The 116,321-nt window shown below is 36.9% G+C and overlaps 3 long non-coding RNA genes and 1 pseudogene across 4 annotated transcripts; 1 reads left to right on the top strand and 3 right to left on the bottom strand.

Annotated features, from left to right (window-relative positions):
- Positions 1-4,817: 4,817 nt before the first annotated feature.
- On the bottom strand, positions 4,818-10,038 carry LOC116529448. Its single transcript, XR_004259511.1, has 3 exons — positions 9,931-10,038; positions 6,422-6,429; positions 4,818-4,829 (listed from the first exon to the last, which is right to left on the bottom strand). It is a non-coding gene; the product is annotated as an uncharacterized LOC116529448 (long non-coding RNA).
- Positions 10,039-24,244: 14,206 nt separating this feature from the next.
- Positions 24,245-25,029, top strand: LOC116531791 (annotated as a pseudogene). Its single transcript, XR_004260586.1, has one exon. The product of XR_004260586.1 is annotated as a eukaryotic translation initiation factor 3 subunit K pseudogene (transcript).
- Positions 25,030-42,715: 17,686 nt separating this feature from the next.
- Positions 42,716-104,737, bottom strand: LOC116531784. The gene is made up of 2 exons (XR_004260583.1): positions 104,616-104,737; positions 42,716-42,920 (listed from the first exon to the last, which is right to left on the bottom strand). It is a non-coding gene; the product is annotated as an uncharacterized LOC116531784 (long non-coding RNA).
- Positions 74,445-93,153, bottom strand: LOC116531779. The gene is made up of 3 exons (XR_004260579.1): positions 93,070-93,153; positions 90,410-90,414; positions 74,445-74,456 (listed from the first exon to the last, which is right to left on the bottom strand). It is a non-coding gene; the product is annotated as an uncharacterized LOC116531779 (long non-coding RNA).
- Positions 104,738-116,321: the final 11,584 nt, after the last annotated feature.

Genomic DNA, 116,321 nt, shown 5'->3' with positions numbered 1-116,321 from the left:
CTCTTGTTACCCAGGCTGGAGTGCAATGGCGCGATCTCGGCTCACCGCAACCTCCGCCTCCTGGGTTCAGGCAATTCTCCTGCCTCAGCCTCCTGAGTAGCTGGGATTACAGGCCACCATGCCCAGCTGATTTTTTGTATTTTTAGCAGGGACGGTGTTTCACTATGTTGACCAGGATGGTCTCAATCTCTTGACCTCGTGATCCACCCACCTCGGCCTCCCAAAGTGCTGGGATTACAGGCGTGAGCCACCACGCCCGGCCCCCTTTACACTGTTAAATGCTGGCCACTTTCTCTTTGTTCCCATTCCAAAAATTGGAGAAATATGTGCTACTGTCAGGGAACTCTGCACATCCTCTAATTACTCAGGCCTTTGTAGTCAGCTTATGATTGATATGTATTAGTAAACTAAAGGTATTATTAGTGATATTGAGAAAAAATGATCCTGAATCTAACTACAACAGAGGTCAAATGAAAGGTAAATACTCACTACATACAAGTCAGAGATGGATGACAACGACCGTGTTAATCAGAGTTCCAGGAAAGATTTTATGTGACTACTGACTCAGACAGTCAAAGGAAAGCAATTTACATTTCATACCTGAGACAGAGCAATCTGTCACTTGGAAATATTTGGGTCAGCAATATTAGCTGAGAATAAAATCATGATAAGAACAATTCTAAATAAACTAGATAACCAGAAGGATTCTGAAAGCGGAAATTTCCTTCCCATTCCTTTGAACTATATATAAATATTCCACCTTGATGGGACTGGCCGATGATAGGTGGTTGACAAATTTCATCTGGATTAGAAAATAATTAGGTTTTCTGCATCTTTTATACTATGATGAATTTTACTCTCATTTAGAACTGTTAGCAGAAACAAAAAAAATGGTGTCTTAAGAAAACATATTGTGATGTGAAGAAATGTTTTGGGCACATGCAAGTGTGAATAAAAAAAGAATAAATCAAAACTATTTCATTTGTTCATAAAATTACTCAGAATATGGTCTCTAGCAATTTTATACATAAACTTACCATTTTTAAAAGGTATGTACTTTGTAGATCTTTGGGTTCCAAAGAATTGGTTGTTGCTACGTACAAATATTTTGTAGCAAAAATGATTAAAATCACGTAAATGTAAATATTTGTTTAAAGTTGAAGCTATTGATAGCAGAGATGTCCCTGTTTACCATAAATCCTAGACTCAAATTACTACAAATTTACTGGTTCTAAAAAGGATGTCACACTTGCGTTTATTGTATACTCAGTATGGCTAACAGAGATTTTGGCCACACCCAAAGCTCTGCTGCATTGTCTAAGCACTGCTTTATTGTATCCTAAAGCATCCCTTCTGCAGAAAAACCGAGCTGCCTCATTATGACTCCCCTTGAAGCTGCTCGGCTCCATTGTCCTGCAGTTTTCTGTTTGCACTCTACAGACTCAAAGGTTGCTAAGCAGCAAGCAGTGCTTCCCTGCTTAGAGATCTGGTAAGGTTTCAAGAGCTCTTTGCTCTAGGTTTTCTGTTTAATATTAGAGAGATTTGATAAAGCCATGTTGGTCAAGCTTTTATTTTAAATCTGTCCAAATTTCCTGATAGAGTGAGCATTTTACCAACAGCACTTCATTTGCATTGGGGTCATAACATATGTTAAATTTCTAGTGTTATATAAAAATCCTCCAGTCCAATAACCCCAGTTTACAGATGATGAAACTGACACTCAAAGAACTGAAGAGAAATTTCTAATTTCCAAGAAAATAAATTTCTTGTTGTCCTCAGAACCCAAACTCCAAGTACAAATTCTACTCTCAGAAAAATCATTAGGGAGGTTAAGTTGCTGATCAGCAGTTGTTGTTGAATAAAGGACTCTCTCAGTTATAAAAACCCTTCTAAAAACAGATTCTTTCCCTTTTTCTTTATCTTGGACCTGTTTAAGAAATAGATGGATGTCAGGAATTCAGAAAAATGCACATAATACATATGCATTTTAATTAATTAAAATTTAGAAAGCACACAGTTTCTCTGCAGCTCACCTATAAATCCTCTGAATTAAGAATGCCCTTTCTAAATGGTCTGGATGTAAGGAACACTTCATTATATTCTAAACTAAATGTTGCTTATTTCTTCTTGCTCTTCATTGTTCCTAGAACTATGTTCCAGGAACTAACTGTTCAATGAACTTTACATGTATTCAGAGATTCAATCTTCTTAAAACACTTATAGATTATTAGTATTTTAATCATTTCACAGATGAAGCAACCAATCTGCAAAGAAATTGAGTAACTTAACTAAGGTCACAGAGCCAAGACATCAAGATTCTAATCTACATGGTCTGGCTCCAGAGCTGAAGGATCTTTCAACAACTAGGTATATGGTTTACAGGGCATCTATAATGTGCCAATCACTTTTGCTAACTAATATAAGTGTTCTCAAACATTCTGAGGAAGTTATCATTATTATTGCCACTTTTCAGATGAGGAAATACACCTTTATAGATAAGATGTCTAATGTTGATAAATCAAGTAAGTTAAGTGAGACCTGGAATCTTCTAATATATCATGCAACATTATTTTCTCCACAGCAACGCTGTCTAATAGCACCTTCTACATTGATGAAAATGTTCAGTATGGAGGCCATTACTCGCATGTGACTATTGAGCCCTTGCATTATAGCTTGTGTGACTGAAAAATTTATTTTTCATTTTAATTTTAACTGACTTTAGTTTAAATACTCACACACTAGGAACTACCCTATTAGACAACAAGACTGTAGAGCCTTATTCCTCTAAATGTGATTGATGGTCCAGAACAAACAGCAGCACCTGAGGACTGGCAGAAATGTAGACTTATAATGGTTAATTTTATCCATCAACTTGACTGGGCCATGATGTGCCCAGATAAAACGTTATTTCAGGTGTGTGTGTGAGGGTATGTCCAGATAAGATTCACATTCGAACCCAGTGGGCTCAGAAACTAGGTAGCCCTCCACAGCAAGGTGGGCATCACTCTATTCATTGAGGGCTTAAGTAGAACAAAATGTAGAAGAAACAGAAAGAAATGCTTTGCCCCCTTTTTTTTTTTTTCTGTCTCACTGTATGAGCTGGGACATCTCCTCTCAACTTCCCCTGTCCCTGGACTAAGATTTATGCTATCAGATGTGCCTTTTCATTTTCACACCTACAAAGAGGTTTAATTGACTCACAGTTTCACATGGCTGGAGAGGTCTCAGGAAACCTCCTATAATGGCAAAAGGAGAAGCAAATACAACCTTCTTCACATGGCAGCAGGAGAGAAAAGTGCAGAACAAAGCAGGGGAAAGTCCCTTATAAAACCATCAGATCTCATGAGAACTCACTCGCTATCACGAGATCGGCATGGAGGAAATGCCTCCATGATCTAATCACCTATCACAAGGTCCCTTCCCCAACACATTTGGGGAAGATTTGGGGGATTACAATTCAAGGTGAGATTTGGGTGGGGACACATAAATATCAACAGCCAGACCATATCAACATATTTGGGGCTATAGATGTAAATTTGGGGATCAACAGAGTTGAGGAAAAAACTATTACAATATGTAAGATTAGCCAAGAAGAACATGCAGGGGAAGAGCCTCCCCAACATCTTAGACAGATTGTGAAGGAAAAGGGGATGTCTTGCAAGAAAACAGTAGCATGGAACATAAGGGGTCTCACAAGCCAAAAAAAAGGTAGTCTGGTATGATTGACAGTTCATCTGAAATAAAGTTACAAAGTAAGTAAATCCCAAAAAGACCACTTTAGTTTGATGTTTACTTGGTCACTGGTGACCTTATAAGATGAATTTCAAAAAATGGAAACCAGAGGCTGTGGAATAAAAAGTAGATGGAGGTGAGGAAATTAGGGCAGTGAGTAGACTCTTCTTTGGAAAGAAGAAAGTTTTATATAACTGTATACAGTAGGTTACAGATCAGGGAGACTGACAGAGGCATGCAAAGATTCCAATTAACCAACCTTTATCATCTCCAAAGGAAAAACACATATTTACTTTGTACTGGCACGGCATAGAAACAGAGGTGAAAATGCCATCACACCCAAAGCAGCATGTTTTGAACAATGAAGAACAAGCTGTTCTGAGTGGTGGAAGGGATAAAAGGGTGCAAACTGCAGTTTGTGGTCCGTCAGGCTTACCATAATGTATAGGGGCAAGACCCACAGTGATAAAGAATTAAGTGATCAGAAAGCAGCTGAGAGTCAGAGCTTAAACATGAATTGGGCACCAGTGAATGCTTATCACCTTGTTCATATACAACCTAACCTAATCCTATTTACTTCTTCATGAGAAAGCCTGTCCCCAACAGCTAAACTTCCAGTCACACTCCCACTCAGTCCCTAAACTACTGGGCAAAGTCAACATCGTAACTTCTTAATCCAAGGTTTAGAGGCCCACCAATCTGCCTAGCAAATGCCACTTAGCACCTCTGCAGGACCAGCTCATTTCCATTACTGGTAATAATAAAGAACTCTAGGGTAGGAGGAGAGCACACAGGTAATGAGGCTGCTGATCGGCTCCAACTTTATGGCCACATTCTTCCAGGTCTTGCTTCTGTGACAGCACCTAGGCCTTGCATACCAAATCAAAGACCCCAACTCTAGGCTATTTCCCCTGGAATGTTGCATGAATCTTTATGCTAGCACTCTTTAAGAGCCTGTTTAATCTAAGTCTAGGCTACTACTTGTGTTTACCATCCCATCATAGGCTCCAGCCTCAGGGTTAGACTCCTTCCATGCTATCTGACCTGGGCCCACTGCCATTACCAGTTCCTGACACACTCTTCCTCCCATCTCAACTCTTTCACAATCAGCTTCTGATCCTATAGCACAGACTGCAGTACCTTGACAGCCACCTCTAGGCCCTGAGACTCTGCCTTTCCTGGATTGGCCCTCCTATCTACACATTGCCACCCTGAGTCCTCACAGAGTGATTTTATTGATCACTGCAACCTCCCCTGAGAAATAAGACTTGTCACTTGCAGTGGCTTCCACCCACCGATTTAATTGATAATTAGTAAATCATAAAATAGGTATTCCTGTATACTCTTTGTATTGTACTTTACACTTAACTAATATGTCAATGGAGAAAAGGATTTTTAAAAAGTTGATAACCATAAACTTTTCATTAAAATATCAAGAAAATATAATGTGTCAACAGAGAAGGACATTTTCCAAAAGGTATTGTAGATAACAACAGTGCCTTCATTTACATAATATATATCTATATAACCTTTATAATATTACATTTCCTTTGAGCCTCGCAATAACCCTTTAAGCATGGCAGGAATCTCCACAAGTCACATTTAACTAGAGGAAATCAGAGTTGAAAGGCCCAAGTGACTTCCTCAAGTTCATGCAGGTAACAAACTGGCAGCGCTGGGTTTGAACACAGAACTTCTGCCTCTAAAGCCTGTGCTTCTCAATCCAAATGACAGTGTCAGTCTCATCTCCCCAACGATTCCCTTGATACCCTACTTCCCACCATCATTCAATTCATGTCCTAGTTTTTCCTAACTCTGTCTACCCCATTCCTTCAGCTAAGTATGTCCGTCCCACTGTTTCTGTGCAATGTAAATTCTTCATTCTTCCCAGACCAACGCCAGGTAATTTTCTCTAAAATCCTTAACTGACCCCCAAACAGTGAGGTTTATCCTCTCTTCTCTGCTCAAACAACTCTTCTATGATCTGATTTGATGGTTTTATACATGTTAGTCTCCAGTAGGTTTTTATTATTAAAAATAAACTTATTACTTGATAAACTGCTATGGTTTGAACATCTGTACCCTCCAATACTTATATTGAAATTTAATTGCCATTATAACCACATTAAGTAAGACCTTTAAGGGGTCATTAGGCCATGAGGCCTCTACCCTCATGTTTGGGACTGGTGTCATAATAAAAAGGAGAGCTCAGCCTCCTTTTGCCCTCTCACCTTCTGCCTTGTGATCACACAGCAAGAGGGCCCTCACCAGATGTTGGCATCTTGATATTGGACTTCCCAAATATCAGGAACTGTGAGCTAATAAGTTTCTGTTCATTATAAATTACCCATTATCAGGTATTCTGTTATCACGCTACAAAATGTATTAAAGCACAAGCATTATGTATGCATGGTAGAAAGTTAGATTCAGGTAACACAAAAAGAAGATTAAATGACCATATTCTTATAATCCAGAGATGACCATGAATACCTTATTCCAAATTCTTCTATATCTTTTTTTATTTATAAGAGTCACTTAAGGACTCTGGCTTTGTTTCTTTAACTACTATTAATTATAGTACCTGCCCTAGTTAACTATTGTCATAGGTTTTTCTGTGAATTTAAAAGAAGCTATACTTAATTACTCTGTTCCTCAGTTTCCTCATCTAAAAAACAAGAATGGTAATAACACCTACCTCTAGAGTTGTAGTAAAATTACTTGAGTATTTAAAATACTGAAACCTATGTCTGGCTCATAGCAACTGCTGAATATGTTAATTATTAGTTTTATTTCTGTTATTATTTTATCATACACCATCACTTGATAATCATTTTTCGCTTAAAAATAAGAAGATTAGTAAGATCTGCTTGGCATCTCTTTATTAAACATTAATTTGAAGCAAAGAGGGAACTGCTTTTTAAAGTAATTAGAAATTGAGAGAAACAAACTCTGTAGCAGAGATTGGCATTGATTACAACTTGAGAGCCCAGTCTGAGACTTGGCCAAGAAAATTAGTTTTTAAAAAAAGTTTCTTAGAGGAAGGAATGCTTGAATGAATGCAAGAATGAACTTGAGACTGAAATTTAAAGTGTATTCAGCTTCTGGGTATTTGCTGGAGATTCTTGCTTCATCACCTTTAGGCTTGGTGTCCACAGTGGTGACTGAAGGATGAATGGTCATCAGGGAATCTTTATCTGCCTTGTGTGGCAGTCTGGGCCCCTGGTAGGAAAAAAGGGCACCATCCAGTGCAGCTGGTTCTAAAGTTTGACAAGGACATAGCATCAGCTCTAAGGCTAATTCCTCCAGAGAGGAAGACCCATGGAGAAGAGTTTTGCTTGGTGTTTCTTAAAAATCTGAAGTCATTTTAGATCATGAACATACACTATATCCAGCTTGATGAGTACATGATATTATATATTTAGAATACACAACTCAAAGTACAGCTGAACCTGACAGTAATACCCACCTCAGTGATTGGACTTAGATTTATGTCTTTTGCTGGTATCACAGTATGGCTTACTGTATTCAGAAGTACTAAGCATCATTCTTGGATACAACCAGTGTACATATAGCAGAATAACTCCAGGCAAGAGAATATTCCACCAACATCCTTCCCATGGTTAAAAAGATTCAAAAGTATCATTTTCATATAAGGAGCTGTGTGGAAAAGATCGAAAATTCCAATCACTGAATGCCTTTTTCCTCCAAGGAACTTCGTCTAAACTGCCCTACTTTCTGAACTGTTGTTGTCAGAAGTTCCTGCCTCTCTAGTTCTTTATTTTATTATCTAGAATTTCTGAACATTGTTGTTTGCCTGTACTGAGGCAAGTTCCCTTCTTACACATTTGAATTTAATTCTGGAATTGTAAAGTGATTCTCAATGCAGGTCACTTCTCTCATGTGGCGCAGAAGTGAGAAGGATCTAAAGCAGAAGTGATCTGCCGCTGAGTCATGCAAACTCAGCCTCCTCGCTGCAGGAAGATCCTCCCTGCAAGTCTACCCAGTTGTCCTTCACCAACGTGTCAGGAGGATGCCCCCTTTAAAATCCAGTCTAAAACTGTAGCTAGCTGCCAAACCATATTAATTCATTGAAAAAAAAATGTTAGGTACTTCCTAGGATTAAGCACTAAAGTACTAAAGTAAAGTAAACAGGATTCCTGCCTTATAGCTACCTAAAATGTGGTTCAGATTTTTTCTGAAACAGGCAGAAAAAAATCATGATTAATCCCAGAGGGATACGTATAATACTATGAATATGAATTGTGGGAAAACAGAAGGCTGCCACTATCTTAGCTAAGTGTGCGTAGCTCAGTCAATGTTTTTTATAAAACAACTAACCTGTAAAAGATGAACAGAGGCTTCAGCCAGGCAGAATAGGCAGAGAGTGGGTTAGGGTGGGAACCAGGGACAGAGGTAAGTGTATTATAGAAGAAGCACAAGCTTGTTCCTATCGTATGTACTCCAGGGGTATTTGCTATGGCTGGAGAAAGAAGTCAAGGTGAAGACGTTGCAGGAGATATGAGGCACAAAATTAAAGCAAAACTGAGGCCAAGAAGGTGCTCGTGTGCTTTCTGGTAAATTTGAATTTTATCCTGAAGATTATTGGAAGTGAAGTTTCATGAAGAGCCTGACTCTTCAGAAAGACAACTTAGCAACCCTGTGCAGGTTGTATTAGAAAGAATTAGATAGAAATAGGGAAACTAGTGACAGGGCTATTGTTACTCTTCAGAAGAGACATTATTAAATCTGAACTAGGAAAAAGGTGGTAGAAATGAAGAAGATAAAAAAGATTCAGAGACGCTTCAATGAGAAGATGGTGAAAGGAAGAATTTAAGATTATGCTCTCTAAATTTAGACTGTCCAGATCTACCAAGTCTAGGTTCCAGGGAAATAGAACTTAATCAATTTTTTGTTATTTTTACTGTTGTGTTATTGTAATTACTATTATTCAAAGTATAAAAGGGAAAAAAAGGCCTACCTATAGTCCCACCACCCAAAAGTAACCCACTACTAACATATCATTGTATATTCTTTGTCCTTTATATGTATGTTTTACAAAATCAAGATCATATTCATCATATTTTACACATTTGTTCTGCAACCTATTCAATGAAAGCTAATTATAACTTTTTACTGTAAGAAATTTTAAAACTATAACAAATTTGATGAAAAATTAAGCAAACACCATGCATAACTGATAATCATTTGTTATAAAGGTTCTAGTTCTTTTTTTTATAGAGCAAAATGACAAACTGACAAATGCATTCAAAGTCCCATTTACTCCATTATCCTAAATACAATTTCCCCATCCTCAGCAACCACTAAAATAAATTTACTATATATACTGTCATGCTTTACACATGTAAAACATATTTATTTATATTTAGCTTTAAATAATATATAGCATGCTTTGTGTGTATATCTTTGATTGCATAAGAGATATCATAAGATATAAACTCTGGGAAGGTAGCACAGCATAATGGCTGAAGCTTGGTCCTAAGGTTCATATTGCCTGGTTTTAATCCTAGATCCCTGTGTACTAGCTGTGTAGCCCTGGGAAATTCATCTCTTCATTGCCGGTGCCCCTTATCTGTGCAGCATGTTGCTAATTGACTGTGATGATTAAATAAGCTAATAAATGTAAAGAGAATAGAATAGTTTCTGTCATATAGTAGGCTTTCAAAAGATGTTAATTTTCTTAACATTCCTTTTAATTATTCTATAGCTTTTTTTATTTCTCATTATGTTATTTTTTCCATTGATTACCCTATGGATGGATATTTAGGTTGTTTTCAGTTTTTTTGCTACTGCAAATAAGGTTGCAATGAACATCCTTATACATATCTCTTTGTGTGCAATGTCTAAGAGTATCTCTACAGCATATTCCAGAAATGGAATCTTTCTCTTTTTTTAATTGACAAATGATAATTATACATATTCATGTGTTACATGGTGATGCTTCAATACATGTAATGTAGTGCTCAGATCAGGGTAACTAGCGTATCTATCACCCATTTATCAATTTTTGTGTTAGGAACTTTCAATATCCTCCTTCTAGCTGTTTAAACCTATATATTATTATTAACTATAGTCATTCTACAGTCATATAGAATACTAGAAGTTATTCTTCCTATCTAGCTATAATTTTGTGTCCTTTAACAAATGTCTCTATATCCCTCCCTTTCCCCTGCCCTTCACAGCCTCTAATGTCCTCTGTTCTACATTTTACTTCTATGAAATCAACTTTTTTAGCTTCCACATATGAGTGAGAACATGTGGTGTTTAACTTTTTGGTCCTGGCTTATTTAATTTAATGTCTCCCAGTTCCATTCATGTTACACAAAAGGATAGAATTTCATTCTTTTTTATGGCTGAACAGCATTCCATTGTGCAACTATAACACATTTTCCCTATTCATTCACCTATTGTTGGACACCTAGGTTGATTTCATATCTTGGCTATTGTGAATAGCGCTGCCATAAATATGGGGTACAGATGTATCTATGATATAATGATTTCCTTTCCTTTGGATAGATTCCTAGTAGTGGAATCCAGCAATGAAATTTCTGAGTCATTGGATATAAATTCACTGGTTTGTAAGATCCTGCTAAATTCCTTTCTAATCTGGTTTTGCCAACTCACACTTCTATCTTTTCATTTCCTCATATCTTTATCAGTACTTACTGTCCAACTGTTTCATTTTTGACAGTCTGACCATGAAAAATGCTATCCCATCTTTTTTAAATTTATACTTCACCTATATTAAGTGAGGTTGAACATCTCATAATCGAAAATTCAGATTTCCTCTATTGTGATATGCTTGTTCATTTTCTTTGTTCATGTTTCTCTTAATCTCCTTTTTTCCTTTTCACTTTAATTTGTAGGATTTCTAGACCCTATGTCTTTATATAAATTTCAGCCATATTCTCCAGGTACATTGTAGGGTTTTTAAATTTGTTTATCTCTTAGCATGTGTTTTATTGTATGGAATATTGCAATGTTAATGCAAATTCATCTTTTCTTTCCCCTTATGACCTAAGAATTCCTTTCCTAATCCAGGTCATATTCTTCTCTGTTTTAGTCTATGGGTGTTGAAGGTTTATTTTATGCATTTGGAATTTTGATCCATCTGGAATTTGTTTGTGAATATAATGTAAGATAGAGAATTCTATGTCCATACACTATATATTTATAGAGCCATCTCTGTCATATATCAAGCTCCCATTTAACTCTGATTCTGGGTTTCTCATACTATTCTATTGATCTAATCATTTATTCTAGCTGTCTGTTCTAATTACAGCTTCATCAAGTAATACAAAAAATCTGTATCACTAAAAATTACTCTTATCATAAATCTCTTATCTTACAAATAAACAATGAGCAGAACTCCCAGAGAAAGGATGAAGAGAAAAGAATCTAAAGTCAATCTTGGCAGTATTAAAAGGGATGGAAAGGAGTAAACAAAGTTACAAAATATTTAGGGGGAAATTTTAATAGGACTTAGCTGTGTATGTTGAAGAACTGGAGGAGTGAAGAATGTAAGGAATTAGGGGTGCCTGCTCAACAAACTTGTAGCATGGGTGATTATGTAGTTGTAATATTTCAAAGTGAAGTAAACATTAGTAGAAGAAAAATTAAGCTTTTGAGAGGAGATTGCTGGGTTTGGTCGTAATTATTATATTCAGGCATTCAATGCATGCCCGTTGCATTGACCAACAGGAAACTGGATAAACACATCTAAAACTCTTTAGAACCTCTGAGCCCAAGAAATGAATTTGCAAATTATTTGTTGGCAAATACAGTTAAGTCTCTAGGACTAGAGGTGATCACCCAGGGAAAACATATAGGTAGTCAGAAAAGCCTTCCCAATATATAAAGTGAATATTGGAGAAAAGTTAACTTACAGAAGAAGAAGGAAAATATAAGACAAGGAACTGATAATGTCAACTGAAGCAGATCGTCCAAAATAAATCTCTCTTGGATTTGACAGTTTAGAAGGTGGTGGTTACTTAGTAAAGTTTAAGGCTAATAGAAGCCAACTTCTGGTGAGTTATCAAGTGAATGAGAGTGGATTGTGACAAAGAGTATAGACAATCCAATTGAGAAAATAATGTTGAAATGCCACTTAAAATTAGAAAGAGACAAAGGATTATGGAGGAATAGTGCAGCATGTAAAAGACAAAATGAGGAGTCTGTTATCAAGGTTTAAACATGTGGCTCATACAAGCTTGGTTCAGTCGGCTTCACTGCCTCATGCAGAACCTTTCTCGAATTCTAAAACATGTTCCCATCAGTGACATCAAATCCCCACAAACTCTTCATCTTCTGACCACTGAGCACAGAATGGTTGCCAAGCACTGATCACCTCCCTCTAATCCTCACTACCAAGGAGACTGAGCATCTTAACAGGCTTGGCTCTGCTTCCAGCCCTGCGACCCCTTCTGTTATTTACCAGGAGGTACTTAAGGAGTTCTAACTCAATAGCTTTACTTTTTCACTAGTGGGACTACTAGGACTGTTCTAACCACAAACTCATTCTAGCTGCTTGACTCCTTGTTCTTGTTATAGAAGCTTTTCCAACAGCCAGACCCAGTGTTGTTTTCCACCTGCTCACACCTAACAAGCTCATGTCAGCAACTTCCCCAAGACCAGGACTTTTGCTCACCAGGTTGCTTAATGCTTGCCTCTTGGATTTTTGAATAGCTTTTACAGGAAACAGGGCTTAAGAACTTGCCTTCTGACTTCTCTAATCTGAAAAGCCACTTTGACATCTGTTTTCTGCCTGTATCTCATCTCCCTAGATCCTCCACTGTATGTTCTTATACTTCCCCATTTCCACCTCTGGCCTTTCAGGGATCCTCTGCCTTGCCCTGATTCGTCTTTGAAAACTTTGAGGTACTGTCTACTCTGGCTCAAGCCCATGACACATCCACTGAGTTCCTGTTATTAAGATAACATCTTAATTAGCTCTGTTTCTTATTTCAGGTTTTTTAACTGATTACCAGATTCCAAAGACTGTATTTACCTATTGCTGCAGTCAGTTACTTTACAGGGCAATCAACAAATCAAGATGTATGTTGACATATACTCCATATTTATATCATGCTGCACATTATGGGAGGTACAGACCTAAGACATGGAGAGAGAAAAGACATGAAAACATGATATGTTAAAAATCAGTAAAAGATAGAAGATTACATAACAACAGTAGAAAAAGGCTCACCTGGGTACCATATTTCCCAGTAAGTGGTAGAAATAATAACAGCTATTGACTATAAAGAGCCATAAACTGTGTAAGAGAATTTTATATCCCTTTTTTTAGCTTAACAATGACATTGCCAGGTGAAGATCAAGCATTATCACCAAGGGAATTTTACAAATCAGGAAATGTAAGTGTACAAATTTCAACTGAATTGCAAAACTACACTTGACCTCTAGTGTTCTCTAGAGCCTACATATGATTCTAGACTTCTGATAGCAGAATTAATTCCATACTGCTAAGTTGGCATTCAGGTCCTATACATTGCCTTCCCCAAATGCTGCAGCCATCCCACTAGCAGACTGCTTTTTCATACCTTCAAGTCTTGTGTGACATTACTCTTTTTTTCTGCAGCGTCCTTCCCTCCTTCCTCTCCCACCTAAATGCAATAAATATAAACACAAGCCCTTCTCTAAATTTTTTGTCAAAATTACTTACACCCTCTTCTGAGCTTAAGCAGTATTTTTTGCTGATACTTGCAATAAACCATAAAACTTTTGTATTATCTCTTCTGTTTGGGGAATTGTGTTTTTATGTAAAATTATTCTATAAGCCTTTTTTTTCCTCAAAAGAACTTAGTACAGGATTTGACAAAGTGAAGAACTCAAAACAATATTTGTTGAATTAATTAATATATAAATGCAAATCATGAGTGAAAGTTTGTTCAGCTACTGAATATTTTCTGAAGGAGCCTTGCATTTCAAAAGCAATCCATGTATTTCATAAGGCCTGGGCTCAGTATTCAGGGTAAATGAAATATTCATGGTTAAAAAAGAATCCTTTATGAACATTAGTGCCTGAAACACCAGGGAAAAAAGATGTGGACTACAAACAATATGTATACACTTGGCGATCCTCCATGCTCTTTTCTCTTTCCAGTTGTCTTGAACGGAGCCACCCTCAGGAGGCAGCACCTCCCTCTTCTCTCTCCTCCTCCTGGGCCAGCCATATAAGATGCGCCTCCCTCCTCCTGACCTTCCACCATGATTATAAGTTTCTTGAGGTCTTCTCAACCATGCTTCCTGTACCACCTGCAGAGCTATAAGCCAGTTAAACCTCTTTTCTTATAGTCCAATTCCTACAGTTATTCCTTATATAAATTCCAAGAGAAGACAGTTAGCCAAACCATTATAGAATTACCTACTCTCAGTTAGGTATTTATAGCAACGCAAGAACAGAATAATACAGCCTCTGAGTAGCATTTATCATCCTGGATTTGTCGTCTTTTCTGTTTAAGTTATGTTTAAGGAATCATCCCTGACCCTTTTTGAGTTTTGTCCTATTTAAAGAGAATTTAAGTTTAGAAATGATCTTATTTAATACTAAGTCCATCCTTTTGTCCTTCAAGAATTGTTGCCAAAATTTACGTGTAGGAGCTCAGCTAAGCAGCTCCTCTGAAAATGATCATTTACAGTCCCTGCAGAATTTTAACTATGATAATTGATTTACTGATTTCTGCCTTAATTCATTTTTTCACTCAGGAACAAGTTGAGGCAGGGATTTGGGTGATAGTCAACAGTAAGGTCAGGAATGAGGTTAAGTTATAGATAGTATTAAAATTTAAGAGAAGCAGCTAACCTCAAAGATGTTAATTAACTTTAAGGATGGGGTAAAATTCAATGCTAGGTAAAGTTCAAATATATGTCACTGAGGGGTGTGTGTGTGTGTGTGTGTGTGTGTGTGTGTGTGTGTGTGTTGTAACACATTACTTGGCAAAATATGAAGATAAATGGATTGACCAATTTAGATCCAGAAAAAAGATGAGACTCTCCAAATATCCTGGGTATCAAATCATCATTCCAATTAAATCACCAGGTACTCCGCTGGAGTCAGAAGGGGTATACAGCACAAGTATACAAGTGCTAAATAACATGAAGCAATTGACATTATTCAGAGAAGTGTAATACAGCTGGAGAATAGGATAAATGCAGAGGAGCCTGGGGAGGTAAGAAGGGGGTGGATCCTCTAAGAGTTTGCAGCCCCTTGGAAATCAAAGTGAGTGATGGAGGTGGTTGACTTCCAATCTGACAGCACCTGAGGAGACATGGCAGCATCACAGACACCCTGCGGCACCTAGCCTGCCTCTCGGCCACATGTTGCCTTCAGGAGCTACATCCTGACTGACAAGACAGATGTCCTGTTCAATCTGCTATTGTGAGCTCCTGCAACGCTGTGCCTTAAGAAGCCTTTTCTGGCCTTTGGTACTGTGAGAATTCCCCTCAGCAGCTTTCTGCTCATAGGCTGGAAAAGTCCAATTCCTACAGTTATTCCTCACAAAAATTCCAAGAGAAGACAGTTAGCCAAACCACTATAGATGAAGTTGTCCTCTCTCGGCTTCCTTCAAAATGCTTATGTAACAGAATCAATTCTAATTGTGCAAACCTTCTCAAAAAAGATGAACCTGTCTGAGTTAGTCAGTTATACTCAGTGGAGCCGTAAGAACCAAGCCCGCAAGAGGAACATGTGTGTTGAAGGGAATTGTACCATTACCAAAGCACATTTCTTCAGAGGGTAGAGCAGCAACCACAGCTGTGTTAGGCAAAGGAGACAGTCAGGGAAATAAGTGCCTGGTAGGGGTGCTTATTAACCAGCAGGTACTCACAGACTATGTTTCAGTTCCATTTATTCAACAAATACTTATAGATCGTCTACTATGTACCAGGAACTGTTCTAGAGCTACCAACTACATTGGTAAACAAAATAGACAAAAGTACCTTCTCTCCAGGCTGCCTTAGAGTACCAGCAGTTATTTTGATGGGCTACCTGGAGAGACAAGCATCTGTACAAGTGCATAGATGCTCAAAGCTGACTTATCTGCAGCAAAAGAAGCTGCTCCACTGTGCCGAGTGCCTAGTGTCTTCCATTTACCCCTCCAGAGCTACTCTGCACTCTTCTCTACCCTACTGTCTACTCTGAGAAGTTTAACTTGCATAAATTCTATCAATAGATATGAACCTGTGCCCACTTGCTTCCTGTTGGGTGCTGCTGATGGGAAACAGGTTGGAGAGGAAGAAGAGAGTGGGGTTAGGTCACTTATTCCCTTGGTGCCTTCCTTCCCAAGTTGTCTAGAGCTGGTGGTGGCCCTTAAAAAGGGGGGAATACCATTGCTTTCAAGGAGGTCTTCTCTACGTGACTGTCTCCTTCCAGGTTCCAGTGACCACAGCATCACTCAGCCTTTCAGTCCTAAGTGTGGAAGCAGAACCTACGCTCTGACTAGCCCGCCCCTGTGGATCTCCTGCTAGACCTTCCCTATCTTATCAATAGTCCCTTCGTGTGAGAGGCTGAATAATGGCTACCCTATAATCTCTGTAACCTACAAATTTTGTCTTGTAAAAAAAATTATCTGGCAGGTCTGATGAAGTTACGGATCTGGAAATGGGAGGATTATCCTGGATTACTGGGTTGGGGGTGCCTAAAGGCAATCACAAGTATCTTTGTAACAAACAGAAGAAAAGACACAGACAGAAGAGGAGGAGACAAGATGATCATAGAGGCAGAGATTGAAGTGATGCAGCCACAAGTTAAGGAATGCCAGAAGCCACCCAAAGCTGGGATGGATGCAGACGTATTCCCTCCTACAGTCTCCAAAGAGAGGGCAACCCTGCCAGCACCATGATTTCTGTCCTGTGATGCTGATTTTAAACTTCTGGTCTCCAGAACTGAGAATAATATTTTCTTGTTTTGAGCAACCAAAATCTGTGATCATTTATTACAGCAGTCAAAGGATCTAATATACCTTGTTAAAAATTCTCCTCAAATTACCCTGATTATTCTAGTGAGACATTATCCTATTCTTATTTGGCACAGGGTTTTTATCATAAGTGTTTAGAGAAGAGCAAAGTCCCTAAAATTATACATAAAACTATGAGTATACTTAGGTCAGTCTATTAAAAAGAAGCCTCCTAATTTTCATCAGACTCTCAGAACAACTTCTTCTAGCTTCTTCTGTCACCATCGGTTCTAAATCAAATAGTGGTTAAGCTGAATTTTGGCAGGTACCAGTCCCCACTGTATCACTGGAAAAGTGTTAGAGCCCTTGGCTCCACCTGGTATTCTGGACAAGACACAGCCCGAAGGCCAGACTGGAAGAACAAGTTGGCTTTTTCATGACATTTATCACCTTGGGTTTTATGCAAACCTACTCTTTCGTTTCAGAATTTTTTATTACTCTGACCTTTTCAGGATTTTGTCCTGTAACAAGGAAACAATCTTTTCTGTTCTAGAAAATCTTTTGTTTAAATCTAAATCCATGACTTTCCTGAAAAATTTGAGCCAAACATAGCCCAGCTAAACAGCCCAGATGGGGCAGCCCAGTTATGTATGGTCACACACCCACCAGAAGAACATTTGAGGCATGTGTAGCTCCTCTTTAAGGATTCACACATTCATCTATTTTTTTCTTGTAGTAGTTGAGAAAATTGAACCAAAGATGAATAACACATAGTCTTCGTCACTAATTTATCAGCTACACAATTTAGTAAATTGACTTACCATAACAGTGTCCCAGAGTAGGCAGTAAAGAACTTGTTATGAGATCAAGGAGTAGGGAGAATACCAAAGGGAGATACCAAGCAACATCTCAAATATAGGTAAGAGTTTTCCAGGCTGCAGTGCACACCACGCCAGAGACAGGAGAATTGCCCCCCAAGCTTTAAGCTGTCACTATTAAACTTGTTTTAATCAAGTCATAAACTGTTTTTATAACTGTAGTGGAAAATGCATGGATATACCATAATGTATTTATCCATTTATATGTTGTTTCCATTTTTGTCTAATACAAATAAAACTGTTACGAATACTTGTATACAAATGTTTGAATGGGTGCATGCATTTTTCTTGGGTAAATACATGGGGTGGAATGGCTGAGCGTACGCTTAACTTTTTAAGAAATTGCCAACTCACTTTCCAAAGTGGTTGGATCATTTTACATTTCTGCCAACAGTGTATGAGTTCATTGCACACCCTCCTCAATGTGGTATTCACAGTCTTTTTACTTGTAGACATTTTAATAGACGTACAGTGGTATCTGCTTTTAATTTGCATTTCCCTAATGAGTAAAGATACTGAGCATGTTTTGTGTTTACTGTATACATACAAAATGTATTTGGTAAAATGACTGTTCTAATCTTTGTCTTATTTGTTGATTGGGAGGTTTGTACTCTTATTAATAAGTATTTTTTGCATATTCTAGATACATGTCTTTGTTGGATATATGTTTTGAAAATACTTTCTCCTATTCTGTGGCTTGTCTTTTTATTTTTTAACTCTTTTGAAAACAAAATGTTTTTAATATTGACAAAATCTAATTTGTGTGTGTGTGTGCGTGTGTTCTGTATAGGTAAGTGTGGATGAAGGAGCATCAATAAGCTCTTCCTCTGATTCAGGACAGGAAATGGTGAAACAGAAAATAATAATAGATACTTGCATATAGGTATAGGAAAGAAGAGCTTAAAAAGCATAACTTATAGCCCAAATTATCTCTATGTAATATGATATGCAACTATGCTGCTATATAAAATGGGAGTAGGATATGGGATAAAAATTACAAACATCTTAAAAAGAACTAACATTTAATGAGAATTTACTATATTCAGGTGACTATTCTAAATACTCTTCTTGACTTGTTTAACACTAAAATTCTCCAACTCTTCAAATATTTACACTAACCCCAACCACTCACCATCACCCCTAAATATGTGGAACTTAGCACAAAATCCCATATGTTTTCTATACTGTTTTGTTTCCATTCTGTATCAATATACTCATAGAATTTTGGCATGGTCAGCACTCCTGAGCTTAATTTCTGCCTCCTAACTGCTGGGTTTCAGGGTTGGACTTCACCTCTCTGATATTATAATTCCAGCTCTCTCTTTCATGTATTTGCATAAATTTAGAGGTACAAGTGCAATTTTGTTACATGGATATATTGCTTAATGATGAAGTCTGGGTTTTTAGTGTAGCCATCACCCAAATAATGCACACTGTAATTTTTCATCACCCACCTCTCTTTCTGAGTCTCATCAACCTCTCACCTTTCTGATTCTTCACTGTCTACCATTCCATACCCTATGTTTATGGGCACACATTATTTAGCTCCCACTTCTAAATGAGAACATGTGATATTTTATTTTCTGTTTCTGAGCTGTTTTACTTAAGATAGTAGCCTCCAGTTTCATCCATGTTGCTGCAAAAGACATTATTTCATTCTTTTTCATAGCTGAATGGTATTTCATGGTGTGTGTATACATATACATACATACACATATATACATGTATACATTATATGTGTGTGTCTGTATATACGTATATGTATATCACATTTTTCTTACCCAATCATCCATTAACTGATACTTGGGTTGATTCCATATCTTTGCTATTATGAATACAAGTACAGGTATCTTTTTGATATAATGATTTCTTTTCCTTTGGGGAGATACCCAGTAATGGAATTCTGGATCAAATGGTTGTTCTATTTTTAGTTGTTTGAGAAATCTCCATATAATTTTCCAGCTCAATCTATCTGAATCTGTCAATCATTCTTTGGACAATTTGAAGTCAAGTACATGGATATGAGCTACACAACCACACCCACATCTAAACATATACCCAGCTTGGTCCCAGGTAAAGCTCAGCTCGGATGCCTATGGAACTCACTTGTGAATGGTTCCCATAACCTGACCACACTACGCAAGCTTTTACACTGAGACTCCAGTACTCAAGTATTGCTAATGCTAATTTGATCCCCATATTGACACGTGTTTGTGAACTCAGTAATTCAGGAAAAATATCTCCCGCTGACCTGACCGTAAAAGAGCGTTATGAAGTACCATGTTCCCCACTTCAGTGTTCCCCGCTTCAGAATGGCTATGCAGGCCCCTCACATCTAGCTTCTTCCAGCTGAAAACCCAAATAATGTTATTTTCCACCAAAGTCTAAACATACTTAATTTTGAAAAAATGTCAATATTGCATATATGTCTTTTGGGTTCTGACTTCTCTTTAGCACTCAAAAATATCTAGTTATAAAAAAGATCTTTATTATATGATAAGTCTTATTGTATGATAATCTGTCTTTAAAATCCTAACTTGGAGCCTCTTGCTTCTGATTCCTCTATCTTTGCCTTTAACAGAAAGGTTGTGTTTAAATAGCATCAGCAAACAGAGAGGAAACAAGATTGAAATAGATCATGCTTCTACTGCAAGTATGGATAACATAGAACAAGATAAAAAAAAAGTAAGACATACAAATATCTGTAATGAAATAAGGGAATGAAGATGAGACCAAAGGATTGGCAGGAAGTGGGCCTACCTTTTTAAATTAAGGCAGGGTATTTAGAGAGAAGAGAAAAAAGAAAAATATATAATAAGCTTTATGTTTCTGTATCTTAGGCCCAGCTAACAAAGTACAGTTTTATTCCAATCAGTTGCCAATCTCACATCATGACTACACATATTCTAACAATAGCAATCTAAACAATAGCAATCCTAAGACTATTTAACGTCTTGAAAGTTAGATTGGCCATAATATTGGGTAGATTGCAACAGTATGGTGGACCCTAATAACAGACAAAACCAATATCCAAGAAAAGAACAACTATTCATTTTTCTACTAATCCATAAAATGAGTTCTAATGAGGCTAAACATAGCCAGGAAAAATGTTACTAGGTTTAGTCCCTGATTTTTCTTTTAAAGTAAATAAATAAAGCTAGTTATGATCAAAATCAAAAAAAGAAGGAGGCATATTTGATATATGAAACAATATTAAAACAATTTTCAAGAAGCTTATTCCTTTGGGAAAACAAAGAAATAGAAGCTTCAAGATCATAGTCTTTGAATCTTCCACGTTTTTATAGAAGGAAATGGCTCTGACTGATCATTACATGCTAAAGAAATGAGTGCCAGGCTTAGAAGCTGTACATTAAAGTCACTCTAGAAACCACTATCAGTTTTTGCTGGTTTTGCTACTTTGATTTTTGTCCTCAGACATAACAGACAATAATTATTCAAAGCTAAGTAAGGCCATGAGTCCCTAAACAGCCTCAGAATAATGAAACGACTGCCCAGTTACTAACCAAATAGTGAAGGAGACTGAGCTATTGGGGCGCTCCTCACCCCCAAAATAACTCTGGAGAAATGTTAAAGGAGTGGAAGAAACAATGTGAGAAACTAACTGAAAACTGTCAATATGTCATTTACAATAAATGATCTATTTATCACTGGACAAGTAAAAATGTGATTAAAATGCAAGTGGAGGAATCAGATAAATCTAGGTTAAAATTCAGTCCTGCCTGTGTTCTCTTAGAATTTTGTTTCATCTTTCTACGTCAGGTTTCTAAACTGTAACATGGATAAAATGTTGTGAGAATTAAACAGAAATATTTCTGAAAAATAATTCTCAACAAATATCTATCCTTTTATAAATCTCTCAGATTTATCTGGTTGCTGACAATATCTCACTGATTACAAAATAGTAAATTGAGTAGTTGAAACATGAAGTCTGTGAAAAGTGGTTTCTTAGAATTTTCTTTAAAGTGTCTATAGATGCAGACTTCCCCAACCAAAATTCCATTTTTGTGGAAATTGGCCCATCAGTTCTAAAATGTATATAAAAATGCAAAGTACTAGAAAAGCCAAAACAATTTAGAAAAAGAAAAATAATTGATGAACTTACCAGATTCTAAGACATAAATGTAAAACTATGGTAATCAAGCCAATATTGTCTTTGAATATAAAGAAAGACACAAATTTATGGACCAAAATAAACTATGCATAAATGGCCAATTGTTTTTGACAACACAGTTCAGTGGTACCAGAACAACAACTGGATAAACAAATGAAGAGAAAAATGAATTTCTACTGCTATCTCAAATAACACAAATAATGAAATTAATAACATATTAACAACTTGAGATAGATTATAGATATAAATGTAAAGGTTAAAATTGCAAAGGTTTCAGAACTATGGCAATCAATACAGGAGTCAATAACCACATATTGCCATATAAAATTAAATTTGATTAAAGTTAAATGAAACTTAAACTTGGATTCTCAATCATATTGCATGTATTGCAAATGCTCAATAATCAGCATAGCTAAAGGCTACAGTGTTGAATAGGCCAAATGGAAAATTCTATTGGAAGGTGCTATTTGAAAAGAAAAAAATGTGAGAATGATTTTGCAAGCTTAGGCTAGGTGAAGATTTCTTAAGTAGGACACAAATAACCAACAATAAAATGTAAAATTGATAAATTGGATTTTCTCAAAATGAAAACGTCTGTTTGTCAAATGACAGTCATGAGAATGAATAGACAATACATAGACTAGAAGAAAACATTCACAACACAGACATCTATAAAAGGGATGTTTATGCTGAATAAAGACCTCCTTCAATTCTATAAAAGAGGGCAAACAAGCCAATACAAAATTGAGAGAAGACCTGAGGAAACAACTCATAAAGGAAGTTATAAAAATGGCAAATAAGTATACAAAAAGTGCTCAACATTGTCAGTAATCAGAAAAATGCAAATTAAAATCACAAAAAAATCATTAGATCCTCACTATTATAGCTACATTTAAAATGAATGACACATCTGGTATTGACAAGGATATAGAACATTCAGAACTCTCAAAAAGTGCTGTTGTGGGTGTAAAATGGTATGGCACTTTGGAAAACTGCTTGTCAGTATCTTATAAAATTTAACATAGGCATATGTTTACATACACTGTGAAAGTGCTGTAACCTGGCAATTTCACTCAAGCAGTGTCCTTACCCAGTGAAAGCACATTTCCACACAAATACTGGTACACAAATCCTCCTTAGCAACTTTAGCCCAAAACTAAAAACAATGCAAATAACCTGCAATAGAAGAATAAATAATTACATTTTGGTATATTTGTACAGTAAAATACTACTCAGCAATAAAATGAGAGAAACTCTCCAAACACAAAACAACGTAGATGAATCTCAAAATTGTATGCTGAGATAAAGAAGTCACATCCAAATAATAAACACCGTATTATTTTATTTGTAAGTTCTAGAATAGGCAAAACCAATCTATGATGATAAAAATAGGAGTATTGGTTGCCTCTGGGAAAAGGCCATTGACTGGAAAGGGTCGGGGTATATTTTCTGGAATGATGAAATTGTTCTCTACCCTGTTTGAAGTGATGCGTTCATGGGTAGATGCATTTATAAAAAATCATTGAACTGCATTTCTAATACACGCATTTTACTAATGCAAATTATTTCTCAATTTAAAAAATATTCTGGAGGAGTAAACAAAAGAATTTATGTGTACAAAGGTGTATTCTAAATGTGCCTTTCTTCCTAATACCTACAGTGACTGAAGCTCTAGATACGTGTGCTTTCTGCCTTCTCGTAGTCAAATCCCCTTGTAAGGCATTCGTTATGGAATGTCCCATTACCAAGTTCCACAGCAGAAATTGAGATGTTGCATCCTGTGATTCCCAAAACCTTAGCTAGCAGAACCCTAGCCCACTACTAATGCCTCTCCATTTGGTTTATTGCATGCAGCTCATCACAAAGAGTCTGACAAACTCAACATGTCATACACAACGAGAGCTTTTCTCATTCCAACAGCAGCCGACTCAATGACTAGTCATCTCAGAGATCAAAAATCTACTTTTTCATTCTAGGCTCGTAAAGCTGAACCCAGACCTCAGCACACATCTTAAAGCCTGTTGCCAATCTATATATTTTCTTTTCTCTTCTATAAACCTAACAATAAATAAATAATAATGCTCAAACATCCACTTTGCATTTGTTTTATTTATTACTGCATGTTTAGGGATATCTTTTGGTTTCCAAGTGACCTGGTTATGCTCAAACATGTATTGACATCAAGTAGGTTGCCATGGGAACATTGAGATTTACAGGAGCAAAGGATGAGTGCTTGATAGTGTCCTAGTCGCCCCAGGGCATATCAAAATTAAATAAAGCACTAAGACTTGAAGTGAGGGGTGGTTATTATACAGTGAACAGTAACTGAAAGAATAAAGTATTTTTCTCTAGAGATGTGGTTGTCAGAATCTGCATTATAATATTAGTTTGTTTGCTATAAAATATCAGATTTGGATTCTCTGTGTTTACCCACTAGATCAGAAAACTAAATCGTTATATAAATATGCTTTATAAACATTAGTTACCCTCCTCCAAATGGATTCACACCACATTGAGAGTCTATGGTTAATTGCAACTATTGGCTTAGAATTAAAAGAACTTGCTCTTCCTTTTCCCGTCCTTGAGGACGCTGTGCCAAGCCAGTGTTAGCCTCCAGCCCTGGTTGTGGAAGGTGACAGTAGTCATGGCAATGTTTGAGCAGATGAGAGCCAACGTGGGCAAGTTGCTCAAGGGTATCGACAGGTACAATCCTGAGAACCTGGCCACCCTGGAGCGCTATGTGGAGACGCAGGCCAAGGAAAATGCCTATGATCTGGAAGCCAGCCTGGCTGTCCTGAAACTGTACCAGTCGAACCAGCCTTGTTTCAGATGACAGTCACCACCCAGATCCTTCTGAAGGCCCTCACCAATCTGCCACACACCGACTTCACCATGTGCAAGTGGGTGATTGACCAGGCACATCAAGAAGAACGGCCAATCTGGCAGATTTTGTACCCCGGGGACCTGCTGGAGACCTGCCACTTCCAGACCTTCTGGCAAGCCCTGGATGAAAACATGGACATCTTGGAAGGTATAATTGGCTTTGAAGACTCTGTCCGAAAGTTCATCTGCCATGTTATGGGTATCACTTATTAGTACATCGACCACTGGCTGCTGGCCAAGATGCTCATCTATCGGACAGCCAGCTAAAGGTGTGGATGAGCAAATACGGGTGGAGCGCCGACGAGTCAGGGCAGATCTTCATCTGTGGCCAGGAAGAGAGCATTAAACCCAAAAACATCGTGGAGAAGATTGACTTCGACAGTGTGTCCAGCATCATGGCCTCCTCCCAGTACCTGCAGGTGTTTAATAAAGATGTGCTGACTCAATAAAAAAAAAAAAAAAAGAATTAAAAGAACTTTTAAAATTAACCCACAAATTAGGGTCCAGTGACCTCCTTGATTCCAGGAAAGGGCCCAAGAATCTGTATCATTAAGAGCCCCAGCACAGAAACTACTGATCTTCTCACTCATCCTGACCAACACAGACACATACTTGCCAAATCATAAAAAGTGGTTTTCCAATTTCTTTTTAAACACATGCAATGGCATGAAGATCACAACCTCAAAAGAAAAATAGTTGTAAAATATTATTTCTATAAGATACCTAAATCGTAGGAGGTTCCATCTTCATTTTGTATCTTTACTGCAGATCAGCAAAACACAGAGGAAGGTAAAATTTATCTTTTTTACCTTCCTACACACTTACTAGCATGGGCATTTCACGTTTGCATAAAGCATCCCCATTATAAAAATCAAATTGCTTATAATGGTATAGATCCTTATACTTTATCAAATGTTTTCTGATTCGTAAAATACTTCCTGATACAAAAAACCTGGCCCAAATTTAGACAAACTACTGTTAAGTTTCAAAACATTCCATTAGAATATTTGATTCTTTGAAGAATTCAATACTTTCTATAAGCAAGCTCATAATTACATAGTATCCTAGAAAGAATACAAGGTTTAGACTCCGAAGTGCTCACCTTGAGTCTTAAGTTCACAGTGTACCAATTGTGCAATGTTGGACAAGATATTTAATTTCTCTAAATCTGGATTTTTTTTCTTTGAAAGGTGGTGGTGATAATCATACCCAGCTCATGGGGTTGGAGATTATAGTTTAAACAATAGTATGCAAAAACCTTTTTAAATCATAAAATAATAGGCAATTATAATGTTTAATATTTTGAAGCTGAAAATTATCTCGTTTCCATTATTTCTTCACAAACAATGAACACTAACCCTAGAAAATGTAAAATGGTAATATCAATTATAGAAATAAAGACTGACATTCGGTGATAAAGGAAGGTCACACAGCTCAATAATAATGACTACCACTTACTGAGTGCCAATCAAATGCCAAGAAATCTGCATTATACTATTTGATCCTACCAAAAACTCTATGAGATAAATCTCAGCTCCAGTTAAGAGAGAGTAAAGCTGATGTTGTGAGCAAAATGTTTTTATCCACCAGCAACGCATCCTGGAGCAAACCACACTTCCCCGCTCCATGGCATCCAAGGGAACTGTCTATGACAGCTTCCTCACTCTCCCAGCCATAGGTGTGGACATATGCAAAGTTTAGTCATTAAGACATCTTTTTATGTAACTCCATACAAACTTTGGGGGAAAGCTCCCATTCTGAGTTGCTCAGAGAAGAGGATTTGCATTTAAAACTGCTGTTGGTCATCTTACCTAGTGTATGCCACAAACCTCTATGCAGAATAAAGTCAAACAGAGATCAGCAGCAAAAACAAAACCCCAGTAACATCGTTTGAACCTGATCTAACCAAGCCTAAGCTTGGATGTACGACTCCTCCAAACCCAAGTTGTAAGAGCAATGAATTCCCTTTTCATTAAGCCTATTTGAATTGCTGTGAAAGCATCCTGGAAGGAAATAGAATTAGCCCAGATATTCAGAGAAAAACTTAAATGAGAGGAATATTTACAGAGATATACGTTCCCAAATGCTATGAACAGTGGGAAGCTCTAACCATTCCTCTAGTTAAAGGAATAAGGAGAGGAAATACCGTTACTGTAGCTCAGTGAGACTGCAACAGTGGAGAGCTGGACTCATGGGAATGTGCTCCTAGGGGATGCTGCCTAAGCAGACATGAACACTGAAGCAGGGAAGGAGCAGGGATGGGACGCAAGACCATATACGTTGTCTCCTATCACTCCCTGATCTCCAGCAGGTGCCAAATTCCACCAACATCAAAGTGGCAAAGGGGCCCAACTAAGCACTCTGCAGGATCAGCATCACAGGACAGAGAAGGTCAGGGACTACCTGGGGAGCGGGAGCAGGCAGAGAAAACAACAGCACTATTTGGTTTCTTTGAAATCAAAGCAACCCACCTATTTCCTTGGAAATGCGCCTAAGAGAAATAGCTAGTAAGTGCTGAGGCAGGATTCAATCCAAGTCTGTTTCATACTGAAATCAATGCTCTTGCCACTGTTTCAAGTATTTGATGCTGATTTGTCTCTATATTAGACTGGTTTCCACTCTGCAAGATCTCAGTAACAGAGTGCTCATGTCTTAAACTCCGTAAAATTTATGGAGTTGTAGATCTCCCCTATCCTTTCCTGGCTTTTGTGATGTTGTACCATTCTGGCTTCATCTTTGAGATGACACCATGCCGCTAATGTCATCCACAATGATGTTAGATACCAACTAGTTACTCTTCTCTTCACCACATCAAGGAAGCAGCGCTTGTACATTCAATTCCACATCGATTTGACAGCAAAATGAAGGACGACCAAGTCCCCCAAGTAGTCTGGCATCATTTGTGAACAGAAGAGGAGTGTATATGAACCATGGGCAGAAGAAACCTTTAAAGAGCACACTGAACATCTGAACAAAATGGAAAATGTAACTATTGAAGTTTCAAACTAAAAACTGTATCTGTGGAGATATATTTGAGCTTAAGATTGTTAATATAGAGCTTTAAAATAAGGGATGCCTAATTTTGAACAGAGACATTATAATGTAGACTTACAGGCAGTACTAAGCGCTGCATCTTCAGAGAAATTAAATATGGTCACATTGATTCATTCATTTAATTCATACAACAAATATCGATTGAGTGTCCATTATGTGTGAGATACTAATCCAAGCAAATCTTAGCCCTCATGGAGTCCCCATTCCGGTGGGAAAATCAGAACATAAATTAGATACTGTGTTAGATGCTGATACATGCTAAGGAAAAAATAAAAGCAGGGCAAGAGTTGAGAAAACCATTGCAATGTTAGAAACAGTGACCAAGAAAGGATTCACAAAGATGGTGACGTTTGAGTAAAATGTAGGTGAGAGAGTGAACTATATAAATGCCATCCTGAAGAAAACATTTCAATCAGAGGGACAGCAAGGGCAAACATTCAGCAGTAGGCAAAGACCCCTTCAGGAAAAATGTAGAAATGTCTCATGACTAAAAGTACATTCTCAAAATAGTAAATAACCTCAAGCAAACACTCACACACATATTCTATATAATTTATTCTTGGACTAAGCAATATAAATACAACCACATACACACACAAATAGTCCTACACACAAATACTCATCCTGCAAAACATATTTGAGTTTCATCCAGTATGTAATGAAGAGCTCTATACATGCTCAATAGTAAAATTCTGAGTAAAGTGAGAACAAAGAATAATATAAGACACGTGCTGATGGCCTCATTATTATGGCACTGTGCAATTCAAAGCAGTACCAAGATGCATCTTCTGAGGCTTTGTAAGTCTTTATTCAAACTTTACACTACAGACATTCCTGTGGGAATTACATTTCCAGGAACATATACTAGACATACAGAATAACAATAGTACAGAACACCAAAAAAAATGCTGGGTAATCTGTATTTAAACAATATTTAAGGTATAGTTGAGCTGGCAGAGGAGAAAAACCATTTGAGTCCAGAAATAAGAAAACAGTTCTAAAGAGATAAGCTGTCCCTGGAAACAGCATTTTCTCTAATGACATCTGATAATTCTTGCATGCCTAGAGCCTGAATTTAGCAGTAACACGAGGACAGCAGACAGGAGTAATAGTTTAAGGGCAGATTGAGACCCCACGTAAAGTTAAGATCGCTAAAATTAAGATTGCTGCACTTGGGCCTGGCACGGTAGATCACGCTGTAATCCCAGCACTTTGGGGGGCCGAGGTGGGTGGATCACGAGGTCAAGAGATGGAGACCATCCTGGTCAGCATGGTGAAACCCCGTCTCTATTAAAAATACAAAAAAAAAAAAAAATTAGCTGGGCCTGGTGGTGCTTGCCTTTAATCCCAGCTTCTCGGGAGGCTGAGGCAGGAGACTCGCTCGAACCCGTGAGGCGGAGGTTGCAGTGAGCCAGGTCGCGCCACTTTACTCTAGTCTGGGCGAGAGAGGGAGACTCTAGCTTTACAAAAAACGATTGCTGAAGGATGACATGTCAGGAGATGAACCAAAAATAACCCGCTCCACAGAGATTTGTCTGGTTTAGTCTTGATTATAGATCTAATGATAAAGAAATACAAATAAAAATGACCCTACTTATAAGTAATCTAGATTATTCACTAGATTACTCTTACTATCACAAGAGCAGCATGGAGGTAACCAAAAGCCCCCATGATTCAATAACCTCCTACCGGGTCTCTCCCAGGATAAGCCACATGGGGATTATGGGAGCTACAGTTCAAGATGAAATTTTGGTGAGGATACAACCAAACCAAAGCACAGACCTATAAAGATTATAGTTAGTGAACATATGCAGAATATAAATTAAGCATATTTAATACTTTTACAGAAATCAACATGGGAATTGAATGCTTAAGGGAGTGACTATTAAAATTGAATTTGCAAAAGAACCAACTACAGAAATTTAAAAATAAAAATACAATAATTAAAATTAAAATGAGTGAGTCAGTTAAACAGTAGTTTAGAAGCTAGAGGTAGAATTTCTGAATCAGAAAATTTCGAAAGAAATTGCTCAAAATTTATATAGCAACCATCACCCTCTCTCTGACTCACCCAGAGCTACTTCCAGTCCTGCAAGCTCCAGTCATGGTAAGTGCCCTATACCAGTGTACCAGTTCCTTTTTATCTTTAATATCATAGTTTTACTGTACCTTTTCTATGTTTAGATACATAAATACTTACCATTGTCTTAGAGTTTTCTACTGAATTCAGTACACTAACATGCTGCACAGTTTGGAGCCCAGGAGCAACAGACTATACCAAATCTATGCGTGTAGTAGGTTATACCACCTAGGTTTGTGTAAGCAAACTCTGTGATGTTTACACAAAGACAAAATTGCTGAGCAATGCATTTCTCAGAAAGTATCCTGGTAGTCAAGTGAGGAATGGCTGTATAAAGATTGTCAGATGAATATTTTAAACACAATCTTTCTATATGCTAATTGCAGGAGACAGATCTAAAACCTAAAAACAGAAAATTTGAAAGTAAAGGATAGTTTAAAATGGAAAATGATGCCAGTTTAGCTATATTGCTATCAAAAAAATAAACTCTAAGTCAAAAAGATTAAGAGACTCAATTCATGTGTAATATATAATAATCTAAATTTGTATGCCCTTAGTAAATTAACCTTTAAATCTATAATGCAAAAAGTGGCATAACAACAATGAGAAAGGCATAAATCCACCACAATAGTGAAAATTGTCTCTCAGTCCTGTCAGTTTTAATAAACTATGCAAAAAAAATCAGTAAGAATAATGAGATTTAAAAAGTTGATAAAATAGTTGTCATGGACATATATAAAATAACAGTAGATTGGATAGTAGATCATAGTATATGTTTATATATAAAATAATAATACATGACCAAAAAAAGCAAATTAATTATACTTAGAGGTATCAAAAGGGTACACCTGACGAAGGAAAAAGCATAAGACAATCATCCCTCACTATCTATGGAGATTGGTTCCAGGAACCCTGAGACACCAAAATCTGTGGAATCTCAAGTCTCTTATATAAAATGGCATAATATTTACATATAACCTATGCACATCCTCCTGGATACTTCAGATCATCTCTAGATTAATTACAACACTAACACAAGACTCACACATCATTTCATTTGCATGGATTCCAGGTAGTACTTAGTGAGTGGCAAATTCAGATTTTGCTTTTTGGAACTTTGTGAAATATTTTTTTCTGAAGACTTTTTACTTACGACTGGTTCAATCCACAGAGGTAGAACTCTCAAATATGGAGGGCTGACTATATAGTTTTAAAAAAGCAAATCTCAGAAGAATAGACATTATATGAATCCGTGTAATGTTCAAACAAGGGCATACTAAACAACATTTTAGAGACAGCATACACGTGGTAAAATAAAAGAGAAAACGAGCAGTGTGTTTAGCACAAAATGCAAGAGAGTGGCTCATTCTGGGTGGGAGGAACAGGCACATTCAAAAGAGAGAGTCAGAGGAACTGGTATAGGTTTTTAAAATAGGTAATTGATGCGTAAATGTTCACTCTCTCTTATTATCATTTTTGTTGCTCTTTAAACTGTGGTTGTACATGTTATAGATGCTTTTATGTCTGATATACCTCACGTTAAGACATTGAGAAACACATGTACTAACACTCACGCAGAGTCTAACGGAAAAGCTGTACTGAACAGAATAAGTGACCTTCTGCAGCCTACCTACTGACTGTAGTCAAGTCTTACATCCAAATCACAGATTTTCCTGCTCGAGCACAAATCAGCCTCATGCTGCAGGAGACAACTGTGACCACATTGGGCCTACCTAAAATGGAGTCTTTTCTGCAAGAGTTTTGATGATAAAATGTCATGATCAAGAATCTAATAATTTTTTAATTATCATTTTTAATCATTATGGACACTAAATTGTACATATTTATGGGGATACATGTGATAATTTGATACAAGCATGTAAGGTTTAATGATTAAGTCAAGGTAGCTGGGACATCCATCACCTCAAGCATCTATCATTTCTTTGTGTTAGGAACACTTCAATCCCTGACACACAGTCTTAACTTACAGTTGATTGAATCCCTCAGTAGCTGAATATTGTATTGTATATTTGAATATTGTCGATTTCAAAATAGTTAACTGACTTATACAATGACTCACAACTGAGTTACTTTGAAACATACAATAAATTATTGTTAGCTAAATGACACAAAAACATTTCTCAAATTTGGGATGGGACAAATGTGATGACTTTTACAGGCAATACTGACAAGGGGCCTGGCTTTGCCGCTGTGCTACAAATGTAGCTAGACAGAAAAACAGAAATAGAGACTATTCGAAAACCAGATTATGAAAATGCAGGCAACTTCAAGAGTTCTAGAAAATACTTCACACACACATACAAAAACATTAGTTGGGAGACTCTTGAAGAGCGTTAGAACTAAGACTTACCTTAGTAACTGAAGGCAGAATCCATTAACAACCTTTAAGCACAAACAGGAACTTGCAGGGGGCAGGGGAGGAAGCAATCATTATTATGGGTAAGGATGTTCCAGTTTTGAAAACATTTTGATCTTCATCTCGTTGCAAAATTGATATATATTTAACCTTATTTTACAGAAAAGAAAACATATTAAAATATATTAGAAATCCTTTTGTAAAAGCTATTCACTAAAATGTCTATCCTTCAATATTTATCAGTATAAACATGGTTACAAGTCAGAGTCATTGCATTGCAACAGGCTGAATTTCAGGCATTAAACATTTAGTACCTTATTTTTATTTATACATATCTTGCCCTAATTTCTAAATATAGTTGAGAAATTTACTTTAATGATCTCTGTTCTCCTGTTATTCTCAGCCCCATGCTACTGCATAGTGTGAAATTTATAAAGAGAAGGAAAGCTAATAAAATATGTGGGGCTCAGAGGCTGAAATCAAATTCAAGATGTTAAACTAGTTTAAAAACACACACACCCCCAAAGTTTTAGAGGATTTGGGTTGGCTTTAATTGTAGAATGTTTTAAAATGAATTTCTCCTCTTACTAGAATCAAAACATAGAACCATATCAAGGTAACAGAGTCAAAGCTGAACCAATAAGTGTTGCGGCTCTGTGAAGTTCAATAAATAAGAAATCTCATTGCCCTTACATGGTTACACCATGGCAGGTTGGAATTAGAATGGTCTGGAAAGATATGCTTTATTATACACATTTTTTTTCTTTTTTTGAGACAGGGTCTCACTTCATCAACCAGGCTGGAGTACACTGGTACAATCACACCTCACTGCAGCCTCGACCTCCTGGGTTCAGGTGATCCTCCCACCGCAGCCTCTCAAGTAGCTGAGACTACAGGTGCATGCCACCACGCCCAGCTATTTTTTCGTATTTTTGATAGAGATGGAGTCTCGCCATGTTACCCAGGCTGGTTTCGAACTCCTGGGCTCAAACTATACACCCACTTCGGCGTCCCAAAGTGCTGGGATTACAGGCATAAGCCACTGCATGCAGCCCTATTATACAAGTTAGAAATGAAATATTTTATGCTACTTAACCTGAAAAGCATTTTCATATCAGGTTTATTGAAAAGCATTTTCATATCAGGTTTATAGATTCTCATTGGGCATAATTTTTTTTTAGTTTCTGTTTACATACAGACCTTAGAAATTGATGAAATTAATGGGCTAGATTCTACCCCTGAGGCATATGATTAAATACTCTCTCTTACCTAGAGGAGTGTGGGTTAACATGAATTTATTCTACCACAAGAAGTAATTCCAAATATGCAAATGGGAAGGGTCATTTTTTTAATAGTGTATTTTCTCAAGTATATTTCCCTATCTGATATTCAAACTCCCCGCACCCTACCCACTTTCAGCCAGCTAGTCTATTTCTGTAGGATTGACTCATAAGAGAAGTATGTGAGGGCAAAGAGGAAAATGGAAAGAGCTTGAGGCTTAGGCCAAATATTTGAAAAAGTGAAGATTACAGAGTGAGATCTACCTTGGAGTCTCCAAATGTGTACCACACTGTAAAGAGTTTGGAAGAAAGTAATGGAAAAGGAGGTAATGTAAACAACGATATTGAAGAGGCTGGGGGATGGAGGAATTACCAAAGTAACAGGCTACATGGAAGGACATATTCAAACAACCCAAAGTTGTGCAAAAAGAAAATTGATCTATGCTTGCAGCCTTTATTTCGGTGAGTGTGAACATAAGTAACTGACATCATTGGTCTTCAGTTGGGACTTCCTTCTGATAACACTCAGTGCTTCTTCAAGAGACCACCAGCAGGAGTAATACCCTCTGTGACCTGAGTCTTCAATTAATTCCTGTTGAACTTATTCCATACATAAAAATGCTTTGCTACATACCAGACAAGAGGAAGTCAATGAGAAAGGAGGGTGGTACAAGATACACAGGATGTGGTGAGGGAGCAGGTAAGGGAAGTGCTATTAGATACTTCGCTGGTAGTAGCAGGATCTAGAAAAAGTAAACTCCATTCTCCCTCAACAAAAACTCCTATGACCACTACATCTCCTTTCCAGCCAAGCTGTGCCAAGGAAAATAAAATGTTATGACAAGACTTATCATGTTTATGAGGAAAAGATTTTCTCATACCTAACCTCATTCATCTTTACAAAGTCTGTGAGATAGGTAGGTCAAGTTCTATTGTTATCCCCAAATTACAGATGAGTAAAACTAGAGCTCTGAGTTTATGTATTTTTCCCAAGAGCACCGAGGCAGAGGGAGGTCGCTGAGTCAGGACGCATCTGGTACCAGTGCTTTCATTCTCTGTGGTCTTCTCATTTGCTCACTACTGCCTTGGCCCTACACAGTGGTAATACAGACAGTCACCTATGGCTTAAGAGGCACTGACAGGCCCGCCCTCCCAAAATGTTTCTCCTCAGACCTTCATAAATTCCAGAATACCTGCCTTAGAGACATTCCTTTAAATTCAGGCAAGGTCTTTAGCTGTTCCTTGGCAAAATGATAGCACCCATCAACCCATTCATTCGACACAGCCTCCATGAACTGAGACTTCCATGGGATAGCACTGCAACCTTGAGAAATTTAAATGAAAGAATGGGCAATGTGCCTACTAAGAAGTGGGAGCTCAAAACATATAATTTTTTCTTAGTTGAAAAAAAAATCCGGAAACCCTCCATAACATATTTTTGACCCAATAATGTAATTGATTTGCTCTCCAAAGAATAAACAAATAAATAAATAATAGCTATAAAAATATAATTTTATGAGTCTAATGATAAAACAAAATTTTAGAAACACTGTAAATCCCAAGAAATCTGAGTCATTCTGAAAATAATGAGCATCTGAAACCAATATCATAAAGGAAAACAGTTTACTGGGTAACTTCAACTCTCCTATCAGTGGTAAAATACTAAAAATTACTTTCACTGAAATCACTAACGTTATCAGGTCCCCTAGCTTTGTGGCATATAAGCATAAGAATAATACACCCTGGCAATATGTAAAAACCTAGATTAATATTGAATGAACAGCAAAGGATAAACAGGACTTTCTGCCCTGCTCTCACTAACAAACACAAACAGTAAGCTGAGACGGAGACATGAATCAAACCAATGAATGCACACATTGCTTACTGCACTACCAACAGGGCTCTTAAAATGTCAAAAGAAAAGTATACTTTAATAAAAATACATAAAAACTGTGCTGAAAAATTAATGTAGCATGCTGAGCAAATAATCCTGTACATGAATAGAAAATTGAGATTAACTTCATGCATCAGTAAACTTCAGGTGACAAATCACTGTGACAGTTTCTCTCCCTCTCAAATATCATTAGAGGTCTTTGGGGGATAGTTGATACATAATGGGGGTCAAAAATTTTAACTTGCACAACTTGGATATGCAGAGAAAATGTTATTTTGTTCGTTTAGAGTTTTTCTCATGAGTCCTCATTCTCTGGTTAAAGGAAAAATTCTTAATGGATATCTAACCCAGGTTAAGCCTAGTTTGATTTAATATCTTAAATAGTCTTTTCAGGCAATATTCAGCCTCTCTTGTTGGAGAGAGAATCTCAGTCTCTCAGATTTCCTCTGCATCCCCTTACTTATCTCAGACAATTGAGTGTGTGAGTGGGGAGAAGAGTGTGAGCGGATAGACACAGTAACCTTGAGCATGGCGTTCTGGTCTCCTAGATGATATTGTTTTGTTAATCTGGCTACTACATCTGTGGCTGGAGTCTGCAACTGCTCTCTTTCTCCCTCCCAACTTGGTGCCAGCCCAGTTTACTCCCTGAACAAGTTATTCTCACTTTGGGGCTCCAAAAGCCTGAAATCCCCTCCTAGCCTCTGCTATTTAGACCTCAGAAGACACAAAAGCAGTCTCCAAGGCTCTCCACCCAAACTCCTTGGGATCTGAGAGTGGCTCAGGAATGCTAACCCTAGGGGCCTCTGGCTCCTTTAAAACTCTGCACTATGATAAAAATGAAGGTGTGTTTGATGCAGGAAAAGTTAGGGAGGTTCCTTCTTTGCACAGTCCCAAAAAGGAGTCTGTGCTAGAACCTCCTCCTTTCCTCCCTCACAATGTGCACCCTGAGTCTACTCTCCCCAGTCCAGAGAGGGGAAATGCAGGCACACATCCCATCAATGTCCTCCTTCTCTCTCTCTCTCTCTCTCTCTCTCTCTCTCTCTCTCTCTCTCTCTATCTCCTTCCTTGGTTTTACTTCTATATACTGTCTCTCTCAGGCACATGGGTTTGCTATCATGAATGGAAGGGTAACTTCTCTGCTATGGGATCCTCTGGGTGTAATATCTGATATGTTAGAGGAGGGAGTGGAGAGGATTTGGAAAACCATCTCTCAAGATCATAGTCTGGTTTATAATGTTCTTATTTTGCTTTAACCCTGTTTTTTAATGTCAGACGTTATATATCACTCCTTTTTTCTCTTCGTCATTCTTTAAAATAAATCCTCCCCTTTCTTTAGGCCAATGACTGTCTCATGTTAACTGGGGCAAAGGTCATGGACTCTAAAAAATAGAAAGACACATTAGTAATTTCAAAAATTACATCACTCATCCTCTTGTTCATATATATGCCAGGCTGTCCCCAAAGTAATCATTACGTATGAACTCGGTGTAGAGGGTGACATGGTTTGGCTCTGTATCCCACCCAGATCTCACCTTGAATTGTAACAATCCTGAAACGTCAAGGGTGGTACAAGGTAGAGATAATGAATCATGGGGGAAGTTTCCATCATGCTGTTTTCTTGACAGTGAGTGAATTCTCACAAGATCTGATGGTTTTATAAGGGCTTTCCCTTTTACTCCACACTCATTCTGTCTCTTGCTTCTCTGTGAAGAGATGTCTTCTGCTATGATTGTAAGTTTCCTGAGACCTCCTCAATCATGCAGAACTGTGAGTCAAATCAACCTCTTTCCCCTATAAATTATCCAGTCTTGGGTATTTCTTCATGGCAGCATGACAATGGACTAATAGAGATGGGTGTGCAAAAATATCATTTCATGTAAACATTCCAATACATAGGATTTCTCAGAAGGTGAGTTTCTTTTTGTTGTTCGTTTCTAACATATGAAGCCTGGGGTAGATTATTTTGATTACCATTATTTCTCTGGCATTACCATAAAGAAAAACAAGTTCCTAGCTTCATGGCAAATGTGATAACTGTGAGGTAACAAATATTAACACAGCTTTTACAGATTATTGAAGTAAATGGAAATGTTGATAAATAAAATGTTGGTATGGGAAGTGTGTGTATCGGGGACAACGTAGCTGCCTTTGAAAGGTGTAAATGGTTTAGAAGTGGAAGCCACATTTGCTCCATATGACTGCAAGGAGCAAAATTAAGATCAATGGAGGAGTTAACAGAAAAGATAGCTTTCTAAATATCCAAGCCAACTAAATGTGGAATTGATTGATACCTTGAGAGTCAATATTTATAGCATAGCTGGGGTTATTCAAGCTGGTCCAGGTGACCATATAGTAAGGATATAGTGTTGATTATTTAAGGATGTTAAGCATGTTTCCAATACCCTGGGTGTCTGTGCTTCTTAGAGTCTTTAAAGCTGAGACAATAAAAGATAAAAGATAAAGAGCCAAAGGAACATGAATGCTGCTGGCAAAAAAATTGGCCATGGCCATTCTTCGATGGTAATCACTGAGTCATTGAATAGGAAAAAGTCAAAATGAGCTATTTATGACAGAATAGAGTCTAAATCACAGTTTATGACAAAATTGCTAAAAGCAAAGCCATAGAAGAAAAACCATCAGGTTTCAGCAAAAGGTATTACAAAGAATTAAAGAAAGTGAAAACCACTGATTTCCTGATTTGGTAGAACATGAGAGAAAAGCATCATTGACAAGAATTCTGAAAATAGGGAAAGAAAACGTGTAAGGTATAAAGCTATAATGGTAGTGGTGGTGTTAAATTTAAGATGATGCCCACTTTTGAAGATTTACACTATTTTAGTGAGTCCCAGGCAATCTCAGATTATATCTTCATTGATTCTTTCTTTTTTTCTTTAGAGTTCTGCCAGGAGTAATAACAGTAGATAAGACAGATCACTGGTAACTGTTAACAGGTCATTAGCTAATGACAGTAGACAGGTGTTGGAAGGAAGTGTGGAAGGAGAGGACAATTTGAAGGACCTAAATAGGATGCTGCATCGCTGGTCATCTCGTCACAATGTCATGATCTACAAGCCACTTTGTCAGGTCAGTAAGATTGGCTAATGCTGGATGAAGTCGAAGTCAGGAGAGGAATGAAAGCAACATGCACTGAGCAAGTGCCAGGGGCCAGCCACTGTGAGAAGAATTTTTCCTATTGTTCACTCTTTAATCCTTCACTTCTACCCTAATAGAAAGTATTACTAGCCTCTTTTCATAGTTAATGAAAATGAAACTGAAGCCCAGAGAGACTATTCCAGGTCACACCATTAGTAATTGGTTTCTGGTATTTTAAATCCTAAAGCTCATGGTCTTTCCTTTACCTCGTATTAGCAAAATGTGCTCAAACATGAGCAGATAGAGATAAGTGACAAATGATGCCAGAGACAGGAATCAGGTGGTAAAAAAATAAATCAAGCTGGAATGGATTAAAAACAATGAGGCAGATGGGAGGAGATATGTGGGGGAGACTGGAGGTGTCTAAGATTCACAGCCAAACAGTTCATTTGAACTAAGCCAGAAACTCAGAAGCCAGAAAGATCAAACACAGAAGAAGGTGATGGACTAAAAAAGCAGAGATTTTCTCAAAAAAGAACTCCAGATATAATGCCCTGACACATTTGGCTGCTATTTCTACAGTCATGTCTTTAATTCTTCATTCTTCTTTATGAGGGTTTTTCATCTCCTGAACACAGGCTAAGAGAGAGCCTTTGACATCCTCTTATAAGTCTTCATTCTTACTTCATCAGCACTGTAGCCCGTGATTATGAGCTATCTAAGCTCAAGCTGCATCAAGAGGCAAGAGCTGAAATGAAAAGACTCATAGATTTTAGAAAGGGGTCACCATCCTCTTTCTTGTTCTCAAATAATTCAGGATTTGTTTTCCACAGAATCCATGATCTTCTCACAATGAGTAACCCGCAAGTCATTGGTATGATCCAAACAAAAATAAAGGAAATTCACAACGTGATCAAGAAAGGATTGCCATCTGTTTGCATCAGGGTTCTCCACACAGATTGATAGAATAGAGACAGAGAGAGAAGAAGAAGGGATTTATTAGTAGAATTGACTCACTCGTTATGGACGCTGAGAAGTTCCATGATAGGCCATCTGCAAGCTGGAGAACAAGGGAAGCTGGTAGCTGGCTCAGTCAAAGTCGAAGGCCTCCAGTCAAGGAAGCCAATGGTGCACTTCAGTCTGAGTCTGCAGGCCTGAGAACTCAGGCACCACTGGTACAAGTCTGGGAATTCAAAGACTAGAGAACCTGCGGTTCTGATATCCAGGAACAGGTGAAGAGTGAGTTAGCTCCAGGAGACGGAGGGGGCAAATGTGCCTTTCCTCTGCTTTTTTTTTTTTTTTTCTATCCAGGACTCCGCCCACTCATGATGAGGGTGGATCTTCCACTGGGTGAAGCAGGGATGTCTTCATCCTCACTGACTCACACACCGATCTCCTCTTGAAATAGCATCACATGCACACCTGGGGCAGATCGGTTGTTCTAATCAAAGGCAAAACCTGGGTTTTCCTTTCAGTAGAAAAAGGGCAGGCTCAGTGCCCAGTGAAGCATTGAGAATAATAGTGTTTTACCAGCTGAGTATTCCTTAATCCAGTCAAGTTGACACCCATCACACCATCTTACAGGCTGCAGCATTGTATGCTCAAATTCAGTAATTTTTTTCAACTATAAGCTTTATCTGCATTTGCACAAAAGCCATAGTTTAATCATTTTCCAACTGAAAGCGCGAAAGAAAAGCCTTAAAACTAAACAAGTCAAAGGATGTGCTAGGTAAGATGCTCTCAAAGAATATGGTAATTACCACGAATATAATGTCCTATAATTATGTTCTCAGAAATAGACCTACTCAAAGAAGTCATTCATACATGTGATTATGCATGACAGCTAAGTGAAGTAGGCATTAGCAAGATTGTCAATGTGCAAATGCTATTTCTACTAGGCCATATAATTTATAAAATGGAATTAAACATCTCAAAGGAATCAACTTATCTTATTTCCCTAATGCATAGGAAACACCACTGTATCCATACATGTAACATAATTTCTTCCTTTATTGAGTACATTGCTCCTAATAATTAGACGCATTGTTTTGGATATTGTTTTTCAGGGTGAAATTTTTCATAGAACTATATCCTGCTACAATATGGATAAGCTCATTGAAAAGATTTATATTACTTGGAGGAGGAGTAATACCCACTAGAAACTGCTTTGGCTCTCCAGGGAATTAAAATGTGGTGTATCCTCAGACATGCAATGATCATGCTCCTTGTACTTTCTCAAAGCCAAACTAACTCCTGTGCAAACACCTAGGTGCAGCCGCATATGTAAATGCATACATACACACATTTCCCCCACCTTCACAGAGGAAATCCAGAGCATCTTTTACTAGACCCAGAGCATCTTCTACTATACCTTAATAGCATATGATTGAGATATAAAATTACCATTGTATAAGACATTTTACAGACATCATTCTAAGCCTCAGGATAATGGCCCTGTGGCACATTCATGCAGATTTTACCTCTGCTGACTTTTCACAAATGACTCTGTCAAAGCATAACATGTGGCTTCCATAATTGAATGTTATTTACATCAAAATGAAAAGGGGCTGTGTAGCCATCAAAATGCTTGAAGTTCATAATTTCTACACTATTGACTAAGGAATAATTTTTCTCTGTTTCCAGGAAGCCCATTTTCTGGTTTGCCCTGCCTTTGATTAGCAATCTTAATTCAGGGTGAGCAGAGCCAAGGAGCATTCAGTGTACTCAACCCCTTTCAGCCCTCAAAAGCAAGAGGAAGAAAGAAGACCGGAGCTTGGCCTTGGCAATGTCTACATCCCACTCCCACAGAGATTCAGGGACCTCTTGGTGAGTGCTTGCCTGCCGTGGAAGAGCCTTAAGGAATGAAAATGGGGATCGCTGCATAGCTGCAGAAAGAGAATAAAATATTTGAAGTAGTATGGCATAATATAGTGACTGTTTCTAAATGAACATAAACGAAAATTTCATATAACGCCACAGATTCCATCCGCCAAGAATTCCAGGCTCAACTTAAGGAGCCCACAGGCCCGCACAAAAGGAAAGCTGATTTTTTTAAAACCTGAAGAATCTTTAAAAAGCAACTCTGTCAGAGTAATAGGGGGCCCTGTACCTTCTAGGAGGAATCTAATTCACCCAGAATTTGGGACATTACTCAAAGGCAGTGTGAAATGAAAATGAATCTTGGGGCCCCAAAATCACAAGGCTAAAGGAAAAAGTCAAGTGGGAACTCCTTAGGGAAAACCTGCCTCCCATTCTATTCAGAGTCACCCCTCTGCTCACTGAGATAAATGCATATCTGATGCCTCCTTTGGAAAGGTTAATCAGAAACTCAAAAGAATGCAACCATTTGTCTCTATTTATGACCTGGAAGCCCTCTCCACTTCAAGCTGTCCCACCTTTCCAGGTTGAACCAATGTTCATCTTACATATGTTGATTGATGTTTCATGTCTCCCTAAAACGTATGAAACCAAACTGTGCTCTGACCACCTTGGGTGCATGTCGTCAGGACCTCCTGAGGCTGTGTCAGGGTTGCACGTGTTCAACCTCGGCAAAATTAACTTTCTCAATTAACTAGACCTCTCTCAGATATTCAGGGTTTGCAATAGGAACTGCAACTTCCAAGTATCCATTAGTATACCACAGCAAATTGAAAAGATTTATTTGCTTCAGAACTTGGTTGGAACAGCCTCCTTGCATTATCCATTATGCCTAACCCTGTCTCCCTCCTAGTTTGTCTTGACAAGTGTTTACGAAACTCCTTCTGTGTCCCTGTGTCAGTGCTAGGCATTAGGAGAACAGTCCAGATGAATAAAACTTGGTTCTGGCTTCAAAGAGCAAGACGCCTAGTAAAAGAGACAATCCTGTAAAGGAGCAACCTAATCCAGTCTAGCAATACAGAAGTATGTTTTTGTAACTGCTTATAGTACAATGAGTAGTAGATTGATTGCATGGGAAAGAAGATCAGATTCTGTATTCCATCATATCTCAATGCCTGATGAGCTATTTAGGGGAAATCACTAATGTCTCTGATTCCGTTTCTTTTTCTCTAGGATGAGAATGATCATGCCTACCTTTCCCCTTCCCAGTGTTGTCTTTGGGATCAAGCGAAATGTATTGAAAGAGGCTTTAGAGGATGGATGTCCTCTAATGATGGTTAATTTTATGTGTAAATTTGACTAGGTAATGGGATATCCAGAGAAGCATTATTTCGGGCGTGTTTCTAGAAAAGATTAGTATTTGAATTGTGGACTCAGTAAAGTAGGTTGCCCTACCCAATGTCAGTGGGTATCACCCAATCCCTCAGGGCAGGAATAGAAGAAAAGACAGAAGAAGAAGAAATTTGATTATTTTTATTTTGTTTATTTATTTATTTATTTGGGGGGCTTCACTGCTTAAGCTGGAACATCTTATCTCATCTCCTACCCTCAAACTTGAATTTACACCGTCAGTTCTTCTGGGTTTCAGGCCTTTGGACTCCAGCTGAATTACACCACCAGCTTTTCTGTGTCATCAGCTTACAGATGGCAATCATGGAACTTCTACACCTCCATCATCACATGAGTCAATTCCTCATACTAAATCATCTACCTAGGTAGAGAGATGGATAGACGATAGACAGGTAGGTAGTAGATAGATAGATAGATGATAGATAGATAGATAGATAGATAGATAGATAGATAGATAGACAGATATAGATTATATAGATACAGATATATAAAAAGTCATTAGTTGCTTAAATGCAGGGACACATTCTGAGAAATGTGGACATCATGGAGTGTACTTATACAAACCTAAATGGCATAGCCTATCACTCAGCTAGGCTATATGGTCTAGCCCATTGCTCCAAAGTTACAAATTTATACAGCATATGCCTGTACTGAATATTGTAGGCAATTATAACATAATATTAAGTATGTGTATATCTAAATCTACATAAACATAGAAAAGATATAGTAAAAATATAATATTAAAGATTATAAAATGATATACTTTCACTTAACATGAAGGGAGCATGCAGAACTGAAGTGGCTCTGAGTGAGTCAGTGAGTTGTGAGTGAATATGAAGGCCTTGGATATTACAGTACACTTTTTATGTGATTGGCAGGGCAGTAGGCACATTTACACCAGCATCACCACAGACAAGTGAGTAATGCACTGCACTACGACGTTATGACAGTGACCATATCACCAAGTGATAGGAATTTTCCAGCTCTATTATAATCTTATGGGACCACTGTTATAAATACAGACTATTGTTGACCAAAACTTTGTTGTGTAGTGCATGACTATATAGACATAGTTGTAGCTGTAGATATAGGTAGATAGATAGATAGATCTCCTATTGGTTCCATTTCTCTATAGAATACAATGACTGACTAATACAATGGTGTTTCATAGGTCCAATAGCTAACAGTAATACTGGTGGGCTAGGAGAGATCCCCAAATGCCTATGGGACCTTGACTTTCACTGGTATTCCAGCTCTTAACACTTTGGAAAGTGTTAAGAATTCACTTTGTGAGAAAGAATTCAAGGACAAGTCAGAAAAAAAGTGAAAGTGTGGATATTTATTGAAAATGCAAGTACACACTTGCACTTTGTGTGCGGTGTGTACTCAGGAAAGTGAATTGCACCCAATGGAGTTTGGGACTTCTGCCTTTATGGGTTTCTTTAACCAAAGGGTAGAATATTCATGACAGTTTCTGGAAAAAGGTGAAAATTTCTTGGTGCTGTGGTGTCACCCATTTTTACACCAAACATGGATATTTCTGGAACTGTCATAGCACGTGTGGATGTGTGATTTACTCTGTTAATGAGCATATAATGAAGTCCTGGATGAAACCGGGGTCAAATCCAGCACCATGTTGAGTCCAGTTGGTCGCAGCCAGTGTGGCCTACATCCTGTTTTTCAGGGTCTTATCAGCCCTTAGTTTATGCAGCTATTTCAACAGCTTCCCTTCTGTTAGTCACATGAAACTGCTGCCTGGAATTCTCTATTCTTCTGTAAACACCTGTATTATTCCTGTCTCAATAAGAGCTAACATTAATTAAGTAGTCTGTGCCAAACACTATGTTAAGTAATATAAACCTTTTTTAAAATCCTCATGCTATTAATGTCTCACTTTGGGTAAACAGAAAGTCCCACTCAGAAACATGCCTGAGATGACACATTGACTCCTCGCCACTGTCACAATGTTAATTCTCCACTATTTACAAGCTCAGTGACTTTAAACCAGTCCTTTAACCCCTTGGATCCTCAGTTTTCCCCTGGGTAAAACAAAAATGCTCTCAAAGAAATTTCTTAGAACAAATACTATTAAATGCTACAGTAGAAGTAAAAGCTGTCTGGGGAGAAGAGAGGAGGAAAAATCATTAATACATAGTAGTCAGGTGTTTGTCATTGTGATGTACAACCCAAGTCATTACCCAGCTTTTGGTGTGCTCATGTTGTCAGCTCATCCTTCTGTGTTTTTATTAACGCTCTTAGTCCCACTGGCAACTATTCCCTAGACTCATAAATGTTTGTCAAATTTTTTGAATGGATAAATGAATCTTGTCTGATAACCTGAGCCATTTTAGTCTTCTTTTTTCTTCTGATTACTTTTTAACATTCCAAAACTTTTGGACAAAGTTGCTGTGCTTTGACTGTATCCCCCAAAAAGCATGTGTTTGAAACTTAATTCCCAAAGAAACAGTGTTGAAAGGTGTGGCCCAGTGGGAAGTGCTTTAGTCATGAAGGCTCCACCCTCATGAATGGATTAATGCTGATTATAAAAGGGCTTGAGATTATGAGTTCAATCTCCTGTTTGCTCTCCTGCTCTTCCACCTTCCACCCTAAGATGATGCCTTATGAAGGTCCTTGCCAGATGCCAGCACCATGTTCTTGGACCACCCAGCCTCCAGTACTGTGAGCCAAATAAGTTTCTGTTCATTGTAAATTACCCAGTCTCAGGTATTACATTATAGTAGCCCAAAACAGACTAAGACATAAGCCAAGTCCTCTTGTTATATATTCCCATAACTTCTCTTGCACATTATTGTCATTGCCTGTAGATGTCTGTTTTCTCCAGTGGATTTTAAGTTCACTGAGATGAACATCACTGTTTTATTTACTACTGTGTCTCCAATGCCTATCTCATAGCAGGTTATCATTAAATATTTAAAAAACAATAAATGACTGAATATAATTTCTAAAGCTTGCTTTTTTAATGACCTAGGTTTTGGCCATCCAAAAATAAATTTTACTACTAAAACCCTTACTGACCCGGTATTGCTGCTCTGTTTAAGATAAAACAGTGTGCTTGAATTCAATAGTTGTAAATATCAAAGGATAAGATATGCATTATTCTTGCCAAATAAAATTCATGTGAGGCCATGATTTTGGACTAAACTCCTGCATTAGGCCCCAGCAGACCAGGCCAAACAAGAATGATTCACTCATGCTAAGTGCCACATGATCAAAATGAACTTTGAAACAGGCTAGTTTCTCCAGAAAACAGGAGATTCACAGCAACCAATCAGAAGGGGCTCAGCACAATAGGAAAGTCCCCTCTGTTTTAACCATATAAGGAAAGTAGCTTTAAAGAGACCAATCTGCTTTTTGTTCCCTGTTTCTACTTTCTTTAGTACTTGCCTGCCTTTAAAGCCAATCTCTTCTGCTCAATGCAGTGGAACACCCATTCTATTTTATAGAAAGAAATGTTGCCTGATTCTCAGATCACAAGTAAAAGCCAATTAGATCTTTGAACTAAATTTATTTGTAAGCTTGCTTTTCAACATGGTTTTAAGACATGTTTTCATAAGAAAATAGAGATAGATGAACAGACACAAAACTGAGATAAGGATGGTGTCTTTGTTTTATATTGCTATAAAGCCTGGTAATTTATACAAAAAAAAAAAAAAGGTTTATTTGGCTCACAGATTTGATGGCTGGAACATTCACAATTGGGCAACTGCATCTGGTGAGGATCTCAGGCAGCTTCCACTCATGGCAAAAGGTGAAGGAGAGCCAGCTATCCAGAGATCACACAGTGAGAGAAGCAGCAAGAGAGATAAGGGGTACAGGGGAGAGGTGCCAGCCTTTCTTTAATAACCAGCTTTCATGGGAACTAATAGAGAGAGAATTCACTTATGCCCCCACTTCAGGGAGGGCAATAATCTATTTATGAGGGATCCACCTTCATGACCCAAACACCTCCCATTTGGGCCCACCTCCAACACTGGAGATCAAATTTCAACATGAGATATGGTGCGGACAAACAAACCATATTCAAACTATAGCAGATGGTTTCTAAAAACTGCCTCAAAGTTGCATCCTAACGATGAATCATATTTAGTACAACCATCTACAGATTCTATTTCAATATCTTGGTCCCAGATACTCTGAGAAACACTACTAGAATCTAAAATATGAAAGAGAATAAATGAAATTCAGTTTTGCTTTCTAATGCAGGAGAGAGAAAGAGACATTTCAGAAAGATTTCTAAATGTTTTCATCTTTTCAGGTTACCCTTGAGTTAAGCAGAATGAATCTGAACATGCTTCAGGTAATTCCCAAGCCTAATGCTTTTCAAGCCAAATAGCATTAAACATTTGAATCATAAAACCAGCTTCCCTTTATCTTATTCCTTGCCTACTATATCATTCAAGGCTCAACTAGGAAAACAGAAAAACATTACAAGGTATTTAAAATACAAGAAATACAATACAGGAATTGGTCACACAGTTGGAATTGCCAGAAGCCACGCAGGAGTTAGGAGGCAAACCCAGAGATCAGCGACTTCAGGGAGCCGCAGACACCTCTGGGCTAAAGGGAAGAGGCAGTATTACTGGAGGCTCATGGCCAGGGCACTTGATGGAAGCTAGAACCAGGCAGGAGACTCGGCTAACACCAAAGAAGCCACCTGAGCCAGAGACAAATTATGAAACACACTCTATTTTTTTGTCCTCCTATCTTAATCTAAGGAGCACAGATTGCGGGAGTCAGCTCCCCTGCAAAAGAGAGAAGACTTAGAGAAAGCCAAGGAACCAACATGACAGCAAATAGGCCCAGCGCCTATCAGCACTTACCTTACTGACTCAGGAAACCATATAGATAAACAGATCATCAGTAGGCTGATGATATAGTTTCCTGAGTCAATAAGGCAAATATCTGATCATTTTGATGGCTGATTCTCATTAAGAATTAATAAACTGACATTCTGATTTAAAATATTTTGTTGTTGGTAAGAAATCTCCTCTAAAGCTATTGTTCTTAAGTTCTATTATTTTTATATTCATTTCATATTTAAAGTTTCTGTTTCCAAAGATAACACTAAACTGTACATTATTGTGAAAGACATGTCATTTCTTTCCTTTTTTTTTTTAATTGCATTTTAGGTTTTGGGGTACATGTGAAGAACATGCAAGATTGTTGCATAGGTACACACATGGCAGTGTGATTTGCTGCCTTCCTCCTCTTCACCTATATCTTGCATTTCTCCCCATGCTATCTCTCCCCAGCTCCCCACCCCCCCGTCCCCCCCCCCATTCCCCCCCAACAGACCCCATTGTGTAGTGCTTCCTTCCCTGTGTCCATGTGTTCTCATTGTTCAACGCCCGCCTATGAGTGAGAACATGCGGTGTTTGATTTTCTGCTCTTGTGTCAGTTTGCTGAGAATCCATTCAGTGTTGAGGATTATTTACAATAATAGGTAAAAGCTAAAGAACTTGGTATTTCTTGCCAGTTTGTTCATTCTAAGTGGGAAGTGTGAGTAAAGCTAAGATCTAAGGAATAAAATAAACAAAGAAGATGCATAATAATATTCAAAGGACTAGAATTATGCTAAATTTTCTGACAAATCTGATATGCCATGTAATAATCATTTTGGAAAACAAAAACCTTTCTTAAGGCATGCCTAAAGTCACTGCTGTCAAAAACGTCTCACAGGAATTTAAATCTCTTGGTTATTCAGAAAATACATCTTGGAATATACAACACATACCAGATCAGCCCAACTCACATTAAATATTTATTTTGATTGACGACTTCGATCACTCTACTATAAATCCCTGACTTGCTCATGGCCATATTTCTTTGGTCTATGACCTCATGAGATCATAGAAACAAAATAACTGCCAAGGGTAGCCATCATTGTTTGAATAGTCTTTTCGACCTCTGGTAAGTCATGCTACACGGACTTGTCTCTAAAGGGTATGTGAGGTAATTTTCTGTAATTTTAGTGTTTTTTCCTTTCCCACTACAGCTGGTATTTCCAATCTCAGGGTTTATTTTCTTTTCAAATCACATGGGTTTATGTAGTCATTAAAATCACCAGGAAGCCGGCTTAGACACTCCCTCTTCTAACTCTGTGGAAGCAGGCTGTCTTGTGAAGTGTATGGAATCAAAGTTTTAAACCACTAATCCCCATTAAGAATCCTCTGGCAATCTTCTCATGATTAGGAATGGCCATGGAACTGGAGAAATTACATTATTACTCCCTCTACCACCCCTGTAATTTTAAACGTGTTAGATCTTTCCTGCTTTTCCTACTTTAAAAAGATAAGTTAAGCAGTTTAGTTGTGCTGCCTGTATTTCTAACCAGGAGGACAGAGGTATAAAGGCAGGAGTCTCATTAATTCAGCATAGTCCTTAGATATCACCTGTCCCTAACTCGCCAAGCCAAGAAGCAATGTTTACCTCCTTAGGAATATTTAACCCACTTCCCTCAGAAATTCTGCATACCTAATGAGGTCGAGGATGAATCAGCTTATTTCTAAAATGTCCTGAGATATCCCCAATAATGTAGTTTTATTTTATTTTATTTTATTTTATTTTATTTTATTTTATTTTATTTATTTTTTTGAGATGGAGTCTCACTCTGTCGCCCATGCTGTAGTACAGTGGCGCCATCTAGGCTCACTGCAACCTCCTCCTCCTGGGTTCAAGCGATTCTCCTGCCTCAGCCTCCTGAGTAGCTGGGACTACAGGCATCCACCACCACGCCTGGGTAATTGTTTGTTTATTTTTTAGTAGAGCGGGGGTTTTACCATATTGGCCAGGCTGGTCTTGAACTCCTGATCTCATGATCCGCCTGCCTCAGCCTCCCAAAGTGCTGAGATTACAGGTGTGAGCCACCACGCTCAACCAATTTTATTATTTAATGTAGCTTTAAACAGAATCACAGACGATAAATGGACACAACAGAATGGGAAAGTAGTAAAGGACAATGAAATGTCAACCTAGGAAGAAGTTTTAAAATGCCAGTCAGCCCAGGTGAGGAAGAGAAAATAGAATTGGGAGGAGGAATAAAATTTTTTACCTAGAAGCGAATACAGACGTCAAGTATCTATTTCTACTATCAGTTTCAGAACAATCACTAAAAATTTAAATAAAACTCTTCCCATTTTCCTACTTTTGAAAACAGAACAAATGTGCACTTACTATATGGTTGCTGTTTAATGTCTTCATTACGATATCAAGCAATGCTAAATTGCTTGAAACTAAGTAGTTTTAGAAAAGTCAAAAAGCAGGGTATAAAATCGAGAAAATCTCAGCACTCACACTTTTTTTATATTTAATGTTACCTGAAATGTCATTAACCAGCAATACCTTGACCTAACTTCTCAATTAGAAATGTCTCAAATTGCATCAACTTATTTTTTTTTTCATATTTTAAATGTCAAGTCTTTCTAATATTTCCTGACTTGGCTATACATAACATACACATAACTATGGCCCTATACACATGCCATCTTTAAATATTATGATAATGCCATCTGCCATGGTTTGAATGTGTGCCCTCCAAAATTTAGGTGTTGCCTAGGTGATGCTATTAAGAAGTGGGACTTTCAAGAGGGGATTCGATTATGAGGGCTTCTCCATCATTTGTGGTATTACAGCTCTTATAGAAGAGGCTTTGTGCAGCCTTTGGCTAAGTGACTAGCTTGCTCTTCCACACTTCTGCCATGTGAGGGCACAGAGTTCTTTCTTGCCCTTCTTTCTTCCACCATGTGAGGACCTAGCGAGAAGCAGCGAACTGCTAGCACCTAAGCCTAGATTTCTCAGCCCCCAGAACTGTGAGAAATGAATTTCTGGTCTTTATAAACAGAATATCTCAGTTATTCTGTTACAACAGCACAAAATGGAGTAGGACACCATCCCTTGTGTAAACCAAGCCATCCAAGAATATAGGGTTATCTTTAATTGGTTCAAAGCTATATGTGTATTTACTAAAGTTTCTACTTTTGCTGAGGATGTAGAGCTACAAGACAACCTAATGTCTATACTAGAACCTGAACAAACTTAATCATCTATAAGATTATAACTTTTCTTAACCCTATTAGATAGATGAGGTTGCAAGACCACAAAGGAAACCAAATTACAGAGTGACAAATGGCTCCTGCTTCAAGCCAAGGAGGAAGCTTGTTGGTCCAGACTTACCCTCCCACCTGAAACAACTAAAATTACAAAATACAAATTTTCATAAACAAAATACATGAAATATTGTTTTTTAAACATTGGACAACAGACAATGCAGGCGAGAGATCCAAGAGAGAAGGAAAACCAGCAAAGTGAGCCCTACAATTGATGCAACTACCGCCTAGAGACAGTATCCAGGTCACTGTGCGGAGAGATGACACTTGAGTAGAGGCCAGCATTCTCCCTGAGCTTGGAGTTCAGGTAGCTTGAGGTGGCTGGAGAGCCTGGGGCAGAATCCAGATAGGAGGGACCTGTCCATAGAGAGAGCTCCAGAAATCTACAGAAGGACTCTCCCAGTCTTTAGCTGAATATTAATCAGTACATTTGTATAAGAAAACCACTGAAGGCTGAGAAAGAAGCTCCTAAAAGGTTTAGAGGAACCAATCCCCAGAGCTTGTACTTTGTGTCAGGAATACCTGTGTTCCCACCAGCCAATGTGGGATACTGTGTACAGCTCTCAACAGGATACTGCCTTGATTCCATGACACAGCCAGGCTTCTATCCAGATCCATGCTAGTCAAATGTGCCATGAATCCAGGTGCACCCAGAGATATTGGCTTTTGCACACACTGCCTAGATGGGCTAGCAGAAATTCCAGGGCAACGGCATTTTTATCATTATATATGCTGGAGAGTTTAGTTTAGGTTAGTGGTGTGTGTGTGTGTGTGTGTGTGTGTGTGTGTGTGTGTACGTGCGGTGGGATAGGGAGTGATCTTGGATCATTGCAACTTCTGCCCCTCAGATTCAAGTAATCCTCCCACTTCAGCCTCCCAACTAGCTGGAACCACAGGCATGCACTATCACTCCTAACTACTCTTTGTATTTTTTTGTAGAGATTGAGTTTCACCATATTGGCCAGGCTGATCTCGAACTCCTGAACTCAAGTGATCTGCCCACCTCAGTTTCCTAAATTGCTGGGATTACAGGCATGAGCCACCATGCGCAGGCGAACTTCATCAATTTTCTACTTTTCAGAAAATAGTAGAGAAAATAGAAAAGCCATAGTGTAGAAGAAAATATATGCAAAAACCATATTTCATAAAGGCCTAGGTCCAAAATATATGAAAAATACCTTCAAAACAATAATAAATGAACAATCTAATTTTAAAAGTATACAAAGGTTTAACAGCAGTTTACCAAAAAAAGAGATAGAGATAGAAAATAAGCACACAAAAAAGATGCTATACTTAGCCATACAGAGAAGTGTCTAAGTGCCACAGCGAATACCTACAATTTGAAACATGGACAGTAGCAAGTACTGAGAAGGATGTGGAACATCTTTCAAACAAAAAGGAAGGATTCTCAAACATTGCTTGTTAGAATGCAAAATAGTGTAGCTTCTTTGTAATATAATTTGTCATTTTCTTATCAAATCAAATGTAAAATACAATGTGACTCAGAAATCCCACTGCTGTATATGTCAAGTGAAACATATGTTCGCACAAAGACGTGTACATAAATGCTTGTAGTGACTTTCCTCATAGTAGCCAAAAAGTGAAAGCAATCCAAATGTCCATCAACCATTGAGTGGGTAAGCCATTTGCGGCATATCAACGTGATAGAATGCGACTCAGCCTTAAGAAAACTACTGATGCAACAACTACATATGAATCTCCAAAACAATATGTTAAGGAAAAGAATCCAGACACAGAGGGCTATATGAGGTATGGTTCCATTTGCATGACATTCTGGAAAAGGTCAAACTATAAAAACAAAAATATCAGTGGTTCCCTGGACTGGGATTGGGAAAAGTTGATTGACTACAAAACCCACACTGAAAATCTGGGCGAGGGGTCAGTTATTGTAATATTCAAAATCAAGACTATGGTGGAGGTGACATGACTGTGTATATTGTCCAACTTGTTAACAGTAAAACTGTGTATATTGTCCAACTTGTTAACACCTAAATAAGGTGAATTTTACCATATGTTAATTATACTTCAATAAACATAACCAACAGAAACTAATATTATGGCCTCACCCGTTAGAATAGCTAAAACTAAAAAGGCAATACAAAGTGTTGACAAGGATGTGGAGTAACTGGATCTCTGGCACGTTGCTGGTAAGAATCTAGAATGGACAACCTCTTTTTTAAAAATTGGTTGGCAGTTTCCTTAAAAGTTAAAGATACACCAGCCATATTTACCCAAGATAAATAAAAATATGCCCACATGAAGACTTGTACTTAAATAATCATAGCAGCTTTATTCTTGGTAGCTGAAAACTGGAAACAAACTGGGTATCTATCAACACATGCATGGATAAAAAAAATTTAGGAAATCTATGCAATAGAATACTACCAAGCAATAAAAAGGGGTAAAAACACAGATAAAACATAACATGGAAAAGTCTAAAAAAATAATTAAGTTGAGTAAAAGAAGTCGGACATTGAGAAATACATAGTGTATTTTTTCCATCTATATAACATTCTAGAAAGTGCAAACCAATCTAGAGTGACAAAAATAGATCAGTGTTCTCCTGGGGTCAAGGTTGAAGGGAAGGATGGATTACAAAGGAGGATAGGGATCTTGTGGCCTGATGGAAACGTTCTCTATCATAATTGCAGCAATAATTTCATGGGTATATACCTCCATAAAAATTCATAGAATTGTAGGTTTTAAGTAGATTTGTTTTACATTACATTATACCTCAATAAAAATGATTTTTAAGCCTAATTGTAATAGGAGGCTTAAGTTAATGCAATTAACTCAAAGTCTCCCAAAATGTTTCTCAGCTTTGACCTTAATCAAATTTATCTTTTCCCCAGGAAGGAGAATATTACAGGATCAACTCCCAAAAAACTGACAGTCCAACAGTTACTTATATAAAAGTTTCACTAAGAAAGAGCAGTAGGTCTTTATGAAAGCAGCAGGCACTTTGCAGAGGCAGAAGAACAAAAGCAGTAGCAACATCTAGCTGCATATCCTTTACTGCACTAGCAATCTTGCAACTCTCAATGGCTCCAGCAACAACTGAAACAACTCCTGACTCCCTCAGTTTCACAGGGCTGAGCCCAGGAGGAGGTCACAGAAGCCAGCACAGTTCCACCCACTCACTCTTGATGCAGGGTAGTCTCTCAAACATCCAAACCTGCCAGCCTAGAATTGTAGTAAACTGTCATTACACTTTGGAATGGTCTAAATGTGAGAACTTGCAAAGACAGAAACTTGTCTTCTGATATACCCAGTAAATCAAGTTAATTCCTAGACATTTCCTTGGATATCACAAATTTGTCACATTTCATGTTAAAATTAACTAATTTTCATATTTTAAATGAGAGACAGAAAAAGAAAATTTCACCCAGATGTGTCCTAAAAGTTCTCTGGCTTTTTAAAAAAACTTATGAACACAATGAAGGAAACAGTAGCCACTGGGATGTACTTGAGGGTGGAGGGTGGGAGGTGGGAGAGGAGCAGAAAAGATGACTATTGGGTACTGGACTTAATACCTGGGTGAAGAAATAATATGTTCAACAAACCCCTGTGACCTGTAACCAATCTTCACATGTACCCCCAAACCTAAAATTAAAATTAAAATTAATGTTATTTTAATTCAGAGGTACAAGTGCATATGGAATACTATGCAGCCATAACAAGGAATGAGAAAATGTGTATATGTACCACATTTTTCTTTATCAGGTCTATTATTGATAGACATTTAGGTTGATTCCATGCCTTTGCTAGTGTGAATAATGCTGCAATGAACATACATGTGAATATGTCTTTTTAATAGAATGATTTCTATTCTTCTGTGTATATAACCAGTAATGGGATTGCTAGATCAAATGGTAGTTCTGTCTTTAGGTCTTTGAGGAATCACCACACTGTCTTCCACAATGGTTGAACTAATTTACACTCCCATCAATAGTGTAAAAGAATTTCTTTCCTTCTGCAACCTCATCAGCATCCGTTTTTTCTGGACTTTTTAATAATAGTCATTCTAACTGCCGTGAGATGGTATCTCATTGTGGTTTTGATTTGCATTTCTATAATGATCAGTGATACTGAGATTTTTCCATATGCGTATCAAAAAAAATTCCAACCTTTATTTTAGTTTCAGGGAGTTCCTTTGCAGGTTTGTTATGTGAGTAAATTGCATGTCACTGAGGTTTGGTATACAAATGATCCTGTCACTCAGGTAATGAGCATAGTACCCAAAAGGTAGTTTTCCAGATTTTCTCTCCCTCCCCTCCTCCCTCCCTAATAGTCCCCAGTGCCCATTGTTGCCATCTTTATGTCCATGTGTTTTCAATGTTTGTCTCCCACTTGTAAGTGAGAACATACAGTATTTGGTTTTCTGTTCCTATGTTACTTTGCTTAAGATAATGGTCTCCAGCTGCATCTGTGTTTCTGCAAATGGCATGATTTCATTATTTTTCATGGCTGCATAGCATTTCATAGTGTATATGTACCTTTCTTTATCCAGCCCACCATTGATGGGCCTCTAAGTTGATTCCATGTCTCTGCTATTGTGTATGGTGCTGTGATGAACATATGTGTGCACGTATCTTTTTGGTAGAATGGTTTATTTTTCTTTGGATATATAAGAAGAAATATATATACAAAGAATATATATTTCTCCATGACCTTGCTATAACATCTGTTAGTTTTTAACTTTCAAATAATAACCATTCAGACTGATATGAGATTATACCTCATTGAGGTTTTGATTTGCATTATGATTAGCGATGTTGAGCAATTTTTTATATATTTCTCGGCTGCATGTATATCGTCTTTTGAGAAGCATCTGTTCATGTCCTTTGCTCAATTTTAAACAAACAACCTACAGAATGGGAGAAAATATTCACAAACTACACAACTGACAAAGCTCTAATATCCAGAATCTATAAAGAACCTAAACAATTCAGCAAGCAAAAATCAAACAAATTTTAGCCTTGGACCTTATGTAGCTGCACTGCTCAGGATTAAAAAAAAAGTGCAGGAACGTGGGCATAGCACGTAGCCCAGTAAACTAGGACCCTGTATTGGTTGTCCTGAGGCTCGTCTCATGCCCTGCACAGGAGGTCCACTCTCACAGACTCTCACCATTTTCTCAATTCTTCCCCTCCTCTAAAGAGACTCAGATAAAGCACAGACCTGAATGAAACAGTTTTGATTATGTGGGGTGATTTCCTCTACAAAAACAAGACCTATATCCAAACCACTGAGGCTGAAGAAGTGAAAAGAATAAATTTGCACACTTTTCTTAGATTGTCCTAATTGATAAGACAAAATACACTATATAGCTCCAGCTCATGAGTAAGAAAGAAGAAAGGAAGGCCACCAACTCTATGGCACCAAGTATCTCATATATCCCATAAGCTGATATATTAGGGGTGTTGTTCCATTAATGCACAACATAAAGAAGAATTAAATCTATTAAGAGGATGTATTCAATATTATCATTTAATCACCAACATGTCTCTATGTTCAATTATAGTGCTATCGTTTCATTAGGCACATGCACTGAGATTTTCTAATTAAAACCCTCCCAGGTAACACAGCACTTAGTGGATTTGATTAGCATTTTTATCTTTCTTTCCCTCATTGAAAGTAAAATAACCAATCTTTGTATTTATGTCAAAACTAGTAGTCTCCTTCCTGAGCCTTTTTCACACAAACACTATTCACCACAATGTATGCAAGTTGCCTCAGGGGAGAAATCCGCCTTGCACAATTCTATTAGAGGATGCTGCAGCTTGATATTGACCATAATATGGATTCTCCTGCACCAGTATACATAGTTTAGGAATAAAGAGGTATTGGATCAGATTAACCTGGCTTCTAGCCTCAGCTTTACCACTAATTAGTGGAGCTCTGGAAAATTACTCAGCTTTTGTGCCATTTTTGCATTTATAAAATTGGGACTATTATGAGAAAAATGACCAAACATGTGAAGTGGTTAGCATAGCATTTGAAACACAATAAGTGGTAATTTTTATTGCTGTATTGCCATTTCGTTGTTGTTGTTGTTGTTGTTGTCATTGTTACCAGGAAATGGATAAGGAAAATATTTAGATATTTCAATTAAGGTAAAGGCATACCTCAGAGATATTGCAGGTTTGGTTCCAGACCACCACAGTAAAATAAATAAGGTGAGTCACACAAATTTCTTGGTTTCTCAGCATATATAAAATTTATGTTTATACTATACTGTACTCTATTAAGTGTGCAGTGGCATTATGTCTAAAAGAACAATGTATATACTTTAATTTAAAAATATTTAACTGCTAAAAAATGCCAACAGAGGGTTTTACATTGCTGTTGATGGCTGCTGACTGATCAAGATGGTGGTTGATGAGGGTTAGGGTGGCTGTGGCGATTTCTTTAAATAAGACAGCAACTGGTTTGCCACATCAGTTGACTCTTTCATGAAAGATTTCTCTGTAGCATGCAATGCTGTTTGATCGTATTTTATCCACAGTAGAACTTCTTTCAAAATTGGAGTCAGTCCCTTCAAACCCTGCCTCTGCTTTATCAACTAAGTTTAGATGCTATTCTAAATCCTTTGTTGTCATTTCAACAATGTTCACAGCATCTTCACCAGGAATAGATTCAATTTCAAGAAACCACTTTATTTGCTCAGCCATAATAAGCAATTCCTCATCTGTTCAAGTTTTATCATGAGATTTCAGCAATTCAATCACATCTTCAAGCTTCACTGTATGTTCTAGTTCTCTTGCTGTTCCTACCACATACACAATTGCTTCTTCCACTAAAGTCTTGAAGTCCTCAAAGTGATCCGTGATGGTTGGAATCAACTTTTTCCAAACTTCAATTGATTTTTTTACCTCCTCTCATGAATCAGGAATATTCTTAATGACATTTAGAATAGTGATTTCTTTCCATAAGGTTTTCAATTTACTTTGCTCAGATCCGTCAGAGGAATAACTGTCTATGACAGCTATAGTCTTACAAAATGTATTTCTTAAATAATAAGCCTTAAAAGTAAAAATTATTCCTTGACCCATGGGCTACAGAACGGATGTTATGTTAACAGGCATGAAACAATATTAACATCTTTGTATACCTCTATCAGAGCTCTTGGATGATTAGGTGCGTTGTCAATGAGCAGCAATATTTTGAAAAGAATCTCTTTTTTTTTAGCCTCAGGCCTCTGTAGTGGGCTGAAAATATTCAGTAAACCCATGCTGTAAACAGAAGTGCTGTCATCCAGACTTTCTTGTTCCATTTACAGAGCACAGGGAGAATAGATTTAGCATAGTTCTTGAGGGCCTTCTAATTTTCAGAATGGTGAAGGAGCACTGGCTTCAATTAAAGTCACCAGCTGCGGTAGCCCTTACCAAGAGACTCAACCTGCCCCTTGAATCTTTAAAGCCAGGAATTGACTTCTCCTCTTTCGCTATTGAAGTCCCAGATGCCATTTTCTTCCAATCAAAGGCTGTTTCATGTACATTGAAAATCTGTTGTTTAGGGTAGTCATCTTCGTCAATTATCTTAGATCTTCTGGATAACTTGCTGCAGTTTTTATATCAGCACTTGCTCCTTCACCTCACACTTTCATGTTATGGAGACAGCTATTTCCTTAAGCCTCATGAACCAACCTCTACTAGCTTCCAAATTTTCTTCTGCAACTTCCTTATCTCTCTATTGGACTTCATAGAATTGAACAGAGTTAGGGCCTTGTTCTGGATTAGGCCTTGGTTTAAGGGAATGTTGTGGCTGATTTGATCAGCTATTCAGACCACTAAAACTTTTTCTGTATCAGCAATAAGGCTGTTTCACTTTCCTAACATTTGTGTGTTCAATGGAGTAACATTTTTAATTTTCTTTGAGAACTTCTTTGCATTCACAACATGGATATCTGTTTAGCACAAGAGGCCTACGTTTGGTCCTATGTCAGCTTTTGACATGATGTCCTCACTAAGCTTAATCATGTCTAGCTTTTGACTGAAGTGAAAGACAAGTGACTCCTCCTTTGTATTCCATTGTAGGAATACTAACTAGACTAATTTCAACATTGTTGTGTCTCAGGAAATAAGGAGGCCTGAGGAAAAGATGAGAGATGAGGGAATGGCTGGTAAGTGGAGCAGTCAAAATACACACATTTGTCAATTAAGTTCTCTGTTTTATGGACATGGTTCATGGTATCCCCAAGACAAGTACAACAGTAACATCAAAGATCACTGATCACAGATTACCATAACTAATGTAATAATGAAAAAGTTTGAGATATTATGAGAATTACCAAAATGTGACACAGAGACATGAAGTGGGCACGTTGTTGGAAAAATGATGGCAATAAGCATGCTGTACCCAGGGATGCCACAAACCTTTAATTTTCTATAATATATATATATACATACACACACATATACATATACATATACATGGAGCACAGTAAAGTTAAGCCCAATAAAATAAGTTATGCCTGTATATATTTCCCTAGACTAATAACAATAACAGTTTAATTTGCTGAAGACCTGTAACACAAGCATCTTGTTACATAGATGGATTGTGATCCATTCATTTAATATTAAGGTTTGAGCAAGTTACTTGTGCTGGTTATCCTTGAACTGCACCACCCATTGCATTCTCTGCCCTTCCTAGCTATACTATGTGCCCTAAGGGACTGACCCACACAGCCTCCACCATCTCAGCTCTTCTACCTTCTGGTTTTCAGAGTTAAATCCAGTCAATGGAAGACACCCACAGTAATTCTGAAGGTGACAGGAGACAAGTGAGGAATGTCTTCCTTTACCACCTGCCTGCTCTGGGGCCATCACGCTGGCCCTTCCACTGCCTTAACTTTTACTGATCTCTGTTAGCAACCCTATTTCCTCCCTTTGCCCTTTCAGGCCTTGGGGTAGTGTCAGCATCTTGCTTTTGCTCCTGACTAGAACTTGAACATCACTCTTCGTTTGCCCATGCACACTTTGTAAATAGTCTCTTCATTAAATTCTCATCCAAATTTCATCCAGGTATGCCTCTGTTTCCTGTCAGGAACATGAGCAGCTTGCCCCTCTGCTGAACATATTCCCCTGTAGCTAACAGATTTAATGTTCTTTTTTTTTTAATTTTATTGAGACTTTTTCACATACCAAGCATGGGACTACATGTAAAATTCAAGGAAAAATTAATAGATTGGTGTCTTTAAATGTGTGTGTGTGTGTGTGTGTGTGTACACACGCGTGCGCCACAGTCTTTCTCTTCAAAGATCTCAGTCATACTGGGGAACTAGATCTATAAACCACAAACCATAATCTAGGGCAATAAATGTGGTATGTGCATGTGCAGAGTACAATAGACACATAAAGATTTGGATTCTACTTTATTGGTAGGGGTAGAGGCCAGGCAGGAGAGGGAGTGAAGAATAATGAGGAAAATCTTTTTCAGCTCGACCTCCAATAAGAAGAGGAATTTAAGAGGCAGAATTATGAGAAAGTTGCATTTAATGCATAGAAGAGACAGTTTAAAAGTAACAATGACCTGGAGATGCGTGGCATATTTAGTGAGCAGCAAAGCGATTTGGGGCAAGTAGAACACCTTGCTAAGTTTGGAAATGCTGTGGAGTGGGTGGAGGCCATCACAAGGCATTGTGAAAGAATTTGATGCCAAAACAGATTGAATAATAATTTAGTTTTTTTTATAAAAGTATAAGAAGACCTAAGCATTTTTAGCCTGTATAGTCTTTTCCCCCTATTGATCTCCTTAGAGAAATAATAAATTATTCAGAGTTAGCAATGAAAATTTCCATCAGGTGAATCACTTAATTGGCTCTCATAAAACACAGAGCAATATCTTGTGTTTGGAAGCACTTGAAGAATTAAGATTTATTAGTGATAGCATCCTTCTAACAACCTGGCAGTAAAGATCTGGATATTCCTGTATAAGATCCAATTCATGATTACCTGGTTGCTATAATGGGCTGGATTGGAGTTTGAGTGTGTGTGGCTAGAAATTGGTCAGGTTTTGAAATAGTATGCAACCTGTGCAAAAGGCTTCACTGTGACATAACTTGATCCTAACTAAAATCTAGACTGTTAATTTTGCCAGTAATAGGAATAGGGTGACCTATTCAATGAGTAAGAGTCTAAACTACGGTAGTTGCCGTTGGCGTTAAAAATCAAAAGACATATTGAACAAACATTTCAGAGATGATTAACAAGACTTCAAGACCTGTGACTGCAGGATTAACTGCAGCTTCAGTGTGAAGCATGTATTTGAGAGCAGTTCATAGATGGTGACACAGTTCACTGGGATAGGAAATAGAGGGAAGGGAGAAGATTGAGCAGGGCTAATTAAGTTTCTTTTGAAAGAAAAAGTGTCACCTGTCTGTGTTATAATAATTGGTTTTTTAAAAATGAAATGACAATCACTTTGAGAAAAAAAAAGAAGCAATCACCTCACAGTTTAAGAAAGTAAAAGCCACACTGGAACAACACTGGGTGATTAACTGATGTTAGTGATGTCTTTTTGGTGCAAGAAATTTTTGAAGTAAATGTTTCATAATTTCATTGCTAATTCAGGCATTCTCTCTTCTTTGGGGTCCTCCCCATATCACCAAGCACAATTAGCATCTGACCACACTACACTTCAGTGGCACCATTGCAGTCTACTCATGTTTGTTACATGTCTGTTTCCCTAAACTATTCTGGCATATATCCATAGTGACCTCTGTAGTGTTTGGCACTTGGTAAGAACACTTAGTGATAAGTTTTAGGGTCATCACAAAGACTTTTGTAAAATGCCAACACTATGACACCTCTTCAGTGCTTCAGTACTCAATTCCAAAATAATAGGCGAGATACTTTTTTCCTCATAATATGAATTTTTAACCTGCTAAGATACATCCTCTCACTTATTACAAAAATGATTACATCAGACATTTAGAACAATTGAGCTTTTAAAAACAAAATTACCTGTAACACAAATGCTCAATTTGAAAATCCAATCCTTTCCTCAAATAGTTCTTTAGCAAAATTCTTTGCAGCTAAAACTGTCAGACTTTAGGAACTCCACACATTATAATTACTGTTTTCTTCTCTCAGATTGCCATCGTTAATAAATATTAGATTTGAGACTGACAACATGAACATTGGACCACAATGTATTCTAGTGAAGAGTGGTAAAGAGTGTGAGTACACACACACACACACACACACACACACACATTTGAATTCCAATAATTTCAACATAGTAACCAGGTAATCATGAATTGAATCTACAGGAATATCCAGGGCTTTACTGCCAGGTTGTTAGAAGGGGGTTATCACTAATAAATCTTAATTTTTCAAGTGTTTCCAAACACAAGCTGTCTCTCTGTGTTTGATCATAGCCAGTTAAGTGATTCATATGATGGAAATTTTCATTGCTAAATCAGGATAATTTATTATTTATCTAAGAAGATCTGTAGGGGGAAAAGACTATATAGGCTAAAAATGCTTAGGTCTTCTTATCCTTTTATTTTTAAAAAGCTAAATGATTACTCACTCTGTCTTGCCATCAAATTCTTTCACAATTTTACTTTCCTATTTTTCCTTTTAAGAGAATCTAAACATCCTGTTTTTGTGGCATCTTATTAAAAGAAGTAAAATCTATTTTTAAAACATTGAATTTTGTGTTTAAAGACCTAAACGTCCATAGAAAAAAGTAAGATAGGGAAAAGGAGATGCTAGCTGACCCAGATAGATACACATGTTACAGAGCTGCTGTGAGAAAAAGGATGTGATGCTGGCATTTGGTCAGGAGGCAGCGAAGTAGAACAGAGTACAGAATCCAGAAACAGAAACCATTGTTTTAGTATTCAATAAAGGTAGTCACAAAACAAGTGGGAAAATATCAGCATTTCAATTAATGCTGTTGGAATAACTGGATAGCAATATGAAAAATAATAAAAGTTGAATCTATTCCTGACACCAAATACCAGGGAAAATTCCAAAGTAATGAGACACTTAAGTGAAAAAAAAAATGAAATTACACAAATACAAACACTTGTGAATTTCTCTATAACCTAGAAGTGAAGAAAACTCTCCTCTCATTTAAAACCTAGAAGAAATAAGGAAAATAATTATGAAATTTGACTGCATAAATGTTAACACATCTGCTAACTTCACAGGCAAAATTTTAGAAAGACAGAATCCTATTTTAAAATTTTAATAGAAAGGGATAGTTTCTAGAAAAGCCAATACAAATGATCCCCATATACTTAGAGCTCTTTTTTTCTTAAAGAGATAGTTCTCACTGTGTTGTCCAGTCTGAACTCCCAAGTACCTGGGACTACAGGTGCACACCACTGCCCCAGTTATGACTCTTAAATATATGATGCCATAATTAAGAAAATAACTCACAATAAAAGAAATACTAATTGACATTATACCAATATACTATATTTTATTTATCAATTTGACAACACATTTACCAAATAAGCTTAAGGAAGCATAGGCTCATAGGCATTACTAAAAAGAATGCAAAATGTTCGAAACCCTATTGAGGGCAATTTGGCACTATTTAGCAAAATTACATATGTATTATGTTTGTTATGTATTATGTATGTTTTATGTTTTCCCCTTCTCTAGGAATCTATCCTGAAGATAAAATGGTAAAACATGAAAGGATGTATAGATGTGGCTATTTATTGCATATTTTGTAATGACAAAAGCCAGAGACAATCTAAATGCCATAAATAATAGATGAATTAAATTAACCCTCATGTACTTATAATGGAACACTATACCACCATACAAGAAAATTTTAATAATAAATACTTTCTTGTATGTGATCTCCAAAATATTTGTTAAGTGAAAACAACAAGTTGGAGAAGCAGTATGTATATATACACCATACTACAATTTATCTAAGAAAGGAAGCATATATGTGAGCCTGGGTGTGCACATGTGCACGCAATGGGCGATTAAGCTATAATTAAAATTACCACTTGTGTGAGGTTAAAGGTAACATGTAGAGAAGACAGAGTTAGAAATTAGGGTCAGGAAATTTGCAAGACAAGCCTGAATGTTTTGTCATTCCAGAAAGCAAAGAAGTTATCAAATTATTGGAATAGCGTCCAAAGTACTCATGAACCAACTTGAAGTGGCTCCCACTGTACAAAGATGAATCATCTGGAGTACCAATAAGAATAATAACATAACTGGAATGAAATGAATCAAATATGTTACAAAATCCAGGAATTCACAATGATCAATTTTTTTAAAATTTGATCACCGTTGGAGGATGCTAGGAAACCATCTCATGATTCTGAAAACTGGTAAATAAAGGGAAAGAATCATACATATAACGTATCTTTCCAGTAAAAACTATACCTCAGTGTATTCAAAATGTTGATAAGATAAAACTCCCTGTGGAAGTATTCCAGTTAGCAAATAATGGTGTAATGAAAGCATTCAAATATTAGCACTTTGCAAAACCTTAAGTAAACTTTGGATCTGAGAAATGATCCTCGATGGCAGCTAACATCACAACAGTAGACAACTGGACATTAGGTAACTCTTGATGAAAGTTTAGAATAGCACCTATGAAGTAGTCTTGACAAAAATATAGCCTGAAAATAATTATGCCTCTTGATCTCACGAACAATATAGGAAACACACAGGGAATTGAGGAACAGGCAGTTTTTAAAATGGGACTGCAATCAGAAATATCCCAGAAATAAGAAAGTGCACAAGGCAAATTACTTAGTTTTCCCAACTAGTCAATTACAAGGATGGATGGATGGATGGATAGATAGATAGATAGATAGATAGACAGATAGATAAAAAGTAAGCTGTGAAAAAAAAATCCATCAGAGACCTACAACAAAATGCAATGTGTGCACTCTGTCTGGATCCTAATAGAAAAAATTCATCAAAATAAAATTATGAACAAACAAAATATGTATGACAAAAATATGGACTAGATATTTAATGATGTTAAGGAATTGATGGTTTGTTTTTTTCTGTTCTGTTTTGTCTTTTGTTTTATTATGGACATGGCAGTATGCTATGATCTTTAACAAGCATTCTTTTATTTTAGAGACATACGTATATATAGATGAAATGTTATGAAATCTGAGATTTGCTTCAAAACAATTCTGGAGGAAGAGATAGTAAGTAAGAAGGTACAAACAAATGCAAGTGTGGTTGCGAGCTAGCAAGTGTTGAGGCTGAATAATGGGTACGTGCAGGTACATTGTACCTTTCTTTCTACAATATGTGCTTAAAATTACCCATCAAAATGGTTTTAAAAAGACCTACAAATCCTGCATACACTATTTCTGACTATTTAAATACTAAGCAAGTCACCTATACATTTTGAGCCCCCACTTTCTTATATGTAAAAATAGTGTAATATTAACAACTTTATTTATTGGTTTGCTGCTTTTACTTTTGGGCCTTGATAATGGTTAATTGAAAAGAGGAGAAGATTTGGAATCAGAAGATAACCTCTTTGAAATATCTGTTATTATTTTGCGGCATTAGGTAAGTACTCAACTTCTCTGAGCCTTTCCTTTCAGGTAAATTGGGGATGATAACAGCATCATAACATTGTTATGAGAACCACGTAAAGTTGGCACTGTATAAATAACACTCTCTCTATTCAATTAAAAGCATTTGGATTCCAAATTGGAAATACTCTCCTGATAGATTTATTTTCATTATTATTGTACTAACAGTCTTCCTTAAACTATTATGTAAACACTTTTTTATGACCAGACTCCAGATCCCCCCAAAAAGAGATCATTTGTATCCTCACCTCATGGAAAGTTATTGCACATAGGTGGAGGTCGATCAATTTTGATGAATTAAATTCCTTAAATAAATTGGATGCTGCCTTTAGTTTAATCTCCTGAGACCACTGACACTGAATTGTTGCCATCATTTTTCAATGTGTAAGTAATCCCTTAAAATCTCAGATTGTTTCCTGAACAAACCATAACATGGCAGGTAAAAAGCAGAGCAGTATTTGTAGCCCAGGTTTAAAGACACAATTAATTGGGTGATTTATTGACATGTGATAAGCTATATGATAACTGTTAGCTCCAGGCTTGCAGGCTCCAACATGCAATCACAAACGCACCACAGACTCCTCAGTAAAAAAATAAATCAGGTTAATAATGGTCAGGAGAAATGAGTGGAGTCTCCAAAACAGAATGGACTCCAGAAGACCCTAGTTGAGGCAATAAACAAACCAACCCCAAATGTCGTTAAAAATATTCCCACCTGAGAGGAAAACTCAATTCCAGTATTCTGACAACATGATGACAGCATGGTTTTTACTTCTGAGAATTGTAATGCCCTTTTCTCATAAAACTAGAGAAAGCCAAAAGCAGTTCAATTAAAGTGTCCGAATGTGTTCATCTGTTATCTATAGCTCAGTGGGACAGCTCAGCTGGGGTCTATAGAGTTTAGCTGTGTTCTTCTACCAGAATATTCCCCAAAGCTTCTCTGAAGCTATTAACTGTACAGGTCACTGTAGTAAAACTCACTCCTCAGTGTCTCTCTTGACATTAGCAAGCAAACACTAGAGTGCAGTGCAGAGTAAAGGGAGATTTCCTCTCTAATTAAAAAGAAATTCATGATCTGTAATTTCAAAGTCCGTCAAGCATCTTATAAAAATATATGTGTTATGTGTGAGGTTATAGAATTTATATCAAAAAAGTAAAATTAAATCAAGCTCAGTTTATACCTTCCAAAGTGAGACATTTGAAAGGAAATCATCACAACATCATTAGTTTGCCATAAGGTGATGCATTCCTATGCTGCAAAACTAGGACTGCACTCCAGCTTTTAAAGTCTCCACACAATTGTGTATGTCAAAATGTATCTGACACTACAACTCACAATTTTATCAACATCCTTAGTTTACATTAAATATTGTACATATTGTGATAAGGATATTTTATTTCATCTCCTTGGAAAGTTAATGCTTAAAAAGGGATATAAACAAATTATAATATATTCCATAAGGTTTTCTTCAGATTACATTATTACATTCTAAAGTAAGTTGAACTATCCTGAGGGTTTACATAACTAAAATTTCCTATATTTTTATGGCTTTAAATAGAAAGGAGAGTAGAGAATACATATGTGAGAGAGCAAAACATAAATCCACTGTGGTCCTGTTGTTGCTGTGTCAAGAAACCTCCCTGTGAAATTGTTTACGAAAGAATTTGAGCAAATGCCTACATCTATTTAAGAGAGGCTGCATTCACTGCAACAAAGTAGAGTTTATTTCTTTTCAGGCAAAAAAAAAAAAAGTCTGTTAAAAGTCATTATAAGATTTTTCATCCACAAAATAAGAATCATAATTCTCTCCATACACATCACAAAAGATTTTTGTGACATTAAAAAATGAGCTAGTGTATAAGGGAGGAGAAGAAGGTTTGTAAAACGCAATGGAGCATAAAAATGTAAGTGATAACCAAGAGGATGATCATTTTCTGTTTATAGCCAAAAATAGAGCGATGTCACACTCAGCATGTAACAGAGTATTTAGCACATTAAGTGTTCACCATTTTTTAACTGAACTATTAATCGATATTGGGCAGACACATTGTCAAGTATACAAAATTAAACACAAAATGAGCCTGAAGCATCTATTAGTGCCAGAATGTAATGAAGTACTCAAATACACACACACACGCACGCACGCACACACACACGCACAATGGTGAGGGTATGTTAGAAGAACACAGAAGGCAAATAAGAGAGCTCTACATAGTAAAAACTAAAACAATCTGAACATCAGAATAAATGAAATAGCATTGAATTATAACCCAAAGTGCAGAGGAAAATAAATGAGCTCACAGCAATATAAATAATTAAATAAAATAGACAAATAAATAGAAGAGCATAAACCAAACTCTTATGCAAAAGAATTCCAAACAATATACTGTATGTAGGCTCTCCACCCTCATGGAAGGGGATCACAACTCCCAGTTCCTTAAGTATGGTCTGTGATTAGTGACTCTCCTCCAAAGAGTATCGGGGGGAAGAGTAACTGTACAGTGGAGAAACCTGACAAATACTACCTGAGTCAGGTGATCAAAATCCACACCAGTGGTGATAGGCCATGCCTTTAGTGTATGTATACATTTCATATGATGTGATGAGAATGGCATTCTATCTCTTTGATCTTCCTCCCTAAAACATACAACCCCAGTCTAATTATGAGAAAAAAAATCAAATTCCAATTAAGGAACTTTATAAAAAAACCTAAACAGCACTCCTCAAAACTGTCTACATCCTCAAGCACAGGGAAAATCAGAGAAACTATCACAATCAACAGTATCCTAAGGGACAGGACAATGAAATTAAATGTGATATCCAGGATGGGATCCTAGAATAGAAAAAGAAAATTAGGTTAAAACCAAGCAAAGCTGAATTAAATATGAACTTTAGTTAGTAATAATATGTCAGTGTTCGTTCATTAATCATGACAAATGTATCATATTTATGCAAGATGTTAATAACAGGGGAAACTGGATGTGGAGTATATGGGGTCATTTTGTTCCATAAATCTCAAACGAATATTTAAGATAAATATTAAAGACTTTCCAAACATGCCTCTTTTTTCCTTGTAAGTGATGCAAGATACAGCAACTAGTCCTCCACCATGAAGGAGATATCTCAACATGCTCTTGACCATTGGATCCCCAGAAACCTCACTAAGGTAGATATTTCCTGAAATGTGGGGTTTATCTCCCATCTTCTGGTTGAAATATGTCTTACTAAGGCATAAAAGTGCTTTACTACTTCCTGCACATTCTATCCAATCCTCAAATGCCCTCAAAGTAGTGGACCACAATAGTGTTTTGTCAAATATCAAGGCAGTCATGACTTTTACAGACTTGTGACAGAGAGCAGCAGAACTGACACAAGCACAGGTACAGGAAGAAGTAATATGTATTCTGCCAGGTAAAAGCAGTTTCTGACGGTCAGAGGAGAAAGCATTGACCAGAAATTCATCATTTATTTTTATTTGAAGTGTTTTATGAGCCAATTATGTCACTTCTTATACTCTCTTATATTCAAGGTTGACCTTTCACTATACAATGCTGGCATTACTTGAATCTTAAATAGGAAACTATTGCTCTTAGTACAAATTCAGTTAAAAAAAAAAAAAGAGTTTGTCAAATTCCATCTACCTTTGTGTAATGATGAATGAAGTATGTATTAGATAAACACTCAATAATAATAGTGAAAAAGTGCACAGTTCTGTACCCATGGGCAGTGGGAGAGAAAGAGGTGTGAAGGAGAAAGCTAAGTTACTATGATGAACTTCTTTTTAGAGAAAATAATTCGAAAATGGATTCAACATCAAGGAGAATTATATAGAATCTGTTACATAAAAGTAGCTTCAGATTTTGAAAGATATGACTTCCATGTTATGTTTCTTTTGAGTTGTTTGTACTTTGTTCAAAAGACATTGATATATATGAGCTGTCCAAAGATAATCATGGTCAAAAGTCTACCACAAACAATTACAGTAGGAAAAAAAGAGACAGGTAACTAAAGATGATTAGATATTGATGCCAGTGTTGTTAAGGTCAGAGTCATACATCACTGATGGCAACATGATGGTATAATGCTTTTGGAGAGCCATTAAGCAATGCCTATCAACAGGAATAAAAATTTTCATCTCCTATGACTCATTGATCCCACTTCTGGGAATTTATCCTAAGAAATTACATTAAATGCATAAAAAGCTATAAGTACAAAGCTTTTTATTTCATAATTTTTTAGACTCACCAAAAAAAATAGCAATAAATGAAAAATTCAAGAATGGTTTTTAAAACGCTATGCAGTCATTAAAAGCAATAATTTAAAAGGCTATGTAGCATCACAGAAATATGCTGTCTTTGTGATATACCATTAAATGACAATAGAAAAATGCAAATAGAAAATGCTACTATACCAAGTAAAAATAAATAATTATAAATGTGGACAAACACTGGAAGGAAACACTATTTAAAATATATTAATTTGTAGGAATTGTGGGAATCTTCAATTAATTTTACCTTTTTAAATCTAGATATCCTTTAGTTTGGAATCAATGTTATCTGATAACAAACCCATAATCTTTAAAACATTATTGCTATTTATTTAGGTTTCTGTCACCTCTGAGGGCATTAATGAAAAATTATGCAAGAACTCAAACACACCTTCTAAGGGAGTTAACTATTTGACGAGCAAGAGATAACCTGGAACTACAAAAGTTTTCAGGAAGGTTTTCCGCTAAACAGATAATACATATGCATAGTATATCTTTTTCTCCCTTTAGACCAAGATTTGGGTAGGCTATCCAATAAATGAAAAATATTTCATTCCATAGTCCTCATTCTACTCCAGAGTTTATGAGATTTTCCAGATTTTTTCAGATTTGGCATCTTGTTCCAGATTTTAGTAATTTGCTAATATTGACTAATACTAGCATTTTTTGAGAATAGATGTTACAGAGTGGTGAATATAGAAGGGGTTTGAAGTTAAAGTCTGTGGGGCATGCTAAGACAAGGAAATATTTAATAAAAAGAAAATTAAGTATCATTTACTTACTGATGCCTACAGTGCAGTGGTTCTTGCACTGTAAGAATAGCTTCAAGTTTGGGGTTTTTTAAATACAAGTTGTATACCCAGGCTGCATAACCAAGGATTAAGCTTGAACATGTCAAGACCATAGCCCAGGAATCCACATTGTATAAAAGTTCCAAAGTGATTCTGATGCAGGGGGTCTCAAGACCATGCCTGAGAAACTTAGGTATAAAAATTAAATGGATAAGTCTGATTCTTCTTCCAAGATAGTCTTCTTCCAGTTTAAAAAGTATTAATACATATAGGGATTCTATCATATTCATTTTTGTAAAATGAAGAACATGAAAAAACAAAAACAGTTTTAAGAGAGAAAGATATCCCACCAGATGTTACAATTTGCAAAATATTCCATATTATTGACTGGTTAAACACATGTGTTAGGTGATTCTGGCATGACTAAAAGAAATACCTGGGAGACTGGGTAATTTATAAAGAAAAGAAGTTTAATTGCTTCGTAGTTCTGCTAACTCTTCAGGAAGCATAACACTACCATCTGCTTTGGGGGATGTCTCTCGAAGCTTTCAATCATGGTGGAAGGTGAAGGTGAAGTACAATCACTGTGGAAAACAATGTGGAGATTCCAGCAAAACACCTTGCCATGTATGTACCTATGCAACAACTCTGCATAATCTGCACATGTACCCCAGAACCTAAAGTACAATTAAAAAAAGAAGAACTAGAAATTGAACAACCATTTGATCCAGCAATCCCACTACTTGGTATCTACCCAGAGGAAAAGAAGTCATTATACAAAAAAGGTACTTGGACATGCATGTTTATAGCAGCACAACTTATAATTGCAAAAATATGGAAGCAGCCCAAATGCCCGTCAGTCAACAACTAGATAAAGAAATTGTTCGTACATACACACACACACACACACACACACACAATGCAGAATACTACTCGGCCATAAAAAGGTATGAAATAATGGTATTCACAGCAACCTGGATGAGATTGAAGACCATTATTCCTATGTTTTTATCATAAAGATGGTATTGTATTGTACTTAGACATATACTATCAGATCTCAAATCATTCTAATTCTCTCTCATTTTTTTTTATACTTTAAGTTCTGGGGTACATGTACAGATCGTGCAGGTTTGTTACATAGGTACACGCATGGTGTACACGATGGTGATTTGCTGCATCCATCCGCCCATCATCTACATTAGATATTTCCCCTAACGTTATCCTTCCCCAATTACCACACCCCTGCTATCCTTCCCGTAGTCCCCCCAACCCCCAACAGGCCCTAATGTGTGATGTTCCCCTCCCTGTGTCCATGTGTTCTCATTGTTCAACACCCACTTGTAAGTGAGAATATGTGGTATTTTGTTTTCTGTTCGTATGTCAGTTTGCTGAGAAAGATGGTTTCTAGCTTTATCCATGTCCATTCAAATGACATGAACTCATCTTTTTTATGGCTACATAATATTCCATGGTATATATGTGCCACATTTTCTTTATCCAGTCTATCATTGATGGGCATTTGGGTTGGTTCCAACACTTGAAATCTTGAACAGTGCCACAATAAACATATGTGTGCATGTGTCTTTATAGTAGAATGATTTATAATCATTTGGGTATATACCCAGTAATGGGATTGCCGGGTCAAGTGGTATTTCTAGTTCTAGATCCTTGAAGAACAGCCACACTGTCTTTCACAATGGTTGAGCTAATTTACACTCCCATTAACAGTGTAAAACTGTTCCTATTTCTCCACATCCTCACCAACATCTGTTGTCTCCTGATTTTTTAATGATCACCATTCTAACTGTCATGAAATGGTATTTCGATGTGGTTTCAATTTGCATTTCTCTAAAGACCAGTGATGATGAGCTTTGATTCACATGTTTATTGGCTGCATAAATGTTTTCTTTCGAAAAGTGTCTCTTCATATCCTTCGCCCACTCTTTGATGGGGTTGTTTTTTCTTATAAATTTGTTGTAAGTTCTTTGTAGATTCTGGTTATTAGCCCTTTGTCAGATGGGTGGATTGCAAAAATTTTTTCCCATTCTGTTGGTTGCCAGTTCACACTAATGATAATTTCTTTTGCTGTGCAGAAGCTCTTAAGTTTAATTAGATCCCATTTGTCTATTTTGGCTTTTGTTGCCATTGCTTTTGGTGTTTTAGTCATGAAGTCTTTACCTATGCCTATGTCCTGAATGGTATTGCCTAGTTTTTCTTCTTCTGATACAGCTGTATCAGACCCAAGGACCTGGTGGCATGGGCTCACAAATGGATCTTTTGACCTTCGGGTTTCCTGGGCAGGATTGCAAAATCACTCACTGCCTCCCTTTGCTGAGAGTAGCGGTTCCTTCAACTCTGTGCCACTCCTGCGTGGGCCATTACCCTCCACCCTGACTTTTCTTCATTCTCTGTGAGTCTAGTTGTTTGCCTAGTCAGTCCCAATGTGAGAACCTGCATATTTCATTGGAAGATGCGAATTCACTAACTCCTTTTTATTGCTCTCTGTGTGTGCTACAGACTGCAGCTCCTTCTAATCAGCCATCTTGGATTCCCTCTAGTCTTTCTACTAAAGATATGAGTGGTTTAGACATTTGCAATTCCAGTTAGTGTATTTTTTATTTTTCTGTGTACTTACTTTTACCAATAAGTTTTATGCCTTCAGATTGTTTCTCACTGCTATGTTAAAAATTCTGAACATTCTATCTCCTAATAAAAAATTTTAAAAACACAATACACATGATTCGTTTAGCATTTCCACATTGTGGTCTTCAAACTGTCTGTGCCTATCAATGTTGGAGCCATGGGAAGCCTAGTACATGAAGTCTTTAAAAAGGAAAAACAAAAAATTTCAAGAATAACTGATGACAAAAGGATTGCTAAATATGTGATGTGTTCCAGATTGCCTAAAGAGATCTATAAATATTAGGTTGCATTGACACCAAAAACTACAGAAAAACAAAAACACTGAAAATAGTTAAGAGGAGTAATATATGAACAGAAAAATGAAGAGAATGATGAACAATTGAGGCAGTAAACGAAAAGGCAGAATGCAGTCATGGGAACAATAAAAAGTTCTGCTGCTGATATAAAAAGTGATGGGGCAAAATAGACATGTCTTAAAAAAGAAAGCTATAAACTAGACTGTGACAATCTAGGGATATTCAGGAAAGAGCAAGTGACATGAACACACCTCATCATCTTCTAAGGACCTCTCGTATTTCAACTTGTATTAGTCAATATTCAACAAGAAACACTATATAAGAAACATAGCACTAGTTCTAGCAATGGAGAAAACTGTATTAAAGAGCTGTTCAAAACGTTCTGCAGAGAAATTTGGAGGAAATATTAAAAAGTTGATGTAACCTTAGAAGACAATGGAGATCTATGTGCACCTTGAAAAAACTTAAAAGAGGAAAACTTTGAAAGATTCATAAAATACTAATTCAACATTTTATATGGCACTGAGAGTCATAAAGTACATGTTGTTACATTCTTTACAGATTCTTGGTAAAATATAGTTCTTCAGCATATCCCCTATCATAAAGCTACACTAGTGAATTCATATTTTTAAAACATTATATATCTGGTTGGTCTTACTAAAAAAAAATCAGCCTATCCAACTCTGTTCCAGAAGTGCTCACTATGTGTTGCAGATCACATTTATAATGAACAGAGTATAGCATACATTTTGAGTAAAAATTATTCTGACTTTTCAATTATAATTTCCCACAATTCTGAAGTGTCAGTCAGAAAATCAAATAAGTAGATCAAGGATCAGGAAATTTAGAGAATTCAAGAAAAGTCTTTTTAAAGAATTATTTATTTTGCTGACTCTCAACAACACATTTCAAGCAACTAATCTCTGTGTTTTGGGCTTTTGTCTGTGAAATATTTGGAAAGATAAGAAACAGCATGAAAATTGTGTCATTGGCAATGCACTTTCCATCTATAGTTTATCACAAATATTTATAGCATTTATGTATATTTCTGGCATGCCACTGGAGCATATTATAGATTCTAGTCAAGAAAAATACTTTGGTAAATAAATTTTTAACATTAAGCTTTTATTAAATTGCCTCAATTTATGTTTAATTGCCATAGGCTAAGTGCTATGCAGATGTCTGTAATCAGCAAAGTTGTAAACTATTCTGAAAGCCACCAGAAGGCTAAGTGCATTAATGAAAATTTCATGTCCTTCTTGACTCATGACAATATAACTGTCCCGAAAATGTCCACTTTGCCTGTTGGACTTTCAGGAATGTCTGAAGTTAAATAGTTAAAACATAGGCAAATAAGTTCAGATTTTAAATAGGCTCACCAAATTATAAATATTTTTTAAAGATGTGTGACAATTACTCTTACCACACATCTTTCACTGTTATATAAAAAAAAATAATTTTTTAACCTAATGGGACTGACTTCTCAATTGGAAAGACTCAAAAATACCCCAATTCTCAGAACTCGTAACAACTGAATAATTCCTCTGATCTTCATATTTGTCATTTCACAATCAATGTGTTGGAAAACTCAATTAAATGGAAGGGTAGACCTCAGTATGTTCCAGACGAACAACAAAATAATGACATGTATCTAAAAAGTGGCTAAATTTACAGAGCAGGGCAAATTGAGTCAAAGCCCTGCTTGCTGTTTAGTGCATATCACACTAACAATCATTCCAGCCTCCTGGAGGGACCAGGTATTGAAGTCCACAGACCCAGGTCTACCCCATCCTGGTATGTACTGAGTGACCTTGTGCTAGTTACTTATTGTCTTTGTACCTCAAGTTCCTCATGAATAAAATGGGGTGTATCATATACAGTTGCTGTGAAGATCTAATGAGCTACATGTAATAAATCACAAAATTTAACCCAGGGACTAGCTCTTGGTCCTCAAAAAATATTAACATTGGATGATAATTTCAACTATTAACTAGGTCAACCTAAGCCATAAGTATTTGGGATTCACGTGACTACTGTCATTTAACTAAGCATTAACTGTTAAGCAGGACCTCAACCTACATAAAATGTTAGCCCAATATTTAAAATGCTATAGCAGAAATATGAATAGAGGTAGTAGTAGCAGGAAAAAATGATAGGAAACATGTGGGAGTCCATGGATGGATGGCGTGGAGGGGAAGACTGTATCGAATTGATACAGCTTCCAGATTAGAATTCTGGATTAGACTATTAGGACCTCTATCCCAGAAAGCATTTTGTTTGCTTGTTTTAATCTCCAAAAATCTTTCTCTCAACAAAACACCTCAGAAAAAACATGTGTATCATTCATTTTTAGTTGTCCAAACAGTTGCCAGAGAATTTTGGTATATTAAGTTAGCCTTATATAAGTTCTTCTTTTACATTTTTCAAGTACATCAATGCTAAAGTAAAATTAGAAAGCAACTTAAGAACACAAAATATATCACTTATGAAGAGATTCTGATGCCACTTTCAGCAATACGTTTTAATACAATAACTTATAATTATGCTTTCTTAGCATATTAGTATCTTTGATACTCTCAACAGTGGTTTTAAACATACATATTGCAGAACCTCAGGGCTCAGACTTCCTCGGGGGTAACTCTAGGGCAACATTGGAGGTAGGGGAAAGGGTGGGTTTCTGGACTTTCCATACCTCCCCCACTTTCCCACAGTCTAAGCCTAATTCCTGTATAAAGATTTTCTTAAAATCTCTAGGCTACCTTTATCTCCCTCTTTCCTGAACTTCTGTAGTTTGGAGTGTCCTCACCACTCCTAGGGCATCCAAGTATTATCCACACCACACTGCCAAGCATAGTGTCAGTCTTCTACTATTTCCTCTCTCATGGATGTATTCTTTTTCTTCCTCCATTAAGACTATACATTCTCAAAATAAAGATTGTGTCATACAATTATCTCAAAGAATTCACCTTCTGTGCCCAGAAAACATGAGGTATCAAAAATAGTGGCTGACTTAAAGACATTAGCTGTAAATTTTCAGTGGAAAAAAGAATTCAGATCTAGCCTTTAAATATATATTCCTGAAAACTTCAGCAACAACACATAGGGATGAAACTAACTGAAGGCTTTAATATTTTTTTTTTTGAAAAGCAAGAAGATAGCAAATCTAGACTAAACACTTGTTTGTCTCTGCAGTGGTGTGCAGTGGGAATTTTTTTTAATTTTTAAGTAAACAAACACAGGTACTTTTTTGCAGACTGCAATAACCAGAAAATTTAATGAGGCATCCAAGAGGCCTAACAGTTCATGGGGAAATGGTAACGAAGGTGTGATGGTTCATACTGAGTGTCAACTTAACTGGATTGAAGAATACAAAGTATTACTCCTGGGTGTGTCTGTGAGGGTGTTGCCAAAGAAGATTAACATTTGAGTCAGTGGGTGAAGGGCAGACCCATTCTTAATCTGGATGTGCACAATCTAATCAGCTGCATTCATGGCTAGAATATAAGCAGGCAGAAAAACGTGAAAAGAGAGACTGGCCTACCCTCCAAGCCTACAGCTGTCTCCCGTTCTGGATGCTTCCTACCCTCAAACATTGGACTCCAAGTTCTTCAGTTTTGGAACTCAGACTGGCTCTCCCTCCTCCTCAGCCTGCAGAGGGGATATTGTGGGACCTTGCGATCTTGTGAGTTAATACTTAATAAACTCGCCTTTATATAACTCTCTATATTCCATTAGTTCTGTCCCTCTAGATTATAGGAGATCAGTCAGGGTGGTGGGAGAAATTATAGGAAAAATGCAAACCTTCTTGGAAGGCTGGGAGGTTTTTGGGGAAGAATGAGATGAAGGCAACTGTTCTTACCCTGAGGCAAAGGGTAAGGGGTAGGTACAAGTAAACGTAGAGGAGTTTATCTAAATAGTTTGTTTACTCATGTTGTACTAAAACCAATCTTTGATCATTCGCATGCAGAACTACTCTCTACCCAGGGGTTCAACAATGTTAATTACCCACAAATGTGTTTGCTCCAGGCCTTTGTCATTAAATCTATACTAAAATAAATGTGAGCATCTCTGGCCTATTGGGACTGCATGCTTATCAGCAGTACTAAGCCGTGCAGTCCCCTAGCCACACTCAGGCAAAATACCTGTGTCTGCATACTCCTTTCATCTGTTGTTCAGCCAGAGTCAGCAGGACATACTCAGCAGCTAGTGCCCCTGTATGAGAAATACTGCAGTGCATCATGACAGAACCCCTAAAAACAAAGATGAAGAGACTGTGTAGTCAGAAAGTCATTGGGGCCCACTCAGGATACCCAAGTTCAGGGGAATTCTCAAGCTAGGGTTTCATCATGGGGCAACAGTTATCAGCACAACAGAAACAGTATAGAAAAGTATTCAAACAGCTACTTAAAGCTAGTGGAGCCTTGGTTTCACAGGATCAATTAAGGGACCTAATGCAAATAGTTGTTTCCTGTAGCCCATGGTTGCCAGAAGAAGGCACGTTAGATGTGGAGCTCTGGGAACAAGTGGGGAGAACTCTTAAACAATATTGTGCACAAGCTCAACGCGTCCAAGTGACATCTTTAATATCATGGGCCTTAGTTAGGGCTTCTTTGGCCCTGCTCTACACAGAAGAGCCTAAGAAGAGAAGGGAGGAGAAACTGTCACCTACCTTACCGTCTCCTCCATCTCCCTCAGCCCCGCAATTACCAGGTAAAGGTGCCACAGAGGAGACAAAAATTGTCCCCAAGCCCCCTGCCACAATAAATTGGAAGAAAGACAAGGGACATGCTACAGATATGGGACCCTGTCTTAGGCAAGCGGCATTAGAAGGGGAGCTCTTGGCCTGCCAGGTAATGCAAGATCAATAAGACAATCATGTATATGAATCCATTCCTTTTGACACTTATAAAGAGATAAGAAAAAGCATTAGAGAAAATGGAGTCACTAGCCCATTTACAAAAGGATTAACTGAAGCCATAGCAGACAACTTCCATATGACTCCATGGGATGGGTCAGTGTTAGCTAAAACAACTTTAGAGCCCAGTCAGTACCTCCTCTGGAAGGCAGAATATAATGTGTTGTGCGAACAACAAGCCAACCAGAATCAAGTGAAAGGCAAGACATTAACAGCTGCTATCCTCCAGGGGAGGGGCCCCATGCCAATGTACAACAACAAGTTTTGTTCCCCAAGCCTAGGCACAGGTGTCTTTGTGCACTCTCAGGGCATGGGATCGAATTTCTCAAAGCAAAGTTCAACAGGGATCTTTTATAAATATTCGACAAGGGTCTCAGGAGCCATTTGTTGAATTTATCAATTGGTTAACCCAGGCAATTTGGAGACAAATTAGTCATGCCCAGGCTGCTGATATCTTACTGTTACAATTGAAAATGCTAACGATGACTGACAGCAAGCAATGCAGGCAGCTACAGTCAGGGAACTTATACAAGCATGTCAGCTGGTGGGGACTGAAACACACAAAGCCAAAATATTGGCTATGACATTAAAGCCTCCTAAAGTGAAAAGGGAGAAAAACCCAAATCTAGAGAACCCCGACTAATACGGAAGTCTTGGTCTTCCCTGTTGTTTCTATGGTTACCATAATATAAACCTCCTAACAAACCACCCTAAAACTGAGAAACGATGAAAGTGACTCAAAAATAACAAACAACACAATAAACAGCTTTTGAGTGGTTTATTATGTAATATAATACAAAAACATACTGTCTAACAAGAGTTGAACAAGAGATTTGGGTTTTATTTCTTTGAATTTAGTCATTGAAAGACACAAAGCAAAGCTCAACAAAAGCAAAATTTTCCTGTCATGGGTCCCCTAGTCCTTGTGGTTAGGTAAGAACAAGAACCTCCCTGCCTTCAAATAAAAAGTGTATTTGACTCTATCTTTGTGATTGGTTGTTTCCTACACATATATATATAAATATATAAACATTTGTGCATGTACACACTTATGTGAGCAAAGTTATAAACCAGAACTGTGCTCACATTTTTCTTGACAGTGATAATCCATGTTAAGAATAAGTAAGCCTACATGCCCTGATGATGATAATAATCCTTTAAATTTATGCTGAGCTTTACAGTATATAAAGTGATTTTTTAAATTATTTCATTTTATGCTCATGTCAACTTTGTAGATAAGTGGAACATAGTTATTGGTGTAATCAGTTTATAAATAAGGATACTGAGACTTGGAGAAATTGAATGATCTGCCCATCATCACTGAAAGATTCAAGTAGGCACGCAGCACAATATAAGTGAATGAAAATATAAATGCAAGAAAAAAAAACAAGTCTTCTGACTATGTACTTTTTACTTCTGCCACACTAACATTTTACCTGCCATTTAAAAATATATTTTGAATCTATGTATCTGATATAAATTCAAAATAAAATTTTAAAAAATATTATTTTTCTCTGACATAATTACAACAAATTACTAATTAGAATAAATAAATAAATAAAAACTAATGAATTAAATATATCATCCCTATTATAGTTTTAACTACTACATATGACATTTATATGTAATCTCCACATTTGCTTTTATTTATTTACTCAATTAACTCTAAAATATATCTAGTTGGATCTTCCATACTCCAGGCTAGGAGCTAGGGGTATAGTGCTGAAGAAAACAAAACTAACCCCTGCCCTTATGGCACAGATAGTCTGGTTAGGGATGTAGACATTTAATAAACATACAAATGCAGAAATTGTGAGAGTGGAAAAGAACAAAGGAAAAGAGCGGTGCAGTCTGACGTAAGTTAATGAAGATCTAATTTAGATTGGAAGACAGGCAGGCAACTCTGAGTAGGTGACATTTAAGCTGAGGCCTAAACTGCTCATTCATTTCTTCAACAAATATTTCCTGTCTTCATTTGCTGTCTCAGCCAAGCTGCAATGTTCAAGTCATACGAGTGGCAGGATGTACAGTGATGAGCAGGACAGCATGGTCCCTGACCTCAGGTACCTCACTGTGAAAGGACAGTCAGAGAGACAAACTTGATTTGGGACTTGAAAAAAATTAATTTAGTCATTGAGTCCAAAATAATTAACACATGAATTCCTCCCTGGATGTATTATTTTAAAACCTAAATTGGGACTTGAGTAATTCGTCCAGTAACATTTGGCATATCTTCATCCTTCAATAATGATCTTACAAAGAAAGAGTCCTAAAATGGCTTTGTCCCATTAAGACTGATCCAGGGCTAGGTATATTCTTGAGAATACTGGGATCAAGCTCTGTAGTAAGCTAAGATCACAAGAGATACCAGTATTTTACAATCCTCATCCATTCTTTTTTGATTATAAATATGACTTAATTTTTATATATCTCTAATACAATTTTATGATATTGTTCAATGAACTTAATGCTTACCTCCATTGGATCAGCTGAAAATAGCTATCTTTTAAATAATCACATATTTGTCTAAACAATTAAAGAAGATTACCATAAATACGTTCACAATTGTACATATTGAATCATGATATGCAATGAACCTTAAAATATGTTGCAAACATAATAATTCATGGGGTTTTTTCATAATATATTTTCTTCCTTTGGCCTTTACTGTTTACTCAAGAATAATGAATAAATTCCCCTCTTAGTTAGAGAATCAAAATGTCAAGAGAGGAGATACATGCCTGAAGTTTGATCGTTTGAATTTGACAATTTTGACAATTGAAGTGTGAAGCAAGCATCATTTGTGGCAACGCTACGCTATCTTGTCTGACTGTAGAAGTATACCTGGGTTTCTGTTTAATCTTTCAGTCAAGAAGCTTATTCTCCTAGCAAAATACACACATACAACAATGAAGAATAAATGATCAGTTATCTGATCCATTGCTTGTTATTAATGAAAATTTTCTGAATTTATATCTCAGCGATTTATGTATATGGTTTGTCTAGAAGAATTAATATAGAGTTTCCTGCTAATCAACTCTCAGACTCTAAAAAAATTTACAGCCAGAGCACAAATCATAAATGAAGGTACTAAAGATACCTTGTGTCTAAAAAATTTGATTCACTGAAAATTAAAGACCTAAAAAAATACTGTTAAGTTTTCACTGCCTGAGTAGCTTTTTTTTTTTATCTTTCAGCACATACAGTGAAAACTGACTTGTCTACTTCAGTTTGATTAGAAGCTAATTTTGCCTCCTGGTTCTCAAATGCTATGTTTCAAATTTATCATTCAGACTCAGGCACTTGACAAAACATTTCATTCAAAACCCAATTTTTCTTTTTATTAATTTTCATAATTGTTGATTAGTTTTACAAACCATGGAAAATGTTATCCAAAAAGGATGCTTCCACAATAGGTGGAATCTTAGATTTGGTGAAATATGTTACATACCATGACATCTAAAAATAATGTAACAATAAATTGAGAGCAGAAGGGAAAAGAAAGTTGAAGTATACAAATTGCTTCATGTGTAACAACTAAAATTCAAAAGATATCATTGAAGTCTTCAAATGAAATAACAAAAGCATAATTACTAATCATTATGAGGAAAGCACTAAGAATTTTTAAATTAACTAAAGTTGACGTGGAAAAAAAGAAAGAAAATACACTAAATATTCATAGAAGGGAGCAAAAGATAATGTCTAAGATATTAAATAATTAAGAGAATTATATAACACACTAGTAATAAAGTTTGCCACTGGAACAAAAATACAAACCTTCTTAAATATCATGATAATTATACATTAAGAATAAAGCAAAGCATATGGAGTGTATATGATTTGTGAAAGCAGTAAAGTATAATTAATTTCAAAGAAGTAGGTTCAAATATACCTGTCAAATCAATAAATCTGAATGGATTAAAGTCATCTGTAGAAGAGAGGAAAGAAAATTAAAGAATGGACAAACATAGATAAGGCAATTGTAGAAAGAGAAGGAAGGAACAGAAGGAAGGGCAGAAGAGGAAGGTAGTAAGGGAGGAAGGAAGAGCTTGCAACCTTACTTGAATTTGCTATAAAATGTTCAATGACACAAAGAAGGTCAGTATCTTCTGTTAAAAGGAAATATCTGCAGTGAAGTTTTTTTAAAAGCTGAGACTGTTAACACACCGCCCCCCCAAAAAAAAGATAGCATCAGCATTTGCAAAGCAAAACTGCAGAAGTTACAAAGAAAAACACAAAATCAACAGGAGAATTGTATTTACCTCTCTTTGTCTTTTACAGATGAAGAAGGGAAAAGCTAATAATATGGATCTAAACGACACAATAAAGTAGAAATAATCAACATAGACAAAGTTTTGTTCCTCAAAATAAATACTACAATTATTTTTGCATAAAACCATTATAAAAATGAACATATATTAGGCCACTATGTGAAGTATAATTAATTCCAAGACATTTTCTCATCACAATGCCATAAAACTAGAAATTAATGATAAAAGCAAAAATAAAAATATTTTCATTAAATAGGTGACTTTGTACAAGTTTTCTGTCTTTCAGAAGCTTCCTTTCCCAAACTGCTAAATGGAAATAATACATAAATCACAGAGTAATCTTGAAAGATTAATGAATTTGAAAACATTACACAAGTATAAAAATCTTATCCAAAAAGAATCCTCTTTTTCCTTACACTTGGGAAGCGCTTGATTTGGCAGCTTCAAAGATTTAAACACTCAGTCTACATTTGACACATGTGGCTATTTAAATAATTAAATTAAACTAAAATTTTAGTTCTTCAACATTAGCCATATTCAAATTGGTCCCTGACTACATTTGGTTAGTGACTACCATATTGGACACCAGAATATTTTAATCATACAAAAAGTTCTATTGGACAGTGTCTTTCTTAGCTCAGTATATTTAAAAATCAAATAATTCTCATGAACATTTAGAAGTTCATGAGAATTATCTTAAAAAATCAAATATTTAGAAGTTTGTGAAAATTATTTAAGTTTTATTTCAACAAATTAACAGAGTGTTTCTAGTGAGAGCCTCAAGTAAGTTTTTTTCCTCACTTTACTTCCTAATTATACTAAAAGATCATCCTCTCACTTAATATAATCCAAATACATTAATGTGCTAATTGAATATGATGAGTAAGCTGTGCATACTAATTGTCACTAATAAGTTTAATGATGATTGCTTAAGCCTATAACAGCTCCTCACCTACATAGCACTTCAAGTCAACTTGATGTCACTCATTCTTTATTAGGAAAACGTGTTTTATTAAGTTGATTTTTTATTATATGTGAGCCCAGAAGATTTACTCCATGGTTGTCCTTTTAACGTGAAGAATATTCCAAATGTGATCCCTGAACAAAATGCTTAGGCAGCTGAAGGTGACTCTTAAATCCACCTGTTTTTTTAAAATTTTTAATTAGTTTATTATGGATACATAATAGCTGTCCATATTTATGAGGTACATGTGATACTTTGAAACAAGCACACAATGTGTAATGATCAATCAGGATAATTAGGGAATGCATCACCTCAAGCATTTATCATCTCTTTGTGTTAGAAACACTCCAATTCCACTCTTCTGGTTATTTTGAAATACACAATAAATTATGGTTAACTGTAGTTGCCCTATTGTGCCATCGAACACTAGATCTTATTCCTTCTATCTAACTGTATTTTTGTACTCATTAACCATCTCCTTTTAATCCCCCTCCCTTCCCCACTACCCTTCCCAGGCTTTGGTAACCATTATTCTATTCTCTATTCCCAAGAGTTCAATTGTTTCAACTTCCACATATGTGTGACAACATGCAATATTTTTCTTTTTGTGTCTGGCTAATTTCACTTCAGTTTCCAGTGACTCTTAGAGCATTCCATTGTGGTAAGCTTTAAACCAATAAGTACTTTCTCCATCTATTATGCCTTCATTAGCTCAGTATATTTTAAGATTCCTAATGCCACCTACTAGTCTTATGAACCTGGGTGGTTCACTATCTTCTTTAGGTCTCAGGTCCCCTCCCCCTTTTTAAATTCATGAGGGCCAAAGAGTGGGTGGGGATAAAATGACAGCCTAATCACAGGTTTATGTTCCCTTTCTCTCCTAGTTGAAGAAACTCTAAATAGCAGGGCTTACTTGGGGAGATCAGAGCGGTCATAAATATATCTAAGAATTGAATTTTTTAAGTGCAGATGGATGTCATTGTGTACAATGTCGGGAGAGGGATGAAGACCAGCTGCCTGCCTCCCTGCCGAAGGCCCTGTGGCTGCCTGAGACAGCCCCATCAGCTGAGCATGGGTTCCCTGGCAACAGAACAGCTTTCTGAAATGCAGATCTGAGAGAAATTGGCTGTCCTGCAGGTATACTGCAGTGCTGAAGAGCCACATTGGGCTAATTCAATGAAGACAGAAAGAGATTGTGACCATCTGATTGTCCCTTCCCCCTCACAGCTGCAGAAGCCCAAGAATTGAGCTGCCTTCTCACCCTGACCTCAATACAGAGATTCTAGCTTGTCTGCCCTTGCAAGGATGGCTGCCCAGCTGCAAAATAAACATCTGTCTTACTTTTCACCTGTGAATTCACATCCATCCGACTTTCTTAGGAACAGAATATCAGATTTAATAGAATACATGTGGGAGAAAGATCAGCTGAGGGGACTCAGCAATCCAAAGGAGGGAAGTTAGCCAAGTCAATATAAAGAATGTGTTCCCCACTAGGTCAAAGTTAATGAAAGAAATGAAGAGACTGCTAAGAAAGGCTGCAATAAGTGGATATATTATTTGCGATCCTAGAACAAAACAAAATGATTGATATCTGAATATTAAAATGTAACAGAAGAATTATCAAAGAGAAATTGTACTGGCAAAAAAAGGGGGGGATCAATTTTGTGTCCTGTAAAATCAAATGTAGAAGCTATCTTATTACACATGATAAAATATAGCATTTTAAAGGAAATCCTGAATGGTAAAACATTTGGAGACATATGAAGAAAGTTTACAAAAGGGCAACATAAAAGAGATAAAAAGTAATTAAACAAATAATAAAACATTTCACTCATTTGAAGAAAGATCTGAATGCAGAGCACAGCAGTATCCCCAAGTGCTAGGCAAGTCCAAGGAGGAAAGAAAAAATCATATATAAATAATACCCTTGTGGGCTCAGTGGGGTGATGCATGCCTGCAACCACAACACCTTGGAGGCCAAGACAGTAGGATCACTTGAGCTCAAGAACTGCAGGTTAAAGTGAGCTGTGATCATGCCACTGCACTCCAGCCTGGGCAACAGAGCAAAACTCTGTCTCTTTAAAAAAAAAATGTATTTTAATAAAGAAAAATATATCCTCGTGAAATCTAGTAATCAACTATTAAGCTTTAATATTAAAGAGAAAACTACAGCTAGTTCAAAAGAAAATGTGGCTTTCAAAGGCAAAGCTAACACTCTTAACATCAAACTTTTCAATGCAACCCTGCATGTCAGAAGACTGTAAAACATATTTGCAGTCTATAAAGAGAAAGAAACTACTATCCAAGAATTCTGTACCTGACCAAGATAATGTTTGCACACAAAACAAAACAAAAGGTTATTAAGAAAAGTAATTTTATATTTGTAGAGACCTTATACAGTGCCTGACAAATGTGTTAAATATATTTGTTAAACTAAAATAAAGATAGGAAATATAAATCAATCAAAACCTGAATATTTAAAAATAAAGTAAATTGACAAATTTTTAACAAACTGGTTAGATCTTTTTTTATGCTACAAGAGTAGAAACACTTTTAAGACTCAGGACAAATAAGAGTACATGATTGCAAACATATGAACCTGAGAACTGGCAAGCACTTTAGGGTAGGGCTAGGACAACCAGATTCCCAGAGAATCTAGAGACCCTGGAAGCCACAAAACCTCTAGTTCCTGGAAGGGAGAGTTTAGGTGCAGCTGCTCCCAATCCATTCCCAGCTGACACGGCCAGAGAAACCTTGGATTCATCTACGAGACAATCCCCCTTTTCATTGCACAACATCTACCCTACCTTCAATAAGCAAGTAATTCCTGAGTCTCTCAAGTTATTTTGTATGGTTTGGCTGTGTCCACAGCCAAATCTCGTCTTGAATTGTAGTTCCCATAATCCCCACATGTTGTGGGAGGGAACCAGTGGAAGATAGTTGAATCATGGAGGTGATTTCCCCCATACTGTTCTTGTGGTAGTGAATAAGTCTCACGAGAACTGATGATTTTATAAGGAGTTTCCCCTTTTGCTTGGTTGTCGTTTTGTTTTTTTGTTTTTTTAGGTGTGTGTCTTTTTTGTTTTCTATTTTTAAATGGAGTTTCACTCTTGTTGCCCAGGCTCAAGTGCAATGGTGTGATCTCAGCTCACTGAAACACTGAAACCTCTGCCTCCCGAGTTCAAGTGATTCTCTTGCCTCAGCCTCCCAAGTAGCTGAGATTATAGGCGCCTGCCACCACGCCCAGCTAAATTTTTTGTATTTTTAGTAAAGACGGGATTTCACCATGTAGGCCAGGCTGGTCTCAAACTCCTGACTTCAGGTGATCTGCCCACCTTTGCCTCTCAAAGTGCTGGCGTTACAGGCGTGAGCCACTGCACCCAGCCAGTTCTCATTTCCTTCTGTCTAAAGCCATATAAGACATGTCCTTCACCTTCGCCATGACTATGAGGCCTCCTCAGCCACAGGGAACTATGAATCCATTAAAACTCTTCTTTATAAATTACCCAGTCTAGGGTATGTCTTTATCAGCTGCGTAAAACCGACCAATACACTTTTCCTGTACATAGAGAAAATGGAAACTGTTGAATGAAGTAAGCATAACCTTAAAATAAAAGCCTGTCGGAGATACATCTATACATATATATAAGTTTCGTTTAGGGATATACAGTGTCAACAAATTGAATCCAGCAGTATGTCTTAAGAAATACTACACAATGACTATACAGGATGAGTCAACATGAGCATATCTATCAAAGTAATTCATTACATTAAAAATAAAAAACACTACTATCTAAAAAGAGAGTAAGACACAAACTCATCACTCATTTCTCAAAAATTTTTAAATAGCAAAATAATTCAAGGAAATTGTTCTGGACAAGATATATACTATGCAAGGTACAAATATTTACCAGAAATTATCACAAAAATTATTTACATTGTAAAATATTAAGAATATCTCTACTATAATCAGGAATTAGAGACATTTATGTAATTTCTAATAATCAACATTTTTAAAGCCTACTAATAAAACAAATCTTTATTTGCAAATAATATGCTCTATACTTAGAAAATCTAAGACTCAATACCTAATCAATTAGCTCAGAAAAAGATTTTAATACAAAAATGGGGAGAAGGAGTCTTATTCACTGCATCGAAAAATATGATACAGCTAAAGATAAGCATCATCAAAATAATCTCTATTTTAAACCATAAAATTCTACCAAAGAACAGAACACAAAACCTAAATAATGAGACAAAATAAAAATATTGATTCTTCCCAAATTAGTATATAAATTTCATCCAATTTTCAACAAAATTTTACAAAATTTTTAAATGGACAAAATAAATCAAACATTTGTTTGGAAAAATAAAGGCATGAGGGGTGTCAGGAAACCTTTGATAATGAAGATTAGTCACAGGGGATATACTCTGTGTATTATTAAAATTTATTATAAAGCTATAACGTGGTACAAACATAGGAATAGGCAAACACATCAATGAAACAAGTTCAAAAGTCAAGAAATAGATCCGAGTGTATATTGAATGAAACTGATTTATGACAAAGTTGATAAGTCAATTTATTGGAAGAAAAGTATTCAGTAAACGTTACTGGAAAAAAATTATATGATCCCATAATCAATTCCAGATGGTTTAAATAAATAAAGGTAAAGACAAAATACTAGAAGAGAATATTGGAGAACAATTCATAACGTGTTAATGACAATGACCTATCCAAAACAATACAACAAATTCATAGCTATAAAGAAAAAGATTGGCAAATTTGATTACATAAATTATTAAAAACTTTCAATATTGAGGAAGAAATCCTGAATGAAGTCAAAAGATAGCATATTAGTTATAATAGGGTAAATAGGGTTGAATTATATATATGATATTATATATATTAATTATATATTATAAAATTACATTAATTATATATCAATGTATTATATAATGTATTAATTATATATTATACTATTTATTAATATATGTACTACATTAATTATAAACATATGATTTATATATGTATATTTTTAAGAAATAACCTAATTTTTTAGATAAAGAAACAAATGACTGAATAAAAAATATTTAAAACTACATATAGAAAAGATATTCAAGCTCACTAAAAATCAGAGAACAACAGGATAACTTTCAGATATCATTTGACAAAATTTAAGATGACTCATAGCATCCAGAGTGTAAAAACATAGCTTAAGCGGGAGGTGGGGAAGGATAACATGGAGAGAAATGCCAAATATAGTATGCACCTAAAGTTAAATAAATAAATTTTTAAAAATTAAAAAAATTTACAAAAAAAGAATTATTGCCTACATTGTTGATAAAAGTAATAATAGACAATAATAAAACACAGTTAACTTGAACAATGCAGGTCTTAGAGGCACTGACTCCTTAGCAGTTGAAAATCCATGTATAACTTTCTTGTTATACACATGTTAAGGGGTAGAATTGCAATTTTGTTACATGGTTGTATTGCATAGCCAAAGTCTGGGTTTTTAGTGTATCATTAGCAGAATAATGTACATTGTACCCATTAAGTGATTTCTCATCTTCCACCCTCCTCCCACATCCTACCTTTTTGAGTCCCCAGCATCATTCCACACACTATGTCCATGCGTACACATTACTTAGCTCCCACTTATAAGCGAGGACATGTGATATTGTCTTTCTGTGTCTGAGTTGTTTCACTTATGATAATGGCCTCCAGCTTCATCCATGTGGCTGCAAAATACATGATTTCATTTCTTTTTATGGCTGAATAATATTCCATGTGTATATATACCCTCTTTTCTTTCTTTTTTTTTTTTTTTTCCCAGAGTCTCTCTCTGTCACCCAGGCTGGAGTGCAGTGGCACGATCTGGGCTCACTGCAACTTCCACCTCCCGGGTTCAAGCTATTCTTATGCCTCAGCCACCCAAGTAATTGGGATTATAGGCATTCACAGAAATACCCAGATAATTTTTGTTTGTTTTTAGTAGAGATCAGGTTTTACCAGGTTGGCAAGGCTGGTCTCAAACTTTTGGCCTGAAGTGGTGTGCCCACCTTGGCCTCCCAAAGTGCTTGAATTCCAGGCGTGAGCCACCGCGCCTGGCCAGCACATTTCCTTTACCCACCTATCCACTGATGGACACCTAGGTTGATTCTATATCCTTCCTACTGTGAATAGTGCTGCAGTAAACAGATAAGTGCAGGTATCTTTTAATCCCGTGTATAACGTTTTACTCCCCCAAAACTTAACTACTAATGGCTTGCTGTTGACTGGAAGCCTTACCAATAACAAACAGTCAATTAAGACATCTTTTGTATGTTATATGTATCGTATACTGTATTCTTACAATACAGTAAGAAGAGAAAAAATATTAAGAAAATCATAAGAAAGAGAAAATATACTCATTATTCGTTAAATGGAAGTGGATTATCATAAAGGTCTTCATTCTTGTCCTTGACCTCACATTGACTGAGGCTGAGAAGGAGGAGAAGAGAGTTGCTGCCTTAGGGGTGGCAGAGGCAGAGGAAAATCTATGTATAAGTAGACCCATGCAGGTCAAACTCATATTGTTCAGGGTTAGCTGTATACACCCTTTGACCCAGCAATCCTATTTCTAAGAATATATGCTACAGAAATAAAAACATTAATATGGAATGCAACATTGATTTGTAACAACTGCTTAAATGTTCATCATCCAGGTGATGATTGAAGTCATTAAAATGAATGTCATAGTTTTTTTTTCCTGGTGTTCTTAAAGAAAACTAGTTGATTTTATTTATATACATACTAGACATTTTGTAAAGGAATAGAAAAAGTATTCATACCAAATTATTGTCAATAGAAAGGATTCAAAACTTGACGCTCATTCTAACATCTGAAAATGGAGTAAATGCTAAAATGTTAGGATTAGGTTAGAGACAAAAAGGAGCAATCTGCTAATTCTTAAGTTGTTGTAAGCCATTTAATTTTGTAACCAAAAATAAGATTAAGCAAGAACAAAATCTAGATCTCCTAGAAAAATAAAATGAGTAGTTTTAATTATCTCAAAAAAAATCTTCTAACTCAAAAATATTTTCCACTCCACTAGGTTCAAAAAAAAGTCAACACAAGATTTGTGAGAAACCATATGAAAAAATACCGCTCCTTTCAGTCACATGGAAAAGCAAGATAGGTATATGAAATAGCTATTTCGCAGAGCTATTCAGTAATAAATGCAAATATAATGAAATAAAAATGTATTCATAAATTGCCACTGGAATGTAATACTCATTTGTACTGAAGTTACTCAAAAAACTATTTTGGGGGGAAAAAAGCAATAGTTCAGAGTGTTTTGCATAATCTTCCTCACATCCCTTCACCTCTTCATCTTTCTTAAGACTAAGTTGTGGCCATGACGTCTTCCCTGAACTAATGCTTCTGGTCTGCATTTTCTCAGCAAGTTCTTGGCACACCAACCTCACTTTAATGTCAAAGTTCTAGTACTGTAGTCTTAAACTGTTTCTTAACTTTTCTTCCAGATATGAACTAGCTTGAAAACTCACAGAAGACAAAAGTTGGCAGTTAATCATTGCACCTCCAGAGTCTTTTTTTTTTTTTTGGGGGGGGGGGGACGGAGTTTCGCTCTTGTTACCCAGGCTGGAGTGCAATGGCGTGATCTCGGCTCACCTCAACCTCCGCCTCCTGGGTTCAGGCAATTCTCCTGCCTCAGCCTCCTGAGTAGCTGGGATTACAGGCACACGCCACCATGCCCGGCTAATTTTTTGTATTTTTAGTAGAGGCGGGGTTTCACCGTGTTGACCAGGATGGTCTCGATCTCTTGACCTCGTGATCCACCCACCTCGGCCTCCCAAAGTGCTGGGATTACAGGCTTGAGCCACCGCGCCCGGACAGAGTCTTTAACATATTTGTTTACTCAATAATTTGTATAAATGTAGAATTAATGCTTTGTCACCTCTGACATTTTACTGTGGTCATTTGTTTCTCATGCTCTAATACATTTTGGTATCTTCTCTGTAAGAACATCTCAAGATATTCTCAGCACTTTCCTTTAATGTCAGCATTCTTAACCTGTATTCTTATATTGTTGCATCAGTTGTCACCCACATAAACTCTTTATTCTTCCATGAACCTTTTACAGATCACCCTGTAACGTAAAATGGAAAAAAATCCTTTGATTTATCTCTTAAAGGCCCTCAGTAAAACAACTCCTCTAGGACTTGGATGTGCCCTTCTTCTGTATAATCTGTGTCATGATAAGGATGGGCACAAGATAAATGTTTGTCGACTATATGAAGGAAAAAGGGAAAGGAAGAAGAGCGGAAGGGAGGACAATAGGGGGAAAGAAAGGAATTCACTGCTACAGAAACCAAATAGAATTTTGTTATTAATATTATTTATTTAGCTTTCTCTCATCCTCCTTTAGGGTTTAGATAATCTGCCAAACATAGAAAACATAAATCCCTTAGATTCAGAAGAAAAATAATCTGTGCTTACTAGCATACTTGCAATAAATTGAAGCAGAGAATTTGGTTCCTGAGATTTCTTATTTTATTTTATTTTATTTTATTTTATTTTATTTTATTTTAAGATGGAGTCTCACTCTGTCACCCAGTCTGGAGTGCAGTGGCATGATCTCGAGTCACTGCAACCTCCACATCCCAGGCTCTTGTGATTCTCTGGCCCCAGCCTCCTGACTAGCTGGCATCACAGGCAGACACCACTACACCTCTCTAATTTTTGTATTTTTAGTAGAGATGGGGTCTCACCATTTTGGCCAGGCTGGTCTTGAACTCCTGACCTCCAGTGATCCTTCCACCTTGGCCTCCCAAAATGCTGGGATTACAGGCATGAGACACCATGCCTGGCCGGTTCCTGAGATCTCTATTCCAGCTGCCTACTGCTGCAAGCACTGGGTTTCGGAACCATGACCATACACTGTGGCACCCACACAGAGCTCCTTTCCAGCCTCAGGATCAGGTGTGGGGTAAAGATTCCTCAGTCACTGGACACAAGTGAAGCTAATTTGTCAAATCCTTTCCCTACAGCCTGAGTTTACCTTAACCCTGTCTTCATCTCCAAAAAGTGGAGAATCAGGAGCATATCCAGATTTTGAGGCTTAAAGCTTGGGAAACTGTAGTTATGAAAAAGAACACAAAATTCCAAATACAAAATTGGACATGCAGTAAACATCTCCATGGAGAAACTGCAGTAACAATAGTACAAGAGAGAGTATGCTATATTCAATTAGCCACAAATGTTTAAAGCAACTTTATTCAGATCAATGAAAGAAAAGTGACGAGTGTACACAACTATGTCAAATGGTGACTGGGCATTGCATCCACCTGCCCACCTCATGCTGCTGGCTCCACCAACTGCAAGCTAGAAAAAGAGTATGCCAAAGTGGCTGTGCCAGCCAGGGAAGAGGTCACAAGACCTTAGAGCTAACCAGACTGATTCTCTGACATTCTGTAGAGATACCTTCAGAACCATGAAAAACGGCTCCACCTGAAGCTTATCTTCAGCTGTGTCTCCTTTCAGAGGCAAGAAATCTTTTCATTTATTGGAAAATGTTTGTTTCCTCCTGATAGCAGCAGTAGAGGGTTACACCAGCACCCAGGCCATCCCATCTGTGGACACAATGGACACGCCTGTTGACACGGTTTGGGTGTTTTGTCCCCTCCAAATCTCATGTTGAAATGTGACTTCCAATGTTGAAGGCAGGCCTAGTGGGTAGTGTTTGGGCCTTGGGGACAGATTTTTCATGAATGGCTTGATGCTGTACTCACAGTAATGAGCACGTTCTCACTCTATTAGTTCACAAGAGAGCAGATTGTTTTTAAAAGCCTGCAACATTTTCCCCTCTCTCTTAATCCCTCTCTTGCCATGTGGTACACTGGTTCCCGTTTTGCCTTCCAGCATGATTGTGGCACCCTGAGGCCGCACTAAAAGCAAATGCTGGCACTATCTTGCTTGTACAGCCTGCAGAACTGTGAGCCAAATAAGCCTCTTTTCTTTATAGACCACACTGTCTCAGGTGTCCCTTTTTAGAAATGCAAAATAAAATAACATGCTTGTGTTTGAGGAAAAGAAGCATCCAGCAGTTTTTTCAAAAACTTGGGAGACGCTGGTCTATGACTAGTTGAAAGTCTACAAAATAACTCCAGCAGAATTGGCTCTCTGTTGAAGAACCTCAAAGCCCCAAAGTTTCGTAAAATAAGGACCCAGCAGGATTGGCTCTTTAATAAAGAACCTCAAAGCTCACCATCATGTTCATGGTATAGAGATGGCCCTTATGTCTAAGACTGGGGAGGAGGGTAACATGGAGGCCACATGCAGCCAGCAGAGTGTGGCAAGGTACAAAGAACCCTGGTACAATGATGTCCAAGACCAAGAGATGATAATTCTTGAGGCCCATCAAAAGGAGCCAGACCAAATGGGGACCAAGCTATTTCCAGCACAGCTTCCTTAGCTTTAAGTAACTAAAATCATACAGAATCAGAATGAAATGTTATTTTCAAATTTCCTATTCCATAGCATAATGTCTGCCTCATTATGCTATGGAACAGGAAATTTGAAAAGAGCATTTCATTCTGAAATGGATTCTGTGACATCAACTATACTGCACGGAGACTCCAGTCTCCAAAAGAGCAAAGCCCCACTCCACACCTGTGTTCCACAGAGCCACTAGGAGGGCTCCACCTGCCTCAACTACTGTCAGCCTTTAGTTCTGTTATCAAGCAAAAGAGTCTTGCTGCCCAATGCACTAGAAGCCAGTATTATGACACCGGGCTTTTGAGAAAACAAAAGCTTTATACTGCAGGTCAACGCACAAGGAGACAGGAGACAAGCACAAGTCTGTATCCCCCTGCTGGCTTCAAGGCAGTATTTGTATTAGAAAAGGTTCAGGGAGTGAATCCTGAGATTAGAAGGTGATTGGTGGAAGGAAAAGTGAGGTCTTGAAAGTCTTTGGGCATGCACAGTCATTTCTTCATGCTACCTCATGGGCCACATGTGCATCTTTGAGGGATATTGTGTGAAACAAGTAGTAGAAATTCAAGCTGTGATGTCAGCAAGCTCATTCTGCACAGACTCTAACTGGCCATATTGCTTCCAACCCAATTGAGCCCCCCTTTTTTTAATGGAGTCTCACTTTGCTGCCCAGGTTGGAGTGCAATGGCATGATCTCAGCTCATTGCAACCTCAGCCTCCCGAGTTCAAGTGATTCTTCTGTCTCAGCCTCCCAAGCAGCTGGGACTACAGACACATGCCACCACATCCAGGTAATTTTTGTATTTTTAGTAGAGATGGGGTTTCACCATGTTGGTCAGACTGGTCTCAAACTCCTGACCTCAGGTGATCCGCCTGCCTTGGCCTCCCAAAATGCTGGGATTACAGGCGTGAGCCACCACGCCCAGGCTGAGCCAATTTTTTCTTGAACTCACAAATTAAGGAAGTTTCCCTATTTCACCAAGTTATTTCCTTTGTTAGTCTGCTGTACTATAAACTCAACAACTTGAGTTAGTTAAGGTTTTTTTACTCTTTGAGGCATGCTTCCAGAGTTAGCTTTTCAGCAAGTTGGTTTTTTTTCTTATCGGCTATCCTATAAGTTCAAGAATTTAGTCATTGGTTTCTTTGACTCTTTGAGGCATGGTTTCACTTTCCCCAGGCTATTACTGAACGTTACATTTTATAACGTCTGTCAGCAATCGAATAGGAAAAGCCACCATCTAGACTTAGCAGTTCCACTTGTAACGATATTCCTCAGAAAAACTCTCACATATGTATTTTAAGCAATTATGGAAATACGTGTATCAAAATTTATGAGAGCAAAACACTGGAAATAGCCCCAATTATTCAACTAAAAACTGATAGATTATGCTGTGCTGTGGGATACTATACAACAGTAGTGGTTATATACATTGTCATGGAGGGAGCTCACTATTAAGTATAAGATGCAAGTCACAGAGGGACCCCTGTGTTATATATATTGATAGAACAGTTCAAAAACAAAACCAACCTATTTAGGATATATATGTGGTAGCATTAAAGGAACACAATTATGTCTAGGGTGGATGGAAGGGAGATGTCATCAGAATAACATTTCAACAGTCTCAGTAGTGCTGGAAATTGTTCTTGCTCATAAACAAGGTTGTACGTACTCAAATATTTTAGTATTTTCACATTTTAACATTTCTGAAATCAGGAGGATTTTAAGAGATGTAGTTGTAATTGACATAGAAATTTTAACCACTTTCTTCTAGTAACATTTTACTTTCTCTTTGTTCACAGTAGGTCAAAAGTCTGAAAAATAATTTTTAGTAAATATGAAATAAAAATACAAAGTGACAAGAAAAGATGTGGCCATAGGTTGTGGCCTTGAACTTTTATGTCAATTACCACATCTGCATCTGCATTTTTACTATGGAACATGACACATCTCACATCAAAGGAGACCATCCAATGTATTTTCTAAGTTGTCTTTAGCCTTGAATAGAGGCTTAAAGGTAATATTCAAGAAAAAAATTTGAGTATTATTTTGGCACAAGCAGGCAAATAAATAGCTGAAATATTGCTCATAGTTCTGTCAGACTTCCTAAAAATCTTAGTTTAATAAAAGAAGTCTGGGCATAGTAAGTGTTTACTAGAAAAATGCAAAGCCAGCAACGTCCTGCTCAAGGTCACCCTTTCTCTCAGAGCATCACACATTGCCCGTCAAGTGTGAGTGAATCTCTTTTCGCATTCCTGAAAACCTTCATTTCTTTGACCACTATCCCAGCATTATAATAGAATTCTATAAAATGGGAACAAAACACTTCATCCAAGGGTTGCTCTGCACACCAGGGTTAAGAAGAAAAGAAAAAGTGAGAGACCTTTTCCTTAGCCCCAATCCAATGTGTTGCTTAATGTCAACAAGATAAGCTCAAATTTCATTCCATTTCACGTCAATTCAAGCATAAAGACTCACTCCCTGGTATTTTAAGTCTGCTTTTCATTTAGTGGTAAGATCCCTAAAGTAGTAGAAAGTAATTGTTTGTTCACAAGAAAAAATGAAGAGGAGGATACAATTGACAAGGACAGGAGTGGAACTGGGAAAGCACAAGTGGGGGAAAAGGGGAAAAACATTTCTGAAGATTTTCTTTGTCCACAGATGCAAAGAAAAAAATGCACCAAAGGCAAAACATATTGATAGCTCACTTAGAAACACTCAGTTGAGCTGTTGAAGTAAATGATTTTTTTTAATTTTTGTAAAAAACGTTTGATTTCTAATCAGAAGTCACCTGAATATAAATCCAGTGCCTTCATTCAAGTGAGCCACATCTCTGTCAACCTTAAATAAAGTTATACTGAGTAAATACGTGAGCTACTCAATTTCATAGCCAGTCAGTTTTCAAAGTCAAAGGGGAAATCATTATTTCTCTTAAGAAAAAAAGGGAGGGGGGAGAAGAAGAAAAAAGTGCTAGGCTTTGTTTACAAGGAGCAGTGAAAAAGAGTAAAGTCACATAGAAATAAGGTAGACAGCGATGCCTGCTACACAACCCGCCTGTGTTATCGAGGAAAAGCCTCATTATTCGATTTTATTGGAAGAATTGGAACATAATGTAGGAAGTGGACAGCCACTCAGAATCCAACACAGCATCAGCAAAAAGGTTGTCCCACCATCCCTAAGCAGGATATATTTATTAATGTTTTTTTCTTATGCTCTACCCTTAAGACTCAAACATTCTCCTGGTGTCTGTTCTTCCTACTCCTACTGCTGTGCACTCTTTGTACTGTATTTTAGTTAGCTTTCACCCCTTCATAGTATCTGCTTGGACTCACCTGTTTTCTTTTCAGACATCAAGTCACATGATAAAACTGCTGCAGAATCACCGATTGCCTTTCTGCATAAATAGCAAGCTTCCCAAAATTTTCACTGGCCAAAGATTCACACCAGGACAACTTACGAGGTTCTGGCCAGGCTATCAACTGGCCTCTCTAACGTCAAATGTCCATTCTTGGTCAAATCAGTTGTACAGGAGATAATGTCACATGATAGACGCTGTTAGTTCTACATACAAACCATCTTTCAGAACATATATATATATATATATATAACATCTTCCATCGTGCAATTTCACACTCTGGTTTCCCCCGGATATCATAACACAAAACCTCAGTTAGCTTTTAAGGCATAATTACAGGCTCAATATTTGCTTCTTTTAACATTTTAGCCCATATCTAGTGAGTCTCTATGATATATAAACTAATATGCTAGGTCTTGGGCAATGAAGGATGGGAAATAAAACATTCTAGCAGAATAGATACTGCAACCAAACCAAAACCCTAAAAGACGGCATGAAGGAAAAAATGCCAAGCGTGGAAGGGACAGCATAAGATGACCTAGAAGAGGCTACACACTAGAGTCAAGCAGACCCCGGTTCAAATTCCAGCTTTCACTTTTCCCAGCTGTGGATGTGGAACAAGTTGTTTAATGTTTCTAACTTTCAATATCTCTTCTACACAACAAATGGAATAATCGGGCCTAGTAAGGGAATCCCAGGATCTGTTTTGAAAGGCTCGGATGAAGACATGCACACACACGCAAACACATATGCACACAGCCTTGACACTGCCATTACGAGCTCCTAATGATATTCTAGGAGCTCATATCCCAGGAGCTCAAAAGTCATCTATAATTCTTAAATTATGCTCTGTAATAAGAGGGAAAAAAGCCTTCATTCTCAGTCAAATCCAGAAAAATAATGAATAAACATCTCAGCAAAACACAAACATCGCATGTTTTCTTTGGACAACATTTTGTGCATTAATGTCTATAGCTTATGCCCACTTGTGACCCTATCAAAGAGTGAGTGTCACAGTCAATACCAACCCTTCTGTGCAGACTGAAGTCTTGTCAGTAGCTGATTTCACTAATCTCTTCATTCTTAGCAAAAATGGCACAATCGCTCATAACAAATGCTTAGGACAGTAGTCAGTAAGTATCCAGAAGCCATTTGGAGTGTGTGGAAGAAAAGGTAATTCCTTTTTCTCCACTGCATTTCCTGGCCCTTTTGTAGTCAGGTAAAAATCACGTATTCTAGTTCAGGAGAATGCATGTGAACAAAAATGACACATCACATTAAGCTGAGGTAGGAAAAAGTTCATGTGCTTTCCCCTGTGTTTCTCACTGTCAATAATCAGTGGAATCGTTCTTGGGCAAATCCACAGCAATTCGGGGCTTAATTTGTTACCCAAAAATAATCTGGCTTCTACTGACTAATATAGAGTGGCTTTAAATACTACAGCAAATTATTAAACTGATCTAAATAAAGAAGCTCTTTGAATTTCAGGAGGTGGCGATTATAAATCTTTTTGTCACCTCACGTAAGAGCCCAATCTCAATTCCCTTTTTTAGCTGCTACAATCCCAGGGGCTACAGGGACCGGACCACAGATGGCAATGCAGTGAGGCAAGGGGTGGGCAGAGGACAATGTGCCGCAGCTTCCACAGACTGTCAAATCTGATGACATACAGAAAACTGTCACATTCCATTTTGGCCCATATAAATGTTGCTTTTATGTTCAGCAGTCCCACAACAGCCAACACTTGCAGAGCACCTGCCATATGCTACTCACAGTTCTAAGCACTTTACATATAATAACTCATTTAAGGCTCACAGCAACACTGTAAGGTTGATATATTATTGCTCCCATTTTCAAGATCAAAAAACTGAGGTTCAGTGATCCCTTGTGGTCTGGAGGGAGAAAATGTTTAATAGCAAAGTCAGAAGATAATTATTTAGCATCTGGTCCTCAAGCAGATTCATCTGCTTCACGTGGGAACCCAATACCCATGTGTTCGCTGTGATCATCGATATGGTTTGGCTCTGTGTCCCCACCCAAATATCACCTTGAATTATAATCCCCATAATCCCCACATGTCAAGGGTGGGACTAGGTCAAGCTAATTAAATTATGGGGGTGGTTTCCCCCATGCTGTTCTCCAGATAATGAGGGAGTCTCACGAGATCTGATGGTTTTATATGCATCTGGCATTTCCCCCGCTGGGCATTCACTCCATCCATTGCCCTGTGAAAAAGGTGCTTGCTTCTCCTTTGTCTTCTGCTATGATTGTAAGTTTCCTAAGGACACCCCAGCAATGTGGAACTGCAATTCCATTCAACCTCTTTCCTTTATAAATTACCCAGTCTGGGGTAGTTCTTCATAGCAGTGTGAGAATGGACTAATACAATCACGATTATGTTGATGATAATAGGTGAGAATGTGGTCACCTATCCTTGCATTCCCGGGAGGGAAATTCATTTATTTGCCACTTGGGCACTGTGGTCTGCCCTCAACTGAGGTGAATGGATATCAATCCAAAGACTAGGACTAAACTTCCAATCAGGCTGAAAGAAAAGGTATCCAAGTAAGACTAAATGTACCCATACATTCTGCGCTATGTTCCATTTAAACAGTTGTTTCTTCATGCACTTCTCTCGCTTCTGTCACTAAGATAAATAATTTGCACTGATAATCACCACAATGATGTTGTTATTATCTTAAATGACAACTAACCATATGGATGCAAGAAGTGTTTCCTGTGGAGGACTGCCTGGTGTCCTGAGCAATGCACACACTGACATCACTTTGAAAGTGATAACACGTAAAGTTAGGTTTTAATTATTTTACTGCGTAACTGAAACATGCAACTTGTCAGTCTTAGAGAATATGAATCCCCTGTCAATAAACAAGATGGAAGATATAAAATAGAGAAAGCATGCCAGGCATTACACAGGGTAATTAGTATACTGTTTATAACTTGCAAGTATATCACCTAGAGTTTTATAAGCAGCATCACATAAATTCTGAAGTTCAGTACTACATGTGGGAATAATTTAAGGGCTCAATTTTGTGATTTCACTGATGATTATTCTGTGATGTTTTAGAAATACTACATAGACTAATGATTTCTGATACCTTCCACTTACACAAATAATATGTTATACTCTACCCCAAGTGCCAACAAAAGAAACTAGTCAAAGAACCAGAAGAATAACCAACTAGGCTTGTACATCTGTCTGTCTGACCATTCCACTATAATTTCTAAAGGAGCTGACTGACCTTTAATAAGTTTTACCAGACTACTTGTGATGTATCATGTCATCTTAAAATTGAGATTTTTAAACATTTTTTTAAGTTTTCAAATGTAAAAACAAACTGTACAACAATTTGTTTATCTATTCCCCTACTGAAGGATATCTTGGTTGCTTCCAAGTTTTGGCTATTATGAATAAAGTTGTTGTAAACATTCACGTTCAGGTTTTTTGTGTGAACTTAAGATTTGAACTCATTTGAGTATACACCATGGGAGGCAATTGCTGAATATTACAATAACAGTATGTTTAATTTTATAAGAAACTGCCAAAATGTCTTCCAAAGTGACTGTACTGTTTTGCCACTCATTGATTATCAATAATAATCTCGTTGATTATCATAATCAGATTATCAATGATAATCTCGTTGATTACCACCAGCAGTCAATGAGAGTTTCTGTTGCTCCACATTCTCACTACCATTAGTGAGGTCAGGGCTTTGTAGTTTAGCCACTGTAGTAGATGTGTAGTGGGATCTCCTTGTTTTAATTTGCAATTCCTTAATAGCAAATGATGTTTAGCATCTTTTCATATGCTTATTTCCCATCTGTATATCTTCTTTGGTGAGGTGGCTGTCCAGATCTTTTGCTCAGTTTTCAGTAGTTTTTTGTTTTCTTGTTGGTGAGTTTTAAGAGTTCTTTGTATATTTTAGGTACAAGTACCTCATCAAATATGAGTTTTGCAAATATTTTCTAACAGTCTGTGGCTTGTTGCCTAATTCTTCTAAGTGGAAGAATTTAGAAACTTCTTATGGAGCAGGAGTTTTAAATTCCAATGAAGTCAAATTTATTTTTTTCATGGATTGTATTTTTGGTGTTTCATCTAAAAAGGTATCACCAAGTCCAAGATCATCTGGATTTTCTCCTGTTATATTCTAGGAATGTTTTTAGTTTTGTCTTTTACATTTAGTTCTATAATCCATTTGGGGGTTATTTTTGTGAAAAGTGTAAGTTCTGTGTCCAGATTCTTTTTTAAAAAAATGTGGATGTTTAACTGTTCCAGCACCATTTACTGAAAGAGTTCATTGATTTTTCTCAAACATAAAAAGATCATTCAACGGAAAAAACATAGTCCTTTCAACAACTGGTGATGGAACAACTGACCAAGACTTTTAACCATATAAAAAATTAACTCCAAATGGATAATATAAATTTATAAAATTTATAAAATGTCTAGAACAAAACGTAGGGGTAAATCTTTATAACCTTGGATTAGACCAAGAGTTCTTTGATATGACACAAAAAGCATAATCATTAAAAGAAAAAATTAATAACTTCACCTAAATGGAAAATGATTGCTGTGCAAAAGTTACTGATAAAAGAATGAAAGATAAGCCACAGATTGGGAGAAAATATTTGCAAATCACATACCTGACAATGACCTTATATTCAGAAAATATGGAGAATTCTCAAAATTCAACGCTAAGAATTATGTCAATAAATGGTTTGAATAGAAAGTTCACCAGAGAAAATATATAGATGACAAACAATATATTTTAAATGTTTAACACTATTATTCATTAGGAAAATGTAGATTTACCAAAATAGGAAATGCCACTAGTCAGGCATCGAAATGGCTAAAATAAAATTTAAGATGACAATACCAATGCTGGTGAGAACTTAGAGCAACTGGAATTCTGGTATAGTGCTGGCAGGATTGCAAAATGACACTGTTTCTCTAGAAAACAATTTGGAAATACACCAGCACAGGATCTTTTCCAGGCCTCGCTCCTAGATTCTTGTAGTTCTTTGGCCTGTGGCAGAACAACTATATTCTTCACATGGTGTTTCAGCCCGTGTGTGTGTGTGTCTATGTCAGAATTTTCCGTATTTATAAGGACAACAATCATATTGGATTAGGGGGTCCACTCTACTTAGTATGACTTCACATTCACGATTTACATCTGCCAACAATCCTATTTCTAAATAATGTCACATTCTGAAATAAAGAGGTTAGTATTTCAACATATTAATGGTGGAAGGAAGGGAGAAAGGACTTAATTTAAGCCATTACAGTCCTATTAGAAAGACCAAAATCAAAAGACTGAACCATGCTCTGTGCTAAAGAGGATGTGGAACAACTAGAATCCTCATACGCGGCTGGTGGGAATGTAAATTGTGCAACAACGTTGGGAAACAGTTTGGCAGTTTGTTAAAAAGTTATGCTCATTCCTACCATATAAACCAACTATTCAACTGCTATTGTTTACCTGAAATAAAAGCATTCACCATATAAATATACACATTTCATTGTATCCTCTTTTGAACCAGGTGCGTCATCCTGCGAATTCCCTCATTAGCAACTTAACTAAATCACTACGCATTTGTAGAAAAAATAAATAAGTAAATGAATAACAGCATACAACCAAGCAAAAATGCAGTTGTACTTGCCCAAAACTGGAAACAGCCCAAATGTCTATCAACAGGTGAATAAATAAATTGTGATATATCCATACCATGGAATACTACCTAGCAATAGAAAAGCTGTACGGCTGATACACAACAATTTGAATTTGCATGTGGAAATAATTATGCTGAGTGAAAGAAGCCAGACCAAAAAAGAGTACATAATATATGATTCCATATATCTCCAATTCTACATAATGAAAAGTAGTCCATGGTGGGGGGAAAAAACAGATGGGTGACTGACTAGAGACAGGAGGAAGAGAAACAGAAGTAAGAAGTACAAAAGCACACAAGGAAAATTTTGGGAGTGATGGACTGTTATCTTGATTGAGGTGATAATTTCAAAGCAATATACATATGTAAAAATTTATCAAGTTGAACATTTTATATCAACTACACCTCAATAAAGCTGTTAAAAATCCCCTGACTTAACTGTAAGGTTATTATACTTTTTTTAATTATAATTTAAGTTCTGGGATACGTGCAGAATGTGCATGTTTGTAACATACGTATACATGTGCCATCTCTAATATACTTATTTTACATCTCCAAAGTACCTGCCACAAAGCTACATGCAGAATATACTCACTGTAAACTTGTTGGATGAAAAGAATGCTAATAAAAAACTATTAATAAATATATTAATTTCTCTCAAAAATGCATTTCTAAGCATCTAGTAGTCTGTGTAGGTGTGTAGAATAAACAACAATGTAAGATAATACAACATAAGAGTTTCTAAAGTCTCATTTGCATAAAAATTACCTGATAAATATAATATAGTTTTATCTGTTTGTTAAAATAGTGTTTATTAGAATATTTTCTCTGAAGGTTCCTATTAAATGATGCTGCTGATATAATTTGATCTTAACTTTTTAAAAACATAGTTCTGTAATCTATAACCTGTATTATATGCTTAGTTTTATCTTATTATTATTATTAGCTTAAACTAGCTGTACTTTCTTTCCATTCCTTGTCTGAGGAAATCAAAAGTAGCATAGTTCTTTTTTTGTCAACTGGAACATTTTAAAAGTCAGTTTCTAAAATTTTTACTTCTTGTATGTAGCCTTATTCCACTCTCCCAAAATAAGGACTTTCCTTCTTTCTTCCCATTTCCACCTATCCCTAGACTATAGTCCAGTATTTCTTTAGCATGTACATTAGTAATACAGTGTCAATTTTGGTCAGTCATCCTTTTAATAGGCATGGTGAAAACTCTGTATTTTTTCTTCTAACAGCCTATAATTTGTTTTAAAATTACAGCTATATTCCCTACCCTGAGGATATATTAAGAAGATAAAAGATTGTATATATTAGTTAGTATACATATATTAGCTGTCATCTTATTACACTTATTCTTATGCAACAATAGCTTCCTTATTAAAAATAATTTTAGTAAGTTGCATCTTGGGTCTTCCTGTGTGATTTATATGATAGATTTTATGATAGCATCTTTACCAAATCTCAATTTGCAAAAACTCTGGAATGTGATACTGTATAATAAAACATTGCCTTGAGATATTAATTAGGTGATAAAAATGCTACGTAAGATTCATTTGTAATATGTAAACTGATAGTTTCAGCTTCATGCCCTGTAATTACAGGGAAATATGAAACTCATGCCTACCCCCTGCAGGGAAAAAAATGCAGAAGAACAAAAAAATTTACCTTTCATTATTCCAGCAGCCAAAATATGATGGCATACGATGGTGATCTTCTAAGTACAAATCAACACAAAATAATCACTCCTTCCAGGGAATAGATCCAGATGTTCTGTCAGGGACCAGCAATCCTGGGCAAGCACAAAAGATGCCAGTGACTCTACACAGATCTGTATCAGACACAAAATTGCTATAAATTTTCTATCTGTAACTGGCCTTTCCCTTGTCAGTTTTTGTCCAGTACTCCTTTTCTGTCACTCAAGTATAATTTTTTTACATGGATAGATAGCATAGTGATAAAGTTGGAGCTTTTAGTGTATCTATCTAGAATAATGTACACAGTACCCATTAAGTAATTTCTTGTTATCCAGTCTCTCCCACCTCCCACTACCCTTCTGAGTCTCCAACTTCTATCATTCCACACTCTATGTCCATGCATACACATTATTTTAGCTCCCACTTATAAGTGAGAACCTGTGGTATTTGATTTTATGTGTCTGGGTTGTTACACTGAAGATAATGACCTCTGATTTCATTCATGTGGCTGCAAAAGACATTATTTTACTCTTTTTTGTGGCAATATAGTAATTGATTGGGTATATATATCATATTTTCCTTATCTAATGATCCTTTGATGGACACTTAGATTGACACCTTATCTTTGGTTTCTGCAATAAACATTAAAGTGCAGGTATCCTTTTTACATAATGATTTATTTTTCTTTGGGTAGATACCCAGAAGTGGGATTGCTAGATCAAATGGTAGTTCTATTTTTAGTTCTTTGAGAACTCTCCACACTGCCTTCCATTGATGTTGTACTAATTTGCATTCCCACGAACAGTGTATAAGCATTCCCTTTCCCCTGCATCCTCATCAACATCTGCTACTTTTGTTTTTTTAGCAATAGCCATTCTAACTAGTATAACATGATAACTCATTGTGGTTTTAATTTGCATTTCTCTGATGTTTAGTGATAATGAGCATTTTCTCCAGTGCTTGTTCACCATTTAAATGTCTTCTTTTGAAAAATGTCCATTCATGCTTTTTGCCCACTTTTTTTAGTTGTACTTTAAGTTCTGGGGTATATGTCCAAATCTTGCAGGATTGTTGCTCAGATGCATACATGCCATGGTGGTTTGCTGTCTCCATCCTTCCATCACCTACATCAGGCATTTCTCCCAGTGTTATCCCTCCCCAACCTCTCCACCTTGCCCCCCACTCCCAACAGTCCCCAGTGTGTGACAGTCCTCTCCCTGTGCCCATGTTTTCTTGTTGTTCAACACCTGTCTATGAGTGAGAACATGCGGTGTTTGGTTTTCTGTTCTTGTGTCAGTTTGCTGAGAATGATGGTTTCCAGATTCATCCATGTCCTACAAAGGGCATGAACTCAAGTTTTTCATGGCTGCATAGTATTTCACAGTATATATGTGCCATATTTTCTTTGTCCAGTCTATCACTGATGGGTATTTGGGTTGGGTCCAGGTCTTTAATGGTAAAGGGATCGATGCACCAAGAAAAGATAACTATCCTAAATATATATGCACCCAATGCAGGAGCACCCAGATTCATAAAGAAAGTTCTTAGAGACCTACAAAAAAATTTAGACTTGCACAATAATAGTGGGAGACTTTAACACCCCACTGCCAATATTAGACACATGAACATGTATGTTTATTGCAGCACAATTCACAATTGCAAAGACATGCAACCAATCTAAGAGCCCATTGACCAATGAATGGATTAAAAAACATGGTATATATACACTGTGGAATAATACTTGGCCATAAAAAGAAACAAGATAATATTATTGCAGCAACCTGGATGGATCTGGAGACCATTAATCTAAATGAATTAACTCAGGAATGGAAAAGGAAATAGCATATGTCCTCACTTGTAAGTGAGAGCTAAGCTCTTAGTACATAAATGTATACAGAGTAATATAATGGACTTTGGAGACTCAGAAATGGAGGGGTGGAAGGGAGGTGAGGAAAAACTACATATTAGGCACAAGATACACCACTCAGGTGACAGATGCACCAAATCTCAAAATTCACTACTGTACAATTCATTCATGTAACCAAAAACCGCTAGTACCCCAAAGCTATTGAAATTTAAAAATATATTTTAAAATAAAATAAAATAAATTATTTTGCTTTTAACTTTTATACTAGAGCTAAAAGTGATTTACACATCACCATTTCAGCATGACAGTATTCTGTATTTGTCTATTTATTTACCTTTGCCAGTGATTTTTTTTGTGTGTATGATGCTGTTCCATTTCAACTTGCCTTTCATTCAACTTGAAGGATTTACTGAAGCAACACTAGCATTTCTTGTAAGACAGGTCTAGTGTGAAGCTTATTTATTTAAATAAATGTTTCCCTTTTTTTTTCTTTCTCTTTTCTGGTACCCTCAACACATTCTGAAGGACAGATTTGCCATTCATCGTATTCTTGGCTGGCAGGGTTTTTTTCTTTCGGAACTTTGAATGTACCATTCCACTCACTTCTGGCCTTAAAAATTTTCTGCTGAGAAATAATAAATAGTCCTATGAAAGCTCCCTTGTGTGTGACAAGTTATTTTACCCTTGATGCTCCCAAAATTCTTTGTCATTGTCTTTTGACAACTTAATGATAATGTGTCTCAGGTGCTGTTCCTTGTACCTTTGTATTGGTGGCTGCAAATCTGAAGAAATGGAGCCACCTCTCCCAATCTTTATGGACTGGCTTTGACAGGGAAAGATCTTCACCAGTTAACCTAGCTAGAGATTCTGGAAGCAGCTTAAACCTTTTCTATAAAGGTGTCTTCTCTTTATTTGTGCATATAAATTCTTAAATAAAAGGATTTACCAATTTCTTTTTTTTTAAGAGCCCATAGTATCTTGCTTCCTCTGGTATCTGGCTGCTATATCAGGGTCAGGACTTACAGGCACACTTCACTCCTCTCCCTGTTTTCCTATGGAAAAGCCATGAGTTCTATGCTTTCTCCCTTTCTTGCAAAGCCACTCTCGGCATAGTAAGCAACCTGCCCAGTTTCCTTTGTTCTTAGCTGTCCCTACCAAACTAAGATACTTCTGTCAACACTCTGGGTAAAGTGAGACAGAAACCAGTCCCTCAGACAGTATATTGAAAGTCCAAGATGCTGAAAACACACTCCATTCCTCTTCCTCCCTTTCGAGGGAAAAGTCAGAGGGCTGTGTGCCTTCTCTCAATCTTACAGAGCCATGTCAGCAGCAATAAACTACCAACCACTTTTCTTTGTTCTTAGTTTACTCCAGGTATCTAAGATTCCAGTTCTGTTCATGCTTCATGTGAGGCAAGACAGAAAACAGCCCTAGGGAAACACACTGAAAAGTCTGAGACATGGATGCACACTCTGCTCTCTCTTTCCCCCAAGGGATAAATCATGGGCTGAGGCAATCTCTCTCAGTGGCGAGTGTGCTAGGTTGAGCAGGAGCTGCCACAGGTAAAGTAAAATTGCTCTTCATACCTGTTTCAGTGTGGCTGTTCTTGGTCTTTTGCTCAACTGGGGTATTACAACTTTGTAACTGAATTCTAGACCTTTTATAAAGATACTATGGTGCATAAATCACTGTCAAATTCATTTCTACGGGAGGACAAGGGCTGAGACTTCCTATTCTGCCATCTTCCTTATATCACTCTTCAAGGCAGGTATTTTGAAATCTTTAAGGCCCCATTTTGTAAATGGCAAAATTGACATCCAGAGAGCTTACGTAATTTGTCTATTTCAAACAAATGGAAGAAATGGAGTCAAAATTTTAATTCATGTAGCTTGACTAAAACATCAACAGCATGACAACTCTTCACCACTGCTTGCTATTTACCGATTTTTTTTCCTAATTACTAAAAATTCTGCCTTCTTACACAGAAATCATTATTCATTTTTAAATACCCTATAAGAATATATTTTTAGAAATGAAATCACCAAGTCAATGGCACAACCATTAGAAATACTGATTTGTCAACATACAGTCTTTCATTTTGGTTAAATAAATTTCTCACACTAAATATGAATTAATAGCATAAATATTTTCCATGGTTTTCAATCTAAGAACTTAAAAGTAATACTCAATTTTTTATTTGCTGCTCTCATTATTAAATTGAAAATCTTTATATATGCTTACATGCCACTTTTTGGTTTGTTTTGTTTTGTTTTTAACTTTTATTTTAAGTTCAGGGGTACATGTGCAGTTTGTTATAAAGGTAAACTTGTGTCGTGGGGGTTTGTTATACAGATTATTTTGTCACCCTGGCATTAAGCCCAGTACCCATTAGTTATTTTTCCTGACCCCTCTCTCCTCGCTCTTTTATTTTTTTCTTTTCTACATTGCCTAATCATATGGTTTCATTTTTAATGGTTTACTGGTCTTTTCTTTTTATTGATAAGAATTTTCTGTTTTATAAAAATATTAAAGCCTTGTCATACATTTTGCAAATTTTTTTTCTATCTTGTCTTTCAATTTTAGTGTTTTAGTGGATTTTACTCTGTGTGTGTGTGTGCGTGTGTGTGTGTGTGTGCGCACGCGCGCACGTGCGTGCGCACATATGTGCCCTTATTCAGGCTATCCTAACATACTCTAAAATAATTTTTAATTATATATTTTTCAAACAATTAGTCAGTACCCCAACATAATTTAATTAGAGACAAGTCCATTTTTTCTCCCTGATTGAAATTCTACCTTTTTTTATATTAAATCCTCTGATAACTTTGTTGTACTTCTGAATTCAATTTCCCTCTATTGCTCTATTTTCTCTTGTGTCATTATCATACTATTTTAATTCCAAGCATTGGTACTATTATCTATTAGTTGTTTCATTTGTATTATATCTTTTGTGCCCAACCAGATTCTAAGCTCCTTGAAATCAAAGACTAGAACTTATATTTGGGCCTGTTTGCATGTGTATCCTCAAAAGCACCTGAAACAATATTATACACTCACAGAGCTAAAATTTGTCTGAACCTAGTCTCAGAATTTCATATCAGATCTATCAATCCATAGATAAATATGAAAGCTTTCAAACCTTTGCTACATATAGAGGAGTAGAAATATCTCTGGAACCATCTTAATCAATAATAGAGATAAATGATCCATTATATTTTATTTTTCCCATAATTGTCAGAGAATCAGAAGTACTGCTTGCTCTTTTTATATATGAGGGCTCTCCAGATCTGATTAGTTTGATTTATAGTATGGCTTAGGACTAACACCTATTGGTTTTTTGCCTGTTATGTAATAGACATGCAATAAATATTTTAAATAAATTTAAAATGCATGAATAAATACATACTTTAATCATAATATGTGTTACTAATGGCAACATACCACTCAGAAAGTGGCCCATCTTCAGTGCCATTGTGTTCAATATTTCTTGCTATTAGAACTGTTAGAGCAACTGTTTCATAGAGAACTTTTGATGGTGAAAGCAAAACCTCCTTTAAACAACCTTGAACTCCAGTATCCAGAAAAGGAAAAGTGAATTCTGTATCCAAATATCTCTTTCCTTCAGGCATTCTTTAATTTTTTTTTAATTTTACTATCTAACATACAAATTTGAGAACTAGATTATTTTATACCTCTTGTTCCTTAGAAAGCACACCTTGCATTCTTATTTATTCAAAGCCAGTTATTTTCTCAGGAAAACTTACACAATAGGTCTAGCGTTTTATAAAAACTTCAGTGTTGTTTTATAGTTCTATGAAATAATGGAGGATAAGCAGTGTCTTTAATTTAGGACGTGGGCAAAGTGTGTTGCCAAGAGACCTGAATCTGGAAGAAAGTACAGAGTGAGAGAAATAGACAGGGAACGCTGAACAGGAAGTAGACAGAAATCATTAAGGGCACTCACTGAAAGTGAAATTATGAGAACTTGATTTTTTTAAAGGACATTAAGGAAGACATACAAATGGCCAAATGCACATGAAAAGATTTCAACATTACTAATCATTAGGGAAATGCAACTCAAAACCACAGTGGGGTACCACACTACACCCATTAGGATGGCTACTATCAGAAAAATAGAAAATAGCACATGTTGGTGAGGATGTAGAGAAATTGGAACACTTGTGTACCATTAGTACAAATGTAAAATGGTATAACTGCTATGGAAAACAATATGTAATTCACTTTTCCTTTTCTGGATACTGGAGTTCAAGGTTGTTTAAAGGTATACATACATCTCAAAAAGATATATGTATACCTAGGTTCATAGCAATGTTATTCACAATAGCAAATAGGTAGAAGTAACACAAGTACTCATCAATGAATGAATGTATAATAAAATGTTACATATATATAAATTGTATATATATATATATACACACACACACACAATGAAATATTATTCAACCTTTAAAAAGGGATAATTTTAAACTAAAGAGCTTCTGTTCAACAAAAGAAAATATCATCAGAGTGAACAGGCAACCTACAGATGGGAGAAAATTTTTGCTATCTATCCAACTGACAAAGCTCTAACATAGAGAATCTACAAGGAACTTAAAGAAATTTACAAGAAAAAAAATGCCCCATCAATAAGCTGGCAAAGGATATGAACAGACACTTCATAAAAGAAGACATTTATGCAGCCAACAAACATGTAGAAAAGCTCATCATCTCTAGTCATTAGAGAAATGCAAATCAAAACCACAATGAGATACCAACTCACGCCAATTTTAGAATGGTGATCATTACAAAGTCTAGAAAAACAGATGCTGGTGAGGATGTGGAGAAATAGGAACACTTTTACACCTGTGGGTGGGAATGTAAATTAGTTCTACCATTGTGGAAGACAGTGTGGTGATTCCTCAAGGATCTAGAACCAGAAATACCATTTGACCCAGCAATCCCCTTACTGGGTATATACCCAAAGGATTAGAAATCATTCTACTGTAAAGACACATGAACACATATGTTTATTGCAGCACTATTTACAATAGCAAAGAATTGGAACCAACCCAAATCCCCATCAATGATAGACTAGTTAAAGAAAATGTGGCACAGGTTGGGGAGGGGGCTGTAAAAAAAAAAAAAAGAAAAGAAAAGAAAATGTGGCATATATACACCATGGAATACCATGCAGCCATAAAAAAGAATGAGTTCATGTCCTTTGCAGGAACATGGATGAAGCTGGAAACCATCATTCTCAGCAAACTAACACAGGAACAGAAAACCAAACACAAGTTCTCACTCATAAGTGGGAGCTGAACAGTGAAAACACATGGACACAGGGAGGAGAACATCACACCCTGGGGCCTGTAGGGAGTGGGGAGCAAAGGGAAGGAGAACATTAGGACAAATACCTAATGCATGCAGTGCTTAAAACTTAGATGGTGAGTTGATAGGTGCAGCAAACCACCATGGCACGTGCATACCTTTGTAACAAACCTGCGTGTTCTACATGTGTATCCCAGAACTTAAAGTAAAATAAATAAATAATAAAAATAAAAAGGGGGAATTTGGGCATATGCTACAAGATGGATAAACATATGGACGTTATGTAAGGTAGAATAGGCCAGTCATAAAGAAAAATACCATGTGAGTAGTCAAATTCACAGAGCCAAATTCATAGAGAAAATAGGTTGGTGGTTCTTAAGAGCTGAGGGGAGGAGAGGAAAAGTTGACATTGTTTAATGAGTACGGAGTTTCAGATGGTGATAATGGTTGCACAGCAATGTTAATATACTTAATAATACTAATGTTTGCACTTTACAATGATTAATATGTGTACTTTATCACAATTTAAAAAAAACAGTTTAAAACAAAAAACTCTAATTTGCCTCTATAATCTACTTGGAAAGAGAAAGTGATGATACACTGTTAATTAAAAACAGAGATCCATGGTGAAAAGGTAGCTATCTTTGGAAAAAGCTACTAAGTTCAGTTGAACCACATAAATTGGCCTGAGCAAACTGGGGGAGGAGGGTGAGACTGACGTTTGAGAGAGAAGGATGACAACTCAGGGAGAATGGTTTATGAAACAAAAGAAAGAACGGATTACCCAGTACTCATAAAAGGCCAGTTGAAATTAAGTACTATTGCTGCATAGTGGAATAAATTACTTCACCATTCAATGAATTTCCTTAGCAATTCTCCATGACCCAGAAACAAAAGCAACGAAAACAGACACTAGTGGGAGATCCTGCACTGAGAAACTGAGAAATGGCACTACAGAGGGCAATGAGGTAAAGAAATCCATGTGCCCAACTGTTTTCCAAACAGTAACTCATTTGCTCCTCAGTAAGGTTTATATAGAAGACTCTAGCCAAACCTGCACTAGTCTGACCTTCTAGAATTTTCCACATGCTCACAAACTGGTCACCATTTTATGGTAGTATGACTGGACATGCATGAGGACTATCCATTATGATACTTTGTTAAAAATGTTTATTTGTTCTTATAGCAGCAAACCATAACTTCAGTAAGATTACGTGCAATAACGTTCACCAGAACTTCAACTCAGTCCTTTGAGAATTTACTTCACCTTTTGAAATAGGTTGTTATTTTGTTCTCATTGTACAAAAAGGGAAGCTGAGGCCCAAAGAAACTAGTGAAAGTCATTCAGCTCCCATGTAGTAATGAAAGATTAAGATTCAGACCTTCTGCCTGAGAAATAAAACTGTAAAATAAGACCCCAAACTCCCCAGATGAGATGAACTCCCTGTGGTTGGTGAAAATACTCTAAATTTGAAAGTAGAGCCATGTTGCCAAAGCAGGGTGGGAGGGAGTGGTACATAGCCTGGGTTTTTGTAGACAAAACTCTTCACCATCATCTTGCTTTGCACCCCTGAGCCAGAACACTTCCCATGATGGGAGCTGGGATAGCCTGTGGCTGGAAACCCACTACTGGCTATTTGAAAGAAATATCTGACAGATACTTCTGGTTGGGTGCTTGGAAACCATCCAATCAGGGCTCATGTACTTAGACCAATCAGAGCTGAACAAATTTGAATCCTTCATTTGCATAAATGAACCAAATTGAGAACCTGAGCAAGAACTTTCCCAATTTAAGCCAGACTCTCCCTTTGTTATTTGGCACTTTTGTTTTACACTGATGGCTATGTCTCCCCACTCTGCATTTTGTTTTCTAATAGAAAATAAAGTTCTCCATTTGCCTCTGCAGATCTCCTTGCTGTTGTTCTTCCCACTGCACTAAGCTGCCCAGAGTGGACAAAGGAGAAGAGTGAAAATGCCCATTCATGAAGAAGTTAGGAACAAGATTTAGCAGATGTAAAGAAATCCCAGGTGAGTGTCAGATAAAAGTAAGTTAGCAATCTGTAAGACAGAGCAGGGTTGTTAATGGCAAAATTCAAGAAATGAGGGTGATAATGGGTGTAACAAGGACCAGAAGTTAAGGCCCCTGGCAATGTGTTGAGCGAAGAACTTTGATTCAGTATCTCCTACTCAACATGGATTTTAAAGGTGCCAGTGATTTAGTGGAAGATAAGAAGAAATATGAAGAGTATGGTGTGAGTAGTAGCATGAACACAATGTCCAGGTAAAGAAATGGCAGAAGGTGATGGAACTACAAAAGACATTTAGATGCTGAGCTTTTCTGAGTTGACGTAAATCGCAAAAGGCAAATATATACATATATGTTTAATATATGTGTATACATACACACACTTGTGTATAGCACTTTTTGAAGAAACCACAGTTCCATTGAAGGAGTAAAAGTCCGATGATGGAAAGTTTCTGGTAGCAAACTAAAGGTTACATTAAAAAAAAAAAAAAAAGAAAAAAAACCACTAGACTAAAGTGTAAGTATGGGTGTTCCACACGTGGAATTAGTGGATAAGGTGAACTGGAATGAGTTTTGAGGTGTGGAGGAAGCAGGAGAGATGAAGACAAATCAGAGAAACAGAAGTGAATGATGTGAGAGTTTGGGAAGTATAATAAAAGAAAGGAGTAATTCTTGCAGTATTTTAATTGTAAAATCAGTAGACTGTCACAAGAGTAGAGTCAGGCAGAGACTCCCATAAAATTTCACATAATATGTCTTCTGACTGTAATGAGCTCTTTGGTCATGTACTTTGTACTTTAGAGCAAGATCAAGCATTTTCCCTGCCTGTTTGGTTCTTAAATATACCTGAAATTGAAGCAAGGTGTGTGCTTACCAGAAACATTGGATACATCAAACCCTAGTCCATGAATTTTTTATAAGCAGAGAAGAATTAAAAGATCAGATTAAATTCAGAGCAATAACTGAAACCCTGCTCAGAATTAATGTGCCTCATTACCTGAGTGAAGTTTTCAAGAGTAAATACTGCTCATTTCACAGTCAGAGCACTGACAGGGTGACATGTTTCTCACTCACTCAAGCAATCCACTCATAATTTAATATGACATTTTGTAATTGTGATAAAATATTCTAGGATAGAAATTGTGTTTGGCCATTTATGCAACCCTTCATTTTGCACGAATTAATACAATTCATGTCCTGGTATGCCTCAGAGCTTAAATACTTAAATTATGTTTAATATAATCTTCCCAATGAATAAAACTATTTTGGAAAAAAGCAAGATTTGAATATTGCAATGTGCAATATTAAGAAAATGTTTACTTAAATTTGTATTTGCTCAGTATTTAAAATAAATGTTTCTGTTAATTTTAGGCTGTTCTATTCTGTTTCCCTGTGCTATTTTTATTCTTAGGATATTTGTCACTTGAATTTGTCTGTATTTTAAATAACCATCCATCAGTTTTTATTATCTGTGGTAAGTTGTTTACAGAGATGACCTAAATCTCACCCATTCCTATACACTCACTCCTTTGCTCTCCTCCCATCAAGAAGTGAAGGTTTTCGCTCTACTCTTTGAATTTGGGTTTGGCCATTTCACTGACTCTGGCCAATGAAATATTAGCAGCATAAGATGAACAAAGATTTTTTAAATATTTGCACATTGGAGCTTGCTCTCTTTGACTCCAAATGAATCCTTGAGACCACAACGTGATAAGCCTAAATTAATCTACTGAATGGATCCTTTGAAGTAAAGCAGAGCACCACTTGACAGTCTGCTAACCACTTCACTTGAGGCTATCTTAGACAATCCAGCCCCCATTAGGCCACCAGAAGAGTGCAGCCAAGTGAACCCAGGAAAAACTATCAGAAGAATGTCCCAGCTGAGCTCAGCTCAAATTGCTGACTCACAGACTCATAAGCAAATAAAATGTTATGTCGATACATTTTTTAATAATTTGTTACACAGCGATAAGTAACTGGTACACTAACATACTATTATACTCTGAAATAAGTGGCATTCATCCATTTAAAGAGGCATGGTAGACTAGGTGCAGTGGCTTCCAGAGGCCATGACAGGAGGATCACTTAAGGACAAGAGTTTGAGACCAGCCTGGGCAACACAATGAGACCCAGTCTCAACAACAACAACAAAAAAAAAGGTGTTTTTTTTTTTTAATTATCTGAATGTGATGGTGAGCACCTGTAGTCCCAGCTACTTGGGTGGCTGAGGTGGGAAGACTGCTGGAGCCCAGGAGTTTGAGGCTGCAGTGAGCTGTGATAGCAACACCAAACTCCAGCTTGGGCAGTAGAGCAAGATCCTGTCTCAAAAGAAAGGAGAGGAAAGGAGAGGAGAAGAGAAGAGAGGGGAGGGGTGGGAAGTGGAGGAGAGGAGAGGAGGGGGGAGAGAGAGAGAGGAAAGAAAGAAAGAAAGAAAGAAATAAAGAAAGAAAGAAAGA

The sequence above is a fragment of the Sapajus apella genome, unplaced genomic scaffold (assembly GCF_009761245.1).
Source record: "Sapajus apella isolate SASKATOON/1434 unplaced genomic scaffold, GSC_monkey_1.0 scaffold3, whole genome shotgun sequence".
In the NCBI taxonomy this organism is placed as follows: domain Eukaryota; kingdom Metazoa; phylum Chordata; class Mammalia; order Primates; family Cebidae; genus Sapajus; species Sapajus apella.
This window is presented reverse-complemented; position numbering and strand designations above follow the sequence as displayed.